The sequence below is a fragment of the Notechis scutatus genome, chromosome 5 (genome assembly GCF_049901735.1).
Source record: "Notechis scutatus isolate UNSWTSFEM ecotype Mainland chromosome 5, rNotScu1.2, whole genome shotgun sequence".
Classification (NCBI taxonomy): domain Eukaryota; kingdom Metazoa; phylum Chordata; class Lepidosauria; order Squamata; family Elapidae; genus Notechis; species Notechis scutatus.
The window spans coordinates 76,825,398-76,969,576 of record NC_142013.1 but is presented as its reverse complement, the minus strand read 5'-3'; the positions used below and the strand labels follow the sequence as shown (position 1 = coordinate 76,969,576).

The window sequence follows — 144,179 nt, the reverse complement described above, 5'->3', positions numbered from 1 at the left end:
AAATGATACGGTCCCATGATGTCATGTTTTATAATCACATTGCTTCGTGATATAAATTCTGCTCCCATTTGAGGGCTATCTGTAAAGAACAATATAAAGACACACAAATATGAAACAGGAATATTGTTACAAACTCTTAAAAGATGATTTGCCAGATTGAAATGGCAAACACTTGCTTGCCTCTGAAAGTTGTGAGTGCTCCATCACGGGCGGTTTTTAGGAAGAGATTGATCAGCCATTTGTCTGGAATGGTATAGGGTCTATATAGGAATGGTATAAGCAGGGGGTTGGACTAGACACCTTCTAAGGTCCCTTCCAATTTCATTATTATGTATTCTGTATATTCTAAATGTGTGTGGCCCTTTTTGACTTTTCTTCAACGGCAGTCAAGAGAAATAGAATAGAATAACAGAGTTGGAAGGGAACTTGGAGGTCTTCTAGTCCAACCCCCTGCTTAGGCAGGAAACCCTATAGCATTTCAGGCTATCCAATCTCTTCTTTAAAATTTCCAGTATTGGAATATTTACAACTTCTGGAGGCAAGTTGTCCACTAATTAAAATCATTTACTTTACTTTTCTGCTGGGAGGAGGGTGTTACTCTAAGCATTATCACATGCAATCTGTTAAACAGAATACTCTCCAGATAACAAATAAATAATAAAAAAGTTGCAAAATTTGTTTCTCACAGCATTAATTCTCACAGCTGTGGTGGCGCAGTGGTTAGAGTGCAGTACTGTAAGCTACTTCTGCTGCCTGCCTTCTGCCTGCAGTTTGGTTGTTCGAGTCTCATCAGGTTCAACGTTGACTCAGCCTTCCATCCTTCCGAGGTTGGTAAAATGAGGATCCAGATTGTTGGGGGAAATATGCTGACTTTGTAAACTGCTTAGAGAGGGCTGTAAAAGGCTATTGCTATTAACTTGACAGTTAACAATCCTCTTATTTTATCATCAATGTTCTTTTTAAGACAATCTACTGTTCGAAATCTGGTCTGCAAAAAGTGCCACTGTAAAGCCATCTTGACTTCTGAACTGAGTCATCAATTTCTGGAGGCATAAGGGGTTTGGAACTGGCAATTCTACTCTTTGCTTGCCCTATTTACACTTCAGATTCTTCAGTGCATGAGGAAAATGAAGCCTACTTCAGTAGTGCTAAAAATATTACTTTGTTGAAGATGGGCCTAGTGGCCATGCGCTTGACCCACAGATGCATCCCAATTGTTTTCCTTTGAACTAATAACCCTTTGATAGATAGACTAGAGTGGCATAAGCAGGAAGGCAAAACAGTTGGAATTTTGCAAAAATCTATTCAAATATTTATTTTAAAATGTTGGATGTTTGCTTTTTCATGCCTCCTGATGAACATCTATGTGCTTCCTCTTTGTATATAGCTTTTGTGTCCTGTGGTCTGTTTTGATTGAACAGCAGGAATTCTTTTTGATATATTTTTCTATGCTGCGCATAATACAGAGAACCAGTGTCTATAATAACAGAGGTGCTGGACTGAGAAGACCCAGATTTAAGTCTACTCTTATAAATGTTGGGTAACTTTGGACTAATCACATCTCTCAGCCCACCTCATAAAATGTTTGTTCTGAAGTTAAAATGGGAGAGTTTGTAAATCCAGTATTAAATATTATAGACATGATACTACAAAAACATCCTGCTTTAATCAATATGAGGAAATAAAGTCATATCAAAAATCACGTTCTTTTGGACAAATGTGCACTACCACAACACATTACAAAAGTATTACTAAAGCATTACAAAAGCACATGATTGCTTTTATTATTCTATTATTCTTTAACCCTATCACCACTGCTTAGAGAGAAATGAAATTTTTAGCAGAGAAGCTGAACAAAGTTATGGGCAGAGGTGGTATTCAGCAGGTTCTGACCAGTTCTAGAGAACTGGTAGTGGAAATTTTGAGTAGTTTGGAGAACCGGCAAATACATTTTACAGTATCCTTTCCCTGCCATGCTCACCAAGCCACGCCTACAGAACCAATAGTAAAAAAAAATTGAATCCCACCACTGGTTATGGGATGTTCAGAAGTTTATAATTGACTGGTGTTTGTAGCAGGTTGTGACTCCTAATCAACCATGGTTAAAGTCAGAAACTAAGCAGAACGTATTATTATTTGAGTAACAGGAAATTTCAGGGCTCTGGATAGAAAGTTTAAAAAAATCATGGGAAAATTAAATGACAAATAATTTTCAAACTGTTGCCATGAAAACTATACAAAGCTTCCATAAAATCTTCAGAAATTGAATTTGCTTCTAGGAGATTTGATTTTATTAATAAGAAAGAGGAAGTAGTCAGAATCCTTTTATATTAAATGTGTGGTGATTTGCTCCTATGCTTTATCAGGATAGAACTAAAAGAATGACTGGTTTGTATGGCAACTTTTTAAAGAGTATAACAGAATAACAGAATTGGAAGGACCTTGGAGTTCATCTCGTCCACCCCCCTGTACTATTTCAGACTAATGGTTGCCCAACCTCTTCTTAAGAGTAGATTCTGAAGAGTAGATATTCAAGATCAGCCAGCCCCAATGCACTCTGCATTGTAGACCAGCCATTCACAGACTGATGCTCCTCACATAATATTATACCTATAATTTTTCTCTATCTAGCTGAGAATTATGGGCATTATGATAAATAACACAAATAAAAAGCTGTTTCTATGCAAAAGAGAGTATGGGAAAGATAGAAGAAATAATGAAAGTATGTACTGCAGAAGGATCCACAAAATCTTACTTTGCAAATATTATGAAGTAATCTGACAACATCAGCATATGATGATTGAGGGGAAATCATTAATTATTTTCATCAATTAACAAAAGAGTGGAGAATAAAGTCTATTTTTATAATCCTGGGAAGATCTTTTGAGAAGCAGTTAAGAAAGACAAGTGGAAATGCATTACCTTTTTAATTGACCTTTAACAGTGAGCTTTAAAACATAAAAAGTTTACATTAAAAAATTTCTGGCTATTTTAGAATATATTTCTACTACATCCTATTAAATATTGTATAATCTTCTTTTGATGCTAGACCAGACATTAAGTAGTTTGTAAATAGGCTAAAATAGTAGTGCTAACAGAATTAAGTTACATTTAATTTTTAAAAACTTGTTTTTGTATTTTTGTGGGAAACTTTGAACTATTCGAACTATGTGTGAATCTAGTTTGAATTTATTTTAATGTTATGATTATAATTAAAATATACTTTAATATACAATCAGGTACATATTACAATTATTTCCCACTTAAATGAATTAAATATCATCAGTATTTTCATTATATAAATGTACTATGTTTGTGAGTTGCATAATTGTTAATTACCGTACTGTAAAAATAACTTTGCTCCATTTTCAACATAGTTTTCTTTTTCAAAGTATGTTCATTCACTGTATATAATAAAAATAAAAGCTAAATTTGAAAGTATTTTAAATAATATTTGCAATATATAAGAGATTGATTAATTAACTTATTTGGTTTTCTTTTAAAAAGAAACCTCACATTCCCCAAGACTCTGTCATCAGAACCCCCACAATAATAATATTGTGTTCTTTAAAGTTTGCAGCTGTTTCCTTGTACCAGTCAGAGAACCAGCCATCTTAGTCTGTTCAAAAGTATTTTATTGGCAGTTTGTCTAATAGAGCTTTGTTATATAAAAAGTTATATCAACAAGGCACCGAAAGAAACTGTATACAAAAGGAACCTGGCAGTATCATTGCCTTTTTACCACAGTGTTGGATATACTGATATTAGAGATCAAAAGGCTATTAAAAACCAGAGTAATGCTGCAAATTTTCAGGCAAGTTAAACTCTGTGCTTTCTTCTCCTTTTGAAACCAAAAATATAAGTCACTTATTCTCTGAGTTAGATTAATAGATCAACTCCATCAGTCATACACAGTTCACAATCTCCTTGGAGGGTGATCTCTGATCATCATTGAGAAGGAGATTTCAAGGAAATGCAAGAGAATATTGTTCCTACCACAGTATCCCTTAGCTTTAAAGGATAAGAGTAATTTTTTGAATCTTTAATTGTTAATTAATTGTTTGGGTGACTTTGTTTTAAACTTTGGATGATTTAATTCCGTTTATATCATGTAAATCTAAAGGAGTTGATCCTGGCATGCATGTAATAAATAAATAAATATTCACAAGATTTGCCCAATATCTTCTTGGTCTGGAAGTAATGAAGAGGAAAAATTGAATCAATTCTATTATTGTGGCTATTGCTAAGCATAGGTCATCCACATAGATGTTCTCTGCAGACATATTTTGTTTAATACATTCCAAATATCTGTGCAGCATGTTGGAAGACACTCACCTCCCTCACGGAAGGTTGAGAGTTTAATCTTAGGCAGTGACAGATATTTCTCTATCAGGCCACAAAGAAAAAATATCTGCTGCAAAGTTTTTGTAGGCATCAGTAAGAGCATCTGGCCAGTAAACACTCAGCTCCATTCAGTTGCCCTGACTCCAGCCTGAATAAGGAGGTTGTAAAAAAAAAACCTTTCCAAACATCTGGATTTCCACTCCTAAAATCCCCCAGGTTGCTCAGCTATTGTGGAGAATTCTGGGAATTGAAGTTATCACAATGAGAAGGACACTTATTCCAATTCTAAAAGAAGAAACTGTATCAGTGAGTGATGTATAGTCAGGACAACAGTTGTGCATAGGGAGAGAAAGTGAAAAACATAGATGATAAGGAAATGGGTTGAAATAAATTAAGCAAGTAAAATTGGCAGAATTATCTGATACAGTTCATTGATTAATAGCAGTACACCAGAGCTTTAAGCAGTAATTGTGTTAGTCCTACCCTATCAATTGAATCTAGATTGTAAAACAAGTTTTCTTTTACTGATTTATTGCTTGCTAAAAAGGGAGTACTTTTCCTGCCAGTGAAAGCTTATATTTAGTGTTGCAAATATACACTCCATTGATTAGTGAATGTATAAATACAATATGTTTCTCATAAAGACTACTTTTTTATGAGAAGAGATCTTAGCACTAAAAAATAAAGAACTATCAGAGTACTATATGAGTTGGAACTGTTGGTATGATGGAAGATAGACCTAATAATAATAATAATAATAATAATAATAATAATAATAATAATAATAATAATAATAATAATAATAATAATTGTAAATGAGGAGGAGTGACAATAGTAGTAATTAGATATTGGCACTAAGGATTAATTGCAAATATGGCACAAAATAATGAGATAAATAAGAAACTACAAACTGTTGATGATGTAATCATTTTTAATCATTTACCCTTTTTTCTTTGTTGTTCTTTCATTTCCCAATTTTTGTGTGTGTTGTATGTATATTTTAACTGTAAAATTTAATAAAGTTTATTATAAAAAATATAGGTTTCTATGGACCAACATATGATTGAATATGTTTTTTAGCATTGCAGCACTAATACTACTTGCTATGTACTTTTGTGTGATGCCACAACACACTCATGAAAGGGCAGAGTTCTTATCATGAACTCACGATGTATATTCTGGTATTTTGAGCTCATTCTAGTAGAATAAATGTTTAAGGGTTCTAAAATAGTGTATATAAAAAGGCATTTAAATTTAATATGATAAACACTATAAAGCTCAGATAAGTTAATTCTTGGGCTTCTTGAAGAAAATCTATCTATGCTAGGAATCAAAACTGAATTGATGGATATAATCAATCAAAAATATTTAGACTAGTTCTTAGTCATTCTTTTGAGCCAAGTACAGAAAGTATAATTTTATTTTTAAAATGAAAGACATTATAGGAATACTGTTCCAGTGAAGTAAGTGAGCAAAGCAGAGAAAGTGTACATTTATAGAATTTTAACAACTTACTACATCATGCCTACTTCTATAAGGCTTAACTCAAGCTTGACAGTATGGAAGACATAACCAGCAAACTGGTAAATCATTTAAAGCAAGAGAAGAACCAACTAATTTAAAGATGGTTGTAAAAAATTATTTAAACAAATTTGAACTCAGACAACAAAAGTCTTCATGAAAGTGCAAGACTTGCTGTGTTTTTGGTAGATTATTCCTTAAAAGTATGCTGATCAATAATTTCCATATTATTATGCACATTACCTTATTTCCAATTATTTCTTTCTGTTTCTAAGTTCCACAGTCTTTGGTGATTTAATAATTACACTTATAAGAGAAAGAACATATAGAGAACAATTATTCATTAATTCAACCAAATTTCTAACCTTTAAGGGGAACAGCTTGCAATTCCACTGAAACTAAAGCTTATGGTTTTTAAGGATTAATTAGGACAAGATGTGGAAGTGCATACTGTTTACTTTCTTTCCTACTCTGGGAAATAGGGATACATCAGTGGTGGGATTCAATTATTTTTACTACCGGTTCTGTGGGCGTGGCTTGGTGGGTGTGGCAGGGGAAGGATACTGTAAAATCACCAGTCAGAGGTGATATTTGCCGGGTCTCCGAACTACTCAAAATTTCTGCTACCAGTTCTCCAGAACTGGTCAGAACCTGCAGAATACCACCTCTGGGATACATGATATCATGATTGAGTGCGTTGTTAATGAAATATATTTGATAGCCTAGATTGGGGAGGAGAACTAATAAATGCATTGTACCCATTTGATCTTGGAAAGCAAGTCCTTCATGCCATAATTTGCTTGGGGGGGGGCGTTCTTTGAGAAAGATCCTTCTCAGGATGTCTAATAAGGTTATTTTAATTATGCTCTTGAAGAAAAAGGTAAAAAGGGTTAAATTGTTTCCCTTTTGTTTGCTTTTACCATTGTTTACCATTCCACGCATGCCCTGCTTGTCCTCATTTTCGTATCTGAAATAGCCCCATGGGAGAATTCTTTCACTAAGTTTTTGGGAATTACTGAGAATAGGAAGGCAGGAAGGCTACAGTTCACTAGATAGATATTTGATGCTTATTTAGCTCATAGCTCAGATAAGTATAAGAAATCTTCACCCTTTTCATAATAATTTCACAGGAATGCTCTTCTTTTGTAGGAAAAAAAAGACTCCTTCCATCAAATAGCAACTTAAGTCAACTAAATAAAATCACTAAGAGTTAAATTTGTCTTGAATAATATGTATTATTTTATTTATTTTTATTTCTAATATGGTCTTTTGTAAAGCATAATTCATCTATTAAAACAACACCACAATGTGGTAGTCTCACTCAGCACTCAGGTAATGTAAAAAGAGAGATTTGCTTTGATTTCTCAAGGCATTTAATTTCGTTGTACAAAGTGCAATGACAATAAAGTAAAGTAAACTAAACTCCTACCTAGTACAAAAGGATAGATCAGATGCATTTTCAGCCCAACCAATTTGTAATCCCTTGTTAAGTTTGCACTGAGACTCCCAAAATAAAGGACTATTTCCAATCTGCCAACACTAAGAAATTCATATGTCTGTATTCTTACTTTGCATTTTAATCCTCTTGTAAACCATGGAATGTCTGAGATAAAAAAAACGCACACAAAGCAGCATATTTTTCAGATAAGAGTTCATTAGCTTGTAATTGGAAACTGGAAAGTCTATACTGTTCATATTTAAAATCTATCACATATTTTTGGCTTCTTTCCAGCAGCAGCTGTAAAGACTTTATTTGCTTTTCAGCACCCTTTCAATAGATAATAACACATCTCAGGTATTTATCACACAAACCAAAAATCTTAGTTCTTGTTCCAGAAAAGAAAGAGAGAGGGACACAGCCTATATATTTATAGAGGATTACAGATTGAAACTCTGGCTTTACAGAGATCTTTTGAAGTTCAAAAAGGTTTATCTTCCCACTCTTGGCTAGATAAACGTAGTTTATCTAGAACAATCAACCAATGGAACAGCTTGTCCTCGGAAGTTGTGGGAGCGCCAACAGTTGAGACTTTCAAGAAGAGATTGGACTGCCATTTGTCAGAAATGGTGTAGGGTCTCCAGCTTGGGGGGGGGGTTGGACTAGATGACCTACAAGGTCCCTTCCAACTCTGGTTATCTGTATCTGTTTCATTTTCAGTTTATTGACTTGGGATTCAGAATTTTTTAGGGGCTAAACAGCAATAGCAGAACACATTGTTATGTTTAATAGATTTCATATTTATTATGTTAGATTGTGGACCAGTACTCAAAATTATTGTTTGGTCAGAATTAAACAAAATATTTTGATATTTTTTTGTTTTTTTATTAAGGCTATAAAACAGATCCTAGGAAAGTTTTACTAGCTGAACAACTATGATTATGTCCCTGATTGTAGCATTCATACTAATTGCAAGTGGCTTTGAGAAAGTCTGAGTCAGCATTGCAATTCACATGAAATTGTACAGATCTGAAACATAAAACCATATGGGTGTTACTGTATACCATTTTAAATTTTCACTTCATTAAGATTCAGATGTTAAGGGCTATATGTTTCATAATCACTGGGTACAAATAAATTAATATCAATATTTTGATTAGATACAGATTAAGCATTTCATTTAAGTCGGAAGAATACATTTTTTCAGGCTTTACAGAAGACTTGCTAAGACCAGTACCATCTAAACTCCATGAAATTTTGTTCTATAGGAAAGGCACTATGATAAAACATGCTAACCAGGGGGAGGATTCTACCAGTTTGCACCTATTCACTAGAACCGGTTGTTAACATTCTAAGCAGTTCGGAGAACCGGTTGTTAGAAGAAATTACTGGCCTAATCCTGTAAGGAAGGCAGGAAGGAAACATTCTGGTGTTGCTTACAGAAACTGCTTCTCCGTTAACCCTTATTACATTCTTGGCAGGACTAGACTTCCTGTCTCTGGAACTTCTCTGAAGTTTTTTTTCCCCTCCTTTGCTGGTTCTTTGCTTGTGTGGAGTGACCATTCAAAGTTACAATGGCACTGAAAAAAGTGACTTATGACCATTTTTCACACTTACAACTGTTGCAGCATCCCCATATTCATGAGAGACCAGGCAAGGAGATGCGTGCCTCAATGTGTACAGATACAAATAATCAGAGTTGAAAGGGACCTTTAGGTCATCTAGTCCAACCCCCAGCCCAAGCGGGAGACCCTACACCATTTCTGACAAATGGCAGTCCAATCTCTTCTTGAAAATCTCAACTGATGGCATTCCCACAACTTCCAAGGGCAAGCTGTTCCATTGGTTGATTGTTCTCACTGTCAGAAACTTTCTCCTTATTTCCAGGTTAAATCTCTCCTTGTTCTGTTTCCATCCATTATTCCTGGTCTGGCCTTCAGGAGCTTTAGAAAATAGCTTGACTCCTTCCTCCCTGTGGCAGCCCCTCAAATATTGGAAGACTGCTATCATGTCTCCCTTGGTCCTTCTCTTTACTAGACTAGCCAAGCCCAGTTCCTGCAACCGTTCGTTGTACGTTTTAGTCTCCAGTCCCCGAATCATCCTGGTTCAATCATCCTCTTCTCTGTACTTTTTCTAGAGCCTCAACATCTTTTTTATAATGTGGTGAACAAAACTGGATGCAGTACTCTAGGTGTGGTCTTACTAAGGCTTTATAGAGTGGCATTAGTACTTCCCTTGATCTTGACTGTATCCCTCTGTTAATGCAACTTAGGATTGCTTTAGCTTTTTTGGTGGCTGCTGCACACTGCTGGCTCATATTTAGCTGGTTGTCCACTAAGACTCCAAGATCCCTCTCACAGTTACTGCTATTGAGCCTGGTTTCACCCAGTCTATATTTGTACTTTTGGTTTTTCTTGCCTAAGTGTAGGACTTTACTTTTCTGTATATTGAATTTCATTTTGTTAGATATGGCCCAGTGTTCTAGTCTGTCAAGATCCATCTGGATCTTGAGCCTATCTTCTTGGGTGTTAGCTATTCCTGCCAGCTTAGTATCATCTGCAAATTTGGTAAGTTCCCCGATGTGAGTGATATTGAGTTGACGATGCCCAGCCAATAACATGACCACCAAGCTAGGCCCACCAACTAAGCCACGCCCACAGAACCAGTTGTTAAAAAATTTGAATCCCACCCCTGATGCTAACCTACAGGGTCAGACGTAAGTGGAGGTATGTGTTCCATAAACCATCTGTTCATGTGCCAATAAATATTACTTTTATTTTTATATAGTTAATTTTGTACCATTTATCAGAGTAGAATAATTTTCTATTGTTTTATAGTAATTTTTATTAATGATTACATTGTTTAAATATAACTAAAACCTAAAAAGAAAAAGTGCAAAGCAAAACATTTAAACATCTAAAGAGTGAAAAGAAAAAAAAAATAAAACTATAAGTACTTATCCCAGGAAATATAAACAACTTTAACAACTTATCACCATCTCTTAAAATACAATAATCCATATCACTTCATTCTCTACAAATAAATCATTAAAACCTCATCATCCCCACTAATAGCAAAAGTCTATTAATTGTTACCAGAAATAACAATCTATCTATTACAAACCTGATAAATGAATCCACTTAAATTTCTTTTTTTAAAGTTTATATTTCATTAAATAACTCCCTAAATCCTCATTATTCAAATCTAGCCAGTAAAAATATCATAAAAGTTACTAGAGCTACTGTAACATCAAAATGGTTTTAATCTTAATTGGATACATTTAAAATACAGCAATTGAAGTCTTGCCTATGTAACTCTTATTTATTTTTTCTACTTCTATTTTATTAAAAAAATTGAAATACAGAACTCCAACAAATAAAAAATAAAGGAAAAAAAACAAAGAAAAAATCATACAGAACAAAGACATTAAAAAGGTGCATTAAAAATACTAACATATATACTAAGAAGGTGCATTTAAAAACACTAACATATATACACATATCATCCCCCTAATTGAATACTGCTAAATATATTGCAGTGGTTTTAGTTTCCCAACCCTTGTGACGCAGGCTCCCCCCAAATTTTAAACTGCTAATTCTATTTGAAGATTATTAACTTGTCATATATCGACTATATTAATTACAAAATAGTAAACAGATGAAACAACAAAAGAAAAACAAGAGGTTAAATCCTCTATTCTTGTAATAAATTAATAGAAAGTGTACCATAGTTCTTATCTATCCCAAATCATCCCAACAGTTAACACTGATTCATCCTGAATTAAATATTCATGTTTGTTTCCTAATATCATCTCATATAGGTTTGGTTTCTGGTTAAATATAATAAGTCCATTATCCAAAGTCGATTTATCTTCCCAAAAGAGTCCAGATGAAATGTTTTTCCAATTAAGCATGATCAATCCATTCCTCAATCTTCTTCAATCCTTTTAGGGGAAACCAATTCATCACTTATCTACTTGGTCAGTTTTGTGGTAATGTAAAGGAAGGCAGGCTTGGTGTTTAAGAAGGCATGTGCAATCCATTCAGTTTATTCTAACTCTAAGGTCCATATTTCTTTCAGTCTCCACTGAACCTGCTACTTTCAAATCAAATTTCTTTTGTGAATTTGGTTTATCTACACTTATTTGTATCTGGATATTTTCACAACCATTATCATTTTGTCAAACTTAAAAAAAAAGTTTTCAATTTGGGATTATATGTTACCAAATGGTCTTTCTTCAAATGCAACCATATTTCCTTGTGTATAATCTGATACTTTTCAATAATTTAGAGATGTAAGAAAGTATCAAGTGTGTGAAACCCATTTCTGAAACCCAATTATCCATTATATATCATTTCATTTGTCTCTACCCAGTCCTCCATTTTGTCTGTTAGCATCTTAGTGTAAAGTTTAATATTAACATCCAGATTATTTGATAATTCTTTTTGCTCTCCTTTTTCATATGTATGTCCAACCTCTGAATAAGTTTCTGTTTGGGATATTTACACATCTCTGAAGGATCATATTTTTATTCAGAACTTTACTAGAAGCAATTAAAGAATTTGATAACAATGTCCAAGAACTACATTGATCCAAAAGATCAATGCACATTTACTTAGCAGCCTAAGTACAATTGTACAAAATATAAGTTTCCCTGAAATACAAATTCCATACCTTTTATAGAATCCTTGCTTCTATAAGGGTTTGTAGTTACCTATCTATGTGAATCATTTCCCATAAACAGGTCTCCTCCCTCACATCACAATGATTTTCCTTTTATGGTAACTCAGTCGGTTTCCCTCCCTTTTATTGTAACATTAAAAAAAACCTCAGATTGTCTTTTAAGTCTTCCAGTATTCTTTGAGTTCTTACACATCACTGGACATAAAATATGTGTACTAGATATTTCTTTGTCCATCTGTAGTCTTGATAAAATCATATATATAGTTGTTGAAGTCTGAAAGGACCCACAATTTAATGTTGCCTGTAAATTGGATAAAGTCTAAATATAACAATCTATTTAGATTCAGTGATATAGCTTGATATCGTAATGCCGGAATCTGAAGATCATTCAAAATCCAGCAACCCAATAATTTGCCTTCATAGATCATTTAACATTCTTTTAAACAATATTCCTCAACCTCATGACTATTGGTTTTGATAATGATGATTAAAGAGATGTCTGATATATATGTATACATACAAAGCAATTATTTAAACCAGCTGTGACTTGCTGATTATTTTTAAGTGAAAAACTCATTATTTATAAGAAGACAGTCCTGCTGGCAATATAGAACACCACCCCTTCTCAACACAACAGTTATGATGATATAATGGTCAGCTCAGTGTATTATAGTTAATTAGACATGATTATTATGACAGGAGGTTCTTCTTCGGTTAGATAAATTAAGATCATAACATTTTAGAATAATTATCCATATTATTTAAAGATGAAAATGAGTCAGATTACACTTTATACATTATACATTCTGCAGATCTCTACTTACCATTAAAGTGGCAAGCTGGTGTTTTAAACTCCAGCACTTAAGCACTTTTCTTCCTACATTGAGATAAGTGCTATGCATTCTTTTCATAAAAATACAACATTAAAAATGGCACACACAAGCACTTCTGTTTCAGTATTTTATTTGGAGCCATTGAGGGGGAAGAACTTATTTTTCTTCAGCAGCCTCAGCACAGCGGTTGTTCTCAGCTGCACTTCATTTTCCTAAAACAAAAGCTTCAGACTTTTATTGTTATTATTTGTGGCATCTGCCTCCCTACTACCCAAATAGCTTTTGGGAACATTTGAAATCTACAAATTTGGAAAAAAAAATAAACTTGGGGGTATAAGGAGGTGTCTTTAAAATTCAGTTGTGAAGATGGCATTACTGCTGCCACCAAAGGGAACATTAAAAAAATAAATGTATGATTAAGAACATGAAATGAAGTGACAATTCATAAATAAATGTCATTTTTAAACTAGTTAGAGATGAATGAAGTAATGAAAAATCTAAATCCAGATTCAGAAGAACTCTACAAATTGTACAAGCACAAAAGGAACTGAAAGGCGTGATGAAGATAACATGGTTTCATAGATTTATTGAATGATCATGCCCAACAACTCAGTCAACCTAACAAATAGTGGTGAATGCTGAGAGTTATTCTTTAGAAACATGTAGGAGAAATATTTAGAAAATATTTAGAAAATCTCAACGCTCAATCAAAATGGATATACATTCTATTGGGCTGCCTAGCCCTATTTTTCTAGTACATTAATATCTCCGTATAAGTGCAGCTTGGTTTGCTTAACTGCTAATTTACCTTTTATTTCCAAAAGTCTGGAACTCTAGTGTTATGAGAAATGACTCTATGGAAACCAGAATGTCTCGAAGGAAAATGCATGACAGTTAAATTATTTCAAAATGCTTCTTACTTATACTACATCCGTGCCTCGAAGAACTGCCTTGGGTATAGCACTATGGGTGCAGAAATAAGTTTACATCTTTTGTACACGTGGATTTCCCTGATCCAGGTTCATCAACAGTTTAGCTTCCCACAGGAAATCAGTGAGTTGACCTCTGTATTTTAAAAGGGAGCCATGCTGCCAGACAAAACTTCTGCTCTCACTAGGCAGTGTGTAAAATATAGTTTCCCCCCCAAATTCCTTTGTTTAGGCCTGGTGCATATCCAGAGAAAACAATGGAGCCATGTGCAAAACTAGAAAAAGGTCTGACGATTCCCTGCCAAGAGTCAAATCCTGATGGCTTCCACAGCTTCCAAGTACAACACAATAGAACAGAAATGCAGACAGAGAATTACAAACAGAGCTCCATAGTTCATTTTTGTCATTTGAAGGCCATTTTATAAAACTTATCTATGTACTTTGTTGTTAGTTCTCTGATGAAATACTTCCAAGGAGCAAAATATGATATCAACTGGAGTCCTCCCATAAGTGCAGAAATGCAAATTATCCATTAATCAGGTTTGCAGAAGTAATGGTAGCTAATCCCCCTCAGAAAGAAAAGAAAAAGAGAAAAGGAAGGAAGCAATTGAGACCATTTGGATTAATTTTAAAACCAAAACCACATAATTCACTCCGTGAAGCTTTGGTGAAGCTCTACTTCAGCCTGCTAGTTATCCTTTTCTGAAATTTTGCCAGGGCTTTCAGTGAGAAAATATCTTATAAAACTACATTATACTTGAATAAAGGTGGTAATTATCTGAAGGAATAGGAAGATGCACTTTGGAAAATTTTCACTTTTTAATCATGCACTGAACAGTTTCAGTGACAGAGTGATTTCACTGAATGGTGCATGCCTAGTTTTTCAGTCCTTTTTTCTTTTTTGATAAGAGGAGATAAAGATGATGACAAGCATCTACAATTCTCTACAAATACTCAAAAGACTTTATTAGAATTTGTATTCAGTAACATCTTTTTTCTTTTCCTTTTTGCTACTTTAAACAAATTTGAGTAAGTAATATAGATTATACCATCAACTTTATGGTTTGTGGGGGGGGGGAGGGAGGAAAGGACAGGGAGAGGGGAAAGGAGGAGGAGGAGGAGGAGGAGGAGGAGGAGGAGGAGGAGGAGGAGAAGAAGAAGAAGAAGAAGAAGAAGAAGAAGAAGAAGAAGAAGAAGAAGAAGAAGAAGAAGAAGAAGAAGAAGAAGAAGAAGAAGAAGAAGAAGAAGAAGAAGAAGAAGAAGAAGAAGAAGAAGAAGAAGAAGAAGAAGAAGAAGAAGAAGCCTCTCTAAGAAAGGAGATTAATTGGCTGATAAACATAAATCAATATATCTGGTTGTTGCAATGTTGCTAATCACACTTCAGTTGATTTAAAGTGAGACTTCTATGGCTTAGCTACAAATTGTAGTATAGAACATTCTATTGAACAAGTAACAAGTAGAACATTCTACTGAAAAAGTAATATTCTATTGAACAAGTAAAGATTGTAATTGAGCCCATCTCAAATCATGATGGATGTAAGTCAAGGCAACCATTTGACAGGACCTAAGTTTATGACTTTTTTGCGGTGTCCAAGAAGTGATTTTTTTTCCCAACCCAAATGCAAAAATGGATGTCGGGATGAAAGTTGGGGTGGAATTTCATGCTTAAAAATGGTGCTGCTTGCTGCTTTTAAAAATCAAGCTTTTTGGATGCCTGGGGAAGAAAATTCCTGCAATCTGTTCACTGATGTATGTTTACTTCATCTCTGGCACATGCATAAGAAAGGCATATGTGGATACGTGCAGGGTTGTCATAAAATAAAATGCCAAAAATGGAACTAAATGATAGCTGATTTTCTTGAGTGGGGAATGAAATGATCACAAAAAAAGTTATCAAATTATATAAAGCCAGAAAATGTTAAACAAGTACAAAACTTGTTCTTCCGGTAATGACAAACATTCAAAATATTTACAACAGAAAAATATTTACAACAGGTCAGGGAAGTGGGTGCCTAATAGGCCTAATTTTTTTTCAACCCAAATGCAAAAATGGATTTGGGATGGAATTTCATGCTTTAAAATGGTGCTACATGCTGTTTTTAAAAACTGAGCACTTTGGGTGTCCGGGGAAGAAAATTAATACAAAACACAAATTGAACACAAAAACAGACCCTGGGATGAGATTTGGGTTGGAATTTCATTCACAAAATGTTGCTCATTACTGTTTCTAAAATTTAACTATATCAGGTCCCGGGGGGGGGAAGCCTGATGTAGGGGTCAGGTTGCAGATGGCCAGTAGATCTAATTTTTAAAATCTGAATGCAACAACAGGTGCCGGGACAAGAGGTGGAATCTTAAAAATGGCACAAGTTTTTGGGTGATCAAGCATAACTTTGAGTGTTCACCAAGTGTCTGGTTGTTAAGCAAGAAGTATCTTAAGCAACATATATATGTAGAATGCTAATTATATTTGTACATATAATAATCTAGTGCTATTTCTGAATAGTCAGTCTTTTTTTCCCCTAACACTAGTAAGATATTTAAATCAAACAAACTTTTCCAAGTCTATAAAACTATTTATTCTACCATGCTTTCGTTAGCTTTCAATAGCTGTTGTTGGTGTGTAATTTAGAAATACAGGCTAAATAATGTCATGCTACTCTAATAAACAAGTGAAAGTGAGGTCATTCCATTTGGAGACCAGGTGGGTCTATTTCAGGAGATCAATTGTACAGTGTGACCAAATACACAAGTCTTTAGGTTGAAAGGGGACCTTACTTTTCTCTGAACAGAACTCAAGAATGAATCTGGCAATAACCTGTTCATTCGGATATGAGGACATGGTAGTTGAGTTGGTCTCTAATGCTGATACATTAGATTCATCCATGCATTGTGAAGTTTGAAAGGGTTATAAAGTAATTATCCCTTGGCTGAATTATTGCTAGGCACCCATCCAGAACATCTGCAGATGATATTCTTTGATAACCTCAAAGGGACTGTTTGTGGGATGATGGCTCCTGTAATTCGGGGCTATGAGAAAGAATGGTCTGGACAAAACAGAAAAAGAATGAGGTGGAATTGATTTCATTTATTGACAAAAGATTGTAGGAACTGTATCATTTATAATGTGAAGTTCTAAAGACTGTTTCATAGAAGCAGAAGCACTGGTTTAGACAGACAGGATTATTTTAAACAATGCTATATAGTTCAGAATGTAGTTTTCATAGGCTTTTAAAATCCTCTATTCTATGATGGGAAATTGCTTTCACCATTTGTACAAAAGAGTAAACAAGATTTATTTGGGAAGGGCATCAGGATAGTGGTGGGATTCAATTTTTTTTTACTACCAGTTCTGTGGGCATGGCTTGGTGGGCGTGGCAGGGGAAGGGTACTGTAAAACCTCCATTCCTTCCCCACCCCATTCACCTGCTTTCCAGCTCCGTTCTCCTGTACAGGGCAACAAAAGAAGACCCAGCCGATCAGCTGGGACTCGGGAGGCAGGGAATAGATGGGGGCGGGGCAAGTCAGAGGTGTTATTTGCCGGTTCTCCGAACTACTCAAAATTTCCACTACCGGTTCTCCAGAACTGGTCAGAATCTGCTGAATACCACCTCTGCACCTGGAATTGAGAAAGTTAAGCAGTCTTTGGGCCAGTCATTACTATCTGTGCTCAAAGCTAAGTAAACTTCTGAGCGGATGTTATTTGGAACCAGTTTAGTTTTTCACTGATATAACTTAGCTCATGTTTTATGCTAGGCATGAGAAGCTAGATGACAAAGTTACAAAAACAAATTTTAAGCAGCTTTGAAAGGATTTTTTTTCACTTAGCATGAGTGGGGTAGTTGAATTCAGTCAAGAATCTTGACTGATAGAAGCTGATTTATGGCTTCTGCATATATGTGGAAGATTGGAAGTCACAGCACTTGGCATTTAGAATGGAAATAAGTCCATATATGTTGGTTAGTGATTCTGTTTCCAGCAATAAGGAAGAAGTTGTGGGTGCTTTCAAATTGCCTTCTGATCTCATTTTCTTTATTGGAGCTGTAGCAGTTTTTCTTTAGCACTTTCTGCTCTTCCACTGTATTTTTTAAATCTGGTTTTTACAATATTTTTCTTTATTCTATTCTTTTCTCTCCACACACTTTATTATTGTCAGAAGACAGCTTTATTTTATTCAACTTTACTCCATCCCATATTTTACAATTAGAAATTTCTGACTAAGAAGCTCATTTCTGAACAATTTAGATGTGGGAGAAAAAACTCAAACAAATACCAGCCTTCCGAGGCAGCCTCAAAACAACTGAAGATTGACAAGTTAATACCAACCTAAATCTCAGAAAATGGGAATCAGTTATTTCCTTTAAATAACCATTTAGACCCCCTACATTTAATAGCAAACAAATGTGAAGTTCTCCAAACAATGACTAAAGGAGTCTCTCCCTGTCTTTGCAACTAGACACACAGTCAGAATCTACGGAATAACTCAGGCATAGTAGTTTTTTCTGTACCTGGCCTGCTGGCAAAAGAAGGTTTTTTAATAGCTGACGGTGTCTTTGATATATCTGAATCTTAATGCCATGAGTGAAAAAATTGATATTCTGTACAATCTTTAAAACTACTTCTCTGACTGCTAGAGAATTGAAAGGCTATACTTTATATATACTGGAGGACCAATTTATTTATATATATATTGGAGGACCAATTTATTACTCTTGGAAAAATAAACAATGTAAATTCCAAGCTTTCTCTTTGCTAAATTAGTGTATCCTCTCACAGGTTTCCCATGCAACCTGCATTTTTACCCTTTGAAGTATTTAATGTGCTTTGCAAGACTCTCAGGAGAAATATTTCTCCATATATGCATGCATGCATGGACATAGACACGTGGGCTGCTTATAGAACTGGAGGGCTATGTCAGCAGATGTTCAAGAAATCAGAGAAAATATCTTCCTATTGCATAAAAACTTTATGAAAGATCACCCTTTGCTTCCTCTCTCTTTTAAGCTTTTTTTAAAAACTTCCTATTTCCCCATTAAAACATGAAAAACGACATGATTCATCAGATGCAATTTTACTGTTTCATGGCACAGTTTTTAGTATATTTCTTTCAATTGTTCCAAATTAATATTTCCTCCCTACCCTAGTTTTGGGTCTTGCTCTTAAACATAGTGATGATGAATATACCACAATGGCAAAAGACTCATAACCCAAGATTGCTTTTAATTAAAATCTTCATACAGCAACAAAAAAGCCCTTTCCCCAAAATTAAATTGGATCCATTCAGCATGATTTATAAATTATTCTACCATTAAAAAATAATGCTCTGTATAATACATGCATCTTGCCTTTTGCCTGTCTTAGATTAATTTGGGATTGAAGGCATTGGCATGCTCTACTTTCAACAAGCCTAAAACTGAAATTTATGCATCAGAGCAAACTGGCCCAGTTCCTCACTCATTTTTAGATTTGTCTGTTCTGCCACATAAAAACATACAAATGGTTCACACATTGTTATATTAAAATCTGTTGTTCTTATCTATAATTGAACAATTCAGGTAGTTTCTGATTTCACTGCACATATATACACATTAGAAACCCAGTTTGGTCTAGCAGTTAAAACATCAGGCTAGTAAATGGGAGACCATGAGTTGTAGTTCTTCCTTAGGGGTAAAGTCAGCTGGGTAATCTTGAGCCAGTCACTCCATTTCAGCCCTGGAAAGGAAGCAATGGCAAACCCTTCTAAAATCATTGGCAAAAGAACTGCAGGGACTTATTAATTTATTCAGGCAATCTCTGAGAATCAGACACAATTGACTGGAAGAAAGAAAAATTACATATACATTTTATTATATTATGGTTTGTATTCTTACACATAATTACAATCCAATGAGATTATATAAAAAGTGCTTATTCAGCACATCATTTATTATTAACATATAAGTAAAGCTTCTGGATTAATACCAAACATGGCAGTTTATTAGTACAGTCTCATATGGGATATTCAAGTATGTTGTAGTTTGATAGAGACTATGAAGTAACTATATAAACATATTCAGCACTCTAAACTACCCCATAATGGATTTATTTGGGCCATGGAAAAATGTCTTAACCCTGACCCAAACCAAAAGGTCAAACTGATTAAATTTGATGTTTGGTATAACTTAAGGAGCAACTGAATTCTATTGCAGTATCTAGTGCCAGACACATTTTCTACTGACTCCATGAAATTATATATATTTTTCTTTCACTTTTATTACAAATGTCAGATTCCCTCCAATATTTTTCTTTTCATTATATATCAGCTGAGCATATGATGTCTCTTGGTGAGAAAGCCACAATACATTGAAATATTTTTTTTATTACTATTATTAATAAATAAATGCCAATAATAATAAACTTTGAGATCCAAACAGACATACATCTGGCTCACAACACGCCTTTTCCCTATTGTGGAAAAGAAAAAATCCGGTTAATTGATCTTGCAATACCAGGTGATGCACAAATTGAAGAGAAACAGCTAGAAAAAAAATAACAAAATATCATGATCTGAAAATTGAAGTTGAGCAGTTGTGGAAGAAGAATTCAATGGTTGTACCAATAGTAATAGCAGTACACAAAGGGCTGCCTAGATACATAGACATTTTGAACTTATTAGACCTGAATATCCTGATTTCCACAGTTGTGCAAAGTTACTGGATGCCAAGTCAACCTGAAAAAGTATTCAGAGGACAAAGAGTTTGAAAGGTTATTATTCTAAAGTTCTGAGACAGAATTTATTATCTACCTAAATTTGCCAAATTAAGGCTAACTGAGATTTTATTTGTAGTTTGTGGACAACGTATAAACAATCTCTTACTATTACCTCTTTATAGATAGCTCTGTTCCCATGTGCAGCTTTGGTTTAATAAATTCAATCTACCCCGCCCCCTAGAATTATAACAACTGATTCATAAATATCAATCACACACTTCTCAACACTGTTTTCAAAGGCTATTTTTCCCCTGAAAACAAATTTCTAGTCTTTTTAATAACCTGTTTTATTTTTTCCAGATGGATAGCTATGCGATTGATATTTTGCTGAGGAACACCACAGTCACACTGAGGGTTAGAGACAAGACCCTAGTTGAACAATGAGTCCTGGCAGACACCATGTTGGGTACGGATCCTGTTCAGAGTTGACCAATGCTGATGAGGAAGGTCAAAACCTGGCACCTTTTGTGTAGGGTCATCTAGGTAACTGCCTGTATCTGGACGTTCAGCAGACCATTTGGCTTTCCACTATGTGTTGATGTCAAAGTTGTTAGACAGCTGTTGAGTAAGTGCCAGAGACGGCTTCCTGGATTTAAGCCTGCCAATTGATAGATGAGGAAGATCAGCATGCACAGGAAGAAGTGGGTTTCTCATAATTTCATTGTACTCCTTAACTAGAAATTTTAGACCTAGACAACCTAGAACTATGCCGCCTTCAGTTCGATCTAAGTATAGTATATAAAATTATATATTGCAATGTCCTACCTGCCAATGAATACTTCAGCTTCAACCAAAACAATACAAGAGCACAAAATAGATACAAACTAAAGATAAACCGCACCAAACTTGATTGCAGGAAATACGACTTCAGCAACAGAGTGGTCAATGTCTGGAATACTCTACCTGACTCTGTGGTTTCTTCCCCAAACCCCAAAATCTTCAACATTAAACTCTCTACTATTGACCTCACCCCTTTCCTAAGAGGTCTGTAGGGGGCGTGCATAAGCATACCAAAACATGCCTACTGTCCCTGTCCTATTTTTTCTTTTTTTCTTATTCGTATCCATTTCATGTATTTATAACCATGTTTATACTTATACCTGTTATCTAATAATTGTTTGACAAAATAAATAAATAAATAAACCCCTAAGGCTTCCTACCTTCATAGAGCTGGTGTGTAATGTGAATCAAGATGGCGAGCCAGCTAGTAGGAGTAGATTTTATGCAACTGCTTATGATCCTCATTGTATCATTTAGTCTAACATTGATCTTGCTAGTGTGGCAGCTATTAAGCCAAACAGATATTCAGTATTCAGTCCAACCATAGTGCTAATATTCTGAGAATAGTGGCTGAGGCTTTCCATCTTGAGCCTCTTAATTTCTGGAGTAAGTTGTTTCTGGTATTGATTTTATCAGACATGATCTCTAGGGGTCCAAAGTTAGTCTGAGGTATTTGGGGTGAGGATAATAAGGTTGTTATTCAGGTAGGCCTTTGGGGTGACATTGGTGAGTTTGTTGTTGAAATGGAAACAGGTGGTCACCATTTTTCTGACACTGGGTATGAGTCTCCAGTCAGCAAAGAATTTTCCCAGGGACTTCAGGTCCTCAGAGAGGAGGCAGTCCAAAACTTCCAAATTTTTATCTTGCATTACCAGGACCAGGTCATCTGCTATTGTTGAGTCTTCTTACCTTGCTAACATTGTTCCCCATAGTGATCTGAAAGGTTCTATCACTGAGCATGTTGTTTATTAGGCAATAGAGAATTTTACAGAGGAAGATGTGACACAGATTGTAAAGCAGACCCTTCTTCCACACGAAATCGTATGCTGCATTATAATAGACCAGGGGTGTAAAACTCATGTTGTCACGGCGGTGTCACATGACGTTTCGGGACTTTTTTGCCCTTTGCTAAATCGGGCATGGGCGTGGCCAGTACATGATGCATCTGGCCTACAGGCTGGGATTTTGTCAGCCCTGTAATAGACCAACTTCGATTCTTCACTGAGCCACTGAGCTTTTCAAGCTGTAATGTTGTATTGTGGTAAAAGCAAAACATGATTAAGCATGTTTTAATATGTGAATACTCATGGTGAGATAGTGATAAAAGAGACAGTAAACAGTAAATTCAAAGAAAAATGAAATGCCAAAATAGTACTCAAATGTTTTCCCATTTTCAAAAATTCTTCAAATTGACATCTTGTGTATTTTAAAAGGGTCAGTATGCCATTCAACCTCCTCTTTAATTTCAGATTTAATTTCTGCAGGGTTGAAATTTACTCTCAATAAAAGGATGACATGTCCATTCAAATAACATTGACTTCACCCAGGATTACACCAATAGACCAATTTTGATTCTTCACTGAGCCACTGAACTTTTCAAGCTATAGCTTAGATTTGACTTTAGCTTGTAGTCAGACAAATCTCTGCCAAAAATGTTGACAAAGGGATATGAAAATGTGGGGATTTATTACTCTTATGATGGTAAAGGTAAAGGAGTCCCTGCAGATTTTACTCTGATAGTCATTGCTGACTATAGGGAGCAGTCTTCATCTCCATTATGATGAAGGGTTCTCAAAGTGCATTTAATTTTAAAATTGGGGGTTGGTTTTCGTCGTTTTGTGTAAAAAGACAATTGACATCTCAGATTTAACACAGTGGCCTGGAGATACCATAGATGGTTCCACTGATTCTGTTTACTTATAAATGCTACCTTAAAGTAATTACAGTATAAGTAACTGTTGAAGGATTAATATTTAGTATAATGATAGAGGAATTGCACTTTAATTCATAATCTATAATAAACACAGCTTGCAAAGATAATACTAATTATTCTCTCATACAGTTATGAGAAATAAGTCATTTCCAGCAAACCTCAAAAACATACACAGGACATTCCACTTACATACCATAAACCTACTATAAGCAGCTGTTCTTAGCTGATTCAAAAACAATGCTATTCTGGCAGCTGCTTTATAATTTCCACCTTCTTAACAGGCCCATGTGAATTAAATATTTGCTCCAGCATTTTAAATGCAAGAGTAGTTTTCACAGTGACATTTTATATATAAAATTACTACACAGCAATGTTGGTAAAATTCTGTTCTTTGCATGTTAAATAGAAGGATGATGGAATTTAATGCAAAAGTCGAAGAAACTATAAAAAACAGTGCAAGCTTTAGCCTAATCAGGGCTATTTTGTTTAAGTAATTGTTTGTATTATAACTTTAAACCAGAGTGTAGTCTTTGGCTGTTCTTAGTTTTGGGGAAAATCAAACTGAGGTAACTTGACCAGCAGGCAGAAATAATTGCACAAAGTACAAACACAATGCTTCTGTTACTTGATCACTATTTTTTTTGTAAAAATTTTATTTGGGTTTTCACAAAACATAATACAAATAAAATAACTTTTTTTGAGAATAGCATGGTCCCGGTTGTGTCTCCATACAGACACAAACTCAATTTCATATTCATCTTTGTGTTCTATTTCATATCTTATTACTATTTTAATATTTTGTCAATAATTTTTCCCTTCCCTTAGTTTTCCTAACCTTGTTTTTAATTATCTCATTCCTTTCTAAATTCAATTATGTATCTTTTTCTAAGTTTCAATATATTTCTAATCATTATATTTATACTTTTGTCTGTCCTGTTTCAATTTCATATTTTCTTTTTTCATTAAACAAAATTTTCCCCTATAGTTACTGACTGGAGTATAACATTCAATATAACACATAACTTCCAGTCGAATTCTGCTTGGTACATTCTTAAAATGCACACTAAGTTCTTAAAAAGAAAGTATATACACTGCTCAAAAAAATAAAGGGAACACTTAAACAACACAATGTAACTCCAAGTCAATCACACTTCTGTGAAATCAAACTGTCCACTTAGGTAGCAACACTGATTGACAATCAATTTCACATGCTGTTGTGCAAATGGAATAGACAACAGGTGGAAAGCATAGGCAGTTAGCAAGATATCCCCAATAAAGGAGTGGTTCTGCAGGTGGTGACCACAGACCACTTCTCAGTTCCTATGCTTTCTGGCTGATGGTTTGGTAACTTTTGAATGCTGGCAGTGCTTTCACTCTAGTGGTAACATGAGACGGAGTCTCCAACTCACACAAGTGGCTCAGATAGTGCAGCTCATCCAGGATGGCACATCAATGCGAGCTGTGGCAAGAAGGTTTGCTGTGTCTGTCAGCGTAGTGTCCAGAGCATGGAGGCACTACAAGGAGACAGGCCAGTATATCAGAAGACGTGCAGGAGGCCGTAGGAGGGCAACAACCCAGCATCAGGACCGCTACCTCTGCCTTTGTGCAAGGAGGGACAGGAGGAGCACTGCCAGAGCCCTGCAAAATAACCTCCAGCGGGCCACAAATGTGCATGTGGCTGCTCAAATGGTCAGAAACAGAGGATAGTATGAGGGCCCGACATCCACGGTGGAGGTTGTGCTTACTGCCCAACACTGTGCAGGATGTTTGGCATTTGCCAGAGAACAACAAGATTGGCAAATTCGCCACTGGCGCCCTGTGCTCTTCACAGATGAAAGCAGCTTCACACTGAGCACATGTGACAGATGTGACAGGGTCTGGAGACACCGTGGAGAACGTTCTGCTGCCTGCAACATCCTCCAGCATGACCTGTTTGGCAGTGGGTCAGTAATGGTGTGGGGTAGCATTTCTTTAGGGGGCCGCACAGCCCTCCATGTGCTCGCCAGAGGTAGCCTGACTGTCATTAGGTACTGAGATGAGAACCTCAGACCTCTTGTGAGACCATATGCTGATGCGGTTGGCCCTAGGTTCCTCCTAATGCATGACAATGCTAGACCTCATGTGGCTGGAGTGTGTCAGCAGTTCCTGCAAGACGAAGGCATTGATGCTATGGACTGGCCTGCCCATTCCCCAGACCTGAATCCAATTGAGCACATCTGAGACATCATGTCTCGCTCCATCCACCAATGCCACATTGCACCACAGACTATCCAGGAGTTGGGGGATGCTTTAGTCCAGGTGTGGGAGGAGATCCCTCAGGAGACCATCTGCCACCTCATCAGGAGCAAGCCCAGGCATTGTAGGGAGGTCATATAGGCACGTGGAGGCCACACACACCACTGAGCCTCATTTTGACTTGTTTTAAGGACATTACATCAAAGTTGGATCAGCCTGTAGTGTTTTTTTCCACTTTCATTTTGAGTGTAACTCCAAATCCAGACCTCCATGGGTTGCTAAATTTGATTTCCATTGATATTTTTTGTGTGATTTTGTTGTCAGCACATTCAACTATGTAATGAACAAAGTATATAATAAGAATATTTCATTCATTCAGATCTTGGATGTCTTATTTTTGTGTTCCCTTTATTTTTTGGAGCAGTGTATATAACAATAATAAAAAAAATACTTATTCTATTCCAATTCAGCTCTATCATTAATGTTAGTTATAATCTTTAACATCTTTAACATTTCTTTTCAATGGGATATCATACTTCCTTAGGAACACTTATAATATTTCCATATTTTTTCATATTTCTTTCATATTCCTCTTCCCTTAAATTTTTATAACTTATTAATAATAATTAAAACATTTCCATCCTTTCCTAATTTCATTCTCTCATTCTCTTTATTTCATTTATTTATTAACAAACATTACATTACATTACAATGAGTATTTTATCTATCATTTTAATCACACTTGTTTCATATTTTATAAGTTCATTTCTATTTCTAATATAACAATACTATCTTATGTACCCTTGCAGAATCCCTCTTTCAATTAAATTTTCACCCATTATCTCTATGTCTTCTAAATAGGCTTATACCTTTAATCCTTGTACGTTTTCCCTGTTTCTCTATATCCTGTTTCTGTCCGTTATAACTTCTTTTCCTTTCCCTCTTCCCCCTCTTCTTCTCCCTCCCCTTTTTGACCCATTGTCTCTCTAATTCTAATTCTCTCTTCTGTAATCCACTCTTCTGTTTCTTCCTAATATTGTAATTACTTTTCAAACTATTCCTTTTTTTTTTTTTTTTTTTTTTTTCCAGATCTTAAATTTTTCATTCTCTTTCCCCACATAGAATTACTTGGTCATTGAAGATGGCTTCTTCTTTGTCCCGCCCTTCTTGTTCTACAGGCATTTCTTGTTGTTTCTCATAGTTCAGGATCTCCATTTCTAAAAAATTAAAATACGGAGCAAAAAAAATTTCTCCCTTCTTGTGCATCTTCTTTCTGTTGTTCAAGTTCCATTTTCAGTTCTTCCAAGAGTGATACCATTTTAAAAACTTTTAAGCAACCACTTGATTGATTTTAGTCCTTTAAATCCAATAACCAAAAATCCCATAATCACCAAGTAATCCAAATAATCTAAAGCTATTTCTTCTTGTTTCTTTTTTCCACTTTCTCTTCCTGGGATTTTATTATCTTGTTACAAAGTTTCAGTTAGAATGTATCTTTTAGGAATCTTGTTAAAGTTTCACTATTAATTCCTTTTACTTCCAGGTGGTCTCCTCCATTTTTCCAGATCCCACCCTTTTGGTTTTTCCCTTTCTCTCCTTTCCTTCTTTTAAAAGATTTTGAAAATCCAAAAGTCTTTATTATCCCTTTGACATTTTATTTTCAGCTTAAATTCCTGTTAATGTCAAAGTGGATTTTTGTCAGTTTCTTACTTAAATCTCTTAGTTGTCAATATGGGAAAGGAAAGGAAAAAAATCAAATCCTCTCCCTTCCCTCTCTCATTTGCCACCTCAAAATCTTCTTTAGGAACAATGTTATTCTTTATAGTTCAAATTCCACGGTACCTTATGTTGTTGCTTTTTCAGTTCGACACGGTCAGCCAAAACTTTCTCTTCTTATCTTCCTCCTGCACATTCTTTTCCAGTTGAGTTCTTCTTTGAGGTGGCCATTTCTGACCACCGCTGCAACTGACTTTGGGAAAGGGAGTAATGGCCAGCTGGGGAGGAGAGATGGGGCTGTCCTTGACCTTGCTGGCAGTCTCCACCCTCTTCACAACCTCTACGGGGTGGCTTAGCCCCAAATCCAGCTGGCTCAGGGTACTCCAGCGGCGAGCATGGATCAAAACCACACACGATCATGGATTTTGGTCCATCGCCGAAGCTCAAACCAGAGTCCACCTGTTACTTGATCACTATTAAATGTGGTGCTTGGCATTAAAGAGAGTACTCATCTTTGAGATTTGTGGTGAATCCATGATGGGACTAGAATAAATATGGTTAGTTTTCTTCTCCACAAAATAAGAAAACCATTGTGGATAGAGCCACAGCTTCAGAGGTGGTATTCAGCAGGTTCTGCCCAGTTCTGGAGAACCAATAGTGGAAATTTTGAGTAGTTCGGAGAACCAGCAAATACAACCTCTGACTGGCCCCGCCCCATCTATTCTCTGCTTTCTGAGTCCCAGCTGATTGGCTGGATCTTCTTTTGTTGCCCTGTAGAGGACAACAGAGCTGGAAAGCAGGTTAGTGGGGTGGGGAGGGAATGGAGATTTTGCAGTATCTTTCCCCTGCCATGCCCACCAAGCCACACCCACCAACCCATGCCACACCCACCAAGCCATGCTCACAGAACCAGTAGTAAAAAAAATTTGAATCCCACCACTGCACAGGTTACCCTTATTTCATAATGTTCATGAAATGGCTCAGAATGTGTGTGTTTGTGTGTGTTTAAAGTCTATGAAATTTATAGCAACGTTGGCTTTTTTTGAAGAAGGATTTCTTTCCAACATTTTCTGTCTGGTTGTGTTACTAAGCTTCTACTTTGTTGAGGCTCAAAGAGCAATAAGATCTTTAAGGGAAGAGAATGTATATCAAATATATATACAATTTTCAGCTCTGCCAGGCCAATCTATGAACTTTCTTATTGAATTTTGATTAAAAACCAAATAAAAATTAGCAAGATCAGAAATCAGTTTCCATCTCCCTTCAGACCAGGGCTATTAAACTCGTGGCCTGGGGCCCAGATACGTCATGCACTGTCCACGCCCATGCCTGAGTTAGCGAAGAGGAAAAAAGTCACGACACATCATGTGATGACACTGTGATAATACGAGTTTAACACCCCTGCTTTAGACAGTGATCCTCAATGATTGATAAATGTGTTACAGCAGTGGTTCCCAAACTTTTTCAGTCCACCGCCCCCTTGGTGCTACAAACTCATCCTCAATACCCCCCACCCAGGGGCGGGATTCAAATTTCTGTGGGCATGACCTAATTTAAGGGTGTGGTTTGCTGGTCACATGACTGGGTGGGCATGGTTTAGTGAGTGGCAAACCAAATACAAGTGGTCCTCACTTAATGATCGGTTGCTTAGTAAGTGTTCTAATTTATGACTGGCCTCCCCAGAACTACTTGGCCTGTTTTTGGAGTTTTGAAACCCATTCGCACACGCACACACACACATACACACACACACACACACACACTCCCTTCTAACCCTGCTGGAGCAGGTCATTGGACTAGAACCGGCAAAGCATCTCTGATTAGATTCTAGAAGTGAATAGAATCTAATCAGAGATGCTTTGCCGATTCTTGTTGATTTGTTTTATTTGTATTTCTTTATTTTATGTTACTGAATTGCATTGTGCACATTGTGCACAACCCAGAAGCTTTTGTGATTCTTTGCAGCAAAAATGACTGACCTCTGGCTTTGCTCTACTTTTCAAACATGCTGCCACTGCTGCATTCTAGGTGCCGGCCCCGCAGGTCCATCCCATTGAGCCCGCTGCACTGGAGGGACCTGCCCAAGCAAGTCTGAGTGGAGCAGTACACCAAATCAATGGGGTGAGCCTGGGAGAGGGAAAGAGAGAGAGATAAAAGAAAGAGAGAAAGAGAGAAGGAAGAAAAGAGAAAAGGGAAAGAAAAAAAGGGACAAAGAAAGAGGGGGGGATGGAGGGATGGGGGGGAGAGAGAGAGAGAGAGAGAGAGAGAGACCTGATGCATCAGATTGAAATGAGGCCTAGTTTAGAGGCCCTTTTCCACATTGAAACATCTTTGCCAGCATCTTTGCCAGCACATTGAAACATCTTTGGCTTCTATTAATTAAAAGTTTTGTGGACGAAACATGGCCAAGACTATCAGGAAGCTCTCACATTTTGTTGAGGCTTTAAACAGGACCATTGGACCAGACCTCCATCCTAAAACATTGCTTTTCCCTGATGTATTACAGTACCAATTCTGAAGAAGGCAAAACCAAAATGTACTGGTAAATTACAAGGAGAACACACACACACACACACACTCCCTTCTAACCCTGCTGGAGCAGGTGATTGGACTAGAATAGATATCTCATTATCTTTCTCCTCCCTCCCTCCCTCCCTCCTTTTTCTTTCTTTCTGTCCCTTCCTTCCATTCCCCTCCTCTTTCTTTGTCTGTCCCATTTTTTTCCTGTCCCTTTTCTGTTTCTCTTCTTCCTTCACTCTCTCTCTCTCTCTCTCTCTTTCCTCTCTCTTTCCCTCTCTCAGGCTCACCCATTGACTTCAAGAAACCGCTCCGTTCAGACTTGCTTGGGCAGTTGCAAGTGGCTCAATGGGGTGATCCCGCGGGGCCTCGCCCTGAATGCAGCATTGGGAACGGAGAGCAAACCAGAGCGGCTTTGCTCTCCTTTTCAAACATCCCACCACCGCTCAAACGCAGCGTTGGGAAAGGAGAGCAAACCAGAGTGGCTTTGCTCTCCTTTTCAAACATCCCACCGCTGCTCGAACGCAACATTGGGAAAGGAGAGCAAACCAGAGAGGCTTTGCTCTCCTTTTCAAACATCCCACCACCACTCAAACACAGCGGTGGTGGAATGTCTGAAAAAGAGAACAAAGCCGTTCTGGTTTGCTCTCCTTTCCCAAAGCTGCATTCAGGATGAGGCCCCGCAGGATCACCCCGTTGAGCCCCTTGCACTGGAGTGTCAATGGAACAATCCTGCGGGGCCTTGCCTCGAATGCAGCAGTGGCGGCGGTCAGATTTTTCTCACCCCTGAATTGTGCCCTGTGAGGGGCCCATCTCCAGCCCCCCACCACCTCTTAGCACCCCCTGCCAGCCACCTTGCCTCTTAGAGCCCCCCTAAGGCATCCCACTGCCTCCCGGGGGCAGTACCACCCACTTTGGGAACCACTGTGTTACAGTAATCCTGATTTAATAATCTCTATAAGTGACAGTTCTAGCATAAAAAAACAGGGTGGCTTGCTAGGAGTTTAGTGATAGAAAATTATCTTATAATTCCATAAAGGCAACTTTTTCCACATATGGTATATCTAGAGATTTATCATTCATTGGTGTATCCATAAAAGGGTAGAACAGATTCACCTGTAACTAAGCAACTTCTCTGTCCTAGGTTTCTCCAGAATTCATCTCTTCCTAATTCTGAAGAAATGTTTTTGTAGCAACCTCTAACATAGAAGTATGCATGATAAGAGTAGTAGTATTTTGCTTTAATTGATTTGTATTTTATAGCAAATCATGTATGTGTGGGCAAGCAGATATTTGTCTATGTGTGTGTAAGTTCTCATGTATCTGTCTTTTTCTTTCTATACACATATATACACAGGATGCTACAGAACTTGGCTTCTATGAAAAGAATTGATTCAAGAAACCAAAAGGTATCATATAAATCACTACCTTTCAGGGAACACTGTATAAATTTATGACATAGAAGATAATTTATGGCTTAAATGATGTCACCATTAAGCTATAAAAACCATTTGAATTGAGTTATTTGCTCTGAAAAGTTCCTGATATTTCCTATAAAAGAGCTTCAGATGTTTGGCATTATTCTTTTTTGCCAGAAACACATATCTTATTTCTTGGAGAGTTATAAATTTTAAAATTATTGTTGACTATTAATATATTGAAAGACTTACTTCATATTTTAAACATAGACTGTTTACAGAGCAAAGATGTGAATTATCAGCATGGTGGATTAATGCCAGTTTTTTGTGAACCAAAACATTACATAGAATCATAGAATAACAGAGTTGGAAGGGACCTTGGAGGTCATGTAGACCAACCTCCTGTTCGAGCAGAAGAGTCTATTCATTCATAAACCACATGGAGGGGGGAAAAAGAAGCACTTAATATTTTAATCATGTGTTCTTCATAGCAATTAAGAACTCATATTTAATGTTTATATTTGCTTTGAAGAGAATTTTAGAATTAAAAAACCCCAAGAGATTATAATAATAATTATTATGATATGTCACGTTTACATTTTTTTTCTAGTTCAGATGTATACATGGCAAGAAAAACGAACCTTGCAAGTTTAACAGACAGATGGCATAGGGAACAAAGCTGTTACACAATCTGGCTGTCCTGCTAGAAATGCTTTGAAACCTCCTCCCAGAGCAAAGCAAGAGGAACAGACTGTGAAGTGGGTGTGTGGGGTCTCTAACAATGCTTTGAGGTCTAAGCACATAGCACTTATAAGCAGTAACCCGAATAACAGGAAGTGACCTTCCTATAATCTTCTCAGCTATCCTTACTACTCTCTGAATGGACTTTCTCTCTGAGACACTGCAGCCACCAAACGAAACAGTGATGCAGTTTGTTGAAACACTCTCAATTGTGCCTCTGTAAAATGTGGCCAGGGCAGAAGGAGAAAGATGTGCTCCCCTCATCTGACACAGAAAATGCAGACGCTGGGTTGCACACTTCACTAAGGAGAGACCAGTTCTGTTCGTTATCTGTACCCTCAGATACTTAATACTGTTGACCATCATATGAAGAACGGTTAGAGGAACTGGGCTTGGCTAGTCTAGTGAAGAGAAGGACCAGGGGAGACATGATAGAAGTCTTCCAAAATCTGAGGGGCTGCCACAGAGAGGAAGGGGTCAAGCTATTTTCTAAAGTGCCTGTAGGCCAGGCAAGGAATAATGGATGGAAACTGAACAAGGAGAGATTTAACCTGGAAATAAGGAGAAACTTTCTGACAGTGAGAACAATCAACCAATGGAACAGCTTGCCCTTGGAAGTTGTGGGAGCGCCATCACTTCAGACTTTCAAGAAGAGATTGGACTGCCATTTGTCAGAAATGGTGTAGGGTCTCCCACTTGGGTGGGGGTTGGATGAGATGACCTACAAGGTCCCTTCCAACTCTGATTATCTGTTATCTGTACAGCTGCATCCTTGATACTGAGTAGAGTACAACCATGCTGACTCTTTCTAAAATCTACAATGACTTCCTTTGTTTTATTAACATTTAGAACAGGTTATTTTTATTGTACCAGTCCACCAGAGCCTTCACCTCTTCAAGAATGCTTTAATCTGGAATGCTATACAGGTAGACCTCGACTTACAGCAGTTCATTTAGTGACCATTCAAAGTTACAACGGCACTGAAAAAAATGACTTATGACAGATTTTTTATGATCGTTGCAGAATTCCCATGGTCAATTCCCATATGATCAAAGTTCAGATGCTTGACAACTGATTCATATTTATGACAGTTGCAGTGTCCCTAGGTCATGTGATTCCCTTTTGCAACCTTCTGACAAGCAAAGTCAATGAGGAAACCAGAATAACTTAACAACCATGTTAATCTGGTAACTTAACTCAGTGATTCACTTAACAACTGTGACAAGAAAGTTCGTAAAATGAGGTAAAACTCACTTAATAAATGTTTCACTTAGGAACAGAAATTTTGGGCTCAATTCTGGTCATAAGTCAAGGACTACCTGTATGAGTTAGACTTGAAGCCTTAAATAGTACCTTCTAGCTTTATTTTTCTATGGTCCCATGCTTCTGTGAAGTTAATAAAAATTATTTTTTATATCTCTCTTTGTATCTTCCATTTGTTACACACACCCTTTGGCCAACTTATACCTACCCAAAAATAGAATCTAGTTCTGTAATACAATAAACTTGTATGTTAGTGCAAACAGAGAATTCCATTTTCCAGATTGATTTGTCTGCTGTCAATCAAAAGTAAGTCCTATCTTAGTTCACACCAGAAAGCATCTCTATTAGAATTTCCTTTAAGTATCACCTTTTGATTGCTTAGTTAAGATTGTGACTTCTTGGCTGTCATACCCAGTAATTACACAATTCAGAATTAACAGATGTTCCTGATTTCCTGAAAGTGATCTCATTCTTCCATTTATAGCTTCCATTTTCCCTTTTGTTCCCTGTATAAGCAATGAAGTCAGCTCTAGATCTTCTAAGCAATGGAAAGACATGTTTAATGATGAGAAACCTACATTATAAGTACCTTGTTTTCCTAGCATGATGGAGACAGATAGAAAATTAGTCACGTCAGACTATAGAATTTTCACTTTGGATCTAAATATATCAAAATAGCTTATTATTTGATTTGATTTGATAACTGATACTACTATGGTAGATTAATGCTTATGGAATGTGCAGTTATGGCTTTAACTGCAATCATTAAAATTGTTCAAAAATTATTATTTGAATCTGAAACACTGACAAAGTCTTAGAAAAACATGCCAGAAATACCTTCATGTAGCTGCTAAATTTATTCTTGTAGTTCAACTATGGGTACATAGAGGATACACATTTAATTTTAAACATAACTTCTGTGTTCACATATCATGCTATTCCAAAACAACTAATTATATTGCATCTTAACACAATGTTGTACAAAGCCAAGTCCATTCGATCTTGAAAATGTGGGAGTCATCTCAAACAATGTATCTGGGATATTGTCTAGTATCCAACACTACCATTTATGGATTTTTCTCAAGTGGGCATGAGACTTCAGATAATCTCTCTTCAATTTTACTTCTGAAATATAATTGAAACTTCTCCTTGGTCAGGTTAGATGCACTGTTCTCCATAGTCCTTTGGGGATGTTACTTTTCAATGGATATATGCCCATGTGAGTACTGCTCTGTGGAATCCCAGAGCCACATACTCTTTTGTTGATCTTTTTACAGGGAGTCTTGGATGACATGTATCTATCTTATTTTTAAAATACTACTTTGGTAGAGAGTACAGTACTTATCTTTCATTTCTATTCTGACCAGGATCCTGCATATTTTGCGCCTCCATTTATTCTATCTGTCTTACTTACATCTAAATATTAGTTCAAATGTTGGTGATTGCCACTGTTATTTTATATTATTGCTATTATATTAACAAATCTTTATGCTATTTTATTGTATTAGTTGTCTACTTTTTACTGTTATGCATAATGTTAATTTCTTTTTTTATTGTAATGTTCTCTAAAGGACATAATAAAGGTTTTGATTTGATAGAATGCCAAATAATCAAAATAATTTGGGGTATCTGAGATCATCTGCAAAATTCAGACTGCCATACTCTTTTTTAACCATTATTTGGCTGTTGAGAAATAAACTGACAGTGATCCAAAAGAGGAATTGAAGATCTACTTTGCATTCAAGATTGACATTCTGAATAAGAATATAAATCTCAAGTGGTTACTTAATGGATTTTTACATGCAGTTTTGAAAACCAGTTGGCCAAAATTGGTGGAAATTTCAAATAAAAGGAAACACAATATATTTTTTAATTAAAAGTCGTAGTGGCATAGTGGTTAGAATGCAGTACTGCAAGCTACTTCTGCTGACTGCCAGCTGACTGAAGTCTGGCAATTCGATTCTCACTGTCTGAAGGTTGATTCAGTTTTCCATCCTTCCGAGGTCGGTCGCTGTTGGGAGAAATATGTTGACTCTGTAAAACGCTTAGAGAGAGCTGTAAAGCACTGTGAAGCAGTATATAAGTGTAAGTGCTATTGCTATTGCTAATCTTTTCTCAAATAGATAGGAAATTTGATAATATAAGCTCAAATATCTCAGATACATATACTGTACGTTTTCCTATGGACTAGAGTAAAATCTCCAGGGTGCTTGCTTACAAAAAATATAGTTTCAATACAATCTTGGAAAGAAAGAATGCTAAGGAACGGCCTCCCCACCCATCTGAATGGGGCTGTCTTACACTTTGCCATTTGATATAACAGATACCCAAAGTTTTTGTCTTCACAAGGCCTTAAATTTTTTTCTGTAATCAGATAATTTATTGGTATTAATTACTATAAATTAGAGCCACTTTAATAATATTAAGTTAACAGAAGGTTGTAAACTGTAATGATTCAATTTTCTTGAATCTTTAGGGGAAGTGGGAAGTGTATTCATAATGGTTTGTAAGATTAATTCCTTGAATTGCTCCCTTGTCTATTTCTTATTTCTCTCCAGCTGTCTTAATGCTTCTCTCCATCCTCCCCCATATTTTGTATATTATGAACTTTAGATAATGTTCTCTGAACCACTGTTTGCATCTGCACAGTACATCATCTAAAATAATCTTGACACATGTGGATCTTCTTGGCAAGAATTCATGGCCTCTTGTGTTTGGTCTTGGAATGTAAATACATTTTAATCGATTGACTATCTCCCAATTTAATTATAGTAAACTTCCTTCAGTTTAGAGACTGAGTCTTTTTTCCCCTAAGCAATCTACTATCTATCTCCACTAAGCCTGAAAGGATAGAAAGAAGTTTGTAGTTCTCTAACCTAGTATGATATTACTCTGATTTACTGTCTTGCAGTATTGGCTGTCCAATCTCTTCTTAAAACCTCCAGTGTTGGAGCATCCACAGCTTCTGGAGACAATTCATTTCACTAATTAATTGGTTCTAATGGTCAGGAAATTTCCCCTTAGTTCCATGTTTGTTGGCTTCTTGACTAGTTTCTATCCATTGCTTTTTGTTCTGCCTTAAGTGCTTTAGTCTATTTCTGTGTATTTGGTTTTTCTTGCCTAAATGTAAAACCTTATTTTTCTCATCATTGAATTTCATTTTGTTAGATAGTGTTCAAATTTGTCAAGATCCTTCTATTTTTTTCTTTTCTTTCTTTTCTTTCTTTGTCAATCATGTACAAGATAACAAGTATAGGTATGAACATAAACATGAACAAACAAAGTCAATACAGATAAATGGGGACAGTAAGACAGAGACGGTAGGCATGCTGATGCACTTATGCACACCCCCTTTAAGGACCTCTTAAGAATGGGATGAGGTCCACGGTAGACAGTTTGAGATTGAAGCTGTATTTGTATTGAATACAGCTGTATCTGTATTGAAGCTTCTGTTATCTTGAGCCTCTCTTCTGGAGTGTTGGCTATTCCTACCAGCTTGGTGTCATCTGCAAATATGATGAATTTCCCTTCTATCACCTCATCTAAATCATTTAAGAAAATATTGAAGAGTACCGGGCCTAAGACAAAGCCATTGGGTACTCCACTGCATGTTTCCTTCCATGTGGATATAGTTCCATTAAGGACTAGATGTTGAGTGCAGTTGGTCAGCCAGTTGGTGGTGATGCTATCCAACTCACATTTTTGTCACTATTCTATCAAATAGTAGGTTTGGTCTACTTTATCAAACGCCTTACTGAAGTCCAAGTAAATTATATTCACAATATTTTGTTGGTTCACAGAATTGACAGTGTCCAAAAAGAATCAGGACATTTTGATATTGCAAAATATGTTTACAACCTCAAAATAATATTAATTTCTGATTCTCAAAATGTCTTTGTTAGCACTTGCAAACTAAATGATTTTTGTATATACTACCAATTATTGAACATAATGCGATATACAGCATGGGAAGTTAAATTCCAAAACAATATACAAGATTTGTTTATAACAATTGCAAATTCATAAATAAATGGTTAGAACAAGACCTAGAAATTGATTTTATCTGTAAGTTAATGCATGTGTAGTTAACCAAAGTCTAGTGGGTAGACAGTATACAAATTATTGCATAAGCAAATTAATAAACACATTGCAGTCCTTCCATTATATGGAAATTATGTAGAATCTATTATCATTAAATTCTACATAATTTCCATATAATGTAAGCCCTGAAATGTTCATTAATTTTTATCTTTAATAATATGAATTGTTATTTATTTAACATTATTAAGGGATAATAATAGGAATATGTAGGCAATTACTTCATTGTAATTTCAAAATGTTAATCAAAGTTCATTTCTATAATTCAAAAAACTGTCCAAAAGAGGGTGGAGCTGATTCTCATATAATTTAAAACTTTTTTTGGGTGTTATTGAAATCAGATTTCTCACACAGTACTCAATTACCAAGGCACTGGTTTTAATGTGGCAGTAAATCTTTTTAAATCAGTCTGTGGTATAAAAGGTTGGAAATTGTAAGATATTGTCAGTTTGTCATTAAATGCTCTGTAAAGATTTGGGGAATAATTTTCCTTTTGAAAGCAGGGTTATGCTAATTTGGACTTTTTCAAATGTGACAAGCAGTACTGAAATGTATTAGTCTCTAATTAGCTATTAGCTATGCTTGAATAATGCTTAACAAAATGAACATTTAAAGTTTCCAAATGCAAATATAATTACAAAAGTGCATCCAGTTTGACTAAGTGAGGTGCAGATAAATTTGCAATCTAAAATGCCCTTAAAAATCTCCAGCTGTGAATTACTATAATTTGTAACCTTAAGTAACTCAGAAAGCATCAAGCTGGTTTTTTTAAGATACACAGATAACGTAGTGTTACATTAACAAATATAAATAGTAAATGCATACAGTGTAAGAAAAAATACTTTACTAGAGATAAATGCCATTTAGGACTTTTTTTTAAAGAAATCAACTTTTATTAATTTTAATGTTACATTACATACAGAAACTATTCTCCATAATATAAAGAATAAATGAACAAATAAAAAAACCTATAATAAAAACCCTAAAGATGTATACAATTTGAAAGACTTCTCTACTTACTTAATGACTTATAGCTCATATTCCAATGTTAAATGTAGTCCTTGACCATCAAATCATTTCCCACTCCTGTTAAACTGTCAGTAAAATATATTAGTTCTTGGTATTTGATTTGTAGTATAATAAATATTAGTGAACACTCAAATATTAGACATGATCTGTGTGGCTTTAGCAGTCACATGGTAATCTTAGAAAAACAATTATTTTTGCACAAAGATGTTGTAAAAAAAATATATTCCTAAACCAAATTTTACTCCAGTTGCTTAGGTGGACCTATTTTAACACTGCGTCAGAATTTAAACTGTTGCTACCATCAATCAGATAAAAGTCTTACAGTGAAATATATTATGTGTTTGTCAACTGGGCAGACTATGGTATTTTGATCTTGTAACAGTAAACCACATGAAAAACTGTTGAATTAATATGTCAAAGAATGCGAGTAGACTTATAGTAACTGATACCATGAAGATTAACAAAGATGGAAGACGTATACTGAAATTCTGTACTGTAGAGATGTCAATATCCAAGATATCTTAGAAAATCATCCTCATTTAAAAACATCTAGTAGCAGAAAATGAAGATCACCACTCCAGTGACTACCAAGTTGGTAAAGTGTACTAATTGATGGGATATGTACAGAAGTATGGCAAGCAATAGATTAAGACTCAATAAATGTTCTAACCAAATCAAAATTAGGAGAATGATGTAGATTGGTAAGGGTTAATCTATATACCAATGTCAATGAAATGCAATTTAATGTGCAAATGATCATATCAGTCTTACTTTCAGGTACTTTCACAAGATGTGCAGATCAGAGACATACACAGATAGGGAGATACCAGATATTTGAGCTGGTGTTCAGAAAAATCAAGAAACTACATACATTACTGCTATATTACATCACGCTTCAGACTACAAAACCCTTAAAAAAGATACTCAAATACCATGTGTCGGGCTCTTATTGCTTTAAAGGCAGATCTCGAGCCCATCAGCTCCGAATATGCCTCGCAGCAAGTCAGCAGGCCATATCACCTTATCTCTGTTGCTGCTGGATCTGTATTTCTTGTGTGCTGGCTGATGGCTTTGGAATGACTCAGCAGAGCTGAGGATGGATTCTGCAACAACTGCGGGGCTGCTGGAAATGGGTCTTTTCATGTATTGATGTGATGCATATTGTTAAAGGAGATTGGGGCACATATTAAGCCTTAGGTTAAAACATGGTGAAGGTGGAACCAGGTGGGGATCAGTTAGTGAGGGTAGGGATGTAGACATGTTATAGGGTGAATAGCATTTAGGCATAATGGGTTAGGCCTGGCCAGAATTAGAACTCTGTATACGCCTGGGTGTGGTATGTCTCATGATAATGGTAATAAAAGGAAAGGGAGCAAACTCAAACCCACCTCTAACCTTGTCTGGGTTTTAGCCTTTCTTGTCAGAGAAGAGTATTTGTTGTTTGCTGAGCTAATGAATAAACCACCATTGCACTACAAAGGAGCTGGAGTTTGCATTCATTTCAGGACAAAGAAGGGAAAAAGATGAGTAAAATAGTCTCTCCCCACTTAATCTGAAAATGCCTGAATTTTCAAGGGAATGAAGTGATATAGTTGAATATCAAACTGATAGTGAGTGAACTGATATGATTAAACATCTCTGTGAATTCCATTGTATAGCTGTTTTGGGAATGTTAGTTGGACAATAAGCCAGAGGTATGGTTATTTTTGCAGAGTTTTAGCTTTCTTTTTTTAAATAGCATATCAAAGTATTTTGCATTTATATTACATGTTCTTGCAGTAATAATATAGCAAATTCCAAAGTGTCTGAAATGTATAATTTTACAATAATCTAGGAAAGTAACTCCTATTACTTCCCACACTGCAAATGTGTGTGGGTGGCTACAAGAAGAGTGAAGTTGAGAGTTGCTCATCCAAAATGATATAGTTATATCCAGTGGTGGCATTCAAATTTTTTTACTACTGGTTCTGTGGGCATGGCTTGGTGAGCATGGCAGGGGAAGGATACTTCAAAATCTCCATTCTTTCCCCACTCCGCTAACCTGCTTTCCAGCTCCGTTCTCCTGTGCAGCCCAACAAAAGAAGACCCATCCAATCAGCTGGGACTTGGGAGGCAGAGAATAGATGGGGCCAGTCAGAGGTGGTATTTACCGGCTCTCTGAACTACTCAAAATTTCTGCTACCGGTTCTCCAGAGTTGGTCAGAACCTGCTGAATACCACCTCTGGTTATACCTTAAGCTTTCACAGAAGTAGTTTATATCTCAGTCATTGTTTCTGAGCTAAGAAATAAGTTTAAAAATACAAAGATAAAAACCTAATACAAGCTAAGAAAAAGAAAATTGCAGAGAAGAAAAAAATATTCTTTTAAAAATCCAAGATACTTGAACTAAACATGCTTTCAATGACATAAAGCTGAATCTCTGTTTAGAATTTTTGCTATGTTCATGAGCCTACCATTTTTATTAGAATTTTCTTGTCAATTGTAACAATAATTTGAAGAGTTTTACCAAGAAACTTTATTTGTAGCATAAAAGTGCCACCTTGTGGTCAGTCCAAAATATTATATCTTATTTTGGATTTTTCATCTTTAACTAATTTGCCAGCTTTTGTATTACTATGATCTGTACAGCTCTGCAAAATACTTTTTTCTACATTGAAGGTTTGCAACTACTCCATGAAACTAGTACTAGCATTAAAACTAGCATTTTTAAAAATGAAGTTGATTTTCTATGTGTTTGAAAGTGTGGTTTATGTCAGAAACTGGGGAATAAGGACTGAATCCTTTAGTCCAGCATCCCCCAAGCTTTTGGACACCAGGGACTGGTTTCGTGGAGTGGGGTTTTTCCACAGACTGGAGGGTTTTGTGTGCTGCTTGCATCCCACGGATGAGGCTTTGCTTGTTTGCGTGGCTGGTTTCTGGTATGCTGTGGACCAGTGTAGGTCCATGACCAGGAGTTGGGGACCCCTGCTCTAGTCAGCACATTACTATACTATATGGACAGAAGGTAGTATAATAAATATTATTTCACTTTCTATGTTTCAATCCTTTAATTACTAGAAAGGCAACACTGGATATGAAAGCCTAATGAGCCACGGTGGCTCAGTGGTTAGAGTACAGTTCTGCAGGCTATGTCTACTGGCTTCTCACTGGCTGCAATTTGGAAGTTCAAATCCCACCAGGCTCAAGGTTGACTCAGCCTTCCATCCTTCCGAGGTGGGTAAAATGAGGATCCAGATTGTTGGGGACAATATGCTAACTCTGTAAACTGCTTAGAGAGGGCCATAAAGCACTATAAAGCGGTATATAAGTCTAAGTGCTATTGCTAATGTCTTCTAGTCTTTGGGGAACAAGAGAAACACTGCTTTCTCCTCTCTGAGCCTCATCAATCTGCTATTTAACATAATTATTCCAAAACTAATAGCTATTTCTGATTTTCCAATATTTTTCTTGGGGGAAGCAACCAGTTTAAGTAGTCCTCGACTTACAACCACAATTGACCGTGGCATATGAGATGCCTCCTGCCATTCTGCAAGCAGGTATCTTGCTCATGATTGTTTGAAAGGCTCCTTTTCCAAATTGTGGGATCATGGCTCGCCATAAACTAATGATCCTTGACATATTCCACAGTGATTATTTCTCCTTTCCCACTGTCAGTGATTAGGAGGTGAATCACTATGAAACAATGTCTCCTTCACATAATCCTTGCAGGCTGATCAAAAGAATGTTATGCTTGATGTTATTACAAACTACTCAGATGTTGTCAAGATCCAGGAGGGCTGTAATCCCTCCACCCATGTCATGAGAAAACTTATCCATCACATCAACTAAGGTCACTTTTCCTCAGACTCAGATCTGAATCAATTTCCTCTAGAACGTCTGTAACTGCAGCACCACCACTCTCATTGTATTCCCTAAAAAGGCAAAGTTGGAGAATGACTGGTTTAAATCCACTAGGTGAAGAGGGACTCTTTTTAGGAGAGGGAAAAGAGCATACAAGTGGCAAGCCTTCCCCCAGTTTATCCTATTTACTGAGATTGAACCATGTGAAATGAATCTCAGTTAATGTTCCAAGTTGATTTTCCTTTACCTTGTCCAATTCTGTTCGTGCAAAGCCTACACTAGAACAAATATGAGCTATTTTAGCAGACAATTTTTCCTTTCCCTCTACTCCATAAAAGGGAGTGAATTGCTTTAAAACGTCACTGGGTGTATAAAAGGACAGAGCTGTAAAACAAAAAGCGACTATTTGCATAGGCTTGAAAGTGAACTCTTACTCAGCCTGATTCAAACTTGTAGTCCTTCAGGTGACTCATCTGTTGCTTCATTTTCCAAAGTCCAGTATATGAACAAATTCCCCAAGTCTGTTTGGAAACTATCTCATTTAGTACTCCGATTCTAGACCAACCAGACATCTGCCAGGACTACCTAGCAAACTGTGGGAAATCCCCATATACTTGCAGGAGTCTGCCTGCATCTATTAGCTACTTACATCAGACCAGCCTTACTAAAATACACTGCTCAAAAAAATAAAGGGAACACTTAAACAACACAATGTAACTCCAAGTCAATCACACTTCTGTGAAATCAAACTGTCCACTTAGGTAGCAACACTGATTGACAATCAATTTCACATGCTGTTGTGCAAATGGAATAGACAACAGGTGGAAAGCATAGGCAGTTAGCAAGACATCCCCAATAAAGGAGTGGTTCTGCAGGTGGTGACCACAGACCACTTCTCAGTTCCTATGCTTTCTGGCTGATGGTTTGGTAACTTTTGAATGCTGGCAGTGCTGTCACTCTAGTGGTAGCATGAGATGGAGTCTCCAACCCACACAGGTGGCTCAGGTAGTGCAGCTCATCCAGAATGGCACATCAATGCGAGCTGTGGCAAGAAGGTTTGCTGTGTCTGTCAGTGTAGTGTCCAGAGCATGGAGGCGCTACCAGGAGACAGGCCAGTACTTCAGGAGATGTGGAGGAGGCCGTAGAAGGGCAACAACCCAGCATCACGACTGCTACCACCATCTTTGTGCAAGGAGGGACAGGAGGAGCACTGCCAGAGCCCTGCAAAATAACCTCCAGCAAGCCACAAATGTGCATGTGGCTGCTCAAATGGTCAGAAACAGACTCCATGAGGATGGTATGAGGGCCCGATGTCCACAGGTGGGGGTTGTGCTTACAGCCCAACATCATGCAGGACATTTGGCATTTGCCAGAGAACACAAAGATTGGCAAATTCGTCACTGGCGCCCTGTGCTCTTCACAGATGAAAGCAGCTTCACACTGAGCACATGTGACAGACGTGACAGGGTCTGGAGACACCGTGGAGAACGTTCTGCTGCCTGCAACATCCTCCAGCATGACCGGTTTGGCAGTGGGTCGGTAATGGTGTGGAGTGGCATTTCTTTAGGGGGCTGCACAGTCCTCCATGTGCTTGCCAGAGGTAGCCTGACTGCCATTAGGTACCGAGATGAGATCCTCAGACCCCTTGTGAGACCATATGCTGGTGCAGTTGGCCCTGGGTTCCTCCTAATGCAAGACAATGCAAGACCTCATGTGGTTGGAGTGTGTCAGCAGTTCCTGCAAGATGAAGGCATTGATGCTATGGACTGGCCCGCCCGTTCCCCAGACCTGAATCCAATTGAGCACATCTGGGACATCATGTCTCGCCCCATCCACCAATGCCATGTTGCACCACAGACTATCCAGGAGTTGGGGGATGCTTTAGTCCAGGTGTGGGAGGAGATCCCTCAGGAGACCATCTGCCACCTCATCAGGAGCAAGCCCAGGCATTGTAGGGAGGTCATATAGGCACGTGGAGGCCACACACACCACTGAGCCTCATTTTGACTTGTTTTAAGGACATTACATCAAAGTTGGATCAGCCTGTAGTGTTTTTTTCCACTTTAATTTTGAGTGTAACTCCAAATCCAGACCTCCATGGGTTGCTAAATTTGATTTCCATTGCTAATTTTTGTGTGATTTTGTTGTCAGCACATTCAACTGTGTAATGAACAAAGTCTATAATAAGAATATTTCATTCATTCAGATCTAGGATGTCTTATTTTTGTGTTCCCTTTATTTTTTTGAGCAGTGTATATGAAACATATGAGACTAAAATATACGAAGAACTGTTGCAGGATTTGGGTTTGGCTAGTCTAGAGAAAAGAAGGAATGGGGTTGAAATATTAGTAGTATTCCAATATTTGAGGGGCTGCCATAAAGAAGAGGGCTTGTTTTCCAAAGCAGAAGAGGGCAGGATAAAACAACAACAACAATGGATGGAAACTAATAAAGGAGAGAAGCAACCTGGAATTAAGGAGAAACTTACTAACAGTGAGCACAACCAACCAGTGGAACAGCTCGTCTTCAGAAGTTGTGGGTGCTTCATCACTGGAATTTTTAAAGAAGAGACTGGAGAGCCAGTTGTCTAAAATGGTATAGGGTCTCCTTCTTGAGCAGGGGTTCCAGCTCTAATATATTGTATCTCCACCCATTACATAGAGGTCCAAAGAATACAAGGAGTGAGCTTACTATAGCAAAGAATTTACATCCGCAAAATTCAAACAATTATCAAGTACTTGGAGGTGATCTGGAGTTAGCATATGGCTATCAGAATAAATTGGACTCAACATAGACTGAGATAACCTCATTAATTTTTGGCCATGAATTCCTTACACTTTCCCTGACTTTTAATCTTCAGAGAACTGAGATTCTTATCTCCGAAGAGAAGAAAATATTGTCCACCCCAGAAATGGATATTGCCATTCAACAATATAAGCATTATACTAGCAGCATACCAAGTTTGGCTGTGTCAGCCAGAGTTTCTAGCAAGCATCCATCACTAACAGGAAATCTTATAATCCCTTCCCTTCCATTCCCTGAGATAATTGCTTATGGGAGGATCTGAAGCGTAAGTGGGTATATTTCAAAAAGGGGAACATGACTGTTTAATCCAGCTGCATTTCAGAAATATGTGTAAAGTCTTCACACTTCTCTATGGACAAATATGGTTTCATTGTGTATGGACGTAGTGTTTATCATTAGCTTAAAGCAGTTGTCTTTACCAATCTATCCCCTAGTCCCAGGAAGAAGAACCAGAAAAGATGATAAGCAACAGATTGCCCATTTGCCTTCCCCAGAAATTTATTTATTTATTTATTTATTTTTATTTATTTATTTGTTAGATTAGATTAGATTTGATTTGTCAGTCGCTTACAAGATACAGGTATAAGAATAAACATAGTTTTGAATACATGAGAGGGATACTTATAAGAAAAATAAAAAGAAACAATAGGACAGGGATGGTAGGCACGATTGGTGCGCTAATGCACACCCCCTACAGCCCTCTTAGGAAGGGGGTGAGGTCAATAGTAGACAGTCTAAGGTTAAAGTTTTTGGGGTTTGGGGAAGAAACCACAGAGTCAGGTAGAGTATTCCAAACATTGGCCACTCTTTTGCTGAAGTCGTATTTTCTGCAATCAAATTTAGTGCGGTTAATCTTGAGTTTGTATCTATTGTGTGCTCTTGTATTGTTATGATTGAAGCTGAAGTATTCATCTGCAGGTAGGACATTGCAATGTATGATTTTATATACTATATTTAGATCGGATCGGAGGTGGCATAATTCTAGGTTTTCTAGGTCTAGAGTTTCAAGTCTGGGGGCATAAGGTATTCTACAATGAGTAGAGGAGCGGAGAACTCTTCTTGTTAAATATTTCTGGACTTTCTCAATTGTGTTAATATCAGATACATGATATGGGTTCCAGACTGATGAGCTGTATTCAAGTATAGGTCTAGCAAATGTTTTGTATGCTCTGGTTAGTAGTGTGATATTACCAGAGAAGAAGCTACGTAAGATTAGATTAACAACTCTTAATGCCTTTTTGGCTATGTAGTTACAGTGGGCTCTAGCACTTAGATCATTAGAGATGAGTACTCCAAGGTCCTTGTTAGACAATTCCCACAAGTCCCCACAGAATTGACCTAAGCATCAGAGCTCACTGCAACAGCATTGCCAAAAAGGCTTTAAGAATTGTAAATCTAATCTTAGAAAGCTTCTCTGCTGGTAATACTGATTTGCAAACTAGGGCATACATAATCTTTGCTAGACCAATACTGGAATACAGCTCCGCTGTCTGGAATCTGCACTGTATATCAGACATTAATACAATTGATTAATACAGTCCAGAAGTATTTTACAACAGTCCTGTTTGCAACAGAATATCCTACACCACCAGACATGAGATTCTAGGCTTAGACAACCTTGAACTACGCTGGCCAAGACTGGAATTAAGCATAGTACATAAAATTATACGTTACAATGTCTTGTCAGTTAATGAATATTTCAGCTTCAACCACAACACAAGAGCACACAGCAGATATAAACTTAATGTAAACCACTCCAAATTTGATTGCAGGAAGTACGATTTCAGCAACAGAATGGTCAATGTTTGGAACTCACTACCTGATTCTGTTTCCACATGCTCAAATCCCCACTCCTTTACCCTCAAACTAACCTTTATTGACCTCACCCCATTACTAAGAGGTCTGTAAGGGGCGTGCACAATTGTGCCTACTGTCCCTGTCCTATTGTCCCCAATTATTCGTTCCTAATTCATGTATTTAAATTTGTTTATTCTTATTTCTATTATATAGTAAGTGTTTGACAAAATAAAATAAATAAATAAATAGAATTAATCACATCCCTTACAATTCCAATTCTACTGTTCTCAATCACTCTACATGTTGAGTTTGCCAGGGCACTATCTAATCAAATCATTTTAACTGAGCTATATAGTCTTTTACTAACTCCATCTGCACTCCCTAGTCCATTACGACACACATGTATTTTCTTATTGTAATCTGCCTTTCTGTAAGCAGAAAGTTTTATATTTAATATATTAATCATGTAATCATAACACTAAACAGAAATATTTTTGACTGAGTTTTATTTACAAATCACAGTGATTTTCATTGTGCAACGAGGACTGATTTATGTATTTGTACAGTACTTATATACTTGAGACCGAATTTGCAGGAAATCTGATATCAGTAAAGCTTGAATATTTTATATTATCAATTTGGTTTTGTACATAGATGAAACTAATTCATTTAACTGTACATCAGTATTTATAAAGCAGATGTTTGCCATAGAAAAGTGCAAACTATAGTAAATCTGTACAAAGTACAATATGATGGAATTATGCTACATTTCTTGAAAGCTGACAAATTCTGCAGTAAAAAGAATTAATGGACATTCTTCCATGTACCAAAATTATTGGTTTGCTATATTCGTGCAGTTTTCAAGATCCAGTCCTTTAGCTAAACTTGGTTTAGTTTCTAATTTTGATAGATTAAAATTACTTTATACATAACCTTGCTTAAAACGCAATCTCATCAACATTAAATAAATGTACAGATAGCATATGAATAGTTATGATATATCCAGATAGGTTTTCTAAAAACAATGTATACATTTTAATGGTTAGTTGTTTTGGCTTTGCTCATGAATCTATCATGTTTTTCTAATATGATAAAACTTCCTCTTCAAGTATAAATAGCCATAAATAATTTTAATTCTAATAAAATAAGGCTTTAGGGTGATTTAAAAGGAGCTAACATTCATTCTGTCATAAGCAGGATGTTCACTACCCAATTATTATAAGGCTTTTGTTGACTCCAGTGGAGCAGTGGTCTCATATGCAGATTATAAAATACAGCCCTGATGTAAATTCAAATTAGCTTCATAATGAGTAGAAATATTGCTCATAGCAGCTATCCATTTACAACTAATTGCTGTGTATTTAATGTTAATTGCCTTAATCTATTGCACTATTTAAACTTCTAGACAGCTTCAGTGTTACCTAAGTCATTTCCTTTCCCATTTTGACTAAGATCTGCAGGAAAAGCTTTTTTGAGATACCATCACTCATAAAGGTTCATTTTTTAGCTTTATAATCATTCTGGAATTATGGAATGCTTGCAGTTCAGAACTAAAAAAAAGGATTCGAAAAGGAATTTCAGATGCACCGTTTTGTGATTTGACTTTTAGAAGTTTTTATATTTTAATTCTTCAATATGGTTTTTATTTTTACACTTATTGCCATGATTATAGTTATTGTTCACTACTTAGGTGATGTTTGATGGTACAGAAATGTCATTTCCTATTTTGAAGAAAAGCACGGAGGGACCACTTGGACATTAATTCTACTCCTTTTGGGAATGCAAATGAAGCAAGCAATACATACATACAGCGAGCACCCTGGAAAAGCCCTTGAATCACCCATGAGGAAAGTTTTTGGAAAAACAGTTTCTTTGATGGTTTGAGGATGTCCTCATGTTATGCACTGTTCTATTCATGATTCTGATTGTAAACACTATTTGGCATTTTTTTAAAAAGGACAATTGAATTCATAACATATAGGTGAAACTTGAAAAATTAGAATGTCGTGCAAAAGTTCATTTATTTAAGTAATGCAACTTAAAAGGTGAACCTAATATATGAGATAGACTCATTACATGCAAAGCAAGATAGTTCAAGCTGTGATGTGTCTCAATTGAGATGATTATGGCTTACAGCTCATGAAAACCCCAAATCCAAATCTCAGAAAATTAGAATATTGTGAAAAGGTTCAATATTCTAGGCTCAAAGTGTCCCCACTCTAATCAGCTAATTAAGCCGTAACACCTGCAAAGGGTTCCTGAGCCTTTAAATGGTTTCTCAGTCTGGTTCAGTAGGAATCACAATCATGGGAAAGACTGCTGACCTGACAGTTGTGCAGAAAACCAGCATTTACACCCTCCATAAGGAGGGAAAGCCTCAAAAGGTAATTGCAAAAGAAGTTGGATGTTCCCAAAGTGCTGTATCAAAGTTATGTGAAAGGGAAAAGTGTGGAAGAAAAAGGTGCACAAGCAGCAGGGATGACCACAGCCTGGAGAGGATTGTCAGGAAAAGGCCATTCAAAAGTGTTGGGGACGTTCACAAGGAGTGGACTGAGGCTGGAGTCAGTGTATCAAGAGCCATCACACACAGATGGATTCTAGACATGGGCTTCAAATGTCGTATTCCTCGTCAAGCCGCTCCTGAACAACAAATGTTAGAAGCGTCTTACCTGGGCTAAAGAAACACAGAACTGGTGTGTTGCTCAGTGGTCCAAAGTCCTCTTTTCTGATGAGAGCAACTTTTGCATCTCATTTGGAAACCAAGAACCCAGAGTCTGGAGGAAGAATGGAGAGGCACACAGTGCAAGATGCTTGAAGTCCAGTGTGAAGTTTCCACAGTCTGTGTTGATGTGGGGAGCCATGTCATCTGCTGGTGTTGGTCCACTGTGCTTCATTAAGTCCAGGGTCAACGCAGCCGTCTACCAGGAGATTTTGGAGCACTTCATGCTTCCTTCCGCAGATGAGCTTTATGGGGATGCTGACTTCATTTTCCAGCAGGACTTGGCACTTGCCCACACTGCCAAAAGCACCAAAAGCTGGTTCAATGACCGTGGGATTACTGTGCTTGATTGGCCAGCAAACTCCCCTGACCTGAACCCCATAGAGAATCTATGGGGCATTGCCAAGGAAAGATGAGAGACATGGGACCGAACAATGCAAAAGAGCTGAAGGCCGCTACTGAAGCATCCTGGTCTTCCATAACACCTCAGCAGTGCCACAGGCTGATAGCTTCCATGCAACGCTGCATTGAGGCAGTAATTGCTGCAAAAAGGGCCCAAACCAAGTACTGAGTACATATGCATGCTTATACTTTTCAGAGGTCCGATATTGTTCTATGTACAATCCTTGTTTTATTGATTGCATGTAATATTGTAATTTTCTGAGATTGTGGATTTGGGGTTTTCATGAGCTGTCAGCCATAATCATCACAATTATGACAAATCACGGCTTGAACTATTTTGCTTTGCATGTAATGAGTCTATCTCATGTATTAGGTTCACCTTTTAAGTTGCATTACTGAAATAAATGAACTTTTGCACGATATTCTAATTTTTTGAGTTTCACCTGTAGACATTTCATAAAGGTTAAATTATCCAGACAAAAAAAATGCTTTATGTATCAATTCTGTTGCTTATTGGCTCACCAAATTGTGTAAATGAAAGCACCTACTGCTATGTACAAGGCCATTAGGATACTATAGATAGTCCATGTTTAGCAACCACAATAGGGACCAGTAACTTGGTCGTAAAGCAAAGGAGTTGCTAAGTGAAATCTCAACTATGCTTATCTCACTTCAGTTTTCCTTTGCTTTATAGACCTGCAAATGTCATAAATACCAAGATTAGTTGTAAAGATATGGTTTAATCACCACACCTGTGAGTAGTAGATAAACAAGGCTGTCCTAAATGGAAACTACCTAATCATTCCTTATTCCTTGTATTTTTTACAGTGCACTTTAAAAACAGAGTGTCCACAAAAAGTGGCAGCTAAGGTTTTTGGAGGGTTTTGGCTTCAACCAATGTGTTATCAAGCAAGGAAAGTAGAGTAACTAGTGTAATAAGGATATTAAATGATTTCTAACCGTACACAGGTAGATCATATGGAAGCTGGGAAACCTCAAGCCCTAATACTACTATTAGCATTGAACCATGCAAATCAACAATCCTTAGCTTAATATTAGTATCTCATATATACTCTTACTCTGCAGTTTATATCTACATTTTGTTTTTTTCCCCTAGCACAACAACAAATGGCATGAGTTATTCTCACTTATAGAGCTTTAAAATGTAGAATATCCGATTTCAGAAAAATTCACAGATGTTCATGCCCTAAAATTTCATGTGATCATACAGAGGTTAGAAGATCTTTGACACAAAAGTTTGAGATATACTTTTATAACAACTTCCTCATAAATGAGCAAGTAGTTAAACTTCCAAATAAAACACTGGGCTGCCACCCTCCAGCCCATTTTTATATTCTAAAAATGGCTACAGATGTAGAGTATACATGCAACAAAAGAGTCCCATATCTTGGGTATAAATATTGTCTTGGAATTTAGACTTTGCTTTAAAGCATAAGTTTCTTCTCTATGTAATATAAATGTAGATTTTATTTTATTTTAACTCATGCCTTTAATTTATTTTGCTTGCTGCTTTTCACTCATTTTCTGCAGTTTTGGATAAAGTTGCTTAAATAAAAACAGCAATTATTGATGGGTTTGTATATAGGCATATAATGAAAAGAATTTTAATATGTTAAATGGGGTAGGATGATTGGCAGGTACCAATATAGATATCTGAGGGCAAAGAAAAGGTAAGGAACACTAAGTTGAATGCTGAGTTAAACCTAATTATATAAAGAACATATCAAATGCCAGGTAACATTGTACATTCAACTGTGGCTCTTAAATTGTTTTATCTAGTATAATTTGCAACATTTAATAATAGACATGCAAGTCTAAATGTGTATTTAGATAGGGATCTTGGTTTTGATGATGTTCAAGTAACTGTAAAGGTAATAGACCCTAATCCCATTAACACTTCTTTCATATTGTATGTAATATTGAAGAATTAAGATAAATAGCTATGTCATTTTAACATAATTTTTAAAGAAAATATAATGCATACTGAAAGGAGAAATCATACAATAAGTTGTGCAAGGTTTTTATTTTTCAGCTTTCAAGATGTATGGCTGGAGGTGTAAAGCACTGGAAATTTTACCATTCTCTCGAAACCTATGTGTATATTTCTTTTTACAAAGAATTATAAAATGTATAAAGATGCTGAAACATATATCATTTCAAGATTTGTTTTACTTCTAGGCAGCATCTTGGAAAACGTTTAAGAATAAAAACCATAGACTCTGTAAAATACAAAAATTTACATTTCTGCACAGTTTCTGTGCTTTAGATTTACTGATTTCATTATATAAATATACACTAACTTGTGCTTTACAGGACAATTTTAGTATCAACTTATACAACTAGGGTATGAAATAAGTATGCAAATAAAATTTGGGGTCAACAAAACTAAATTCAAATTTAGAAACCCTATATTTTCTTCTGCTTCAGTATCTTTTTAACTGAATGAATGCCAATTCTATACTACTGAATAGTATCTATTTTTTCAACTTTTAACATGTCTTTTTTTTAAAAAAAAAATCTATGCATAATGCAGTCATATTCATTTTCAAGATTTTTTGGAAGTATTTTCTGTTCTTCTTTTCCAGTTTTCACCTATCACACCAATCTTCTTTCAATTTCTAGCAAACAGATAAAAATAAATATTCAATATACTGGTATTCCATTGTCGTAAATATTTAACTTTTTTCATTGAAATAAGATTTTAAGTCCTTAATTACCATGTGCAAAGAGTTATACTTACTTTTATACAATAAAAATGCAAAATAAAAGCCAATTATGTCTATAAAATAAATGCAATTATGTCTATAAAATAAATCTATCTAGTCTTCACAGTAGCCAAAATAATTACAGAGAATTGTATTTATATTATATTTTTATTAAAAGGCAGTAATGGAGTCTTAAGGCATTTCCTTCTATTTTTAATTTTAAAATATCAATATGTGACTTATACATTAACTACATGCAACAACATAAAGCTTTTAACATTAAGACTGTAAATACACTGGTTTATAAATATGGTGCTTTTGGAAGACAAGTTTCTAATACCTTAATAATTTGATGTATCACACACTTAGAAGTTTTTGAAAATTTCTAAATCTTTTGGAGGTACTGGTGGTATTTTGTTCCAGTCATCTTCAGGGTAAGCTTCAAAATTAGATGTATCGCCATCATTTGATACTTTCGGCACTATAGGAGGCTGAATGAAACAATCACATAACTTTTGTGTAAATAACCTTATGTGAAGTTGAGTCTTAAAATTTATATTTTATCCTTTTTTTTGAGATTCTATGGCATAGTAGCTGTCAATAACATCTGGGATGAGTTTAAGTTATCTAAGAATATTGTTGTTTCTCCGAAGAATTTTAGAACCGTAGATTTTGATCTCTTCCAGTCCAAGTGTGAGAGGGAACTGTTTGTTCTTATGGATGACTTTTATTGGTACCTGGAGGAAGGTCAAACCCCTTGATCCTATTAGAAGTCTACATAATTTTTTATACCATACTATCAAGAATGGTATTTAACTGTACCACTTGTTAAAGTTGGAAGAAGGAAACATTGTTCTGCAGTAGTTTCATTACTACTTGATTGGGCATTCCAGGTGGTGGTCACAGGGAGAAGAGTGGTTCAATTTGGCCACTCATTTGTGGGCTGCCCTCTTTCCCCATATTGTTCGGCTTCTACAGAAAACTATTGGGAGAAATCAGCCTTCTTCACTTTGAGTTAAAATACCATTAGTGTGCTAATGATCTTGCTATATTTGTGAAGCTTGTGCAAAGTAGGAAATACAATCCAATAGAGGTCATGCAATCCATTTTAGTCTTTAGGAAAGAGAAAAAAAATCCTAACCTTTCCCACCATCTCTGTAGAATCTAATGCTGCAATAATAATTTTATTTATTGCCTTTCTTGTTTTGTTAACTTTATTAAGTTCATTAGTTCCCTTTTGGCTTTTAACATGATTGTTATTTTGGATTTTATTATAAGCCATCGGGCTTCTATTGAGTTAGGCTGGATATATAATATATACACAAAATAATATTCTAATTGAATAGAATATTAAAAAGATTAGGTCCCCAAACTATGGATTTAATATAAAAGTTTGGACTTGCTGACCATCATTAGGCAAAGTAATTATTTGACTTCAACTGCATGTTGTCATTAATCATGAAATAGTTAAGTAGTGATGTGCCACATAGTGATTGCCATCTTCTCCTGGCTTCTTCCATCTATCTGTAGTTTAGTAATTAAATATATCATCTATATGCAATATGCACATGTTATTTCCAGCTTCAGAAAATTACAGAATGAAACTATGATTCATGGTGTTCTAATTCCAGGTGTAGCAATACTCTAAAATAGTCTCCATCCTGCATTGGACAAATTATTCAACCATGAATGGCTAGTTTGGAAGCTATGCCTTATGGCTATTCCCTGCACATGAAGTGCAAATGTACATGGGACATCAGAATGGCACCTATGTAAACATTTTATCTTCAAGCATGAGATAGAAAAAGACCACATTAGGTCTTTCACATAGGTATTTAAATACAAACTCCTCCATAATAATTCAATACAGTAAATATTTCTTGAATGTATATCTTCCCAAACAGAATATGGTACTTCACCTTTAATTTCCTCTGTGGTACAGCATCCCAGTCTATAGACCTGAACCATCGGTGTCTCTTCACATCATCAGCTCCATTCTTTGGAAAACAAAAGTTTATTTAATACAAGTTCCTAAAAAATATGGCATGAAGTCTATATACTGAAATAGACACTGATTTCTACCACATGTAGTCGGAAGACATATATCTAATGCACACTGTTCTAGTTGACCAATTTTTCTGGTACTGAAAAAAAATACTGGATTTCCAGGAACTTCTGTAGACAGTATTAATAGCAACATTATCAAAATGGAAAATAGAATGTTGTGAAGCAAGTATCCCACCCACTTTGTATACACATCAACATTGCAAGTGCAGTCAAAAGGAACAGGCTTGCTTCCCAATGGTTTGTCTACTATCTTGCCAATTTTGATCCCTTTTTAGCAGAAATCATGGATCTTAAATAAAACAGGCCCTTTGACACTGACCACATTCCAATTTTAGGTGTCACTGTTAAAGCTAAAGTGCTATCTTACACATAGAGAATATAGTTCTTCCTCCATCTATCTGTCCCAATTTTGTATTTAGAAATGGTTTCTATGTCAGGTTTCACAATGAATTCACTATTTCATATAAATCACATTAGGTGACTTTATCTACTTGAATTTTTCTTGGGTCCAGAACCAAATGTAAAGATACTGCGGGACATAACTCCGTCCTTAAGATTTACAGGTTTACACATTCTCTAATCTCTTTAGATAAAGAATAATGAGCTGATATGACTTTAGTATTGCTTATACAAAGGGGGATTTGCAAGCTTTTGAGCTTTGTAAAAATTCCACCAATCTATTACTATACTGCAGTGGAGCATACCTCTAGTATGTCAATTAAGTTTGCAATTATTTTGTGCCATGTTTTATTAGTATCTGAATATAAGAATCAAGGCTTAATGGAAAGGGCTTACGTGGCTGCAATCAACAGTATTCATACTAATATTAAAATGTAATTTTTCAGATTGCCTATGTATATACATTTTAAAAATTACTTGAAGAAAAGAAAGGGGAAAAAACTGACTAGAAATTCCATTCCAAGGTCACCATATGCAGGTCGCTAAATGTCTCTGTCGTATGAAAATTTGAAAACTTATTTCAATTTATATTTAAAGTGAAAACATCACATTGTTAGATGCTTGTCAAATACAAAACAGTGATTCACTGGTTCAGAGGTTTGTAGTTTTACTATAATGAAAACATGATCCTCCTCCCACATCGTGTCTTCTTAATTTGAAATTTGTTCTTGAGTATAGAAACATTTCCTTAACTGAGAGAATAGAAGATTCTTAATTAAAACATACCTTCATGTTTCCTAGTCGTCTTGTTCTGTCAACCACAAGAAGCTTTTTAATAAGATCCCTGGACAAATAAGGAAAGATTTTTTTTTTAAAAAAATACACGTTTCTATGGTTATCTTTTCACTGAAGAAATTATACCTATAGAATGTTTCCAATACTGGAAACTTTTGCTTAAAGTTAACCCCCCACCCCCCCACCCACCCCAAAAAAAAAGTCTGGTTTTGCTTTCAGGATTTCTTTTTTCTTTTTTTAAACCAGATTATTTCTGTTTTTTAAAAAACAGATTAATCAATTCTACCTTCAAATTTTCAGGATCTTTTCTTTTAAGTTCTGGATATTAACTGGAACTGCACAAACATCCCCAAAGGGCTTTTTATAGTTCCAAACAACTGCAAAGTTCTCAAAGCAATTAAGCTAGTTGCTTACCATGTCCTTCACAGTTTAGGAAAACAAGTATAATCTTGAGAAAGCTGCTTAATTGAAAAAACTCACACTTTGGTAGGGGCCCTTCAGTAAGGCAACCTTTATGCCCTTTTTATGCATGCAAAGTTGTTCATCTAGAAACCTCTGGAAACAGTACAAATAATTCTGCTTAAGAATTTTATTCCTAGTGAGAAATTTTCTCACAACTGGTAAAAAATAAATCTCGGAATTCCACATCTTTTAAATTTGTACCTTTAACAACCTGTACCAAAATGTCTTAAAATAACCAAAAATGTATTCCTGTTTAACAAGCTTCAGCTACAACTACTCCAGAACATGGATGAGATGTCCCCCCCCCTTTTTTTTTGCAATTCATTAATTGTTATGTAAAATCCCTCCTCATTAAGCATGTAAATTTTAATATGGAAATTAGGCCTAATGAAAATCTGATTCTTCAATTAAAATGGAATATTTACAAGCTATTACTCTGAACTTGTTCCTCTCCATATTAACACCAATACCTGAAATATATACACTTTTCTCTGCCTTAGTTTCCAAGATTTAATTTACTTTGTTTCTGTATGCAACACATTTCTATGGGAATACTCCATAAACAAAATGCCTGCGCTGATTCTCATTGTGAGACATCACTAGCAGTATATCATCTTCTTTTAGACGGCTGTGACATAATATCAGGTGAAGCTATGAACTGACACTGAGCTCCATTTGAAAACGACAGGGAATACACATAAGCTTTTGGACTTTAGACCAGGGTGGGTAGCTATGGCCTTTTTACAACCTGTGGACTTCAACTCCCAGAATTCTTGAGCCAGCATGAGCTCAGGAATTCTGGGAGTTGAAATCCATAGGTCATAAAAGAGCTGTTAGTTGCCCACTCTTGCCTTAGACGTTGGGGTTCAACCTATGTGAAACTTTATGTCAGGTATACTTCCCAATCTGCTGTTTTCTACATATGTTGGGCCTAGATTTTTCTAAATTCAATCAACAACCCCCAAAGCCCTCCTGACTGAAAATTCTGGGCATTGATGTTCAAAATCAACTGTCTGGCTAAAAGCCAAATAAAATCTTTGTTAGAAATCATAAGACCTGTAGTTCATTTAGAACAAATTGGATGAGGGAGGCCAACTAATTTGTTTTGTCTATCCCAAAACTAGCACAAAAACAGGACAACTAGCTCTGGTGTCTTGAAAATTTAATTAAAATTTTAATTAAAGGGAACATATGATTGACAAAACCACCCTAATTTATCCAGGGCTTCTTGTTTTGTTTAGAACCGGAAAGATGTATGCTCAGCTCTACAGAGCCTTATATATCATTTAGAAGGCTGATTTGCTTTTGAGTAAAAAACCACTCAAAACATTTTTTCCAAACCTTAGAATTACTAACATCCTCCCAAAAACTTGGAGTACATGCTTTGAAGCTCTTCATTGTATACATAAAACTTTACTGCCAGAACTGCTGATGAAGCAAATAGATATTTATCATGGAATACTTGGAATGCAAGTTCTGACCTAGATTTTAACAGATAACAGATAATCAGAGTTGGAAGGGACCTTATAGGTCATCTAGTCCAACCCCCCACCCAAGCGGAAGACCCTACACCATTTCTGACAAATGGCAGTCCAATCTCTTCTTGAAAGTCTCAACTGATGGTGCTCCCACAACTTCCAAGGGCAAGCTGTTCCATTGGTTGATTGTTCTGTCAGAAAGTTTCTCCTTATTTCCAGGTTGAATCTCTCCTTGATCAGTTTCCAACCATTATTCCTTGTCTGGCCTACAGGCGCTTTAGAAATAGCTTGACCCCTTCCTCTCTGTGGCAGCCCCTCAAATATTGGAAGACTGCTATTATGTCTCCCCGATCCTTCTCTTCACTAGACTAGTCAAGCCCAGTTCTTGTAACTGTTCTTCATATGCCTTAGTCTCCAGTCCCCTAATCATCCTGGTTGTTCTTCTCTGTATTTTTTCTAGAGTCTCAACATCTTTTTTTAATGTGGTGAACAAAACTGGATGCAGTACTCTAGGTGTGGTCTTACTAAGGCTTTATAGAGTGGTATTAGTACTTCCCTTGATCTTGATTGTATCCCTCTGTTAATACAGTTTAGGATTGCGTTAGCTTTTTTGGCTGCTGCTGCACACTGCTGCCCCATACTTAGCTGGTTGTCCACTAAGACTCCAAGATCCCTCTCACAGTTACTGCTATTGAGCCTGGTTTCACCCAGTCTATATGTGTCCTTTTGGTTTTTCTTGCCTAAGTGTAGGACTTTACTTTTCTGTATATTGAATTTCATTTTGTTAGATATGGCCCAGTGTTCTAGTCTGTCAAGATCCATCTAGATCTTGAGCCTATCTTCTTCTTCTTGGATATGCAAACATATTTAAGGAAATATTTAAGGAAAATCAGTCAGGGGTCCCTACTACTGGGCCATGGTTGGTTCAGAACCAGGCCGCACGAGCGACGGGTGCTTGGGCTTGTGTAAATGGAGCTATACGTGCACCTGCCACTCACATGGAACTATCTCCCCTCCCCCCTTCCCACTGGGCCACCAAGCCAGAAATGTTGAGGACTGCTGAGTTAGCTGAAGTGGAAGAATCCATGATGTTGGTACAAAGATAAGCACTTCTGTTTTCTATTTATTGTAAAGGATCTGGTTTGGAATTTTGTGACAGGTCAGAGCTATGACTATGGTTTAGTTTTTACATTTCATATTTTATATTTTTATCTCTTGTGCTTTTTAATAGCAGTATGATTCTAATGTACTATATGATAAATAATAAATAGATCTATGGCAGATTTGTATGTAAAAGTATGTAAAAACTAAGAAGGCTAGTGGTAGTAAGAAACTTTAATGTTTCTGCAGTCCACAATGTGTACTCCTTCTGCAAGAAATTAAGAATATAATACACTGCAGGACAAAATTTGTGAATTAACCCAAAACTTAAATAATGTAATTCTCAATATACTGATTTGTCTTAAACCTGACACTTTAAAATATGAGCAGCTTTAAAAAAAAACCTTCAACGATCAAACAGGAAGACAAATTTCCCCCCTGCCCCTTGGTTATAGGACATGTGATAATGATAAGGACATGTAGGACATGTGATAATGATAATGATAACCTGACGAGCTGAGGCCACGATTGTCAGGTTTTTGAAATTGAAATAGCATCTAATTGCAAACTGCTGAAATAAGCCTTTCATATGATCAACTCTGCTATTATTGGTATTTTTTTTAATTGAAAACACTTTATGTTTCAAGGTTGAATGCTAAATTTAGCAATGCAATCTGACTGGAGAGAGGATTGGGGGCTATATGAACCCTGCACAGTGTTGTTCATTCCCACTTTAAAAATAATTATGAAATAGAAGTTAAAATGAAGTCATTTTTAAGCTCACTTACTTTACATATAAATCCAGGTGCCTGGGGAAATCTATTTTACCAGCTAGAATCTTCTGATATATTCCAAATGGGTTGTCATCAAAAAATGGGGGAAATCTGTTTAAAAAAAGCATCAATGTCAGACAGCTGTTTTTGAATGTATGAAAAATGTAGCTAGAAACATACCACAATACAATAAACTACAGTAAAATCTCTTTAGGTGCAAAATTTCTTTTACAACAATATGGAAAATAGTATTCTGATTTCAATGACTTCAAACATGGGTACACCTACTCTTGTGCAGAAAACAAAAACACCTTGAATATATTAGTGTATTTTTGGATGTGACAAGGTCTAGAAGTTGATTTGTCAAAATTATTTTGATACTTATATTATACAGGCAATATTTGTATATGTAGATAAGAATAGTATAATATATACAAACACAGGAGCATTTGTTAAAATTCGTTAAAATAAAATTACCTGGGTGCCTCTGTTTTCTGCACAAGAGTTTTATATAAATGCTTATTGAGGAAGCATTTAAGTAATACAAGAACACATCTCAGTCAGTTTTGTTTCTGCCATCTTAAAAGAAACTTTACATGAAAGGTATAGTTAACACTAAAACCATTTGGTAGAAATTATTATTAATATTTATTGAATATATTTCTGGATGGATTGAAGTAAATCCCTGAATTTAACAGCATTTTAATCACTTATGTCTCCCTTGTTATTACATTAAGTATAGGACACAGTTCTACATTTAAAATGCCTAACTAGTAGCCTGGAAGATACATTATTGAAGGGAAATATCATGAATGAAGCAGTGAATATTCACAAAAATCGATAAATACTACAATTGAAATTTATTGCAAAGAATATATTTTGCTATTCTGCAGTGACATAATAAACATTCTTTATACATATTTGATAATTAACTACATCTCATTTAAACAATTGATTAAATAGCATTTTCACTGCAGCTTTTAAGAAAAGAAAAGCAGTGGGTCAAAAGCTATATAGTATATAATTATGGTGCATTCTGTTTCTCCTGTTTTACATTTATAATACTTTCCCTCAACAAAACATCACATTGTATTGTATGCAATGTATGCAATTATCCATGAAATGTTTAACTGTAATTTATTGGATAATTTAAATTAACTAGGATCACCTGTGAGGCCAATATAAAAGGTATTTTATATGAAGATGGGACTAATGATCTAAATCAGGAAAATGGCACCACTGAATTTTAGAGGGACATATAAAGAGGAAGGATATAGCCATCCACATAGCCACCTATCCTAAGAGAGAAAGAATAGACCAAATTAGCAGCCAAATTAACCCTGGCAATCAATCAATGACAGATGTTGCAGTCGGACTGCCTTCACAACCAGCAAATCAAAAGATTCCATTTTCAGCTCTTGTCTCATGCTACAATATTCAATGGCCATGTGGCAAGCTGTGAATTATATACATGACATCTAAAGATATATGCAAAGTTACCAAGCTACTGACTACCATAAATTAAAATGCATGTTTATAGCAGAGTTTTAAACAAAACTGTATGCTTGAAGAACTGTGAAATACGTACAAATATTTTATAGTTATTCATTTTAACAGTGTATATGCTTCTGTGAAACCTAATTAGATTTGAGAGAGCTTATAAATAATACTTTAAAATAAACCAAAACATTTTAAAATCATACATAAGGAGATGCTGCAAAGCACCGCAACCCTCAAGCTTTTATAAAGTTCCTACAATAATGCCTTGATTTTATGTGCTTGTTGCTTTGTGATAGAATTGATTCAATTGTAAAAGATACTTTCTTCTACAAGAATAATTTTAAATTCCATTAACTCGAAACCGATAAGATAAAGTGCATTTTCCTACAACTTCTTTCAAAGATAGTGTGGAAGTAATCTATTTCGTGTCATTGTCAAGAAACTGTAACAAGAAAAAACATTCCGTTCCAAATCCAAACTAAGTATCTGGACTTTTGGCCCTGGAAATATGTTGTAAGTCTTAATTCTCACAATGCTTCAATAAAACAAGGAGATCATCTACATATTACTCTGAGAATGCTACAACTTAATGGATTAAATGTATAGCTAGGATCATATAACATTCAATTTCTCCCCTATGTGGACCCATAGGAAAAAAAAAACCAACTAAAATGCTGGAAACTAAATTGGCAGCATTCTCAACCCAACAGGCAAAACAAGCTAGCAATATTTTGTTATTTGATAAATACAACATCAGAAACACAACATATAAGATTATCTTAATATACTGAGTACCTTATATATTTAAGAAAAATTCCCCTGGAACTGGGTCCGATCCTAAATACATTGTTCATTAACTATATTTATGTATTGCAATGTATAATATTGTTGCTTTCTTGGTAATTTTCTCAGCTTCGTTGTTTTCCTGTAGATATTTCATTACCAGGGTAGATAACTTCATTAATGTTTAAGAGAGTGAGGTTTGCTGGATTTTATATATAATAGCTTGACTGGGAGGGGGGGGGGGGAGGAAATCTTCTTGTCACACAATGTTAAATTTGGCATATTTATTGTATTTGATATCAAATACAAGTTTATTCTGTGCAAAACTGCTTTTACATACAATATAAGATTAATATTTCAGACATTTGCATTTTCTTAATTGCAGATTTCCTTACCCAGATAACATCTCAAATATCAGTATGCCCAGGGCCCACCAGTCTACTGCCCTTCCATGACCTTTACTTTGTATGACTTCTGGTGCAAGATATTCTGGTGTTCCACAGAGTGTCCACGTCCTAAAGAAAAGCAAAATGCAATACAACAAATATTATTATAAATAAATTCTATAAGGCTCCATAATAAAATAAAAACCAACAGTTATAGGTATATAACAAATCTGTATTCCCTATGCAAAAATGCTGTATTACAAAAGTAATCACATTGAAGAAATAATCAATGATTTTAAAAACCTATGAGCAATGCTTGTTATTATTTAATCAGGGATTTCAGCATTCCATGCTTACCTAATTTATTCTAGATTAAATCTGACTTCAAATAAATGCAAATATATCTTCTGTATAGACTTTATCAGTGCAGGTTTATGTTACTGTTGCAACTATTGTCATACTTTATTTTCTCTTGTTCAACTTTTCTGACTACAAAAATAGAAATACTTTTTGCTTAGATTTTGCAAGTTTCCAGGCAACAAGCATCTGTCTTCACATTGTCTAGACTATTTTTTAGGATAGTTCAGTAAGGAATACATTTTTTAAATGGTATCTTAGTCATTTGGAAGTATGACCTGTTTTCATTTGAGCCTAATGTAGCCAATCAATTCCTACAGTATTTTAATTATGACTTGCCCATTTAAAGATAAAGGGAACCTCCCAAGTTCATCACACTGTAAATTTTAATTTTGTATACTGTGTGCATGAAATAATGTTTCCTCTCACTAGCAAAATTTCCTCCATTAGCATATTTGTAGTTTTTTTGTATCTCATCCACGTAGAATTCTAACGCATCTACTGTCATGAAATCAGTAAAAACTGCAACCATATAAGTTATGTTCACTTTGAACTACACCATCTATGGAAGAAAAGTAGTGCTCTTTTCATTCGCCTGATTTATTCAAAAAGAATAGGATGGATGAAATATTGATCTACTGGGAGATTAGGGTGGACATTTTGGGAGATTAGGGAGACTGGCAATTAAGTTACAGAATATATTAATCAATTCTACCTTTTTATTTCCTTTTCTTTTAGAAATCCATATAGGACTGGGAAGTACAATCTGCTGCTAATTCATATTTGTCATTCACATTCTATTTGAAATATTTCTCAATATTTTATAAGATTTATATTCTACCTTTTCTCTAGAAAAAAAAAACAGCTCAATCACCATTTTATCTTCACCAGAACAGATGGATTTGGGTGACAGAGTGATCAGATTTACCAAGGGAATTTCTGTGGCTGATGGTGAACTTGAATCTAGGTCTGCCCAATTCTCATGCAATACTTTAATCACTATATAATTGTATACACGTACACACTTCCCATGATGTTGTCTTTGTGCTTTTTAATTCTATCCTTGTTTATCTTAATATCTCACAGAAAAAAATGTCTTCCACAAGATAGTGGCAATATGAACAGATGAAAGACGAAGACAATTGTGAAGGAAGACTCATACTTTTTGCATATATTATGAGCCTTTTATATGTTATGTTGGATTTGAGTCTGTGTTTCAACCAACAATCCTAAGTCTGTCAGTCACATGTAAATAATTTACAGAGCAATCTTAGGCTTGGTCCCTTAGAAGATAGTCTTTCTGTTCAATAGAATGTATACCCAAGAAACTATGCATATAATTAAAATTGTAGTATGCCAGTATGTAGTATGTAGTATGCAGCTGAAAAAGTCATATAGGCAAGTGATGATTCATCCCGCAGAGAGAGAGAGAGAGAGAGACCAGGTTTGTCAAGTCATTCATAACCTGGAGGACATCATCTGGATGGCATTCCATAAACCTAATAGAAAGTCTTTAAACACTGGTTATTCATATCCTTTAAAAACAAACATAGATGGATGCTACAGGATGTCAACAGCCTGAATCAAGCACAAAGTGCTCTTTAGTCATTTACATTCCCACTTTATTCTCTTCCACTCCTCAGGACAATTACAGAAATCTGCAGTGACTATTTAGGGAGCATGAACACTTCAGATAACTTTGTAGAACAGCCATTAACACAGGGTAAGAATGCATTGGAAGATAATTCAGAGAGTTCGATCTCATAATAAAGAATACAGTCAGAAACTATTTGTTATTCTCTTGTAACGCAAGGATTTCTCCTTTATATAATCTGAATTACAACAAATCTCCATATAAATGATACTATGCAATACTGTTAATATTCATGGAATGTAATCTTGGTCATATAAAACAAACACAAAATTGGATGTAAAAAAAAAATTAAAAACATTTTGGTAAATGTATCCCTGTGGAAAACTGTTAATGCTGTTAAGTCTATTCTATTCTACTACTGACAACTTCACAACCTACACAATGACGGGATATGAAATCCAAAATTTCTTCTATGGCTGTTAGTGAATCAAAAATTATGATTGTTAGAACCATAACTTGTCATTCTTTATGTTCCTAAGATCCTACTCTATCCACATTGTGTGTGTGTGTGTGTGTGTGTGTGTGTGTGTGTGTGTAACTATATGTATAGTGTAACTTGGCTAACTGGCACAAATATAGCAATCATCTTAACATTTCCTACCATCCAGGTACACTTTTCATATAATTTGATATGCTGAAACATTCATGTATATTTCAGAGAATCCTGGAGTTAATTCTATAGTATAGAACCAGGTTTCATATGGCTGTATGTTGCTGAATGTTAAAAACAGAGGGGAAGTTATTTCAGAAAAGTTTACCTTATGCTAATGTGAAACAAGCTATTTAATTACAGTGGTATGCTAGTACTCATTGCTAATTGGTTTTGAGAGGTGCGAAGAGTATAAAAAAGGATGAATACCAAACAATTTTTCCCATAAGGAATAATGTAGTAAGTCACAAGGCACCTAACACTTATATGTTCTAGCTTATGTGTACCAAACAAATGATGAATACTGGGATAAAATATTCACATCAAAATGAGTTGAGTACCAAATTTGATAAGTTTCATAGGAGTTATCTTAAAAGTGTTTTTTTCAAAAGGCAACTGGACTTTCCTGTTTTTCTTTGAAGACATTTTGCTTCTCATCCAAGAAGCTTCTTCAGCTCTGACTGAATGGAAGGATTTATATTCCTTGCAGACAGTTGGTCATTTGCAATTCTTTTAGAGAGTCATTGAGGCCACTTGGAGATTTATCTGTGTCCTCAGGATTACCCGAGTAGTGCAAATGGGTGTGGAGCCTTCTTCAAACTACTGAAAGGGCTGTGTTGTAGACTGGATAGATGATATGGGATCCCTCCCCCGCTGTTGAGAGAGGGCTGTTCAATTTTGACATAGCTGGCCTCCTTGACCCTTCTTTCAAACCAGTGGTCCTCTCTGTCCAAAATGTGGTCTTTGCTGACTTCAAAACAATGGCCTTTGTCTTTTAAATGCAAATGGCCTGCTGAATCTTTTCTTGATGGGTTAGTTCTCCTATATGGTGCTATGCATTTATGAAGTGGTTGTTTTGTTTTGCCAATGCATATGTCTTACTGCATTGTACTGTATGTACCACATTGCTTTGTGTCTGGGTGTTTTATCCTTGCAGTGGAAAAGCTTCTGCCTTCGTGTATTCTTTATTCTGACCAAGGCTTCCTGAGACCGTAATTAAGCACATGGTTAGTTCAAACAACTCTTGTTTCATTTCAATGCTGGGAATTATGTTCATTCCCAGCCGTAATGAGTCTCAGTCTCTCAAAATAAGCACCCACCTTTATATCCTTTGAATTGCTGCCAACAACTAAAGTGCCAAATTAACTGTAAAAAACCAACCAAAGTACAAAGTCCACATAGAGCTTCCAGGTTTAATATGAACAGAGCGAACAACTTTGCTTCTTGCAAAAGTTTCTCTACCCCTGCACTTCCTTTATACCTTGGGGGAGGGGCAATCACCTCCAAGCCTTACTCCAGAATAGCCCCTTTTGTCTTAGCTGCTCTTGCCTTCTAGCAGCTCTGTGCACACACGCACTGGGAACAGGCTCCCCTTGTTCCTCTGCCTCACTGCTGCCAGACTCTGGAGGCTCCGGAGTCAGCACACAACTCCCAGATGGTCCTGGCCCCATCTCTGCATCGGATGCAGGACCCCAGTCCAAGTCTCCCCCAGACTCCTGAATGGACCCTGTTCTTTCCCACTGTCCGATACCACAGGGTGCCGGCGAACCACAATATTCTTGGGTTTAAATGTGCAGATAAGTTGTGTTGGCTGAAGACCCTCCTGAGCTTTTCAGATAATTCTGCAAAGTATGAAACGACAGCTTTCTTATCTGTTATGGAGGAGCTCCTACTGGGTCCTTTGGGGATTTGACGAAGGCCCACTATATCAATGAGTGGGTGAAGGAGTTTAGGGCTTTGGTTTCTACTTCTTCCATATAGAGATTGGCCACAATTTTGTCTGTAGAAACCTTCACTGTATTTAAAATAGGTAAAGGTCAGGCAGAGATCCAGCATGGCACATATATGGTCTGGGCTGAGGTTGGTCCTGTCACCCAAAGGGCTGTCTTGTAGCAGTTGCTTCTTCCCTACCATGACAGTTTCAGGAAAGTCTACATATCAGATGAATAGAATTTTGAATTCTGAATCTTTAATTATATTATATGTGCTTAGAAAAGTGTTTCACAAAAATCCCAAAGGTGCTTTTTCATGAGGCAACTGGACTTTCTTGTTCTCCTTTGAAGACATTTTGCTTCTCATCCAAGATGCTTCTTCAGCTCTGACTGGATGGTGGAGAAAGGACAGATTTATACTCCTTGCAGACAGCTGCTCATTTGTATTCATTGAAATAACTTCATAAATGCATGGTACAACATGTGGAGAACAAACCCATTTGGACTAGATTCAACAGTCCATCTGCATTTAAAAGACAAAGGTCAATCTTTTGAAGACAGTAAAGTCCACATTTTGGATAGAGAGGACAGCTGGTTGAAAGAGGGGTCAAAGAGGCCAGCTATGTCAAAATTGAACAGCCCTTTCTCAACTGAGGGGGAGTGATGCAGCATCATCAATCTCCAGTCTATAACACAGACCTTTCAACAGTTCCAAGAAGGCTCCACACCCATTTGCACTACTCAGGTGACCCTGATGACACAGATAAACATCCAGGTGACCTTAGTGATTCTCTAAAAGAATGCAAATGACCAGCTGTCTGCAAGGAGTATGTTCTTCCATTCCCCACCATCCAGTCAGAGCTGAAGAAGCTTCTTGGATGAGGAGCAAAACATCTTCAAAGAAAAACAAGAAAGTCCAGTTGCCTCTTGAAAAAGCACCCTTGGGACAATCATGACCTGGATGACTAGAATCTCCATAGGCATTTCTCAAACATAGCAACTTTAAAATATGTGGACTTCATTTCCCCAAATTCTCTAGCCAGTGCATCTTAAAAGTTTCCAGATTTCAAAAACACTGCTTTAGAACAAGATTCTTCCACATAAAGCTAAGCAACTTACTATTTAGCAACAATATTTATTGGACAAAGGTTACACTGTAAAATAAAGAAAATAAAGAAAAAATGAAAATAAAATTCAATAAAAAAGAAGCAATATAATCAAAATTGAACTACAGACTTATAATAATCTGTCTCTGCTAATTTTAAGCTATAGCCATAGAATCTTCACATGAGTAAAACAGCAAATTATACTGTTTAATGCAACATAAGAGTATATATACTGTTACAATGTTTCTAAACACAATTGTGCTGAGGAATGAAATAAATGCCTTCACAACTCTTTATCTAGCTAGAAGGTAAAACTGATACAAAAACATTAATTTGCTCACAATATTTTGTTCTGTGCAAAAAATAGTCCACTGTGCGATCCATAGCCTTATTTTTAAATCCGCTTTACCATTATGACAAGTAAAATGTTTATTCAGCATTCAGATGGTTTGAAATACTTGTACAAAGAATTTCTGTATGTACTGAACTGACTTAATATTATTAATCCCCTTTTCACACTGGAATTTTTCTCAAGCACTCTGAACTATGCAATTAGATCACTTAACTAAGCATTCTCCTTTGAGAGTGAGGGTGGGGACGAGAGAATTTTTAGTATTTAAATAAACTGATTCTTTTTTGTAAATGGCAAGTGTCTGTTTGTGCCAATGAAGCTAAATTAAACTTGGATATCAAAACATGGAAGTTCAAACACTAGATAAATTTGAAGTAAATTCTTAAGCACACTGAGAATAAAGCTGAAAAGTAGGAAAATAAATCATTCAAGAAATTGTGAAATAATATTTCAGTAACTCAATTTGAATATATTTATTTTAATTGAAGAAAAAAACTTTTATTCAATTATAGTAAATATATTTTTTAAAATTTCTCAAAAATCAATATTCAAAGATTTCTAAATTAATTAATTGAATGACCTTATTATGGAATGGTCTGCCTTCGTTGATGTTTGGCTTTCTTTACAATATTTTGTTACAACATAAAAATGTTGATGTATGATTAAAATTTTCTAAGGTCATTTAAATAAATTTAAAGCTTTGATATAAGCTTTAGTTTATTACACTTTTAAGCTAGTACAGCTTTCTTCTTTTTATGCATCTGCACTTGGAAAAATATTACTTGAATGTTTTTAATTATGTATGTGTATTACAGGAAACAAAAGAAGAGGATTACAAGTAGCTGGGTAGATGGACTGTTACAGAGGATAGGTGTAGCATTGGAATAGTTGAAGGATCAGGTTAAGAGATGATATTGATTTGACAGCATATAATCAATTAATTAATGTGTGCTAGGAATCTTCAATTAGGAAGGTTGAAACAAACAGTACAATCACTGTATGTTCAATGCTATTAGTTTGATGAAAAAAATCACTTTCTCTACCCATTTCCCCATATTGCCCTGTAAAGAAGTCAAGGTCAGCATCAAATAACTTACCTATCAACAAGCTTTTTAGCAAAGCCAAAGTCTGTGAGTTTGATATGCCCCTCTTTGTCTAATAAAATATTTTCTGGTTTTAAGTCTCTGTAAACAATTTCTTTTGAATGGAGGTATTCTATTGCACAAATTATCTCTGCAGAGTAAAATAGTCCAGTGCCGTTATTAAAGCGTCCCATATTGCGTAGATAGCTAAAAAGTTCACCTCCTGGTACATATTCCATCAACATATATAGAAATCGTTCATCGTGATTAGTCCAATATCTGGAATAATAAAAACACACTTAGTTTTTCAGAAATTTTAAACAATTCAACATGTTAGTAAAAAGACAACAATTATTTAAAGACTTAGAATTTGTAAGATTCAAACTGAGTGTTTACTACTGCCTAATTTCAATTAAGATCTAATACTGCTGAGGCTTAGAAATCTTAAAATACTTTTTTTTATTCCAGGGCCTCTAATAAAACAACTAGGTTTTCTCATAACATGACTAAATGTTGACAGAAACATTTCAGCTTGGTCTTGAAAGGGAGTTCTACACACTTACAGGCAAAGGAGCAAAGAAGTCTGAAGCTGTCAGCCTTCAAGATTTTCTCCTTTCTTTCGGCTGTCATAAGTAACGGGGGGAGGGGGGAGGATATGGTTATGGGAAGTGAGCTGGAGGTGTTACAAAACAGAACTGTATAAGCTGGGCGGGGTAGATTCTTGCTTAGGCTTCTATCCTATGCTATGCGCAGATGCAACTCTTTATCAAAATATGTCAGGGTCAACGGACAGAGACCTCATCACCACTTGGAGATGCCCACATGATGGTATACACAACTTTTAATTGGATGAGCCAATTTAACTATTGGGGGTGGGAACGTTGCCATTACTTTGTATATGTGATTTACGCGCCCATTTTCTCAGATTCAGAATTCCTTTGTTGCTACCACTTGATTTCCAGTAAAAGATATCTTTTCTCTAATTAATGGAGTCTAAGCATTTCTTTCTTGGATTTTGAATGGAGCACCAGCTGACAGAAGCCAAGTACAGAAACATAATCACTGCAATTTTTAAAGATTAATTTAAAAAGATAGATGCTTAATTCACCAAGTCTCTGTGATTCTGCATCAAGGTTGAAGTATAATTACCAGAGAACAAAAGAAGAGTTAAATGAAATACAAAGTTGCTGAGTGGGTCAAAGCTTTCCATAAATGATACAATTCCCAAACTGAGGACATAGAATCATACATGAATTTCTCCACTTGTATTAAAATTTAATATGCATTCCCTGTATGAAATTCTCTGTATATTTATAGTGTTGTTTAAAAGTTTGTGAACCCTTTGAATGTTCAATATTGCTGCATAAATTTGACCCAAAATATGATTTCTTTTCCACACGTCATAAGACTAGATAAAGAGAACCCGGTTAAACAAGTAAGTAAAAAATATGCTTTACAAACATTTAAATATATGAAGCTCTGAATAAGAGCTTCAGCTGAAGGGGAAAAGAACCCTGAAGTTCAGTTTCACAAGACGTAGTAAAAATAATCATAAGGATCAGTGTCCAACTCTTCCATTGAGGACAGATCCATCACATTAAAATGTTATTACTTTTTAAATAATCTTAGCAGGGATGTAACACCAAATATTATTCTAGGAAAGCAAGTTATCCATACAAGAATGTTACCAAGTTCAAACACATGATTTCCATATCCATTTTATTTTATCTTTGTAATGTGTTTTTATAAACTTGTTACATGTTTTAAATTTTTGTTTCTGATTTTTTTTGTATTATTTTTGCTTTTATTTTTGATGCAGGATTTCCCAATTCCACAATTATGCAATTGAAACAATTAAAAACGAAATGTTCTGGCAGAAAAATAAAGTCCATTCTCTACTATGAAAATATTGGTATAGAATATTCAGAATATCCTAGACCATTTTGAGATTTGGGGTTTGGCTCAATTTAAATACCTTCCATAGTTGTCGTTTATACAAAGCTGTCCTTGGGTAGATCCCATTGAATATTTATTAAAGAAGGAAACAACAAGAGAGGATATTTGCAGCTGTTTTTGCTATCATTCCCTTTTGTTTCCATCTTTAAAATATTACCTATTTCAGAAAATATTCAACACAAAAAACTTAAGGTTTGTTTTGCCTAAAGATATGGACAAACAATTGAGTAGACAGGAGTAGTAGCCACATAGGTTTTAGAAATTTTTAAGTCCAAGTTTCAGCATTGGATCAACACAGTTAATCACCATAAATGACAAGATCCAAATAGCCACAGCTTGCCAGATCCTGCATTAGCATAAAACTATCGCTGGAAATAGTCCAATAAATTTATTATTCCAGTGTACTTCTATTTTTTTCTTCATTCACTTCTTAACAATGAATTGATAAATACTTGAACAATTTGAAAAAAAAAATGGTTGAGGACTCAGAAATATAACCTGTACAAAATTAATTCTGCCATCAGTTTTACATGTTTATTTCTCAGTGTCATTACTGGTAGGCAAGAACTGCATTTTTAACTGAGCTTGCTATCCTTTGTTCTTTTTGTCAGTTTCATCTTATCAGGATATAATCTTGTTATGTTGAAATTACTTTTGCAATATGTACTTATAACTCCTCTGTTTATAGTTTAACTTGTGAAATTCTGACATTTCCGGTAGTGTGCATTACTCCACCCATTACCACAAGATATTTTTAAAAAAGTAATGAGCCATATACAGAAACAGATTTCCTGTAGTTTCAAACAGAGGGAATTGTATTTTGTGCACTGTAACACAATGCACTTATCAGCAAATACTTTATTAAAACACTGAATATGTAACCATTTTTTTCCTGAAGCTTATAAGTATCTCTCCATTATTTCTTTCTAATGAAGAAAAGTGCCAATTCAAATAAAACTGCTATATTTGTGAGAGCACATTCAAAATGGGAGTAATGTTATTTATTGAAAGCATAAACTTTCATTCATGTAGTCATTCCTTATCTAAAAAAGGAATAACTGTAGTGTCAACTGTCACAAAAGTCTACTCAAGGTAAATCATTCTTGGTTTCCATTCAAAATTTATAGAAGTGGAATTTAGAAAGTGCAAATTTGTCACTCAAAGATTTTGACTGCGACAACTGATTGTGATTGAACTAAGAAGATGAAGCTTACAATCTGATCAGAAATGGATGATTCACTTCTTTCAAAACAGATTTCTCATTGTGTACATGTTGTTCTTGTTTTAGCCGAATAACATCTGGAATGCTCATTACTTTCAATGCAAAGTAGCATTTAGCAGCCTTCTCTCTCACCAGGTGAACTCTCCCAAAAGTGCCTGTCCCTGAAAATCAGAAAGAAAAAAAAAGTCAATGAGATATATAAATATAGTATATAAATAAAAATTGGTTACATTTCATAATGAAACATATATACTGTAAGAAGAAAAGATTAACCTAAATCAACTGATAAAGGTAAAAAAAAATCAACTGATAAGGGTTATATTGCAGCGTCACCGACACAGAGTTCTTAAAGTCAGTGTTTAAAAAGAAATAGGATAAACAGGTAGCCACATCAGTTCTGCTGGCTGATTCATTTCTACTTAAATCAAGGTAAAAGGCTATTTACTGCTCTTTGATTCACTTTTACTTAAATCAAGGCTATTTAATGCTCTTTTCTGTAATGTGAATATTAACAGGTGAGCTGCAAATTTTTTAACAACCGTTCCTCTGGCTGGGTAGGTGTGGCATGTCACTCATCACACCCAGCCCCGATTCCCGGCCACCCTCCTCAAAGGAACAGGTAGGATTCAGCCAGTTGGAGCTAATCCCATCACTAGCTGGCCCCGCCGTCATCCATTTTCGGCCATTTTCAGGCCATTTTGAGGCCATTTTTGGAACCTTTTTCAGGCTGTTTTTATGGCCAAAAATGGCCTGAAAACAGACAGGGCCAGGGCCAGCTGGTGGTGCAATTTGCTGGTTCTCCAAACCACACAGAATCGGAACAAAGGGCTCGGGTGAACTGGTCTGAACCTGCAGCAGCCCACCTCTGTAACAAGGGCTGGACTCTCTGAAGCAGCCCTTCTACCTTATGAACTATCACCCGATACTCTCAAGATATTTAAGACTATAATAGCCATTGCCTTCAAAGAGCATGATCATTCTCTGTTTTATTGTTTAGGTTTGATCATAGGCATATTCATCATTTGAATAGTTCTGTCAAATCAGCCTTATTGTTAGCAACAAAAGTTCCTGTGTTAATATAACTGCTGAGAAATCTTCAAAGGGAGTATTTGCACAATGGTAAATAAGTACTGTACACAATGTATTCTAGTGATGTATTTTAGAAATGTTTTCCTTTGTTGTTATTTAAAGTCACTTCAATGACACAATACTTTTTATTACAGTGAATAGTTTATTACAGTTTAAGATGATGTAGTAACTCAGAATAGATTCATTAGGACAGATACTGGCCAAAACCAATTAATGATATTGGTGAAAATACTCAAAGAACTTCCCTGGACTCAGGAAATAAGAGGTAAAGAAATCTCAGGAAATGAGAGGGAAAGAAATCTACCTAGACCTCATTTGCATCAATACCATTTACTATAGCTTTTCATACTTTTCTCAGCATCTATACAACAAATATAATTTGTATTTTATTTCTTGAATTTGCTGCTTTTCTTTTTCTGAGGATCTAAAGTTCACCAACATCATCTTTTTCATCTATCCCTTTCCTCTTACTCTTCATATATGATTTTATTTTATAATTTTATTATGATTTGATCTTCATTCATATATATTCAAAATACTCAATGGTCATCCACTTTATATGCAATACACATAGAACACACTCATTTTACTTATTTATATTTTAGTACCCACATTTCTGAAGTATTCCATTCACATTGCATTTAATGATTTCTACCCTCTTCCTATTTCCAGCTATGGTTTTAATACCATACAGCAAAGTGGGGAAAGGATCAGTCTTGTACATTCATTGCTTATAGCAGACAATATCCCATCCCATATTCCAGCATCTGCACACTTTAAATATATGCATCATTTTTAGCATTTTAGTATGGGATAGAAATTCATATAATTGCTTGAAAATTGGGTGGAAAAAAGCATTTTCATTTATGTCTAAATTGTAATGGTTGGATGCAACAATATTGCATTTGCAGCATAGCACCTGAGTTCTCCGTCACATGAGATGAGTACAGAGTACTCACATCTAATCCTCGGTAATGTTAAAAAAAGGTATTTGTCTGCATACCTGTTACTTCCATTGTTTTCAATTCTTACATTTAGCAACTCCCAACTTCATATTTAAAATATCTGTTAGCTTATCTACCTTAAATACATTTATATATGAACTTTTATATATGAACTTTTTTACAAATTTGAAAGAAAGAATAATACAAAACTACAAGATTTTCTAAAGTGCTAACAAATTCTATATAGATCATTTAGTAGCTGAGAACATGGTATTATTGCTTTTTACACTTCATTTTCCCTCTAAAGCAGCACAGTTTGTTTTGTTTTTAGATTTTATACTCATATCCAGCGGTGGAATTCTGCCTGTTTGGACCAGTTCGGGCAAATCACTAGCTCCGAAGATCATGTGGGATCGCCTGGCTGCCCCTGTGCTTTATTGACCTTTATCGCCTCAGCTGATTAGGGTGGAAGAGTGGATTGCCGCTCCTCATCTGTGTTACTCCCCCAAAGTAACATAGCAGGTAAGGATTTTTGTATTGTTCACATGCACGCATGTGCAAAGCACGTGTGCACTGAACCGGTTGTTATACGGCAGCATCTCACCCCTGATCATACCAACTATTTTTTAACCCACAGATAGTAAAAGCCCTTTAATACAGTTGCTTTTTGAAAATTATTATGTCAAACATAAAATTTAAGTTAGTGATTATAATTATTGGACATATATCCTGTTTTCTTGAACAGGTAGATAAAATTTATAAGTCCAGAAGCAAAGGACACAATCTTCCCTGAGGTAAATATATAAAGGCTAAAAAGGGCAAACTCATCTTCTATTCCACTTATGTATGGATTTATAAGCCATTCTCTTCAAAAAGATATTAATAATTTCAGATGATAGAACAGTTACCTGCCCATTATAGCAAATTATTATAGCAGAATATTCAGGGATTTTAAATGAAAAAAAAGCCAGTATAAATTCCTATATAAAACATTACATAAATTATTAGAGTCAGACTGATATTAGCAAAGACATACAAGAATCAAAAACTTTCTAAATGCAAGCTTAATTGACAACAATTACTTATCTTACTATGTTTGAATTATAGCGCCGTGATGTTAACATAGGAATTGTAAACAGTTTCTAGAAAATGCCTATTAACCTACTCAATAATGTCATTTAACCACCTTGGGAAATTTTACATGTGATTAAATCCCTTAACACTGTTATTACATTGCATAACATACTAGTAAACAACCTTGTTTTCAAGGTGGTCTTGTAAAGCAATACTATTTTGATTAATGTAATAAATTTGTAATGGAACATAATATTTTAAATCATTATGAGGTTTATGGTGATAGAATTTTGCTTTTGATATTTTGTTTATTTTGTTATGATTATAGTATCTGTATTTTGCTTCTTGCAAACTGCTTGGAATCAAAATGATTGGAGCAACATAATCTTTGTAATAAAATGAATGCAATAGAACATTATTTCAAGAGTAAAGAATATTATTTTTAATAATAAAGTCTGGCTAGCAATTGCTAAAAAGTTATTACAAATGCAACACTACAGCAGCTAAAAAATACAAAAGAGCTACTATAATAGCTGAGAAAAATGAAACTAAGAAACACAATACAAAAAAGGTGTCTGAATTTGGCTACAAGAGGCATTGTAAAAAGCAAAGGTTATTGATGAAAGACAGGTCAAACATACTTTTAGCTTTCCTATGTAAAATAGATGCCGACAAGTTTATTTATACATAAATATATAATATTTATCTTTTGGCTTCAGTATTTGGAAGTATCTTAGGCAAAACTATTTTAAGTATGACATTCCTGCTTTATAAAAGGGAAAGTCAATTTTTCTCAGTGATTATCTGTAGCACCACATTCAGGATGATAATAAATCCTTTTTTTAGAATTTTATCTAAAAGTCAGTTCTGCTATCCTCAGCTAGTAGATTATGCTTGTGATAATATGCACACACAAAAAGACCTCCATATGTGCATGTACAGGTAGTCCTTGACTTACAACAGTTCATTTAATAACCGTTGTTACAATTTAACTTTGTAAAAAGTGACATGACCCTTTTTCATACTTACGGCTGATATAGCATCCCCATTATCATATGATCAAAATTCAGATGCTTGGCCAATGGTTCATATTTATAATAATTGCTGTGTACCAAGATCATGTGATTCCCTTTTGTGACTTTCTGACAAGCAAAGTAAATGGGGAAGCCAGATTCACTTAACAACCATGTTAGTAACTTAACTTAACAACTATGGCAAGAAAGGTCGTAAAATGGGGCAGAATTCACTTAACAAATGTCTCACTTAACAACAGAAATATTGGGTTCAATTATTGTCACAAGTCAAGGGCTATCTGTAGTTATATATGTGCAAGAGGAAAAAAACAGAATTATTGATTTATGAAATTGTGAATATTTATTGCAAATATTCAGTTTCATCTTATGACTTATACTGTGCTAATCATTTTGATTACAGTTTAAAAGAGATTGGGGCGTTGGTCCTTACCTGATACGCCCCTTCTAGGCGAAGCCGCGAGGAGCATCCAGACTGTGGGATGTGCTTCTGAGTCCTCTTCTTTCAGGCTGAGCTTTAGGCGAGGAAACGCTCCGCCCTCCCACGTGGCATCGCGCAGCGTCTCCCCAGTTTTTGCGATAACGAGAAGAGAAGTTATTAATCCTATCTAATCAACTATTGGCTCCTTGGCTGAAAACAGGAGTCCCCACCAGACGGAGATGCTAGGGTGGGGCTGGATGCTCCTCGCGGCTCGCCTAGAAGGGCGTATCAGGTAAGGACCAACGCCCCATTCTCCTCGAGCCGCTCGGAGCATCCAGACTGTGGGACATACCAAAGCTTGGCTGTCCTATGGGTGGGACTCCGTCTGGCCCGAAGGCCCCTCCGGATCATTGACAACCCTCTGTAAGACCCGCCGGCCAAAGGAGGCCTCAGCTGAGGCATACGTATCGATCTTGTAATGCCTGATAAACGGGGACGGAGAGGCCCAGGTGGCTGCCCTACAAATGTCAGCAATGGGGCTTGTGTGGCCCAGGCCGCGAAGTGGCTGCACTCCTGGTGGAATGGGCAGTTATTCCACCGGTGCCGGCAGAGAATGGGAAAGGTAACACCTGGCGATGGTCGCCCTGATCCAGCGGCTGATAGTGGAAGGAGAAACCTTGAGCCCTAGTGTCTTGGGTTGAAAGGACAGGAAAAGAGATTCCGACCTTCGTAAGGACTGAGTGCGCTTAATATATATACGCAAGGCCGTCTAACATCTAGGGTGTGCCAAAGAACCTCCCTGTTCCCGGAGGGTCTAGGGCAAAAATTTGGTAGAACCAGTTCCTGAGATCTATGGAAGGGCGAGTTAACTTTGGGTAGGAAAGTGGGGTCAGGCCGCAGGGCGACCCGGTCTGCATGGAACACACATAGATCGCTCCTGACTGACAGAGCTGCTAATTCCGACACTCGGCGAGCAGAAGTGATGGCTACTAGAAAAACTACCTTAAAGGTGAGGAACTGAAGAGATGACTCCCTCAAAGGCTCAAACGGAGAACGTGTAAGAGAAACTAGGACCTTGTTGAGGTCCCATGTGGGAAACCTGTGAACAGTGGGAGGGCACAGGTTGGTGGCACCCCTAAGGAAGGATCTAACCCGGGGTGATGGGAAAGGGAGCCGTAGTTATCACAGGAGACCACTGTTGAGAGGGCAGAGACTTGTCGTCTCAGGGTGTTAGGTGCAAGCCCCTTGCGAAGGCCTTCCTGAAGAAATTCCAGAATCTGAGCCACGGAAGGAGAGAGGGTCAACCTGGGACCCACTACACCACTTGCAGAACCCCTTCCAAGTGGCATCATAAATTCGTGTAGTGGAGGGTCGCCTGGCGGCAAAATAGTGTCGATGACATGGCTTGATAGGTTCTCGCTAGTCAGACGGATCCGCTCAACTTCCAGACGGCTAACTGTAGCCATTGAGGCTCCGGATGTAGAAGGGGCCCCTGAGAGAGGGAGACCCTGTCCGGGGATCCGCCATGGGGCGCTACCGATAGGTTGCGGAGGTCCGCAAACCACGGTCGCCTGGGCCAATAGGGAGCCACCAGGAGAAGGTCTGCCCTCTCCTGAATGAGCTTCTGAATGACTCTAGGCACTAGCGGGAGCGGAGGGAAGGCATATAGGAGCCCTGGGGGCCATGGGCAGCGCAGAGCATTGTGGTTCTCCGCCCGTGAGACGGATACCGGGAAAAACCGTGGAAGTTGTGTGTTGGATGGGGAAGCGAACAGATCCACCACTGGAAGGCCGAATATCTTGGACGCTTCCTCGAACAGGGATGGATGAAGTCGCCATTCTGCTTGGTCCACCGTGGCCCTGCTCAGCCAGTCCGCCTGGGTATTGTCTATCCCGGAGATGTGTTCGGCTTTTAGTGATAGAAGGTTGGCCTCTGCCCAGCGGCAAAGGCGCTCGGCTTCCCTCATCAGTTGAATTGACTGGGTGCCCCCTTGCCTGTTGATATGGGCCTTGGCCGTGACGTTGTCTGTAGAGCGAGAACATGGCGACTGCGGATCTGGGGAAGCAGCGCAGAGCCAGATGGACGGCATGGAGCTCTAGCCAGTTGATGCTGCATCTTTGTTCGGTCGGCGACCATTTGCCTTGCGCCGAGAGTGAATTGAGATGAGCGCCCCAACCGGATAGACTTGCGTCGGTAGTGACGGTGAGTCTTTGAGGCTCCGCAAAGAGGTGGCCTCTGTTGATGGCGGGATTGGTCCACCAGAGAAGAGACGTGAGGACCTTTGGAGGGACCTTGACTCTGATCTTCGAGTTGCTTCTTCCGGATCTTTGGAGCGGGAGCAGGAACCACTGGAGGGGCCTGCTGTGTAAGCGGGCCCAGGGAATAATAGAGATGCATGACACCATTTTTCCCAACAATCTAGAGAGGTCAAGCAAGGCCACCCTCCTAGAAGCGTCTAATTTGTTTGACCAGGGTTTGAATGCTAAGAAACCTCTCTGGGGAGAGAAAACTCTCTCTGAGACCGAATCAATTATGGCACCCAGGTGGTTGATTCGGGTGGAAGGAAGTAAGTTGGCTCTTTGCCAATTGACTAGAAACCCGTGTGCCCGTAGGGCGGAAAGGGTGACCCTGGTATCCCTGACTGCCTGGGACTTGGACGGGGACAGGATAAGGATATCGTCCAAGTAGCAGTGGAGGCGGACGGGAATGCTCCTGAGGTGGGCCGCCAGGGCCGCCAGGACCTTGGTGAAGGTCCTGGGGGCGAGCCAGCCCAAAGGGTAGGGCCACGTATTGATAGTGAAGGCCATTATAACAGAACCTAAGGAATTTGTGATGAGAGGGCCTGATAGGAATATGAAGGTATGCCTCAGAGAGATCTATGGAGGACAGCCAGTCTCCCGCCTGGTGCCTAGGAGAATGGATTGCAAGGTGTGCATTTTGAATTTGCGCTGGATAAGGTGACGGTTGAGCCGTTTCAGGTCTAGGATGGCTCTCCAGCCCCCAGAATGTTTGGGCACGACAAAGAAATGGGAGTAAAATCCCTTTCCTCTCTGAGCCGGAGGGACAGGTTGAATGGCCTGAATATCAAGCAGGTGATGGATGGCTGCATCCATTAATGCACGTTTGGTGGGATCCCCTAAGGAGGGGATGGGAAGAAGCGATCAGGGGAGTGGATTTGAACTCGAGGGCGAGACCAAACCTTATTGTGTCTCTAACCCATGCATCGGAAGTGGATTTGTCCCATTGGGCGGCAAAGTGGCTGAGGCGGCCACCAATGGGGAGGAGAAGGAGGCTCTACCTTCTGCGGTAGGGCCTTCCTCCCGTACCCGAAAGGGTCTCTTATAACCACCCCTCGCCTGGTCCTGTCGCCTGAGTCCGTGCGATCCTGGGATCGGAAGGAAGGGGTCGGGGAATCTGGGCGGGAAGGGGGTTGGTAGAAAGGGCGGGAAAGCTCCTCCGAAAGGGCTGAGAGCCCCTGGTCTCCGATCTTCGAAGAAGGGAAGGCAAGTACTTCCTCTTGCTGCGACCCTCGACCAGCAGGGGTTCGAGGGCCGGGCCAAACAGTTTGTCTCCTGTAATAGGGGCAGTGGCCAGCTTGACCTTATTCTTTACGTCCGCCTGCCAGTGTTTGAGCCATAGCAGGCGACGAGCCGTGACGTGGGACGTGATGGCCCTGGAAGAGAATTTTACCGACTGGTAAGTGGCGTCAGCCGAGAACTCGGCTGCAGCCACTAGCTTCGCAATGTCCTGGTGCGCCCTCAGGTTGGAAGCAGGGACGTGTTCCCTGAGCTGGACGTAGCCAGCGGATAGAGGACCTAGTGAAAAAGAGGCGGCGGTAGCTGACTTAATGGCCCAGGCGTCGGATAGGTGGGCCCTGCGCAGGGCCAGCTCCACCCGCTTATCCTCAGGTTTCAAGGCCTCTAGGGCCTCACTAGGTGTAGAGGAGGAAGCTAGACCCACAATAGGGTCATCGACCTCTGGAATGTTCAGGAGGCTGGACAGTGCCGAATCGAGATTAAAGAACCTCTTGTCTTGGCTAGAGGGTGTGGGAGGGGTCCCTGTGGAGGATAGTTGCTTCGCTACCAGATCTACGAATATGGGGGGAAGGGATGACCTCAGCTTCAACCACTGGTTGGGTGAAAATGGAATCTTCTGGGCCCTCTGGGATGGGGGGAGGTCAGCAGGGGCCTGGGAAAGAAGGCCCGAGACATTCTTGGCCTTAAGAAGGAGGGACTTGAACATGTGTGGTTTGAAGAGCCCCCAAAGGAGGGTTGGTCAGTCGAAGTGCCCTCGTCCTCGGACATCTCCCCTCCATGATGTCAGTCTCTAAGGGAGGTTCACTGTAGCGGGAGGAACCCATCTGGGAATCCTCCTCCTCGAAATCCCTAAAGTCCCCTTCCTCCTCAACCTGGGCCCCAACCGGAGGAGGGCTGTCCCTCTGAGAGAGTACCTGAGCAACCGGGGGACCGGTTGTGGAAGGGATCTGATAGACAAGGAGTCGTGCTCGGAGACTCGAGGAGAGAAGCCTGATCTGGACATGTGCTGTAGTTCCTCTATAACACTCTGGCGGATGGCTGATTCCATCCAAGCCCTGATGTGAGGTGGCACCTCAGATGTAGAAGGTTCGTCCTGGCGCAGACCAGCAGCCGTGGGTGTAAAAGTGGCTTCGGGTGTCAGACTCATCGTAGGACCGGGGTCGGGAGACCCTGGGGCGAACTGCGCCTAGGTAGGGAAGAAAGGCCTGGGGGAGAGGTTGAATAGAGGTAGGGGGTGGAGGAGGAGGTAGAGACGGTTCAGAGCGGGACTCCCTTGAACGCCTGTCGAACTCTTTTTCTAACGCCTTGTGGCGCCTTAAGGCGTCACGTTGAGAGGCCTTGGAAGGTTCCTTGTCCTTTCTAGAGCCCTTAGGTTCCTTGTCCTGCTTGCGCAAATAGTGGGACTTTGCCTTGGCCTTCAATGAAGGACGTTTAGAGGAATTGTCGTCTGCCATATTGAACAATAGAGATTAATAAGGGCGGTTGGCTCGCCCAGATCAGGCCTGGATAAGGCCGGGTGAGGATGAGGCTGGCCCGCTCCCCTTTTGGAATTTTACTTGTACAGAGATAACAGAAATATATATATATTTTTAGCTATGTAATCCTGTTTTGTTCCTTTCTGTAGTGCTTTTTATATTCTTTATATCAGCTGAATATACAGGTACTCCGATATATCCAATATCTTAAGAGAAAAATTGCTGTACCAAAAATATTATTTCTTTTTGTTATTATTCCTTTTGTATTTGGATCAAATATAAATTCTATTATAGTTATTTCCTTGGATGTATATCTCTCAGTGCCAAATCAGTCGAATAACGCCTGAGGCCTAGAGTTGAATAGGAGGCCTCTGGCAGCCAGCCTCCAGACAACAGAAGAAAAAACCGGAGGGGAGGCTGCAACTTCGCCCGAAAAGGGCTGCGGAGGCCAACAAGCACTAACCAAGACTAGCCAGGCAGTTCGATGGGCAGCTAGGCTTTAACCCTAGGCCTGGAGATTTAATTCACCGCAGCTGAATATTAAATAAGAAACTTTCAGCGCCCGGCCACGAGGTGGAGCCAAAATGGCGTCCTCGAGCTGAACTGCCTGGGCGCCTTCGGGACGGAAGAAAAGGAAGGCTTGGCCGGTCAGCTCGGCGCTCCTAAAGCCCTAGGGGCGATAGCCCTCCCGGTTGGCGTTTAGGGTGGGGGGAATCCAGCGGAGGAGCGCGTGCCACAGGCAACGCGCAGGCAGCGACGCGATCTGATAAGGGTGGGGGCGTCGCGCTGAAGGCGCTGCGAGCCCGCAACTCGCCCTGAGGACAGGGAAAAATTTCCCTTGAGTCCTGACCCTTTGCGCAGGAGGAGGAAGGAAGCAAACCTTATTAGGACGGAGGATTCAATGAAACAGCCAAGGAGCTCTTTGAAACGCAGCCTGATTCTTCGAGGCTGAGCAAAAGACTGGGGGGCGCTGCGCGATGCCACGTGGGAGGGGCGGAGCGTTTCCTCGTCTAAAGCTCAGCCTGAAAGAAGAGGACTCAGAAGCACATCCCACAGTCTGGATGCTCCGAGCGGCTCGAGGGAGAATTTAAAGCCTTTTAAATGATATAAAATATTCATTTACTTAAAGGGATGCAATGTAAAATTATAATATTTATAGTGATACAATGTAAAATTATAATATCTATAAGATTCTTGTTTAGTCATTTGCACACTACCTTTCCCCTTCTCTAATTTTATATTTTCTTCAAAAATTTAATTAAAATATATTAAAAAGAAAAATAGGTATTTGGTTTGTCACTGTGAAAAAGATTGGTCTTTATCTGATTTAGCAAGGATAGCATTAAGTTCTAAATAAAAACGAACACTATGCTAATGTTGTTAAGCGCCACATAAAACATGTGCCTTTGGCAATAGTGCCAAAAGCAACCATCCAAACAAAAAAACAATATAACACATTTGTGTGTGTGACTAATTTTTCCTGAGGATTAAGCTAATTATATATACGCTTATTTTCCTCTAAAGAAAATACATCAAAGAGTTTATTAAATATGTCAAAGGCAAAGTTGCTATTTTGATGACAATAGATGCCGACAAGAGTGGCCACTCGTACAGCTTTAGAAGCTGATATTTTAATTGTATGCTGTTGAGCACCTCAAGCATTTGCATTTTTGCATTCATAGCAAATTCTGAGCATATATCAAACATACCATAGCAGCTTCAGGTAAATGGGTAATGTTGATATGCACAATAAAGCACAAGACAATAAAGTAATACATTAATTTTTATGTTAGTTGTTAACATTAAAAGTTTCATTCTATGGTATATAAAACTTTTTTCCACAACTCAATATTATAGCTATTCAGCCAGGGCCTGCTAAAGTTTGTTATTTTGCAGAAAGTTAAAATGTAGATTTTAGATATCTGTAAGTCCAAGAAAATCTTTAAGTTAAGAAGCAGCATTAACAAACCATACTGTCCACTTGATTTAAACTTTGACAGCTTCCCTTAGCATAAAATAATTCACACCTTTTATTTTGGATTTTTAAAAAAAAAAGAGTTTTCAAGTCATAAAATAAGTTACTGTTAAAAACATTCATTTCAAATTATATTTATAGCTATTGTGGCTGAAGATTTTTTTAAAAAAATTTGAAGTAGATTGATATATATGTATGTATGTATGTATGTATGTATGTATGTATGTATGTATGTATATATGTATGGTATTCAGCTTTTTGGTATTTTCCCACGTTATTGTAGTTGTGCTTTTAAAGTTGTAGCAACGTTTGGCAGAATCTCATCTGCCATCATCAGGCTTCTGTATTGTGTTCATCTGTGAGACTCACAGATGAACACAATACAGACGCCTGATGATGGCAGATGAGATTCTGCCAAACGCTGCTACAACTTTAAAAACACAACTACAATGACGTGGGAAAATACCCGAGCAAAGCTGAATACCATACATGTAAGTACCTGCAAAACTTAAGAAACACACACACACACACACACACACACATATGTGTGTGTGTGTGTGTGTGTGTGTGTGTATGTATGTGTGTGTGCATATATATATATATATATATATATACATACACACACACACACATATATACACACTAAATCAATGTGTGCGCGCACATGTATATGCATATGTACATAATGTGTTTCTAAGTAGACTGAGATAAAGCACCACATTCAATGTAGTTTTTTAAAATTCTATTTTTATTTGAACTGGATGTTTCCCTGCTAAGCTTTACAAAGCATCCAAGACGCATTTCATAAAACATTTTAGTGCAAGTGAAGCACCTGTCATCAAAACATTAAAAACTGTTGTATCTTTTGGAGAGCTCCTTGAACTTCTTCAAAAACTGTCTTCCAATGACTAAATGCATTAACCTACTAAAAGCTTGATAGGAGCATTTCAAATGTAATCCTTTATGCTTTGAAAAAAGATGCTGATTTTTAAGTACAAATTTTTTTGGCTGACATCTTTTGAAAGCTTACACAGTCCTATTCCACATACCATCCATATAAAGACAGTATGCTCATTAAAAATAAGCAGGATAATTCTGAATAGTGTACCTGCTTTACATAACAGAACAGACATAACAGAAACATGGACTTAACTTTAAAAAAAACAGTTTACATTCCCTACACACCATTTTTCTTTCATTTTAAACTTTATTTTGCATCATTCACATGCATAAAAACTACTGTTGACAAGTCATTACAAACAAACAAAAAGAGTAATCTATTTCTTTTTTCTGCAAAACATTATTTTCAGACTGAACACTATTTTTATAAGTACAATAACTTTTAAACAAAAATAATCAAGCAATGTATATTTTTATCTCTGTTGAGCTTGCAAGCAATGAGGTTTATAAGCTAATTTCAATTGAGCATCTGAAGCCATTTTTCATACCCAGAACAAATTTCATACTCTGAAAAACTGGCAACAAATTGCTGAGAATCATGAATGTAATGTTTTCTAAATTTCTAAATATGTTTCTGTGGAACAGTAAAATAGACAATGTACATGAGATAACAAAATAATCAGGGGTGGGATTCTACCAGTTCGCACCTATTCGCTAGAACCGGTTGTTAACATTCTAAGCAGTTCGGAGAACCGGTTGTTAGAAGAAATTACTGACCTAATCCTGTAAGGAAGGCAGGAAGGAAACATTCTGGTGTTGCTTACAGAAACTGCCTCTCCATTAACCCTTATTACATTCTTGGCAGGACTACAGTACCTGTCTCTGGAACTTCTCTGGAGTTTTTTTCCCCTTCTTTGCTGGTACTTTGCTTGTGTGGAGTGACCATTCAAAATTACAATGGCACTGAAAAAAGTGACATGACCATTTTTCATACTTACGACTGTTACAGCATCCCCACAGTCATGAGAGGCCAGGCAAGGAGATGCGTGCCTCGATGTGAGTGATATTGAGTTGACCATGCCCAGCCAATAACATGACCACCAAGCCACACCCACCAACTAAGCCACACCCACAGAACCGATTGTTTAAAAAATTGAATTCCACCCCTGAAAATAATCCTCAGAAAGCCTTGATTTTTTAAAAGCACATTCTTAGGCATGGCATAACTGCACCAATCCCCTCATTTTAATATTTAAAATCTTATGCTAGGTGCAAAAGAATTACCTGCTTCTCTTTTAAATTATGATTGAAGCCTTTCAATAAAACCCTGGCTAATTTTGAGAAAAAGAATTTTCTTGAAAAAAATTTTTTTTTAATTTGAACAATATGAATTCTTTTAGGGAATTTGGAGCTGGTAGATTTTCAGAACTATTTCAAAGTTCAAAAAACTTATTTCTGCTGTCTTCACAAATGTTTTCGATTTTTGAAAATATTCTCTATCAGCCCGTAACTTACTTGGAAAATAATGATGAAAAAGGAAATGGTGAATGTTTTGGGAAAAACAGAAATATTTGCCTTTTTGTTTTCTTACCTGTTAGAGAGTTCCACAGCAATTAAACTTTTTCAATATAAACATGCACCGATATGAATTAAAATAGATAAAATACTTTGGAAATGATAATTCTTAAAGAGTAAGCAATATAAGGCAATCCATATGTTTGGATTACGTCATCGTTAGCCATCCAGTCATGTCCAACTTTCGGCCACTCTATAAATCAGCACTCTCCATGCTCCTGTGTCTTGCACAGGCTCCTTTAGATCTGCCATGGTCATTCCAATGTCATATTTTATAGTGTCTGACCAGAAGCTACTAGGGCAGCCCCTTCTCCTTCTTCCACTGATTCCTCCCAGCATGATTGATTTTTCGAATGACATGACCAAAATATGACAACCTCTGTTTGGTGATCTTGGTTTTAAATGGTATTTTTGGTGAAGTTGTTTGAACTACAACTGCTATCAATACTACGGCTGAAGAGAATTATGATTTATCCCCTGAGTAAAATTCAATGATAATGTTATTTTTGTTATAGTAGATATATTAGTTAATATGTATTAAATGGGTAAAACTGGCATTGAATGTACTATGGACAAAAAAAATCAGGGGAACACTTTTGAAAGTTACAAGGATCAAACCAAGAAATGCATATGAAAGATAAAAAGAGTGTTATCATTGGTTAGTTTTCAAATTTAAATTTGAAATCCTCAAGGGCCATGCTTGTGGAACAGGGAAACTTTTTTTTACATATAGAGAATGAAACACTGCAGAATACACTTTTAAAAAACAAACAGAGCTATCATTAAAGTGATCACGAATAATGGGACACATGACCTCTCCCATTCAGAATTATAGTGCTGCAAATTTCAGGGAACTCTGATAAGAAGACACGTCATATAAATACTTTGGCCCAAGGCATACTACCATTCATTGTGCCAATAATGTTTAAGGTATCGGTAGTCCTCCACTTATGTCCACAATTGAGGTGATAATTTCTGTGGGTAAGCAAGACACTTGTTAAATGAGTTTTGCCCTATTTTGTGGCCTACCTTGCCTTGTAGTTATTAAGTTAGTAATACAGTTGCTAACTGAATCTGGCTTTCCCATTGACTTTGCTTGTCAGAAGGTGGAAAAAAGTTAATCGCATGAACTCGGGACACTTCAACCATCATAAATATGAGTCAGTTGCCAAGCATCTAAATTTTGATCATGTGACCATGGGAATGCTGCAACAATCATAAGTCACTATTTTCAGTGCCTTTGTAATTAAATGGTCACTAAACAAACTGTTGTAAGTCGAGAACTACCTGTATTTCCCTTATATAAAGAATGAAATTTCACAATTTCTTGTAAAAATAATGATTTTCTATTTTGGCTTTTTATTACAATAGATTTCATCATTTTATCAGTTTAATTTTGTCAACACTGCTCACTTCATGTAAGGTGAGTTACATAAACATATTTCAATTCACACTAACTTGGAAATCACACACACACACACACACACACACGAATGAATTTTCATTCATTCATGGCAATGCTGGGAGAAACAATGAAATATTTGTCATTACTAAAGATCTATTAAGCTAAATAAATCTGGTTTCAATAAATAGATAATCTTAAAAGGAGCAATTTTAAACAAAACTTAAACCTTGATGATTCATCATAAGCATAAGCATACAATAAGAATAAGGAAAAGTATGGAAAAGAAGCAAAAGGAAATACACAAAACTTTAGTTGCCCAAAACTTTAAAATGCAGCTAATTGTATCTGGTTTGGATTCCCTGCGACTTCTTTTGATACCTTGTGTAAATGTTACTAACTACCCATGGCAATGGTTAAATAAGAAAGCAAGGCATTTTACAAATAACCACAGCATGCAACCTCTATGAGATGCCAAAAGGAAAAGATGAACTGAAAGGTGAACTGTTTGGTTTTGCTATTACAAAGACTCATTAGCACTTTGAAAAAGAAAAAAAAATCTGAGTACACAAGACAATTACAATCTCTAGGGAAATTACAGAAAGACAGAATGCTAGAAAAGGAAGACTGTGTAGAATAAAACAATATTAGAAAAGGAACCAATTGTCTGATGAACTGACCTGAGTGCTAGGTAAAAAGTAACAAGATTCAACACATGGTCTTCAAAACAAAGCATTTTTGAGGGCAATTTAAAAAATCTCTAGTTTGTTTCGAAACAAAGATATACTCAACCTACTTCTTGATATCCATCTGATTACAAAACATATTATTAATGGACTCAGAAATATTTCAGTAATTCAGGCTGGGGATAGACTTGGTGGACTCTTTGTGGTGTTATTGAACAAGTGTCCTTTTTTCATATGTCAGTTTGTATTATTTGAACTGCAATATTTTAAATTGATTAATGTTGTACTATGGCCAGAGTTGATGGAGTCAGATGGCCTATAAATGTAATGATGTATTAATAGATTGTTTTCTATATATTCAGATTTCTCAAAACTTTAATGTGTTCTACTAATTCATTTAAATATTGCAATAAATTCAAGAGATCTTAATTTGTGTTAATATTTTAACTTATTCATTAAAATTACATATGTACATCTATTCAGATTAGTGTCATTTGAAGAATCTCACTTTGTAATCAATAAAAACCAGGAAATGGCTCTCAAGACAAATGATTGTGATATGGTTCAATCTGCATTCATGAAGATACAAATAATTATGAAAACAGATCTTTGAGATGCTTGAATTTAGTTTACAGCACAAGTGTTTATGGAAGAAATCATGCAACTTTTAATAATACCAAATTAGTATTTTTGATTTTGCTCTCAATAAGTACCAAACTGATCAATTTACACATATTCATTTGTAAGCAAACACAAGAATGTCTTTGATATTTAAAATAGCTGACTAAACATCCATCAGTAAACATTTAACATAACAGGGTGGGCGAATCTTATACCATTTTTCACAGGCTCTTCAAATTAGTTTACATAAACATTTACTTTAACAATGTTCTTCAGGGGTATTCCAATATTTGCCAAATAACCACAGCAGTTCATATATTTGTTTCTAGCTGCTAGAGAATAAATCACTCTTAGGAGTATTGAGATTTTTAAGAAGACTCTAGAAACCCATGGAAAGTTTCCCCCTGCCCCAATATTGTACAGGGATTAGTATATAGCTTCTGTTAGAACATAGCATCAATGCCATGAATAAAGGGCGTAATATGGATATACACATCCCATTCAATAGAATACTACTTCCTAAAATTAGTTTGTTAACGGTATTATTAAGATATATTTATTTCGCCTTGGTGGAGCAGGAAGTGTAGTAGTTAAATGACTGTTTATTTGAAAGGAGAGTTAACTAGCAAGCTAGGTCAGTATTTTAGACTCTATTCAAAGCACTTTGCTACAATATTCTAAGTCTAATTATCTACAATGCAGTTTGTCCTTGAGTTGCAACCACTATTTCACCAACTATTTGAGGTTACAGATATGCTGCATAATATTTATGTCTGATCCCCCAAATTACAGCCATCGCAGCACTTGTGTGTTCACATTCTCAAAATTCAGGCACTTGGCATTCAGGGACACTCCAACTTACACCATGCTACATTTTATACCTTAATCACTACTACTGCAACATGTTATACATGTAATTGCTTTTGAATACCACTTGGAAGCCACAACTGCTACAAGTAGATGCATTTTCTATGCCATGTAACAAGGCTGCTTTGTGAGTTGCACTGGTTGTCAGTGACATTCAGGAGCTGTCCAAGTTACTGGTTATCACCTACAATGACCTTCATGGCATTAAGTCGAGTTATTAGATTTATTCTGTTTCTAATTAGCATATTTTACGTTCCATTATTAAACTATTATATCTTATGAGGTCCATGAGGCAATGCAATCTCTGCTGCCTGCTTCTGCAACTTGCTCATTGCAAAAGTATGACTTTGTTGTCAGGAGAGCTTTGAAAAACTGGCCCTTTCCTTATCACATATGGCCAAGGGTTTATCTGTTTATTAGCAATTTAACATTTAATAAAGGGAATATTGCAGAGTTATTGATGAGTAGGCAGTCTAGAAATTTAAATAATAAATACTTCATATTTATTAATACAAAACAGTCAAATAAGACTAAATTAACTACTCATGCTCCAGAACCTGAAGCAAAGTAGTTGTAGAATTATCCAACTAAATCATATTTTTCATAAGCATAGAATGCATATTCCTTTTAGTCTGATAGTAGTTCTGAAACTTATACTGTAAGTTGTAGATATGTTTTGTTCTCTTTCTCTGAATGTGAATATTTTCCATATATAAAATGGGGTACAGTCAGGGGTGTCAAAGTCAAGGCCTGTGGGCTGGTGCTTATATCTGGCCCATGGGGCCGGCCTGGAAATAGTAAAGGACTTGCCTGTGGTGCCTCTGCCAGTGAAAATGGAGCTCAGGGGGCCCACATGCGGGCCCCCGTACCCTGTTTTTGGCCATGACAGCCTCCTGCAGGCCTCTGCTAGCGAAAACTGTTTTCCCCCCGCACTCTGTTTTCAGTGGCAGAGAGCTGCATGAGGCTGTTATGGCCAAAAACAGAACTTGGGGAGTCAGCACAGCCCCCCAGCTCCATTTCCACTTGCAGGGGGCTGCAAGAGACCGTCATGGCCAAAAAGATTTCCAAGAAAACTTCTCCCTAATTAGTGTCATCTTGTTGCAGATATGTTTTTCTTTTAAAAAAAAATTAAGATAAGGAATATTACTGATGCATTTGGAAAAGAATGAAAAGAAGTTAAAATATTTTATAATACTTTAACTTAATTTAAAAAGACCATATAAATTCAAAGACATGGCTCAGCTGAGATATGAAACAAAGTGAAAAGCCTTCATGAATTTATAAAATTTCATGCAAACTTCATAGTTGTATTTTGAAGAAATCATGCATCAGTTCCAATATAAAGGATCTAACAAATATGTTTTCAGAAAGTATCCAAGCAACTCTGATGTATCCAAACAACTCCTGGTGTTGCAGCACAGTAATTCCCTGTCTCTTCTGTTAAAGTCTTTTTCTGTTATTCTGAAATCTGGACCTGACTCAAAAGAACGGCAGAACATCTCATTGGAATAAGAGATGCATTTGTAAGCAGAGAACATCTATCTTCTACAACCAGTACCATGGAAAGTATCCAATAAGACTTTGTGACAAAACATAGCCGCAAGGACACTATTTATCTGCTCCTAGGCAGGAAATACAATGGGAATCCAAACTAGTGATGAATCCAGTGACACCATATCAATAATGAATCTCCCTCAATTTCATAATATGATCTTAGGACCACTAAATATTCTACAACATAGCTAATATTTGCTCCACTTCTTCTCCCAGCTTCTCCTCCTCCTCCAGTTTCCTAAATACTTGGCATTCTGATGCTTTGATGTATTTCTATGAAAAAGAAACACAGAATGAATTAATTCCTATAATTTCCCAGGTCTGTGTGGATTCTAGTAAGATTCGTAACATTCTGATAAGTATGATATTATAGTGGTTTTGTCATTCCAGCAAATAGGGAATATAAATTAAAATAAAATAATAATAAAACAGTGAGGCATAGTTCAAAATACCTCTCTAGCCAATTATTAATCACATTTTAATTTCAAATTGTTTTGATTATGTACTCTTGGAAATTAAGCTTTAACATTTTATTCACACTATATTTTAACACTACTTTTAACTAGTTTACCTTTTCCAGATCCCAATGTTTCTCTTTCATATATTTGCCTCATTTGGTTTTGCATATTAATTATAAAGTGAAGCATCTAATAATTTGTACAATGCTACACAATTCTCATAATATTTGTTTTGAACTGATAATGGAGATACTAACAGAAACATTTTCCCAATAATAATTTGTGAAAAAAAAAAATTCTCTTGAAAGTGGGTAAAAATTTAGAGCAAAATATTGCACATGCAGTCTATTACTCTCAACTTCTGCGCAGTCAATAAGATCTCAGCAGTTTTTTTGCATGGCAGTTTTTTTGCATTCATGGGTAAATGTGATTATTTCAGACCTTTTACCAAACATATGGGGAACTTAGTATTTTAGGAGGCAAGTGTGTTCCTAGAGAGGCAATATAGCTGAAGCACAGTACTGGAGCTTTGAGTAGAATACTGAACTCAAAGATCTGGGGTCACAAGTACAGGGGGGGGAAGTAAAGTCATTTGCCTAATGAAGTATGTTGAGCAAAAGTTGCCTCTAGGCATCTGGAAACGCTGGGTAATTTGTTTCCCCTTTTTATGCTAGTAATATGAATAAACTCATGGATTAGCAGAAAATATTACAGGCTATAGATAAATTTGCATGGTTGTTTGTCTGTCTATCATCTATCTAGCTCACATTCCTGTATAAACACATGCTTTCCAATTCCTTCCCCACTTACATTTGACTTACAATACCTTACCCAGAATGATTTATTTTTGTTTCCAAAATTAATACAATGCTTACATAGCAGCAATCATTAAATCAAATAACAGCAATCATGAAATCAACTAACCCTAATAAAGTGTCAGCTATATGCTGGTTTTTTTTTGCTGAATGTAATACAGATATAACACAGATAAAATGCTGCTGACAGTTCTACTGGTTATCTGTCTAGTATCCATCCATCCATCCATCCATCCATCCATCCATCCATCCATCCATCCATCCATCGTCTCTGTGTTTGTATTTATTAAAAAAAATGTGAGGCATTCCATCGAAGTGTCATGGATATCAGTCAGGCAGAGACAACATTTGGTAACTTTTAGGTAGAAGATAAGAAGACAAACTATATACCATGTACTGAAGACAGTTGGATTAACATTTAAATCTTACTTAAAAACAACACTACAGGGCTCTGCACATCAGAACAACTAGACACAAGGACAGTTTATTTCCCGAATGCCATCATTCTGCTAAAAAACTAATTCCTTTGTCAAAATGAACAAAGTTGCCATTACTGAAAGAAGAAAATATTCTACTATATTAGATTATTAGCATTTATTGGGACAGATTACTATGGAGGAAATCCTTCTAAGTAGTCACTAAGAGTGACCACCAATTCGATGGCACATAATCAATTAAATTTATCATTTGCACTTTTGATCTTTGAAGATGTAAATCCATATAGTTCATGGCTATGTAGACATTCTCATATTAATTATAAATTCATGTAATTAAAATTTCTTATACTTAACTTCATGTTATGATGGTATTTCTTCTTCTTTTTAATTGATTAAGTGAAAAGACTGGAAAAAAATTCCCAAACCTTTTCAACATTTCTTAAGTGATCCATATACTATATACCATTTCTAAAAGTAGAACCATGAATATTTGATATTGAGCTATATTGAAAGAGTCTATTAAAACAAATTATTTCATGGAGCTAACGTAAAGTTTATAGAAGAGTCATGCATTTTAAAGTGGCTGTTTTAAACTATTTGAATAATTACAACAACATGCTACTTGTTCAGCACCCCACCAAATCTATTTTTTCCACATGTAGCACTATATGGTAACAGACACAAACATGATCACAAATGTGACATTCACATAAATAATTTGAATGTATAATTTAAAATTAATATGAAAATATAAATTTCTTCTATTTTTTCAATTATTTTAGGATATTATAATAAAAATTACAACATTCTATATTCTAACATATTAATTATTAAATGTATTATGCACTGTATGCACCAGCATACATAGAATACTTTAAAAGTTTTGAGTGGCATAACAATGGCTATACTCCAAAGTAACTGAAGCCAAGCTCTGCTTTTAGGTTAAAAATGTGAATGAACCTTAAGTCCAAAGTGGCTAAATTGTTGACCCATCTGCCCTGGAGTTTAAAGACAAGCATTATTGGGTGCATGTATCAAACGCTTTACCTTAAAAAATTGTTTGTGATCCTATTTCATATTATTTTATTTTTGCAGAGTATTCAGGATTCAGGATTTGAACACCAATTTACCCAAACTATGGACAGAATATTTTTTTTAAAAAAATATTTATTACTTCTTAAATTAGTTTTTTCATGATATTCAAAACTTTTGGAAACAATGTTAAAATGAAGAAAGTTTCACAGTATTTACATAAAGTCAATAAAAAGTCCTATAATTTATGAAATGTTGATTCAAAAGCCTAATCTGTGTATACATTTTCCAAATAAGCTTTAGAAAGCCAATAAAAAAGTCAGTTAAAAATATAAGTGACAAATATAACAGCCTGCTGAGTAGTGACTACTTAGATGGTGTGAAGACAGAAGAAACAAAACCCAAATTAAAAAACCAAAGCTCTTTATATCTTAAGTATCAAAGTAGAGCAAAATATTACAAATAGGTTATTTCCTCTTTTAAAAATAGTGTAGCAAAAGCTTAAAAAAAAACCCTCAGTATTTTATTTTCCTCCTCATATGCTCCAAAATCAGATTTTCCCAGGTGACAGTAGAAAGATTCTTCTTTTGTGTTGGCTTAGCCAGGACCTTCTTTCACACACTGGTCTAGTCTGTTATTGTTTGCTTGTTTGTTTTGCTTTTAAAAAAAGGATCCTAGGCAGGGCAGAACTGGAGACCTTGGCCAGTACACATAAGAGAGTGGCCAGAGTACACATAAGAGATGTGCAAGAGAAGGCCTGGCTGCAGTGACACAAAAAAGGCAGCATAAAAGAAAGCCTTGAGTGGTAGAACAGTTTCTCATAGTTCTGTGGGCAGGTAGGTGAATAGGGAGTTGAAATGAAGGCAGCCTTTGCTTTTCTTCAAGAATCTGGATCTGGTTGGATCCTCATCTAATGACCATGTGGCATTCACTCAATGTTTGCTTAATGACCGTATTACTTAGTGATGGAAATGTGAGTCCCAATTAGGGTCATTAAGTAAGGACTATCTATAATTCAATTCAGATCAACCCATAACTAGTATATTATAACAAACATTTACAAACTTCTTTATATGCAGAATTCAAATTCAGATTATTTTGAGTGAAACAGTGAAGCTCTCAACAATATTGGAAGCATTCCAAGACATCTTGTTCAATCATATCTCAGATTGGGCAACTATGAACTAATGATCTCTTTTAGCCAGCTTTGTTTACTGCACAGGATTCCTATGAGGCAAAAATAGAGAGCTAAGAACAACCATGATGGCTGATTGACATTTTGGAAGAAACAATTAAATTTCTAAACATATTGAAGTGTTTAGTCTATTATGTGAAAAAGGGCATTAAAAAATAGATGTCCAAAATATCTGTAATAATTCATTTTCAATTAAGCTATTCCTTTATTGTTCTGCTGTAATTTTCAGCATAGAAGAGTCGTATATTCCATAATGTTTCCTTCCACTGTGATATCTTATAAAGTTGCAAAGTTTTTATTTCAGCTTTAGAATGAAGACAATAATCCAATTCATATTTTAAAGATCTTTTGTTTAAAAACTTTATCAGTCCATTTTTAAGGTTCTTGCTCTTTACAGGAATGCCTACCTGACAATTGAATCTTTATTTGTCAATAGTATTAGGTCATCAATGCTGCAGAGATACCTAGAGTGGTTAAAACCTAATAAAATCAATACGATATTAATAAATATTTCTTGATGGAAACTTTGTAACATTATCACAACAGCAGCAACAGAACATTACAGGTAAACATGCAGAAACATCCTTATTTCCATACTATCAATTTGTGGTTACCAATAACAATCATGTGTTTTAAAGCACAGCTTTTTGATTATGTAACACCACATCACTTTGAATCTTACTGTTATGATCCCATACATAGAATTTAAAGAGATTTTAAAGCACAGCAACATTTATATTCAGTTCAGAGTTTTGCTTTCTAGGAGCCATAAACAAAATCTCTGGATAAAAATCCCAATCACAGAAGACATGGGATTTTTATTCAATTTAATTAACTATGCATCTTGGAGGCTGGATCTGTTGCTGTTTTATTTTATTTATTTACTAATTAATTATTCCTAATATGAATTATTAAATGAATATACTTTTGGCATATGCAACATAGAATTAAAGAAACAAATTTCTTAAAAGGAACTCAAAACCACTACTGCACCCAAAATGCATTACATATACATTCTTTTTAATCACGAGAGAACATATATTAATGTATATTTAATTCTGTGAATTGAAGATAGTACATAAACTGTTAAAAGTGATTGTCACTCAAATGATGGCTAAAACATGTTTAATAAAAATATGTTGTGTTTTAAAAATAATGGCACAGTGAAAATAACAATATATATCTATTGAAATATGCAGTGAATCAATCTAATTTAAGCAAATATATAAATTTAGAACAGGAACAGGAATTATCAACTTTTTCTTTGAAAGCGCTGAAAATGATAAAGGTCAGACATTTACAAAATGGCAGAATGTGTGATTGGATTAGGAGTGCCAATCAATATCACTCAATGTAGAATAATTTTATTTTATTTCAACAATAAATATTTAAAACACTGATATTATTTAAAACATTGTCTCCTTCAAAAACCCTTTCTGTCTCCTTCAATAGACTTTCAGGCCCTCTGCCAGCAATATTTCTTTCAAGGAAGTTCTCCGTTTCACCTACAACAAAGATAAAACCCTGATAGTCCAGAGCTCAGTTGAGACAAAATGTAACTTGTTTGTCTTGGAATTGTTACTTTGACCACTTCCAATGTTTATTATCTTTTTGTTCTTTTACCATGTTTCTGTACATTAAGGCGGAGTTTATGTTCATATTACAATAGTTAAAAGTGATTCCCAGTATTAAACTCTTAAAAATGAACATACTACTACTTAGGGACCCAGCCAAACACTTTGGAAGAAATCAAATACTGAAAATAAAGATGGGGGCATATTTTTGGCAAATCTCTCAGCTTTAATTTTTTTCTCCAGGCCTTATCTTGGAAGACTTAGCCTGAGGAAGACTCAGATTATTAGGGGCAATATGTTGATTCTGTAAACCGCTTTGAGAGGGCTCTAAAGCACTATGAAGCGGTATATAAGGTGGTAATTGAAGGTGGTAAGAATTCAAAAAAGTCAAATAATTTTGGAGATTCCCATTCTGGAAGAGAGCTCCATTACTATAACAAAATTGTGATTCATTTTAATATATGATATGACTCGACAGTAATTTTTGCAAATGATTTATGAACAAAGTGTCAAATGAATCAGTGGTCCATAAGAAGCCTGTACATTTTGCCCCACTGAAAACATACAGAAAAAAAGTAGAATAGAAAAATTATACAATTTGAAGATTTAATGTTCCTATTTATTCTCTGTCCATGTACACATGCAGCTAATAAACTACCTGTGAACTGATTAGAAAATATTATTGTTAACATGTGCCACATATTTAATCCATTAATAAATAAGAAATAGGACATCCATCTCATTCTCTGGCTTCTTTAGCTTTAGGATTAGTCATAGTCCTATTAGCACATCTGAGCTATGATCACCAAGGAATGGATAACTATCACTACACCCACTTGCAGGCAGTACTAGCAGGTGCACGCCGTTGCTGATGAAATCACCACATGTAAACCAGCTTCAAATAAGGCAAGTCTAGGGCATTATCCTAAAAAAACACCATGGTATTACATATTCAAGCTGACTACATAAAGAGAGAGGAATTTCTTACTTGCAACTGAATGGGGCTACAAGATACTACCAGACTATGGATGAAAAATACACTGCTCAAAAAAATAAAGGGAACACTTAAACAACACAATGTAACTCCAAGTCAATCACACTTCTGTGAAATCAAACTGTCCATTTAGGTAGCAACACTGATTGACAATCAATTTCACATGCTGTTGTGCAAATGGAATAGACAAGAGGTGGAAAGCATAGGCAGTTAGCAAGACATCCCCAATAAAGGAGTGATTCTGCAGGTGGTGACCACAAACCACTTCTCAGTTCCTATGCTTTCTGGCTGATGGTTTGGTCACTTTTGAATGCTGGCGGTGTCAGTACATCAGGAGATGTGGAGGAGGCCGTAGGAGGGCAACAACCCAGCATCAGGACTGCTACCTCCATCTTTGTGCAAGGAGGGACAGGAGGAGCACTGCCAGAGCCCTGCAAAATGACCTCCAGCGGGCCACAAATGTGCATGTGGCTGCTCAAACGGTCAGAAATAGACTCCATGAGGATGGTATGAGGGCCCGACGTCCACAGGTGGGTGTTGTGCTTACAAAACCATGCAGGACGTTTGGCATTTACCAGAGAACACCAAGATTGGCAAATTCGTCACTGGCGCCCCGTGCTCTTCACAGATGAAAGCAGCTTCACACTGAACACATGTGACAGATGTGACAGGGTCTGGAGATGCTGTGGAGAACATTCTGCTGCCTACAACATCCTCCAGCATGACCGGTTTGGCAGTGGGTCAGTAATGGTGTGGGGTGGCATTTCTTTAGGGGGCCGCACAGCCCTCCATGTGTTTGCCAGAGGTAGCCTACTGCCATTAGGTACCGAGATGAGATCCTCAGACCCCTTGTGAGACCATATGCTGGTGCAGTTGGCCCTGGGTTCCTCCTAATGCAAGACAATGCTAGACCTCATGTGGCTGGAGTGTGTCAGCAGTTCCTGCAAGATGAAGGCATTGATGCTATGGACTGGCCCGCCCGTTCCCCAGACCTGAATCCAATTGAGCACATCTGGGACATCATGTCTCACTCCAGCCACCAATGCCACGTTACACCAGACTGTCCAGGAGTTGGGGGATGCTTTAGTCCAGGTGTGGGAGGAGATCCTCAGGATACCATCCACCACCTCATCAGGAGCATGCCCAGGTGTTGTAGGGAGGTCATACAGGCACGTGGAGGCCACACACACACTACTGAGCCTCATTTTGACTTGTTTTAAGGACATTACATCAAAGTTGGATCCGCCTGTAGTGTTTTTTTCCACTTTAATTTTGAGTGTAACTCCAAATCCAGACCTCCATGGGTTGCTAAATTTGATTTCCATTGCTAATTTTTGTGTGAGTTTGTTTTCAGCACATTCAACTGTGTAATGAACAAAGTATTTAATAAGAATATTTCATTCATTCAGATCTAGGATGTCTTATTTTTGTGTTCTTTATTTTTTTGAGCAGTGTACTTGTAAAGTGATTGTTTTGTAGGCTGTTGTCATTATTATAAGAAAGAGGAGAGATGGAGAAATCAATTCCTTCTACACTGATATATTAGAACCCTGTATACATGTTCCTGTATACATGTTCCTTCTCAGGAGAAACAAATTAGTCCTTTCTATAACAAATTTGCAAAAATATCAATCAACACTACCAAACTACCTTCAGTAAACGTATCCAATACATGCAAACATTTCTATTCATAGCTGGAAGTCTACAATGGAATTTCAAACAGTAAATTCCAAACTGATAAACATCTGAATCTGGGTGGTGCATTTAACTAAAAAGTTTATTTTAGTAAGAGCCTTTCCAGTACATATTTTACCTTAGAGTTCTTTATTGTTGTATGGCACTGCTTTTATGCTTTCTGTTTCCTCTTTTCATTACACCCAAAACTTGCTAACACTATTTAGGCAGATTGCAAGTAAACATCTGTCAAGAGAGGAAAGTTGGGAAAGAAGGCTAGATACAAACAAAAGACCTACTGCTGCCATTGGATCTATTTCAAATTTCATACATTATCTGCATTTTGGAAAGAATGTAGGATATATTCCAGCTTACTACGTGAGCAATGCTTAAGTGCTGAAGATACACTGAAACTTGAGCAGCTGATCGGAAGAACACACCCACAGTTGCAAGCAGTGTTTAATATTAACAGGAGCTAGGATGGAATTTATGAACATTCTGTAAAAGCATTTACAGGTAGTTTTCAGCTTATGACAGTAATTGTGACCAGAATGTGTGTTATTAAGATGGTTATTAACAGACACACCTGTTTTTAATGAATTTTTTTTTTTGCCACAGTAGTTAAGCAAATCACTGCAACTAAATGAATGATGCAGTCCTTAAGCGAATCCCAGTTCCCTCACTGACTTTGCTCATCAGAAGCCAGCTGGGTGATGATGATCACATGACCTTGGGATGCTGCAACTTTTGTAAATTCAAATTGGCTGCCAATTTTGATCTTGTGACAATGACAATACTGTGATGTTTGTAAGTGTGAGGATTGGTTGTAAGTGTGAAATTGATTGGAAATCATTTTCTTCCATTTTCAAATGGTCACTAAACAAATAATTGTTAAGTAGTGGACTACCATATTCTTCACAAAGTTGAAGCTCTCTGAACATTATTATAACTTAACACAACCACTTCACGTAAAATGCTTGGAATGCTTGTAAAACCATCTAAATTCTCTACAGCATAAAGCTATGATTAATGTAACTGCTTGTGTTGGGCTGAACCCCCACTGATGTTGCTGCGACTCAAAATAAAAAGGTGTATAAATTGTTCTTGTTCATCCAATTTATAAAACCACCCATCTCCCCCAAAGGGGAGGCGCACAACAATTAAGACTTTAAAGGCTGAAAACTCAGCAATTTTTGGATGAGTCAGATAAACAGAACCACACACTGCTTACAAACTGGTTTAGATTTATGCCAAGATGGAGATGCAGGAACCGAATCAGAATCATTTGTTTACATAAAGAGACAGAGAGCTAGTTTATCAGACTTGTTCATATTGTGCTTAGAAGTTCTGAAACTACAGCGAGAACTGCTAGCTTTTCAACTGAGATCTGTAAAAACTCACTCTGCTTTGCCGGATAAAACAAATTGCAAGAACCTTTCCCGGATCAAAATACAGGAAGAAGTGACCCTTAAAGCAAAAGAAAACCTAGATGTCAAGAAGCAGTTGCTGCGGTGTGTGTGTGTGCGCACGAGATATAGGAAAGTTGACAAACCAAGCGAACAGTGAGACTGCACTTTCACAGGGATGGCACAGCTGGCAACATCCTTTGGGGCTGTGCCCAGGGGAAGAAGAGCGCTGACAACAAGCTCTCCCGTTGCCTTGACTCTCAGTTCATGACTTCCAAAGCGAAGGGACGCCCCACGACTCTCTTGCACCACACCTGCTCATCAGAGTGCAGCCTCCTGAACTGAGAAGCCCCGACCCCTCCCTCGTCCCGCAGGGGAAACAAGAAAGTTTGGGGGAATCACTCTCAAGTGAGCCAAGCCTCGCGAACCGAGTGGGTGGTCACGGAGCGGCGCGCGCAAAGGGGCTTGGGGACGGGGGAGGGGGCTAGACTACGTTTCCACTCCCGCGTTCTTTGTTTTTCATTGGCTTGTAAGTCAGCCCAGCCTCACTCACCCACAGTAGCCAAGGTCTCCAGGTCCTCAAGTCTATAAGCGGGGGAATCCGAGGCCGCCGGCGCGGGAGATCCTCGGCTAGCTGAAGAACAAATGGGTTGGGGTTCGCCGGTACCTGCTGCCTCACAGCCAACAGGGCTTCTGGCTCCTACTTTAGCTCGCACGGCGCTCAAAGTCTCCATAGGTGGGGGAAGAGAATAGGAAAGGCTCCTCCTGTCAGAGCAAACTTGGGAGTCTCCGGAGGCGGCCTAGCCTCTTTCTCCTTTCAGCAGCTGCAGAGGTCCCGAGGAACCGGGGCTACTCCTTGGTGCCGTCTCTCAGCAGAGGGGCTGTCGGAGCTCCGCATCGCGCCAGAGCGCGGCTCCCTTCCTGCCGGTGCTTCTGGTTTGTTCTGGGTGTGTAAGTGAGCACCCGGGACGCGTCTGGCGGGGAAGGTCGTCGTCGACGCTGCTGGCTTCGCTCCTCTCGCGCTTCCCGCCGGCGCCTCAATGCAGACAATGGGCTTGCCGGGAGGACGCCGAGTCTCATTCGCCAGTCAGCCGGTTGCACGCGGGGACGAGGGGGCGGGGTTTGGCTCCCTGCAGCTGCGGCAAGAACCCTGGAGTGGGCGGGGAGGAGCGCAGCCCGAGGAAGAAGAGGGGCTGCCCACCGGTCGGAGTCCTCAGAAAGCATGTGTGGGGAGGGGGGGGGGGAGCGGAAGGTGGTCGCGTTTCTTGGAAAGTCGTAGGCAATGTAACTGTTTCACCTCGGTGTAAAGGAGTTGCGTGCCGACAACACGAAACGCTGCTGTTCGCAGAGAACCACGCGCTGACGCGGTTTTGATATTTATGAGGAAGCGCCCTCTGGGGTCATTTCCTCTGTATATATACATCCATGTGAGATAGCTGATATTGCAATAAGAAAAAAGGTGGAAGAAAGGAGGAAGAAAGGTAAAGATATAAAAAAAGATATAAAGATATAAAGGTATCCTTCACAGCAGCTATAAGTGCAATTATGTTTTAACGTCTCTCTAAAGTTGGATCGTGGTTTTCTTGTTATGATGTATCTTCCTAATCATAAAAACATAAATCACAAGTTCATTTTTTTTTAAAATGCAGAAAGGTCTCTCTTTCTCAGGTTATTTCCAAGCCCCTCCTTGGCTCCCTTTGCACTGAAACTTAATTTTCTGTTTCTGATGAGTCAGAAACCCCCTGACCTGGTGGACTATATCCACTATTACAGGATCTCTTTTAGGTGAATCTATTGAAATGAATGGCACCAGGATGTGAAGGGCTAGACAGAATCTCCACCTTTCTGTCAGATAGATGAACAAGACTACATTAATCTGCATGAAGTCATGCTCTGGATAGCTGAATTAGATATCCAGTTATGAGGTCACTGTCATACCCCCCATAGAATTTTACCTATACTTTACCTATCATTACAGGGATTCTGTGTTGTTCTCATACTCTAAATAATAATCATACTAAGAGAAAACTTTGATAAATGAGATTGGTAGTTGTTTAAAAGCATAAGAAGTTTGGAATTGGGTTTGTTTAGAGAGCCAAAAAGACTGGGTACAAAAAAAAGTCTTTTCTGTACAATGACTGCTTTCTCCTTGGTATATTAGTTGACTTGACATACTAGATTAAGCTAAAGCAAATTGCCTTACTGTCTTAGGATGTGTAAGCCCAGCTCTTTCCTTCATAGTATGATTCAACATACTTATGTCACAGAATGATGGTACAGGGACTCTGATTTAATGCATATTTTGAAACTTTTAAAGGTTGTGTTTCACATTGCAATTTTATTTGATTATGGTTTTAGAATGCTTTGTCACCTGAAATGAAATTTTATTTGGAAGAGTGGCTTTATAAAGTCTTAGAGGTATATAAAATGCCCAGAAACAAATATGGCCCAAGAGATCTAATTACACTAACTCACTGAAAATATCCTGTGTACATTTCCTCAAAAATGCAAAGACTCCTGTGTAACAGCATACATTTATATAAATACTAAAACAAGTATTTACAGTACATAAGCAAGCACTAAAGTATTTACTAAATGTTACAGTAAATTCTAAAACAAGTTTGCCACAACATTGTCTTCTGGGTGCATTTAAGATGCTGGCCATTGCCTCTAAAGCCTTGCATGGTATGAGACCTAGCTAAACAGGAATTGCCTGTTTTTCATAGTGACTGCCCATCTGGTGCCCTCCATCAGTATTGGTTTGGGTTTCACAAATGACCAATGTCATCTAGTGCGGTGGCCCCCAACCTTTTTTGTGCCGCGGCCCGGTACCGGCATCACAAAATCATCCGTGGCCCGGTACCGGCATCAGCACGCATGGCAAGGCGAGCCGAGCGACCGGCCAGCCAGCCGTCCCCCGCTTCTCCCCGCCACCTTCAACTCCTCCTTTGTACCTGTGTCGATGGGCTTCGCGACGGCTTCGGGACGGTCGCTCGGCTCGCCTTGCCATGCGTGCTGAAAGAATCCTCGCGCCTTAGTTTTGTTCGAAGCCGCCCCCCCCCTTCGATGAAACTAAGGCGCGAGGATTCTTTCAGCACCCAAACGCCGCTTTCTACCCAGAAAAGCTCACTGGAAGCACTTTTTCATCAAAACAAGATGGCGGCGCCCAGCAAACCGGCGGCCCGGTAGAAATTGTTCCACGGACCGGGACCGGTCCGGGGACCGGTGGTTGGGGACCCCTGATCTAGTGGACCTTCTCTGTCACTACACCTGTCCTTGGAGCTGCATCCCCTAGAAATTCATATGGTCTGTACCTTACCTGTCCCTATTTGTTTTAATTGTCTTTCCCGCCATGCTTTGGGATAGAGTAATTACACAGGCTATTTAAAATCGTGTGAAAGCATAACATGTTGTCCATTAGATAATGGTTGATTTTATATAAGGCTATTTTTTAACTTTGTGAAATTGCCCAGAGTCATGTTGCAGTTGATGGCCTAGAAAGGCTAAATATTGAACATTTAAGCAGTGCTGGAACACAGTGATATATATTTGTTAGAGCAGTCCACTCAGGATGCTGTGTCTTTGCTATATTTAGGATCAAGGTTTTACTTGTGAAACTTTACATAGGACACGTTGATGTGAGTTCTACTTCCTTCTGTTACCTAAACAATTTATAACAGACTTGTTCATTGTCTTATTCTTAGTATTTGTGACATTGCCACATTGTGACATAATGAGTAGTCTCCTGCCCACTAGAAGTTTCCAAAAAGTTTGTCAGTTCTTCATGGATGCTACTGGTTGTTTAGAGTAACACAAAATTCCATACCATTCATTCCCTAGGGTAAAAAATGGTTGTCTTCTCTCCAGTCTATGTTTTCAGTACCCATCACATGCATATGTCATTTGCAAAACAACCAACAAACCACAAAACTTGAATCATAATTAAGCTACATAGCTGTTCAAATATAATTGTTCTATACTGATATTCCCACTGATAGCTGTGAAAGATGCATTGTATGTCATGAATTATTCAGTCAACTACTCTTTACAGTGACTATAACTTGTTTTATGTCACAATAGTGAAAAAGGAGACAAGGGGCATTCTTTATTCTAGTTCTGTTTTCATACCAGTTGAGTAACCAAAATACTTTTGTTTTTCCCTGTTTCATAAAGAGAGGGGGAAAAAAGAAAACAATCTAAAAAGCTGGCATTTTATTCTGTAAAAGTGCTTTTAGGAAATTTAGACATGTTAGATGAAAAACACAGTCTATGCTGTTTCAACTGAAAGCAAAATATCATAAAATGTTGTATATTAATAGAGCAATTTGATGGAACTGGGAGAAAAAGGGATCCATAGAATTGCTCCTTGAAAGTTTAGGCCAACAGATCAAAAGTTGTTTGTGAAGATCTGTTTACTTTGGCCTCTTGAACAACTTTTCTTTTATAGGTTCAAGTAATAATACCAACTGTATTTAAGTTGGTATATATCCAGTGAGCCAAAGTTATGTAACTATCTTTTTCCCTTTTATAATAAAATAGTGTTAGGAGAATTTTTGTCACAATCAATGCAAAGTCTCCACAGAAAGCCTCATCATCTCCCTGTTCTAAGTTTCCTGATTCTTTTTCCAGAGACTTTCAGATCCAATGTAGATCATGATGATGATGGTGGTAATAATCTTCAAAATGTCTTCAGAAAGGCCTTGGTAAAGAAAATTATTTTTAGTTGCCTAAGTGAGGTGATTATTAAGTGAATTGTGAATGATTTTACAGCCTTAGTGTCATGGCTGTTAAGCAAATTTACCACGGTGAATAAGTCTAGTTTAAATTAGTTTAGCTTTTCCTGTTGATTTTCTTTGTTAGAAGCCAGTGGGGAAGGTTGCAAATAGTAATCATATGACCCCAGATGTTGCAGCTATCTTAAATAAGTTGCCAAGTGCATGAAATTCCTAAGTGTCATAAATGGAAGGATTAGTTGTAAATCACTTTTTTTCAGTGCTATTGTAACTTTGAACAGTCACTAAGTAAATGGTTGTAAGTCAAGGGCTTCCAGTATTTACTTTGTATTTGTACTGGTCTGATTTAATGGATTAAATGAGAGTCCACTATAACTAATGTATAAAGACCAAAGTTCACATAAATTACCTCATACTATAAGGACAATTTCACGTTTTTTTTTCACCAGAATAATTGATGGTAATGTGTATTAGGTGGGAATTAGAACTGTCATACCATAAATCATCATAATAGGACTTAATCATGGAAAAAGCTTGAGCGAAGTTTACTGGCCTAGAAAAAAGACAAGATGAATTTGCAACTGATTACTCAATTTCTTCAACTCACAATTCCAATGTTGTTCTTGTTTAATATTGGGGAAGATAGTTTCTGCTGTTAAATTATATAAAAGTATAAGTACCAAAACTAATGCATTGTAAGGAAAGAGAAAAGAAAATAGTGCAATTGCAAACACTTTTTCAAAAACAAATACATCCAATGTTTGAAATGTAAATTTCTGACAGCAGATACAGCACTTCATTAGACACACCAATGCCATATTTACTTTTTGTTAGAATGGTTTTTTTGTATATTATACTACATAGTTTATGCTTTTTAAAAAATGAATCTTACACATTGTTGTATTCTAATGCAGCAGTGTGATAATGCAAATGTCTCTAAATATTTGAAGATGCCTCTCACCTTAGTAATTAACTTAATTACCTAATGAGCAAAGTACATTATATAGGTAGTGACAGAATGGAATCAAAATGTCAGCAAGAAACTTAAAAGGAAGTAGTGTTGAATTACAATACAGAACACATTTGAAATAAGTAAATAACTTCTTGTTTCAAATTCAGACATAAATCAAACAGGAAGACATGTTTCGTTCTTTAGTGAGATTTTAATCAAACAGCACATGTATTAACTGTAGTAACCAATTTCCCTTTAGTTTTATTTATAGATTAACTTGCACTATTATCCCTATATGCATAATTCCATGAATATATGGGGCCAAAGGGATAACTTTAGTAGCTTTGAGAATCATTTGTTTATTGTATTAAATTTGCATTTTAATGGTAAAGATAAATGTTCTTTGGATATTTCAAATATAATAGTTAAACTTCATTTTGGAGTTTGCTGTTAATTTAGGTTGGATTGATGAATTAAGAAATAGTCTACCTACTTCAAGTGTGCCCCACTTATCCAGTTGGCCTGGATATGTTTATGAGTCCTGTACAGGTATGAGGTCCTTGTGATCATATCCTTTGCATACCATGCATTCAGGAATGTCTTAAGTCCCAAAAGCTTCTTTGTGGAATGTGCTGCAGTACCATGTCTCATGGTAGGAAAACTCAGGATTTGGAAAAGCAAATTGATATGATGGGGGATATGTGGAATGGCTGCCTTATGTACCCCTTAGTGGCAAAGTCATGCAGCTACTAGTTCAAAATACCAGAATTACATAACAAAAAGTATAAAAATTGACTAAAGAACTGTTGCAGAGAACTAGGAATGTCCCCAACATTTCCTTACCCTTATTGTAGTGAAAAACACCTGGATGAAGGAAGTCTGGCAAAAAAACAATCTGCAGATACTATCACAGCAACAATGCAAAATGGTTGCTGCCTCTATCAGTCAATACCATGGGAAGATCCATCCTACAGAAATGCTAAGTTCATGGAACAATTTTAGAGATGCTGTCAATTTTCTACTCTTTTATAGGTATGATGCTGGTGAAGATGATATGATGGCCCAAATACTGTTGCTTTACTTGAATGATTTATGAACAAAGCAAGAGATATTCCTAATTCTTGGATATCATAAGAAGAAAAATATTACATATTTACATGCTGGTTTTTATTATTTCTTTTTGGGTTTTATTGATATTTGTATGAGTCGCCCAGAATTGTGTCCATTAAAGGGTTTGCCATGCAAGTCTTAAATTGTGTTTTGCATTTAAGATTATAAGATGCAATATATGAGTTCTAAAATAACTGAATTGGTTTACTTGTGGGGTTGGTTCTAAACCATCTTTTATTCTTGAGATTTGCAGGATGGGACCAATATTCAGAAGGTCATTAGAATTTCTTTTGAGATGTAAAAATAAAACATACATTTCCAAATTGATTTTGAAAGTTTCACAAAGTTGGAGCTTTCACAGGATTTTACACAAAGCACTTTTTTCCCTGAAGTAGTTAAATTTATTGAGTTAATGTATTAATTTGAATCAAATCAGGACTGAATTCTGTATCTTTACCGATTTGTATAATGGCACTTTTTTGTTTTTGGATATTTTGGTTTTAAGTTGATAGTTCCTAAAATATATTTCATCATTATTTCATATGTATGTATATAGTGGTGTGGCGTGAAGAGGTGAAGATGCTAGCCTCCCACTTGGAAGGTTGAGAATTTAAACCTAGACGACAGGAAGGACATCCAGTCAGTAAACATTCAGCTCCATTCAGTCACCTGACTCCACCCCAAAGCAAGGGATTATAGGGTTATAAAAAGAATACACACACACACGCACACACACACACAGAGGTCTCCTGAATATGTTTATCTGCTTTGATAAGTTATGCTATCCTGAACAGGTGACACAAGCTCAGTAAAATCTGATGCATCACAAAAACAGTCTTTTGTTTGTAAGTAATGATTTAATGGCATCCTGTCACAATTTCATTTTTTCCAAACAAAAATGAACTAATTATCTGTTCCCAAACAACCAATCATATGACATTATGTTTCATAGCCTAGGGAAGCTAGATGAGCAGGTATGGCAAGTTTATTGCCGAAAAAGAATTACAATTTTTTCCAGGTAATAATTAACTATAAAACTGGGACTGCAATTCTATAAATTCATATCCTGGGAAAACATTGCTGAACAAAGAGAGATTGTTTTTCATCAACTTATAGAATGTATATGTTAGAAGGACCTTACAGAGCATCTAGTCCAATCATCTTTTGCCTTAATTTTCTGTAATAAAAGGTCACATAATTCATTCCTTGCTTTCTGTCTCTCTTTCTCTCTCTCTCCACCTACCTACCTACCTACACACTAGAACTCATGGACTCCCAGTTTCTAATCTGGTCCTTTGATATATTAAACAAACTGGCATATTTATAAAGAAAAAGAATCTATGAAGTCGAGGAAGGCATACTTTCAAGTAATATGAACCAGATTTACTGCTTTTTAGTAAATAATTATAGCTAACCCTGAGCTGGTACTATTGTTATAAGGCTTGCTGGTCTTACTGCTAGTTCTACTTCTCAAAATCCTCATTAGCTATAATTCATTAAAGTGAAAAAGTAAAGTGGTAAAAATTATATCTAAAGTGGGTTTATCTGACAGTGTAGCAGTAAAGCTGTTTAGTAGATGAGAATATATGAATGCAAGTTAATGGCGCCTGTTAGGTCTACATACATATTTTATCAAGTTTTGTTGATACCATATAATATAATCTGACATAGGATTCAAAAATCTCAAAGAAAAATGGTGGTTTATAGAGATTTATCTTCTCACCTATCTATACTACTTTTTTCAGTATCAATAAATACTACAATTTTCTTTAATATTGAAAATTAAAAATAACAAACTTTGTGCAGTGTTTTTTGTATTTTAAAATCTATAAAGTGTTTGAATTGTCCTCTTTACACACACACACACACACACACACACACACACACAAAAGCACCAAGCTAAAAACATTTTAAGCATATTAACAATCAGGCTGTTATTTATTTAGAAATCAGTAAGGTTCACATGATTATAGATGTAGGCAACACCATGAGGTTCCTTTTCACATATAAGGAAGAAGTATGGAAATATGTGTGGCATTCTATTCAGGACACTTGACTTGTTTGCCATTTGTGATTCATGAAATATCTCAACCTCCCATCCAGTTAATCATGTAAACACAACTACTAGACTCTGGACCTTGTTCAAACATAAGCATTTAAATTAATGAGTCAAGAGTTTTTTTCTGCACATGTAACTGTGCTTATCCAGATAATACATGTGATTTCAGTTAATCCTGTTTTATTTTATAATTTAATATTAAGTTTAAATTGAATCAATGCTAATAAAAGTTTATAGTTCTTAATTTTTGATCACACTTAAAAATAAAGCTTAATTTAAATTAATAAAACCTTGAACATATCATTTTTCTTGTCTACATTAAATGTATGCATTCTCCTGATGAAAACCTTATAGACATAATATTTATTTGATAGTTATATGCAAACAACCTGTATCTTATATGCAACAACATGTATTAACTAGAAGCACTTAGATGCTTCTAATTAAATGGTACATGTTGGTAAATAGCTAAGTGACCAAATCTGAACAGAGTGCAAAGTTTAACATACATTTCTGCGAATCTGAATACAGTATATACTTTCTATTTATGTGCTGTTGTTTATGGATTCAAAATGGGAACAGTGAATAATTAGGTAACCTCATCATTAGCACTCATGATGTTACCAAATTTGGATAATGTAATATCTGCAAGAAAACTACCAAGCTCAGAGAGCACTAAGGACAACTCATTTAAAACCTGAGTTACAAATATTCTCCTTTATTAAAACACTGAATATAACAAGTGTAGTAGTTTTGACATATTTTGACCACGCTGTAGAGGCTGCCATTTTTTAGTTCACTTGAGGATTCATGAAAAATGTTGTCTGGGATGCCAAATGATTACACAATTGTATATATCTAAACTACCCTTCATCTTTGATTAATAGCTATTTAGATTACTATTACAATGTCCATTGTTTGAAAACTATTCAGAAGAGATGTTCTGGATAAACATGACGTATCTCTGCTATTTGTAAAAAAATAATAATTGACCTTTGGGGGCTTCTGCACAAAAAAATTATGGCTTCTTTAATTTACTTATAAAAAGTGCTTTTGTTCTTGCTCTAATATGACGTCTAGACAATTCTTCCATATAATTTTTGATTTTACATAGTTCTAGTGATAACTTGTAATATTCATCTAATTACAATGCAACAATCAATAATAAAGTATACACTGATAAGAACAGAATAATACATGAATATATAAATAGAAATGCTTAAACTATTTAAAAACAGCAGAATAAAAAATGGCAAGCTAAAAGGGGTAAGTAGTAATTAACCTGCAGGGATAAAGAGGAAAAAGAAAAGAAAACAAAGGCTGGATTTACATGAAAGGCTAAGCCATGAGTTGATGACTAAGCTGAATTCATGCAATGCAATAAACCAAAACAAGTTATAGCCCACATGGGAAGCTATGTGAACTTGTAATACTTAGTTCTGAATGCTTCTATGACACACCCAGAATTTAAAAAATAATAATAGCGGAGTATGATGAACAAAAGTTTGATGTAATAAATAAAGAGCTAAATTTAGATTGCACCATTCTCAAATAGAAGAAAGAATGCCAAAGAGACAACACAAAAATAAAGTATATAGGAAACTGAAGACCAAGAGTTTAGAATAGAGGACAGGAATAACTGGAACAGCTAACACAAAAAGGAGAAACTTGAAAGCAATAGAAAGATATGAGAGCAGAAAAGCTAAAACCGGAATAAGAAAAAAGCAGCAGGCAATGAGTGGATCACATTGAAAGCCAAATGGGTGGTGGCCTTGGGCCAGTCATTCACTGTCCACCCTAGGAAGCAAGCAATAGCAAATCACTTCCAAAAATTATTGCCAAGAAAACTGCAAATTTCTTTTGAGAACTGTAAACTGTAGTGTTTAAGCCTAAGGCACTGAGCTAGAAACTAGAAAGCCATGGGTAATGAGTTCTAGTCCTGGCTTAAACAGGAGCTAGCTGGTGACTATTCACTTTCAGGTCTAAGAAGCAGGCAATGGCAAATTAGTTCCAAATTTTTACCAAGGCAACTTCAGGGATTTTTCCAGGTGGTTGCCAGGAATCAACTTGAAAATACACACAGAGAGATGTTAAAATTAATGTTTCTCTAAGGTTCCTTAAGAATAGAAAAATTTTATTTCAGCAAAATAACATTATCTGACCCTATGAATTAATACAGGTGGTCTGTGACTTATGGCCACAATTGGACCCAGAATTACGATTGTAAATTTTCACTAAGGTGTCTTAATGATCTCAATTCTGACTCTTCCCCATTGCCATTGTAAAGAAACTGCAGTGCAAGGGGTGCTTTGGGATGGAAGAAGCACTGGGAAGCCTGGTGCAGACCCAGACCTGGACTAGTGTACCTCCCCAGCGTGTACATGACATATGCTGGCCCTTCTGGGCTTCCCCAACTCCCTAAGGCATCCTTTACACAGCTTCCTGTCCTACTGGGTCCTACAACCTTGACCCTCCTCTGCACACCATTATGCCTTGTTCCATTTTCTTTTCCTGAAAGCGCACCCAGCTGCCTTCCTGCAAAGGCCACCCTGTGCCATTCTGGTAGCAGCAATCGTTCACACAATCTCTCAGAAGGGTGAAATTTTCCAGATCACACAATTTGGAAAGTCACAGCTTTCTGAGATACTGTGAAAATTGCAGATGTTTTCAAAATGAACCCACTTCTGGGATAATGTGAGGCAACTTCTGTATAAGAAGGCTGCACAACGTATTGGCTGAGTTTGTTGATTCAGATTTCTATACTGAGCAGAAGTTTGAATTTGATTATTTAAATGACCTCTTGGAATTCTACAGGTATGTTCTTACAATTTCAATAACTAATCCTCCCCATTCATTCATTTACCATCACACACTGAAGGGAGATGGATCTATCTTGTAGACCTTTTTACAGTCCTCCCAGCCACTGTATAGGAGGCTAGGAGACCATGACTTTTTATTCTACATTTTCTCTTCTTTTTTCTGGCTGGAGCAAGACATAATAAAAAAAATTGGGGCACAGCCAGATGCCAATCAGAACCAATAACAGAAATATTTGATAGTGTCTTCCCATCTGCCAAATAGCTAGATATATTGGTATCTCTACCAACTCTTTGGTAGAGTTACTTTCAGAACATTTTTCTAAAAATTCAGAACTATTAAATAGTCCAAGAGTGATTCTCTACCCGATGATGACTTATCTCAACTAGCCTCTTGCATCTATATCCAAGGTTAAGGTTCTTGTTGTAATGTTGTAGAGCCATGGTGGCACAGTGGTTAGAATGCAATACTGCAGGCTACTTCTGTTGACTGCTGGCTGCCAGCAATTCGGCAGTTCAATTCTGACCGGTTCAAGGTTGACTCGGCCTTCTATCCTTCTGAAGTCAGTAAAATGAGGACCCAGATGGGAAATAGGCTGACTCTATAATTCCAATTATAGAGGACTGTAAAGCACTGTGAAGTGGTACATAAGTCTAAGTGCTATTGCTATTGTATAGCTAAAATTTAGGAAAGAAAATAAAGATTGTTAGGCCCCAATGCTGGCTGCGCCTGTTACTTATATTAATAGCACAGCACATTCTCCATGTGAGTGGAATGAAGCCATGGTTATGTCTATATAAGAACACATGAAATATATTAAACCCTAGACCAATTATCTTGCTTAATACAATAAGCAAAGTATATGCAAAGTATATGTATTTATGACTGTTGGATTGGGTCCAAAGTGAAAATATTCTTGTTGAGAAACAAGCAGAATTTAGAAGGGACCAGTGAACCTTAACCATTGTCCAGTCTTGTATCATTTATCTGAAAAATACTTTTCATCACTGTTTCAGCTTTTGTAGATTTTATACCAGGTTTTGATTTGATTATAAGGCAGATACTATCGGAAAACATCGGGAATTTTTAATGGATAAAATATTGCTCGTTCTTACTCATAGTCTTTATTCTTCTTTGAAAGTCAGATGGAGACATCTTTCTGGAACATGAAAAGAAAATGAAGGCAAGGGTGTATTCTAGCCCCCTTACTTTTTAATTTGTACATCAATTCAATATTTTAGGCTCTCTCAACTTCTAACCACCCTTCTCCATTGTTAGCAGATTGTGCAATTCCAGCCTTTCTGTATGCAGATGATGTAATAATTTTGTCTACCTCCCAGACGGAAATGAGAAGGACAATGAGGGAATTGGCTTCCTTTTGCATAAAAGACAACTTGTAGTAAATTACAAAAAAAAAAAAAAAAAAAAAAAAAAACCCAAACCCTAAATTGCTGGTGTTTGCATAACAAAATGATAGGCTACATTAATGGCAAATTAATAAACCTCAATAGAGCAGATACATACCTATATCTTGGAGTGCAGTTCCAGGCTTTCTTATTTTGGAGCACGAATTTCTCTGTATCAGGAAGTGTCCCATCATACTTCCACAGCCATCTTAAGATTCTTCTATTCAAAGGGGGGAATATATTATTCCTGCATCTTGCAAGGTTTTTGTTGCTAAGGTAATCTTCTAGCTTCTTAATGGTGATACATTTTTACAAAGCTTAATACATGGAAGCTGTCCAGTCTAAATTTATAAGAGCAATATTCTCAGTTTCAAAATGCATCAAGAATGCTGTTGGTCAGAGACAGGTTTGATTGCCAGACCTTGATTCTATCTCTGTAATTTCTGGTTGAAATTGATTTTTTTCTCCTCCTGTGGTTGGCTCCACTGCTTCTGAGAGGCCATTTAGATCAAGCTAATGAAAGTTAATAACAAATTCTGTCCTCAGAACTTTCTTTAGAAAGTCTCTTCTATTAGGGTCAAAAATACAAGGAGTCACCTTAAAATATCTGAGAAATTGATTTTCAAAACCATTTAGGCTTGGTATACAACCCTACAGTTTATAGATTCTTTTTAAGTGGACACATGCCATCATCTTACTTCTCTTCCACTCCAATTCTGAAATTTTGTTGGCCTTTCCAATTCTGTGGAAACAGTGTAAAAGCATCCCTTTTCAGCAGTGCTTATGTCTATGTAGAAATGACTTTGTGGAATCCCTAAGCCAAATACTCTTTTGTTTCTCTCTTACCCCCCCTCCTCCTCCCTCTCCCTCCCCCCCTCTGTCTCTCATCAGGGAAGATATATATTTAACCATTTTAAAGAACTACTTTGAAAGATAGCACAATATTAGTACTTTTATCTGACCAGAACCTTATGATATGTTTCATGGTTGTCCCCCTGGTTTTTTTTTTCTTTTTTTGCTATCATTTGTTTATCCATCCCAACTATGGTTGAAATTAAGCTCAAATTTTAGTGATTGCCACTGCTATTTATACTACAGTTACAGTGTGTTATGTAATTTTATTGCATTTTAAAGTTTTATTAATAATTACACATCAATGTATTTTCTTGTGCTTTCTGATCCATGGGACATTATAAAGAGAGTTCTTCCTAATCTTTTCTATCATATGTGCTGATATTCTCTCCTCTCCCATTATAATGTTGGAGGAAAACCCAAAGGAACATAATAATGGAAAGCATAAAGAGGTCCACATTTCACATGGTCTTTTAAAGACTTTATCATGGTGATAGGTAGCCTCATGTCTGACATTTCTCATGCTATGCCTGACTGGGAAGAACTATATGCTGAATATGTCAATTCCTTGGGGCTCTGGAGAACAATAAAAGGGGTTAAATGATATATGTGTGTGATACATCATAGTGCAAATAATGAAACATATGTTTGCATAAAATGCCATACAAGTACTAAATTGGATCTTTTCCATAATGACATAATGTTGCAAATTAATTTTGTGGCTTGATAATTCCTTCTGACCACCATGAAAAAGGGATCTAGCCTGCCTCAACAGACTGCTTTAATTCATGGCATGTTTCTTAATGTGAAATAAAAGTTTCATCCATCAGAGTGGCAATCAACTTGTAGGAACATTTTCATAGTTATCTTGGATTGAATTGGATTGGATTGGATTCAGTTGGATTCAAAGAAGCAAATTCTGTTTTTGTTTTCTGTCAGAGACCAAGTACTTTCAAGTGGTATAATGTTGGCCAAGATAAACTTGTTTTAGTGCTCAGTTCAATACTTTTGGCCAACTTTACCCTTTGTGAAACTACCCAGATTCAACCCAGATGATAGCTTTGTAAAAAAAAAAAAAAAGCAAAGGAATTATGCATGCCTGTTTCTTGTGGGAAATATGCTATGGCACACACATCACTTGATCCCAAACCAAGAAATGTAAACAGTGTCTATACATGCAAAACAACATGGTATTTACCATGAGAAAATCTTCTTTTAGCAAGTTTCAGGAGGAATATGTATATTAAATGCTCATAATAATTATTTACATTTGTAAGAATTCTTCCTGCATCCAATTATATAACTGAAGTTTTAAAAACTTTTCTGTTTGTGGGATGATTATATATAATTTTGTAAATCATAGTGGCTCCCAATATATCCTTTATTTGAAATAATAACAGCAATAAACATAAGTATACTTTATGGTGGTCTGATTGTAATAAAGATGTGATTTGATTAAAATATATATTAATGAGACCCTACTTCAGTCAGTAAACAAGATTTAAGAAAAATGTTGTTTTATTAATAATAAAACAACAGGATAGAACAATAATTTACTAGACTAAAACAAGTTGCATTATAGTCCCAGAATTTTAGTATGATAGTAGAAATTTCACATACTATATATTACTATCATAATAACATTCTGTACTGGGCAAGACTGCTCCTTTTAGACATAAGAATCCAGTCATAAAACAAAGTAGAGGAAAGAATGCAGAGAAAGGATTCTGAATTTCTTCCAAACGTTTACCAGCAGGAACAATATGTTTGTGTACGTATGCACTAGAAAGCATGGAGTAGTCTGCATATTATGTTTTCTGAGTCATGTGCCTGGGAAGAAAGAGGAAGTGAAAATGGAGCAGTTGCTAATATTCAGCCTGCTTCCCAATTGGATCTACTATATATAGACATTGGTTGAAGGTTTTAAGGAATTTTTTTTCCTGAAGCCTCCAGCTTGACTTAACCCTTGCTGTCTTCCATTACCATTTCCCTTCAACATAAGCCCTCTCAACAGAACTTAGAAATGTGATTCAAGTGTAATAACACTTAGACTTATATACCGCCCTCTTTAAGCGGTTTATAGAATCAGCATATTGCCCCCAACAATCTGGGTCCTCATTTTACCCACCTCGGAAGGATTGAAGGCCAAGTCAACCTTGAGCCTGGTGAGATTCGATATGCCAAATTGCAGTCAGCTGGCAGTCAGCAGAAGTAGCCTGCAGTACTGCATTCTAACCACTTCACCACTAAGGCTCTTACAATATTGGCCTTTGCTGATTTTCACGAAATGTTGTATATGAACTGCCCTGTTTTGGTCTCCAAGAGCTAGGATCAAATTATTATTTGATTACAAACCATTATTTTTCCTTCTTCAAGACCCAAGAAGAGAAATTGGAACCAAATTTACTTGAACTTCTGTAGTTTCAGACTCCTGCACCCCAGGGCAGCACTCACCTTCATCTACACACTGGCAAGAAGAAGGTCTGGCAGCCCTCCAATAGGGCGTATTTCTTTTCTTCTCAGTTCATGTCTTTTAATGCACTTTAAATAGTTGAAACCAATATATATTTTAACCAGATGATTGGATTATGGGAAGCCTTTGCTCCCTTAGTAGTTAAATAAAAATGCACAACAATGCCTTTAATAACACTAAAATATGGTCAATCATAGCATAACAACTTTACAAGACTCAACACTCATAAAAAAATGAAAACTCTTCACAGTTTACATAGAAGGAACTGATCCATATATTGGGGTGCCTTTAACATAGTGTTGGTTCTTGACTACTATCAGAACAAATCCTTGCAGTTTTCTTGGAATGGTTTTTCAGGAATTGTTTCCCATTTCCTTCTTCCAAGAGGTGAAAATGAGTGACTGGCCCACGAATCCCATTTGATGCCTTAATTCAGGGGTGTCAAACTAGATTTCATTGAGGGCCGCATCAGTGTTGTGTTTTACCTCGGGGGCTGGGGAGGGATGTGGCCAGGGTGAGAGTGGCCAGCTTGATGTCACTCATTGCTCTATTTTTGGCCAGGTCAACCCTCCTGGGCTCTATTTTTGGCCACAACAGCCTCCTGCAGCCCTCTGGCAGCGAAAACAGCTCTGGGAGGCTGCACATGGCCTCCCTAAGCTCCCTTTTCACTGGCAGAGGTCCCACTAGCCAATCTTCTGCTGTTTCCAGGGTGGGCATCCTTGTGGGCCAGATCTAAGCACCCCATGGGCTGGATCTGGCCCCAGGCCTTGAGTTTGACACCCCTGCCTTAACTGCTACTCCAAACTGACTGTCTAATCCACATGTAGCAATATTGATATATGAAGTAAGCTGTTATGGAAAATCTAGAGAAAAAAAGAGCATAACACTGAGAATAAATAAACAACTGTTGTTTCCAGGATCACTGGCTTCCATCTTCAGAAAGTGAGAAATCAGGAATAATGGGAAGGTAAGACTTAGTATAAGACTTTTGAATTGTAGCGTGGAAAATGTTCGGGCTCTGATTTGCTTTTAGGATCCTGGGAAAATTTAAGGAAAACCAGATAGGATTAACTATATAAAAATGTCATTTGTTAAGGAAATTGTTTTTTATGACAGCATCTGAGCCCAAAAGTTCCATTTCTAATGAGACAATTGAGTGGGTTTTGCCCCGTTTTACAATCTTTCTTGCCACAGTTGTTAAGTGAATCAGTGCAGTTGTTAAGTTAATAATTTGATCTGGCTTCTCTATTGACTTTGCTTGTCAGAAGGTCACAAAAGGTGTTCACATGTCCCCAGGACACTGCAACTGTCATAAATGCATGCCAGTTTCCAAGCATCCAAATTTTGATCACATGACCATCGGGATGCTGCAACAGTCATAAGTATGAAAAACAGTCATAAGTCACTTTTTAAAGTGTCATTGTAACTTTGAACAGTCACTAATTGTGAGTTGAAAACTATCTGTATCATATTGTGAACACATTGTCTGAAGACATTGTCCATCTACTATAATGATAGATGGCAACAGAAGTGGACGGCTAGCAGAACAATCAATGGACTCAATTACAATGGCAACAGATGCACTTTCAGGAGCCCTGAATAGACAAATCTTCTTGGGGAAGATTTTTCAGTGTGGTTACTAACTTTTAATATCAGCTTGATGGTACAAAGTCTCTCTTCTCTGCATGTACAAAAACACTTAAATAAACACTGGGACGAGAGTATAGGAGCCTGTCTGGCGCAGTGGTTAGAGTGCAGTACTGCAAGCTACTTCTGCAGCCAGCTGCCTACAGTTTGGCAGTTCAAATCCCACCAGGCTCAAGGTTGATTCAGCCTTCCATCCTTCCGAGGTGGGTAAAATGAGGACCCAAATTGTTGGGGGCAATATGCTGACTCTGTGAACTGCTTAGAGAGGGCTATAAAGCACTATAAAGCATATAGGTATTATAAGCATTCAGTACTATATAAAGTATATAAGTCTAAGTGCTATTGCTATGATGTCATTGGTGTTTAATTCAGCAATTATAATCCCCCTGATGAAAATTCAGTGTCTAATTTTTGCACATATGGAGATGACCAGATTGGGAAAGGCTAGTGTGGGACTAATGGGTTGTCCAAGTGTACTGGTAATTAACTCATGGTTCCAATGTAATTCAACACCATTAATTAAGACTAAAGAAACAATATTTATGGATTTATTTGAAAATTGAATTAAATGCCCAATGGCAAGGAGGGTGAAAACATTTAAGTTAAGAATTATTTCTGTCCGTAAGCTTTCTAAGATCATAGGTTCATGTCATCCATTGCAAATCACTTTCCAGACATGACTCGTATTATTAACAAGAGCAGAGGGGATACTTTGGGGGCCTATGGAGACATTTGATTTATTTAAGGAATAAATCATAACATGACTTAAATGGGGTATGGCTTAAAAAAAAACCCTGCTATATGAATATGGCAAGGTACAAAAGTTTATGACCTTATTTTTTTCTGTCTTATACAGAGAGAAATAAAAAGCAGAGAAATATAAAAAGAGAGCAGGACTAACCAATAGGCACAAAGTATTTGCCCTTATGCAGGTAAATTTCTTTATTTACAGGAAAATGGGAAGCTAAATGAAGGACAATAAGGAAGGGGAGCAGGTGCAGGAAGGAAGATAAAATAAGGGACATAAAAAGTATCCCAGAGGGAGGATAATCTCATTTCATGAATGATCCCATTTCTATCCCTATTTTCATAAAAGGAAGAAATCCTTCAAATTAATTTGAAATGGGTAAGTGGGTTTTAAAAAAAGCAGTAGTGCAGCCTGGTAGATATAGGGCATGTTAGCACTTTATTGAAAGATTCCAAGGATAAAAAGAAATTTCTGGGGAGAAGAAACAGAGGCTTACTCCATGACAATTCTCAGAACATCACTCTTACTTTGGCAGACACACTTGAGTCAATTTATAATGAAAATACTATACTTGTCTATATTCAAAAGTCAACACTATTGAACTTATCAGGATTTGTTTAACAAAGGTATTCAAATTTAAGTATCTCTGACAAATGTCATCTAGCCTCATATAATTCTTATTTCATAGGCATACTTACTTTACAATTCAATCTGCATTCAAGTGAACAACTTCAATGTATTTTCATATTATTGTATTCAATCTATATTCATTCAGCACTCATTTATTTTTTACCTTATCCCACCTTATTTTACTATTACAGTAACCTGTTTCTACATAATTGAACTCCTTCCTTTTATACATATTTATAATATGTATGTATGTATGTATGTATGTATGTGTGTATATGTATATGTATATGTATATATATATGTATATGTATATGTGTATGCATATTATCAACAGCCTACACCCCAAAATACAATTCACCATGGAAACAGAAGCCAACAACCAACTTCCCTTCCTGGACGTCCTAATTTACAAAAAACACAATGGCACCCTAGGACACACCATCCACCGGAAGAAAACACACACCAACCGCTATTTAAACGCACAATCCCGTCACCACCCTGCACAGATCAACTTCATAGCCAAGACCCTCATTTCAAGAACCAAATGCCTAGCTGACAAAGACCACCTGAGAATAGAATTACACACCCTCACTAACATATTAATTTCCAACGGATTCCAAAGAAGCACAATTACCAACCTTATCCTAAAGGAGACACCCCCCAGAAACCGAGACACAGAACAGGACAATGGTATCACCCTCCTTCCCTACATCAAAGGCACCACAGATAAAATCAGCAAAATTTTCCACAAACACAATATCAGGACAGCCTTTGGCACTGACCAAAAAATAGCCAACATCCTAAGAAACCCCAAAGACAAGATCCAGCTAGAAAATCAAGGAGTTTATGAAATACCATGCAACAATTGCCCAGCCACATACACTGGACAAACCAACAGGAGAATAAATCGCAGAACACAAAACGCAGTCAGAAAAGAAGAAAATTCTTGCTCCTTTTTCCAGCACCTTAAAGCCACAGGACATGAAATTAATTCTGAGGGAACCAAATTAATCTCCAATACTGAACACTTCAACAAGAGAATAATCAGGGAAGCCATCGAAATGACCTTCTGAGTTCTATTGTTTTGACATCCCGGGTCTTGTGCTGTAATCTCCTGGGTCGCTGGCTGTGTTGTAACATCCTGAGGTTTTGTGGTGTAACATCCTGAGTTCCGTGATGTGATATCCTGAGCAGGTGGCTGTGATGTGACGTTCTGGGTTTTGGTTTGGCTCCGAGTTTGAGGCCTGGCTATGTGTTCATGGCATGTGTCAGTTTGCTTGGTTTGGGGTCGGGGTGTGTGGCAGCTGGTAATGCAGCCGTGGTCTGGTTTCTGGACAGTGGTTGCCTTACGTCTATGGGGTGGGTTTGGGTTTGAGTCTGGTGAGGGAGATTGGTGGTGGTGTCATGTGTTATTTTGGGTCCGGTGTTGGTTTTCATGGCTGGGACTCGTTTGTTGATAAGGGCTAGTTTCCAAATGTCTGGTAGGTGGGAGGTATCAACCCGTTTATTCATGTTATGGGGGTGTTTCTCTATTTCAATGGCTTCCCTGATTATTCTCTTGTTGAAGTGTTCAGTATTGGAGATTCATTTGGTTCCCTCAAAATTAATTTCATGTTCTGTGGCTTTAAGGTGCTGGAAAAGGGAGGAAGTATTTTCTTCTTTTCTGACTGCGTTCTTGCAGTCACCAGACTCAAACCCAAACCCACCCCATAGACATATAGTTGTACTTTTAAAGTTGTAGCGATGTTTCAGCAGAATCTCGTCTGCCATCATCAGGCTTGTGTGTTGTGTTTGTCTGTGAGTCAGGGTTTCACAGCCGTTTCTGTTTTAAATTTGATGCTAGCCTACTGCTGTGTTAGAATGGTTTTTTCTTCATCCTGATTGGTTGGGAGTCTTGGTCTGTGTTTATTGATCTTGGAGTTTGCTGTGTTCTGCTTGATTGGTGTTTCTAATATCTTCTTTCTGTTTTGTAGTGTTTTCTTTGTCTTGATTGGCTGGCAACATTGTATTTCCTGTATTGGAGGCTTTTAGTGCGGCTTGGCTTCAACGGCTATCATTTATTAGGAAGCTAGGCTTCATCTGGGTGCCTGGTTGGGGTGTGTTTGAGCTGGAGATATCGGGGGTCTGTTTGTGCCCAGGTGTTTTCTTGGCTTGTGGTGTGGAGATTTTTTTGTTTGTGGGTGCCAGCTTCCAGATAATTGACAGTCTGGTGGAGTCGTCTCTTCTATTCATGCTTTCAGGTCTTTTTTCAATCTCTATGGCTTCTCTGATAATTCTGTAGCTGGGGTTTTCTATAGTGGCTAGAGTTTTGGTGCCATTGAAGTTGATGCTATGACCTGTGAAACGGAAACAAACAAACAACTACCATTCCTAGATGTACTAATCTACAAAAAAACAGATGGCACACTAGGACATACCATATACCAGAAGAAAACACACACCAACCGCTACCTCAACGCCCAATCCCACCACCACCCAGCACAGATAAACTCCCTGGCCAAAACACTAATTGCCAGAACCAAATGCCTGGCAGACAAGACATACATAAAGACTGAACTATGCACCCTGACTAAAGTACTGACAGCTAACGGCTTCCACAAAAGCAAAATCACAGGCCTGATCCACAAAAACACACTGAGACATAATGGAGACCTAGAAGATGAACAGATCTATGGAACAGCTGTCCTGCCCTACATAAGAGGTACTACAGACAAAATCAGTTAAAATACTACACAGGCATCACATCAAGACTACCTTCAAAACAGACAGAAAAATAGCAGCCATCCTAAGATACCCCAAAGATAAAATTGACCTGGAAAACCAAGGCATATATGAAGTCCCCTGTGCATCATTCGCTGCCACATACACTGGACAGATCAATAGAAGAATAAGTACCCGCCTGGATGAACACAAAAATGTAGTAAAAAAGCTGGAACACACTTCCTCACTAGTCCAACACATGAAAGCTACAGGTCATAGCATCGACTTCAATGGCACCAAAACCCTAGCCACTATAGAAAACAAATAGAACTTCTGTAGAACACAATACTCCTTTCCCCCAGCTAGGAGCATGCATAATCATTTAAATAGGCGGGGCATCATCTCTCTCGCCCCGACCTGTGCAGTTCAGTCTTTGCAGCTGGTTGGAATGGATCAGCTGTCACCAAACGCTCCGGACGTGATGGCACTGGACTTCTCACTGAAGAGAGTCAGACTCTCTCAAGAACTCTTCATCAGGTAAGTTTGTGCATCACTCATCGGTGTCTCATACTCTGGTGCATCATACCCACAAAACATTCTGTTTGTTCGTTCCCCTCTGAGTTACTCTGGGATGAGCCCCAACGACCTCTCAATTGGTCGATACGGCATCGCCATATTCTGCCATCCTGTAACCCAATTTTATAAGACCTGGGGCCTGTGACAGCCACCACTTGGCCGGGCAACCAGAGGGGATTATCCCCAAAATTCCTAGCATACACAGGGTCATTTACCTGGAATGACCTCACCTGGCTAAAAGAATCTAATGGAATTGAAGGAGAGTAGTTTGGATGGAGCCTATCTAAATTATTCCTAAGCCTCCTTCCCATCAGCATCTCTGCTGGAGAACGATTTGTCACTGAGCTAGGGGTGATATGTTGTGATAGTAAATAAGTGGATAATATTGAGTGCCAATCTTCTCCCTCAAGTCTGCCTAAAACCTCCTTGGGTGCTCTTATGACCCTTTCAGCTTGCCCATTCACTGCCGGGTGATAAGGGGCTGTCAGAGCATGATGGACCCCTGTCTTAGCTAGAAACAATTTGAAACTAGCTGATGCAAATTGTGGACCATTGTCCGAAACAAGAACATCTGGAAAACCATGAGTTGCAAACAAACGGTCTAACACTTTTATGACAGCTGTTGAAGTAGTAGAATGCATGTGGGACAACTCAACCCATTTGGAATAAGAGACCACTACAATTAAGAATATGCGGCTGTGGAAAGGGCCCGCCAAATCTATGTGGATTCGTGACCATGAGGACTTAGCCGATTCCCATTCCTCTGGATTGGCAGATGGTGGGGCAGGCCTCAATAGTTGACGTGCCTGGCATGTCGTGACCTTAGTAGTTATGTCTGCGTCTATGCCTGGCCACCAGACATAACTCCTTGCCAGTGCTTTCATTCTGTCAATACCCAGATGTCCTTCATGTAAACTATCTATTATCTCAGGCCTCAACCTGCTTGGGACAATGACATGGCAACCCCATAACAAACACCCCTGCTGGGTGGACATCTCATGCTGCCTGGCTCTAAATGGTAAGAATTTGGTGTCTAATTTTCCTTCAGGCCAACCCCTTCTCACCCAGTCCAAAACCTGTAATATTATTTGGTCTCTTGATGAGCATTGAGCAATATCTGCTGCAGTCAGAGGTAATTGTTGATCATCCAAAGAGAACACAGGTAATGATGGTGTGGGGTCAATTACAGGGGTTGGTAAAGGACAACGGCTTAAAGCGTCTGCATGACTAAGGTGTTTTCCAGCTCTGTATATTAATGTATATGACTAGGCAGCAAGGAATATTGTCCACCTAGTCATTTTTTGAGACAATACTGTCGGACTTGGACGATCTCCAGACAAAATGCCTAATAAAGGTTTGTGATTGGTCACAAGCTGAAAATGGTGACCATAGAGGAACTCATGTTTTTTTTTTTTTTTACAGAAGCGACTGCTGCTAAGGCTTCCTTATCGATCTGTGCATAATTTCTCTCAGTACTTGATAAGGTCCTGGAGAAATATGCTATTGGTGTTTCCAGACCATTTGGCAATTTGTGTGCCAACACAGCGTCTATCCCAAAAGGGGATGAATCGCAGCAAAGTATCAAAGGTAATTCCCTGTCAAATTGTATTAACACACCGTCAGATGACAACAGAGCTTTGACAGCATTGAAAGAGAATTCTTCTTTGGGCCCCCATGACCAGGAAGCCTTCGCATCCAATAATCTATGTAACAGTTCCGCCACAGAAGCCTTATGCGGAAGAAAAGAACTATAGAAATTCAGGAGCCCCAAAAATGCTTGCAGTTCAGTCTTATTGGATGGTGTAGGGGCATCCTTAATAGCTCTTACCTTTGACTCAATGGGATGAATACCTTTGGCATCTATCTGGTATCCCAGAAAATCTACTTGGCTGGCAGCAAATTTGTATTTGTTTTCCTTCAATTTAAGGCCTGCTGTTTTGAAACAGGTTAGGACCCTTCTGAGATGTTTGAAAAGTTCTTCTATGTTGCAAGCAGAAATGAGAACATCATCGAAGTATTGCACTACCCCCAGAATGCCCTGAAGCAGCCTCTCTATCAGGCATTGAAATAACCCTGGTGCTAATGAAACTCCAAATTGTAATCTAGTACATTTAAAAGCACCACAATGGGTGACAATTGTCTGTGCTTCAGCTGTAAGGTTGTCAACAGGTAGCTGTTGATAGGCCTGAGCCATATTGAGTTTTGCAAAAAATAGACCCCTTTCCCAGTGAATGCAACAGATGCTGGATTATTGGCACTGGATAAGCATTGGTTTTCAAAGCCTTATTTATAGTACTTTTATAGTCTGCGCAAATCCTGATAGAACCATCATTCTTCAAAGGTGTCACAATAGGGGTCTCCCATTTTGCAAAATCTGGGGGTTCTAGAACCCCTTGGGCTATTAATTTATCCAATTCAGCATCTACTTTAGGTCATAATAAAAAAGGAACTCTTCTAGGTTTTAATCTGATGGGTGCTATATTGGGGTCCAAGGTAAATGAGATTGGAGTTCCTACATACGGACCTAATTCTTCGCTAAATACTTCCTTAAAATCACTTAATAATGCTTGTAAATCCTGATCCTGAATAGAATGTATTCCAGATATTGTAAGTCCCAAAAATGTGAACCAATCTAACCCTAATAGGCTTGGTAGAGTGCCTTCTACTATTGTGAGAGGAAGTAGTCCCTCAAAGTTTTGAAACTGGATATTGAATTTACCTGGGCCCATTACTGGAATGGAATGCGCTTGGTAGTCTTTTAAGGACAGTTTGCATAGCTGGAGATGTTTCTTTGTGATAGCAGGAACTAACCTTTTTAACGTGCCCCAGGATACAATGGATAGTGATAAGCCGGTATCAACTTCTATTGGACACTGCTTTCCTTCTAAGGAGACAGTCACATGAATTTTGTTAGTATAGATCTGGTTAAATTTGTTAGGTGACTTAGAATTGTAAGAAGCCCTAGTAATAGTAAAACATTCTACTTTTTGTTTTTGTAATCTAACTTGAGGCTGATATTGTGGATTAAAGTTTTTTCCTGATTTGCAAACCCTAGCTATGTGTCCCTTTCTTTGTCATTTTAAACAAATTATGTTTCTAAATCTGCATGTGGATCTAAAATGATTACCTCCGCAACTCAGGCAGGTTGTTTGTGGTTGCATAGGTTTGTTACAAGGAATCCAATTCCTTCGCTGTGGTGGGGGCTGTCCTCTGAAGTGATTTACATCTTCATTGGCTTCAGAATTTTTGTCAGGAAAACTGCCATCATAATGCACAGTAGTGTTCGGTTTGGATGTAGCAGTGCTATTAGAGCTTTGTATCTCAGCAACAGAGATAATTGACATTTCTGCCGCTTGAGACTCCTCAACAGCCATCTTAAGGGTTAAATCGCCCTTGGCAAGCAAGCGTCTTTGAAGCCTGAGGTCTCGTACACCACATACTAATTGATCCAGTAATTGATCCTCGAGATCCCGGAACCCGCAATGTAGTGCTGCTTTTCTGAGGGCAGCCATGTATGTACTGATAGTCTCTTCCTCAGCCTGGACTCTTCTCCTGAATGCGTGCCACCTTGCTATTCTAGAAGGTTTAGGCAAGTATTTACTTAAAACTTCTTGTAAATCTTCCCAGGATACCGCTTTAACAGTCTGAGGCGCCAACAGTGCTGTGGCAGTATCAAAAACCATGGCCCCGCAAAAGCTTAGGAAATACGCCTTTTTTCCTATGGTCTGAAATCTCAGACAAATCAGCAGCATCTAGGAAACAGTCAAAACGATTAATGTAAGATTCCCAAGTTTCTGACGATGGGTGAAAACACGGAAATGTCGGAGCAGTCGACATCTTGTCTATCCTGAGGTAAAGAAAAACCACAATACCTCTGGCTCTTTCTTCCTTAGCTTTCAGGCAGGCATCCCATCCTCGTTGCCAATATTATATTCTTTCTAAGAATGAGCTGAGGCAGGCATTGATGAACAAAACAATGTTTATTGTAACAAAGAAACAGGTTACCCTAGTCTGCTGATATGTTGCTGAATCAGCCAGCTGACAGGTAACAGCTGATGCTGTCTGACAGCTCCCTTTTATAGTGCACTGTCAGGCTGCTCAGCCAATCAAAACAAACAAAACTCCTGCTCAAATTGTGGACCAACAAATAGAACTTCTGTGGAACACAATAAGTAGGCTAGCCCAAATTTAAAACTGAAACGGCTGTGAAAGTCTAACTCACAGACGAACACAATACAGAAGCCTGATGATGGCAGATGAGATTCTGCTGAAACGTTGCTACAACTTTCTGAAAAGTTGAATACCATACATGTAAGTACCCGTGAAAACTTAAGAAAACACACACACACACACACATATATGATATTCAGCTTTTTTCGGGTATTTTCCCACGTCATTATAGTTGTGCTTTTAAAGTTGTAGCAACGTTTCGGCAGAATCTCATCTGCCATCATCAGGCTTCTGTATTGTGTTTGTCTGTGAGTCAGACTTTCACAGCCATTTCAGTTTTAAATTTGGTGCTAGCCTACTGCTGTGCCAGAATGGTTTTTTCTTTATCCTGATTGGTTGGGAGTCTTGGTCTGTGTTTATTGGTCTTGGAGTTTGCTGTGTTCTGCTTGATTGGTGTTTCTAATATCTTCTGTCTGTTTTGTAGCTTTTTTTGTCTTGACTGGCTGGCAACATTGTGTTTCCTGTATTGGAGGCTTTTAGTGTGGCTTGGCTCTGAGTAAATGGACAGCTATCGTTTATTAGGAAGCTAGGTTTCATCTGGCTGGCTGGCTGGGGTGTGCTTGGGCTGGAGGTATCGGGGGGGTCTGTTTGTGCCCAGGTGTTTATTTGGCTTGTGGTGTGGAGATTTTTTTGTTTGTGAGTGCAGGCTTCCATGACAGTCTGGTGGAGTCATCTCTTCTATTCATGCTTTCAGGTTGTTTTTCAATCTCTATGGCTTCTCTGATAATTCTGTAGCTAGGGTTTTCTGTAGTGGCTAGGGTTTTGGTGCCATTGAAGTCGATGCTATGACCTGTGGCTTTCATGTGTTGGACTAGTGAGGAAGTGTGTTCCAGCTTTTTTACTGCATTTTTGTGTTCATCCAGGTGGGTACATTCTTCTATTGGTCTGGTAAGGATGTGGGAAAATACCCGAACAAAGCTGAATACCATACATATAAATACCCGCAAAAACTTAAGTGTACATATATATATACATACATATACACATACACATACCTATACATACACACACACACACACACACATATATTCTACATTTTGCAGCATTCATTTTCTTTTTTTAAAACCCTCAGATCCTTCATCTTATCTTTCCACTAGGGATCATTTTTAGCCTATTTCATACACCTTATACCTAGCTTTCCATACATTTTTCTTCCATTTAACATTGCAATTTTTACTGTGTACAAAGTCCTTCCCTTCCTATCATTGAATAGAGCAGTGGAAAGGATATGTACTAAAAGTGGTGTCTCTGGGAGTATTATTGCTGCATGACTATTAAGTGGTCAAACATCAACTTGCGTGTCTGCTAATATCAAAATCCAACAGTTATATTACTGCTAAGCATGTCATAACAATGTCAACAGAATGTCCGTGCCTCATCCAACCTGTTATAGGATAATGATTCTTCTCTTTCTCAACCACAGCTCAGTACCAGTGTTTACTTAAATATACACCAATTGTCTGGGTTGAACTATGGAATGATAATAACAAAAAGTAACATGTAGTGTTGGTTTTACCTCATGCAACAAAGAGCATGTTTTTTGCTATTATTCAGGGCAAGAAGCAACAAGTTCTCTAACTAACAGATACTGCAAGAGTAATGCATGTAGACAGTATATAAAAATAGCTCTAGCTTTTTGATCTCATTCCAGATTGGCTAGCAATTAAACTCCTGACTCAAATACTATGGAATTTTTACTGACTAATAATTTTTTGTGTGTGCATATAATTCTTTTCAAAAATTGTGTAATACACACTTTGTCATGATTACAAAGCACAGAATACCCAAATAAAACTGAGATAACATTTGTAAGGATTTGCTTTGGAATTTGAATATGTTCCTGAAAGTTACTAGGGTGTCTGATTCTGAGTTGGAAATATGATGTGTTTTAAGCATACTGGCTATACAAAATGAAAAGTTATTGAGATCAATGTAGATATTTAAGTGTGTATAGTTTTTCAATTCTAATTAAATGTTTTCTTCATGAAGATGACCAATTATTGGAGGTCATTTGAAATTACACCATCTAGTCAGTTTGTTAGGATATAATAACTTATTGTACCAACTGACAATTGCCATTACTCTACACATTAAGAAGATAAATATTTGGTACTTGCATTATTTCAGCAAATTCATATGACCTCCAGTGAACAATTGAACAAAAACATTTCCTTTCAAGAAGCTCTTTCATAATCCTCAGACTTAACTCATCTATTTTTCCTTAAAAGAACGCCTAGCTATATAAATTAAAAGGGCACCAAAACTATAGACCAATCCTTCACTGACATCACATCTCTAGTCATGTTGATATGTCCCTGAAGCTGTGTGGGGGCATAAAATATGACTGGTGATTGAATAAAATTACTAAGCTGGCCCCCAAGAAAGATATATGTCTACATTTGATTCATAGCAATAGTACTTAGACTTATATACCTCTTCATAGTGCTTTCAAGCCCTCTCTGATGGTTTACAGAGTCAGCATATTACAAATATACTACAAAGTTGAGTAATGCCAAAATTGATAAGGACTTAAGTATATTACAACCCTTGAAATAAAACTAAAGGAATACTATAGGCTTATGATTTGTGGCCTCTTCTGCTTTTTCTTCTAAAAGGCTACCAGACATGTTTGTTCAGTCTCAGGATTTGAAAAGCCAGCTGGCTTTCAGGGAAAGGATTATGATTTCAATCCAATTGTATGTTTTTAAACCATTTTTTTCATATAAGGATCTTGGACTTGTAATCGCCTGACTTCCATTCAAAATGCCAAGAGTGATGAGGTTATAATGCGGCATTTGACTGAGCCAGACCAAGTGCTTCAAAAAGCAAAAAGGAAAGGTAGGCTGGGAGAAGAAAACAGAATATCTATAGAACAACAAAAGGCATCCATGGCATATTTAGCTATCATTAGCTATTCAGTGGTAAGATTTTAAATGCAATTTTAGCTGTGCTTCTTGTCTAGATATGAACTGAACAGTTTTTAATTGTGGTTATAAAAGTCACTCAATTGTGCGATGGTCAACTGTATAACTGATGATTTTTTTAAAAAAAGAGAAGTGTGTGCATATTGTGTTCTTTCAGTTTTAAAACAGTGTTGTCATAGCTGGGCTTCAAGTGACCACTAGATGGAATCAGAAATATGAAAAATATTAACTCTTTCTTGGCATCTGGTATTGATCTTGATTTCTGCAGTCCAGGAATGATAATCTTAATAAAAGTAAGGTCTTTCAGATAAGCTAGCAATTTCATAGATTAGCTTTCTTGGTAATAATACATTAGTGGTTTTCTGACTTTTTCAGTCTTTGTAATCATCTGGCTACTTATTTATAGTTCCTATTGAAGTACTGACTATATCTACTTGCCTAGTTTTCCAAGTTCATTCAGGGTCAACCAAACGCTGCTACTGCCTGCCCATTGCTGTTCAATTGAAGATTTTTGTATCAGTTTCTTAGACTCTGTAAACAAGTTGTGTTGCATCACATACTCTATTTTCATTATTTTATTTCAGGAAGGATTCATTTAGAGCAATAATGAAGAAGCTTTTCCTTTAAAATAGGGAAACAAATCCCATTCCATTCCAAGCATTTTTCATTATCATGATTTTCTGTAACTTGATTTTTGATATTTTAACTTATAGGTCTCCACATATTACCATGTATGGTGGTCGTGTAAAAAAAGGATCAGGAGTTCTGATATAAAATTGCTGGAAAGAGACTGGTGCATATTGTGTGAATCTGTGATTCAGGGAATCCAGGAAAATAGATGCACCTGCTGTCTGAGAAAAAGTGCAAAGTTGCCAAGGTGAGGCCGTGTGAGTTGTGGTGGAATAATTTGGTGTGCGTGTATATGGGGGAAATAGTTTGAAGATGTAAATTTTCGTACTTGAACAATGATATTTCAGCTGATCCTATGTTCTGTGTTAAGATGTAAACATTTTAAAATGTTAAACATATTTGGAAATCTGACTAGTAAGATTTGCTGCTTTTTTTTAGCAGCTTTCAGACAACCAAGTAATGGATGCTTGCTGAGGTTCAGCCAGCTGCACAATGGATGTTTGACATTGTTCTTACAAATCCATCAGGAAGCTTTTATGCCCTACCTCTTGCAGAATCATTTTGGACTAATCTCATTTTATGATGCTTAAATACTTCCAAAAGACTGAATGCATTTTATATGTTAGATAGAGCTGTTTTAGTTCAAACTTTATACAGCTTTACAATCAGCAATGGTATAAGATAAATGAATGATAGGCAGCTGCCTACTGATACGTCTAACTCAGCTTTCTACAATCTTTAGATTTCAACTTTTGTAATTCCTACATTATGAAAACAGATGCACAATACATAATACATGTGAATGACAAGTCAGAGAAGATGTTAGACATAGCCAGATTTGAAAAATTAAACAAGGTTGGACCTGATAAGTACTTGAATCATGAGGAAATACCAAGGATAATAACTATATTTGGAAGTAAAAAAAAATTAAAACTGAAGCAGGCAGTGACAAATCACCTCCATGCTGCTGCCAAAATAAGCATGTGGTGCGTCCATAAAATCACCACAAGAGTGAGTTCCATTAGAAGGAGTCAAGCTTTACTTTTAAAAATGTTCAAGCTGTAAATCCATACTTACATATCGGTATTGCCTGGTATTACTGGAATTGGGGAGGCAACAGATCAGTGTAATATTACTGCAGCCATCATCTTGGGAGAGGCAGTTTTCAAGTGAAAACAGATGTAGCCACTTGTATTCTAAAATAAGATTTGCCAAATGCACGAGTAGAGTCATAGTAAATTGGGATCAGAGTGGAGGAAGCTATGCTGGAAGATCTGAAAGGAAGCAGAGCAGGCCAGAGAAATGTGTGTAGTAATCAGCTCCTCTGCTCTAGACAGAGGCAGACAATTCTATACTCCCATCAGAAAAGTTTCTGATGGTCTTTCCCTTTATGTACAGTATGTAATGATACCAAGGGCCTATTTTTAGATGGTGCCACTAATTTCCACATCTGAAAACCCTGAAAGAAGCTTAATAAAAATATTCGTATAGGACCAAACTGTGATATTTAAAGTTAATTAGTGGCTTCCTGAAGAATAAAGTAACTTGTAGATTATAGGTTTAAACTTATCATGTTATGTGGGTTGAATTGTATTAATATAGTAAGATTTCTCTTTCCTTTCATCACTGCACTTGGAAAAAAGCATTTAAATAAACAGCAAACTGATAATGGCACTCAGCAATAGTATTCATGTGGACAATGAGGAACTTAAACTGAAGACTGTAAAATTTCAGCTGTAGAGATGTACACCACAGCTGTATCCATAAAAGAATCCATCTTAAGTAATAGATTCAGATATTCCCATGCAGTAGTAGTATATTAAAGTTGTTGAACTAAACTACAAAAACATAGTTTATTAATTATACCTGGGGATGCATCTTTTTCATGCTAGATATTTGTTGCTCGTGTTTTGTGATTGCATGTTTATGGAATGAGTGTCTTATTACACTCATTCTATATATGGAAATAGCACTTAAGACTATATGTTTTGAGCCCTTTCAAATGTGAGGCACATAATTAATAACACATTTTACTATCTCAGAATCTTCTTGTTCATTTCATTGCAAACAAAATGTCTTCTCTGACATTTCTGGTACCTTTTTTCAGAACGATTACAGGTATAAGAAAAGCCATGCTGATAAGACAAGAGCATTTGCCCTGTAACTAGCGAATATAACCAGATAAATCCCCCACATATATAGAAGCTTCACTACTAAAACACCTGCTACACAAATGCATTCTCAGAAACAAAAGGCTCACAAATGTCTGAGCTGAATCCTGAATTACATAGGCTTGAATGGCATTTACTTCACTTTTAGATATCTGCATCATATTTGCATACATGCCTAAATACTTTGGAGTTATCTATTTCTCATAGAATTAGAAGCTTCAATGATGACAAAGAGTAATTGAAATATGCATCTGTACTCAATATTTTTTTTTAATTACCTTAACTTTGTGTAATTGTTTTGGGGATAGTTCATCCCATCCCTCCTCTTTTTAAAGTGATCACACATGTATGGATATTTACTCGTTTCATTATCTGGAACTTTTTGTATCCAGCTTATTCACATTGCTAATTACAGTTGACTTTGCTGCAACAAAAATCTCAAGAAAAAATAGTTGTTTATTAACTGTTCCATTACACTTGACTATGTGCTGAATCCTACTAAGGAAGATTTTGATATTATCTTTCTTGTCTTATGCTTGTCTGATATATGTGTGTGTGTGTGTGTGTGTATATATATATATATATATATATATATATTATATATATATATATATATATATATATATATATGCTTCATTAAGTTGTTAACGTTTCTACGCCACTGTAGTTGTGCCAAACGTTGCTACAACTTTAAAAGCACAACTACAATGACGTGGAAAATACTCAACAAAGCTGAATGCCATACATGTAAGTACCGTGAAAACTTAAGAAAACATACACACACACACACACACACACACACGCGTATTTGCCATCCTCTGTGGGAGAAACTGAGTGTAAATGTTATGATGCTTTTACTTTAAGCATAGTTGAATAGGGACTGATATAAAAAAACAGGATTTTTTTTCTCTTTGCATTTAAAGGATAAGGCACATTACTCATTTTCACTGTGAGAAACACTACTTCAGCTCCAATTACTAACACCTTGTTTTGCTGGATGTACAGAGAGTCCTTGACTTGCAACCAGAATTTAGGCCAATTTTTGTTGTTGTTAAAAGAGACATTTATTAAGTGAGTTTTGCTTTATTTTATGATCTTACTTGCCACAGTTGTTAAGTTACAGGTGTCAAACTCGCTGGGTCACATTGTCACATGACATTTTGCAATGTTTCTCCCATTCGTGGAGCTGGGATGGGCATGGCCTGTGCACGATGCGTCTGGCCCACAGGCCACCAGTTAGATACTCCTGGGTTAAAAGAATCACTACAATTGAATAAGTTAAGTGAATCTGGCTTCCCCATTGACAGAAGGCTTGTCAGAAGCTCGCAAAAGGGGATCCTGTGACCCAGGGACACAGCAAAGGTCATAAATATGAACCAATTGCCAAGTGCCTGAATTTTAATCATATGATCATGGAGATGCTACAAAGGTCGTAAATATGAAAAACGGTCATGTCACATTTCTCAGTGCTGTTGTAACTTTGAACGGTCACTAAATGAACTAAGTTGAATACTACCTATATCTTTTTAGGCTTGAGAGATGTCTGTGTTCACATAATACATTTTAATGAGATTAAATGATATATTTGCATATGGTAAGGGTAGTATTAACATTTGTTAAGCTTTTTTTTAATGTACTGTATATGGTTCAGTTGCATGTATTACCTGCCAGAATCCAAAGAATGGCTAGTTCAGTAACCATGAGCTTTATGCAAATGTATCTAATGTATATTAGGGTAGGCAGAGGCAATAACAATTATGTCTATGTATCACTCTCTTTATTGAAATTGCTAACTCCTTGGAGCACATTTTTCTTTTTGTATCCTCATTCTGCTTTTCAAAATTAATTGTACTTCATTTCATAGTTAACTAAATTATCTGTTCTCAAAGTAAAGGCCTTGGTTTTTTATCCCCCCCCCACGCCGGACTATCTATAATTTACTGTATTTCATGGGCTGAAATTGCAATTGCATCTACTTCTTATTTAAAATGTTAATTTTTTTTCATTAGGTTTTTAGAGCAATATGCTTTGAAAGTTAAAAGTGGAGATAGAAAAAAAATCATTAAATAATAAAATAAACATTATTTGGGAATTTTTTTTTATTTTTCTGTTATTGTATACTTCATAATATTTTTGAGAGTTTTGCAGGAGTCATTTGCAGGAGGATATCTACAGCCCAGCATCACAGAGGGAAAGTTATCACTTCGACAGAGATTAAAACCTCACACAAGAAAGCTGGAAAACTGGTAGAAATCATGTGGTTAGGCTCAAAGCTGGAAGGCTAAATGAAAGGTTCCAAGCTGAGAAGAACAGAGTGCAGAGGAAGAGTGAATGAACTTAGGTGAAGAATATGTTGTGGAGTAAAATCAGGGAATAAATATATTAGAAAGAAGAATAGATAAACATAAACTTAAGAAAGAAACTTAGTGCTATAAAATGGTACCCAGAAGACCTTCAGGAAGAAAGAACATAGTGCTGATAGAGATGAAATTTAAGTGCTAAATAGCATGGATGTTGGATAATCAAAAGGAAATGGAACATAATAGTTTAGCTGGCTGAGATTCAGAGTTGATGAAATTACTGACAGTAAAATAATGAAGTGGAAGAAAAGGAAGCCAAGAAGTAGTTTGTGATGGAAATGCATACGCAGGTAACTGCAGCAATTTTTGAGCTGAGGAAATATGGAAACTGCAGGCAAGTCAAACCTTGCTACAAAGAGAGTTAAATCTTCAGCTATATCTTAGAATTTCTATTAGCTTCTAGAGCAGGGATGCGAAAAGGGCGATCTTGAAATCAAATGTGACCCAAGAGATTTCGGCATTTAAATGCATACTTTAAGCATCTGTCCTGGTCATATCTATTTTTGAATTTCAGCTTGGCACTCAAGAGTCTGGAGAAACTTTCAAGTCCCTAGAAATTGTGTGGTTCTAGAACAGGGGTGTCAAACTGGCGGACCGTGGACCGGATGTGTCACGCGCAGACCACGTTCATCCCAGCTCCTTGAAGAGAAAAAAACCATCACAATACATCCCTTGATGGCAATGTTATACAGCGAGTTTGACACTTGTGTTCTGGAGGTTCATATGCAAGAACACTCCAACACTCTCCCATGACTAAGAATGAAGTAGTAGAATACATCAGGGTCACTCATGGTAATGAATGTTCTGAGCCACTTTTCCAAAGTGGTACACAGCTGTGATAAACAATTTTATTTGTATCAAAATTATCTTTTTTTATCATTATGATTGTTCTTCTAAACAAAGAATTTAACTTTGCCACCTGCTTTTACTGAGCAAGGATGTTATGGTATATACCCCAGTTTCAGTTCCTAAAAAGAACTATGCAACAAAACTAGGAAAGACATGATAAGGATCTGATGTTTTCTCTTATGTACGTCACTTTTTTTCTTAGAAACATTTTTCTATCCAAAAACACAGAGCCATTGGGCATTTACAGTCTGAATTCAAGCTGTTATTTTAAAAATAGAAATAATGCAAATTGTATGTTTTGTGTTTGTCCTTTAGTTGGCATGCTACTGGAACTACTCTGAACTTCAAATTAATTTCTGTGAATTTAAGGCAAGATATAAAAGGCTGGCAGCTGTTTTTATAGAGAAGGAAATGGGAAAGCAAAATCCAAAAAAAGTGTAGTTACAACAAGCAAGATGTACTTGATTACTGATATATGGACGTTTTTTGTGAGTAGTAAAAATATGGAGTAAGGCTAATAATGTGTTACCATCTATGTAGCATCTGTAAACTTACTTATAAACCTTATGTTTACAAATTTGTTTGAATTGTAGCTATTAACATATTTAAAAAGCCATTCTAATTTTGGATAGCAGACTCTAGGTTTTTGTACTGCAATTACTCACAAGAAGATTATTTATATCCAACTCACATTCTCAATTGCATAATATTGTATAACTTCTTTTTAAAGTTGCAATATCCCTGAAAAGGGATTAACAATTTTACATATATGCAAACACACACACACACACACACACACACACACAGAGAGAGAGAGAGAGAGAGAGAGAGAGAGAGAGAGAGAGAGAGGTTGGAAGCCTGTTGTGCCTCATCCAGATCCCCCCTGCCTCCAGGAATTAAGAATGACGTCAACAGCATCAGCTAGCTTGCAAGGGGTAGAGATGTATCATTAGTATATTTATCATTAGGTATCATTAACATAGGTATCATTAGCATATTTATAGTACCTCACCCTATAGTGAGGGGTGATCTCACCATCAACATCATGTAGATGTCAAATCGGAACAGGAAAGCCCTGAGCCCTGTGGCACCCCACATCATAGGGGCCGAAGGCTACCCTTCTCATTTCCAATCAATGTGGCTGGAATTGGCCTTGGGAAAATGAAATGAATCAGTGCAATACTGTGCCTCACATTCTCTGCCCCCAAACCATATATCATGATTAATGGTATCAAAAGTATACACATACACACTCATTTACAAAAGAACAGACATATGTAATTGTTTGTCAGTAAGTACAGTCGGCAATTGCTGGAGATCTTCAAACAGAACCTGGATAATCATATATCAGAGATGCTGTAGGGCAGGGCTGTCAAACTCGGGGTCTGCAGGCTGGATGCATCACATGCTGGTCATGTCCATGCCTGGTTTAGCAAAGGGGAAAAAAGTTGCAATGCATCATGTGATGCCGTTCTGATGACACAAGTTTGACACCCTTGCTGTATTGAATCTTGGAGTAGGTGGGTCAGATTTCTCAAAAGATTCTGTCATATAATCTTATGAAATGCTCCGGAGAATACATAAATACAAGCAACTGGGAGGAGGAACAGAGAGACAAAAAACTTATCCCAGTGATGCTTTCAAGCTGCTAATGCTCAAATTACTGCATTCTGTGTCTGATTGCAGTGGCATTTATCCATCAAGACTACTTGATACTTGTCTTTCTGTTAGGCTAGAATCCTAATCATCAAATCTAGGCAACATTCTTAATTTAATTCCTGAGTAAACATATGAAATCATACCATTAATGACTAAATTCCAGCTTTGAGTTCAAGAAAGGCTCTGCAGATTTTGCTGATTATGATAATAGTGATGACATTCAGGAGTAGCTGTTCAGCATTATTAGAGGACCAAGTTTCTCTATATGATGAAGATAACCCATCTGCTTCTTTCGTATGTGTATTCTACCATTTTTAAAAGCAAACATGGAGAAGTGCACAAGTTTCACTAGGCTAAATATATTACAATTGTAAATTTCACAATAGCATTAATCAGCATGCTAAGCTTAGCTGTTTACATTGCCAAATACATAATCCACGATGAGGCTGGATATGCTAGTGTGGCATATCATTGACCCCTAGGTCAGATCCAAACCTCACCTTTTGAAATGCCTCCAAATGCAGTGCCCCATTCATTTCTAAAACTTCTTCAGAGATCCTATTCCATCTCTCATTTCTCTTTTCACCCACAGTCATTTTGGAGAATAAAAATGCCAGGGGTAATTGCAGTGATTGATTGTCAGATACCCAAACTCATTTTTAAAAATCAAGAAAATGAAGGAAAAAGGATGAAACAAATAGGTTTCACTCAATAATTTTCAGTAGATGAAACCCGGAAGTGTATTTGTGTGTGTGTATGTGTGTGTGTGTGTGGAGAGGAGAAATGTAAAGAGGATATTTGGATTGGCCTCCAGAGATAATCTTTTCCAGAATTCTCCCACCCTGATTGGTCATTGTACGGCATAAGGCGTAGCAATAATTGGATCCTGCAATGTTTACTTTTGTTTTTGGAACCTACTGAATTAAGAATAAAGTGGAAATACAGATTTCTTTCACTTAGCTAAAATTATATGGTACATCATTCAGTTAGAAGCACTTCTTTAAATATTACATCAAAATGAAATACCGTGAACACCTAAAAACAACAGTCATAATTATGTTTATAATAAACCAATAGTAGAAATTAATTCATATGATAATGAAAGCAACTAAGCCTTTTAAAAGCACTTGCCTTCAGAGGCTGTAAATTACAGCTAGAATTTTAATATGCTCTTATCAAATTACTTAGTATAATAAGGGGTCTTCCAGGTATTACTGACTTACAATTCCTGCTACTCATTTGTGATTGCTGGATATTTTAGTACGGAAGACTGCAGGTTCTCTATCTCTGTCAAAATCCTGTTTCATGTTTATTTCATTTTGACAAATTAATCTTTCAATATATATTTTATTTATTTATCAAATCTATCTAACTATAGGGCAGGGGTGTCAAACTCAATTTCATTGAGGGCCACATTAGGGTTGTGTTTGACTTTGGAAGGCCAGGGTCGGCGTGGTCAGCTCGATGTTACATTAGTGAGGGGTGGCTGTAGTGGCTCGAGTGCTCTGCCAGCAGAAACAGATTTCGGAGCTCCATTTTTGGCTGCACTAGCCTCCTGCAACCCTCTGCCAATGAAAAAGGAGCTCGGTAGAGCCACACATGGCCCTCTTGAGCTCCATTTTCACTGGTAAAGACACTGCGGGCCGGTCCCTCACGGTTTCCATCTAACCCCTGGGCCTTGAGTTTGACAGCCCTGCCATAGGGTGACTCTAAAATAAATGAATGAATGAATAAATAAATAAAATCTAATTTATTTTAAATGAATGTTTTCTTTTCATTCTTAAAACACATCTCTAAAATAATGTCTTTGAAATATGCATTTCTAAATACATTTGCCCACAAACAAATTACTTTAAAGCCAAAAATGTGTTAGTAATTTAGAAAGGGCAACAGTTGATAAACAGCTATATTTTGATCTGGGCTTTAGTTCAGAAAGCAGTCCTCACTATGCCAGAACTGCCAGATGTTTTACAAGCTTTCACTTCCCAAATTTCTGGACAGCTGATAGATTATTTTCACAATTTCCAATAATAAAATCCTTCCAGCATGTCATAAACACTGTTTTCCTTTTCTTGTCCAAAAAGTAAGGCGAAAGTTATTAATCCATTTTTGAAAAAGCTGTATATACATATTTGTGGATAAGAGGTCCAAAGTTGTAGAATTCCTTCTCATTTATGAAAACAATGAAAATTTCATTATTTTTTTTTGCATAAAGTTTTTTATTTTATAACATATAAAAATTCATTTTTGGTTAAACAGTGTATTGTCTGGGTACAAATAGTTTTAGGAAATAATCATTAAAGTGTTTACAACATCATTTATTACATTGATATTCATTCTATCATAATGATCATAATAATAATACTGATATTTGCTTATCCATTTTAACAAGCCTCCCTTTTTTACATTGTTCCTTTTCTTATATTCCATATTTCTAACTTCTGTTTTTGTTAGCTAACCATTGATAAAATAAATCCTAAGTTATGAATAGCATTTATTTTCTGTCCCCATTCTGTAGAACTGCATTTACAAAGAACTTGTTCAAAATTGTGGAAGCTTCCACTTAACAAAATGAAAGTCTGGTTTTAAATTACCCAACCATTATATTTTCTGGATTATCTGCACCAACCAGAAAAACTAGTATGAATTATTACTACTAGGAGCTTATCATGGGAAATAAATACACACAAGGATAATAAATGCCTTAGTACAATCCAAGTAATTTAATTTAAGAATAAATCTGATTGCCAAACTCTCAGTAATTTGAATCAAATACTTGCTTTGTTTGAGGGTGGATTCACCACTGAGTCAATTAATCTGCAAGCCTCTAAGCCTTTGAGGATGCCAAGTGCTCTAACATGACACTAAAGAGGGAAGACAACTTTCCAAAATAAGCATGCTGACGTCAGTGACTTCTATGTTGCTAAGAGAAAAGAAAAGCATGGCTTGGGAAAAGCATGCTGTTTCAACGCACATATTTGAGTTGGCAGCCAAACCTGGCTAAACATTATGGAGGCAATTTATAGCAATATGCACTGGATTGTTACATCACCTTAAGTTAGAAAAACTAGGAACAAATGCAAGGTTACTGAAGATCATGTGAGAGAATCCTTTGTTTAGGCTAAATCCAAATTCCAAGATTTCTTTGAGAGTCAATCAGTTGCTCAAGTAATAAGGTTCATACTTATGGTTCATACTTATGACCGTTGCTGTGTCCCAAGCTCATGCAACTCTTCGACAAGCAAAATCAATGGTGAAGCCAGATTCACTTAACAACTTGTTACTAACATATCAATTGCAGTGATTCACTTAACCACTGTGGCAAGAAAGGTTGTAAAATGGGGCTTAACAATTATCTCAGTTACTAACAGAAATTTTGGACTAAATTGTGATTGTAAGCCGAGGACTATCTGTTCACCCTTTCTTACAAATACTTGTATATTTCTGTTGGAATGAGGATGAACATGGTTTTAGAACTTTGCACTAAATATGTAAAATTTTAGTAAGCAGTTTATGGAATTCAGAGGCAAACCATACAGGTGCATCACTTCAATTTAGTTACCTTCAAATGCCAGTACAGAATTTTAGTATGGCTTGATTATATCTTATCCTTCCACACACATCCATCTTGAATATTACATTATTCTGAGTGGTTTTCTCTTATTTGTTATGGGACAGAAGCTTATGTATTGCAATATTCTTTGTGGATCTGAACATAAGAATGGGATGAGCACAGCAGCTCCATTCCCTGTTTCCCCCTTATTTAAGAGGGCACATTTCCATTTGATTCCACAAAGATGTTTATAAGTACATGGGAACCATAATGCAGTGTTTTTAAGCTGCTGAATCTTTTCCCAGGATCATACAGCTGGTCTTTGTAGCTGTTGTTGATGTGGGGTCTGGAAGGAGGCATGGGGCTTTGTCTTATAGTCATCCTCCAACAGAATTATCAGATCTAGATTGCAAAGTCTATAAAATCATTAAATAACAGCAAAGAGCTGAAGTAAACTTTAATGCCCTGTGTTTATATGGAGTTTTGTAGACCAGTTATGGTGAGTAAAATTTAAATTAGAGAATTTGCTAAAGCAAAATCTCTATTACTGTGTTCTTATTGGGGGACACATTTTCTAGTTGTTGTTCAGTTGCTTCTGATTTTTGTGTTCTGATAGATATTGTTTTGCTAGAATTTGCTTTCCGGGGTTCTTGAAAATTCACACTTCTGTTATCAGGATAGTATCTCACTTCTGTGTCTTCTCTTGATGTCTTTTTCAGTTGACTGATTTGATTTTGCAAGCAACAGGATCTTGGAAAAGACTCTGTGACAGTGATTCTAGGCTTCACATTGTGTCTCCAAAATGTTTAACATTTTTAGCCTGCTAGCGAGTCATCTGATTTTACTTCATTTAGTATTGAACTACAGTAGAATCTTGCGATATATACTGGTTAGAAATCTTTATATAATCAATAAAAGCCAAAGTAGATATCCCTTGGGAGTCCCGTTGTCTTTTCCATTAACCTTAGATATATGCAATATAATTTCAGGTGGCCTTGCTTCTTCTGAATTCAGCTTGATTCCATAACATGGTTGAAGTAAGAGGTTCAGAAGCTTAATAATTAAATTACTAGCAGGTGATAAAAGAATAGTTGTTCATTAATTTGAAATTCTTTACCACTGTGTTTTTAATACAGTGATATAGAAGTAGTTTTAGAAAAAAAAACCATTGAGTATTATTTACAATGGGATACATAAAAAACAAACATTCTAATTTGTTTATTTATTTATTTGCCTGTCATTTCATTAAAAAAACTCTGACTGGTTACAACATGCAAAACATTAAAACCATCAAATATAAATATATAAAATACAAACACAATAAAATCATTGAGACACAATGGAGAAGGAAGCTGCCAGTTCCGGGGATGAAGGGCGAGGCAGACTTAATTCTTACTTAACCTGTTCGGCTAACACCTTTACTTGTTGACATTCTGTTAGGATCTTTTTCAATAATGTTCTTTATTGTCATTGACATTTCTTCATATATGTTTGTATAAAAGTGCCAAAATTCTAGAAAATCTCAGGCAAAAAGAAGTTTGTATTAGCTTGGACAACATCAGATGCAGAGGTTATGCTTCTTTCTATTTTCTAGTAGCAAAGGCTCTTGCAGGTGATTGCTGTGTCATCTGAAACTTCTTTCGTTGGCATACTTCTTTGGATTTATTTTCCAGTGCATTCTCTGGTCAGAGATAGGGTGACATTATTCAAAGATATCTAATATCAAAATCTCTTGGGCTAGTGATGAGAAAGGCTAAGACGATATCTTTGCTTTTTTCCTGTGGCTGCAATGGTTTAGAAGTAAGATACATTTTATTTTCAAAGGTAGAGATTATGATTGTGTTTTAAGCAGAGGAGCAATACCTCAGGTCCTCACTATACAGGGGGAGAAATCAGCCACTTTAGGGCCAAGTCCTTCAGGGAATGTGAGTCTGTTGCAGGCATAACCAGCCTGCTGTGACAACTGGAAACATCCTCTTCTGTTGCCTTCTACACTCAAATATATCTCAAGGC

General features: G+C 36.9%; 1 protein-coding gene across 1 annotated transcript; it reads right to left on the bottom strand.

The window, feature by feature from the left end:
- Positions 1-51,817: 51,817 nt before the first annotated feature.
- Positions 51,818-102,453, bottom strand: PRKX (protein kinase cAMP-dependent X-linked catalytic subunit). Its single transcript, XM_026666893.2, has 9 exons — positions 101,641-102,453; positions 72,345-72,513; positions 69,190-69,453; positions 62,272-62,391; positions 59,609-59,704; positions 55,771-55,828; positions 54,438-54,515; positions 52,859-53,009; positions 51,818-52,431 (listed from the first exon to the last, which is right to left on the bottom strand). The coding sequence occupies exons 1-8, from the start codon at positions 101,819-101,821 to the stop codon at positions 52,884-52,886; spliced, it is 1,092 nt and encodes a 363-aa protein (XP_026522678.1). The 5' UTR covers positions 101,822-102,453; the 3' UTR covers positions 51,818-52,431; positions 52,859-52,883.
- Positions 102,454-144,179: the final 41,726 nt, after the last annotated feature.

Bases quoted from the DNA above. Each gene is read 5' to 3' on its own strand.
- PRKX (XM_026666893.2), bottom strand. From the start codon at position 101,821: ATGGAGACTTTGAGCGCCGTGCGAGCTAAAGTAGGAGCCAGAAGCCCT. The intron at 72,514-101,640 runs GTGAGTGAGGCT...TCTGATTTTCAG, and splicing joins GGAGACCTTGGCTACTGTGG to GGACAGGCACTTTTGGGAGA. The intron at 59,705-62,271 runs GTAAGGAAATCT...TTTTTTAAACAG, and splicing joins ATATTTGAGATGTTATCTGG to ATTTCCCCCATTTTTTGATG.